General features: G+C 42.2%; 1 protein-coding gene across 3 annotated transcripts; it reads left to right on the plus strand.

The window, feature by feature from the left end:
* Positions 1-41173: 41173 nt before the first annotated feature.
* Positions 41174-95366, plus strand: LAMP2 (lysosomal associated membrane protein 2). 3 transcript variants are annotated; one of them, XM_049767590.1, is made up of 9 exons: positions 41174-41367; positions 58852-58970; positions 59675-59894; positions 67736-67897; positions 68964-69154; positions 71233-71355; positions 73016-73079; positions 73507-73671; positions 92361-95366. In XM_049767590.1, exons 1-9 carry the CDS (start codon positions 41304-41306, stop codon positions 92501-92503), a joined length of 1251 nt encoding a protein of 416 aa, XP_049623547.1. In that variant the 5' UTR covers positions 41174-41303; the 3' UTR covers positions 92504-95366. The 3 variants fall into 3 exon arrangements, with proteins under 3 accessions (XP_049623547.1, XP_049623549.1, XP_049623548.1); XM_049767592.1 differs by lacking the exon at positions 92361-95366 and adding an exon at positions 87943-88601; XM_049767591.1 differs by lacking the exon at positions 92361-95366 and adding an exon at positions 76888-77087 and having other exon boundaries at positions 73507-73665.
* The last annotated feature ends 36195 nt before the right edge of the window (positions 95367-131561 follow it).

Raw genomic sequence — 131561 nt, forward strand, 5'->3', positions numbered from 1 at the left:
CAGCCTCCCATCTTAGCAGTTTTAGTTTTCTAGCATCATTGGTGAGCTCCATACTTAAGCATTGTCATTTGCCTTCCTTTTCATCTGTCTTTCTTTTTTAAATTTTGGGCTGCATCTGGTATTGTTCAAGGCTTACTCCTGGATCTATGCTCAGGGATCACCTTTGGTGGTGATCCATAGGGATCAAGGGACCATATATGGTGCTGGGGGTTGAACCTGGGTTGCCTACATGCAAGGCACACACTCTACCCTCTGTACTATGGCTGTAGCTCTTCATCATCTATCTGAACTTAAATCTCTCCTCCAGCAGCTCCTAAGGCACCTGGAAGTTCAGACAGATGGGGGATACAAGTTAACAAAGTGCTCTAACTGCTATTTTTGGACGCTTATCCGTGCTCAGTTAGCATCTCTTGAAAATAATCAGTGACTTGGAACAAATCACTCTGATTTACAACTTTGATTTATTGGGTTCTGTGGTCACATCCTGGAGTGACTCCTGATTACAAACTTAGGGATCATTCCTGCTGGTGCTGAGGGGACCATGCTGTGTCAGAGATTGAACCAAAGCTTGTAGAACATCCCAAAATAGACACCAAAAACAAGACAGACTTTTGTTACTTGAAAGTGCTTGTTAGAAGTTTCCTTCTTACAAAACTGAGTCTTGGTGTTTTGGAAGTCCAAACAATCTTCCTCTTTTCTTGACTGAACTGCATAGAACTTGTCTTCTTTTTCTCCTAGGACTCACCCTCTAGGTATTCTAGATCTGAACTCCAGGGACTGGAGAGACAGTAAGTACAGCAGAGAAAGCTTTTGCCTCTCATGTAGCTGACCAGGGTTTGATCCACAGCAGTGCACAAGGTCCTGGAAGCATCACTAAGAGTGATCCTGAGCACAATATCAGGAGTAAGCTCAAAGTCCTGTTGAGTGTCATTCTAAAGCAAATCAAGACCAATAACAAAGGGACCAGAATGATAGAGCAATGGATAGGGCATTTGCCTTGCTTGCAGACAACCTGGATTCGAGCCCTAGCATTCCATTATAGGCCCCAGAGATCACCAGGAGTAATTCCTGAGTACAGAACCAGCAGTAAGCTGTGACCAGTGGCAGGTATGGCCCCCAAAAAGAACAACAAGAGCAACAACAATAAACCACCCAAAAGAAAAACAACAACAACAACAACAACAACAAAATGGCCTAAACTCCAGACTGAGGAGAGCTGTTAGGAGAATTTTCGAGCCCTCCTTTGATCCCATCTCTTTTCTAGAGACTTTATGGTTTACTGTTTCGAAGAGGTGGAATCCAAGCTAGATAAGTGATTTTGTGGCAGAATTACTGAGTCAGCATCTCCTTTGAACCAAGATTTCAACCTAACTTTTCCATTGCTATATTTTAGGATGCTGGCTGGGTCAGTCAGGTGCAAAGCAAGAGTCATACCTCTGTACTGTGGCTCCGGTTCCTCGCTGCTTTTTTTTTTTTTTTTTTTTGGTTTTTGGGCCACACCCTGTGACGCTCAGGGGTTACTCCTGGCTATGCGCTCAGAAGTTGCTCCTGGCTTCTTGGGGAACCATATGGGACACCGGGGGATCGAACCGCGGTCCGTCCTAGGCTAGCGCAGGCAAGGCAGGCACCTTACCTCCAGCGCCACCGCCCGGCCCCTCCTCGCTGCTTTTGGTTCAGAAAATATTACACTTTTGGGACCAGAGTGATAAGACAGTGGATAAGGTGCTTGCATATTAAAAGCTGAACTAAGTAAGATCTCTGACATCCAGTATGGTCCCCCGCGTCTACCAGGGTGCAGAGCCAGAAGTAACCCCTGAATGCTGTGGCCCAAAAAACACTAACAAGTCACACTCTTAACAAAGGGCAGCACAACCGGTCCTTAAGTCCGAAGCTTGCCACAGTAGGGGGAGGTGTTTAGGACAGGGAAGGAACCTTCTCAGACAAGGAAACACCCAGCAATGACAAGGGAAGTGGTCAAGTTCGATGAGAACTGGGTGCTGAAAGGAAGTATATGCATGATACATTTTCAGTAACAGTATTGTCAACCACAGTGCTTTAAGAAAAAAATGAAAAGGAGAAAATGCCTATCACTGAGGACATAGATGGGGAAGGGGCCACTGGTGAAGGCATTGGTGTTGGAGTATTGTCCACCTAAAACTCAATCATGAATAACTTTATAACTTGGTGATTCGATAACATTTTAAGTCATTCAGCCAAAAAAAAAGAGAAAATATTTCACACTGTTGATTCTGTATTGAATTGGTCAGTGACAAAGTTTCTTTCAAAGGCTTTATTTTACAAATAACTTCGATTTTACTTTTATGATTTTAGTTTTATGAACCACATCTATTGATGGCTGGGACTTAATTTTTGGTTCTATTGAAGGATCACTCCTGGCAGTAGTTTGGGCACCCTATTTGGTGCCAGGTATTTGAACCTGGGTCTGACTGGTACAAACAAGCAGCTTAATCCCTGTTCTGTTCTCTCTGACCCAATAACATCTCTTTTTCAGATGAGTGTTCACCTAGTATGGTCTTTTCCATCCTGCACTAGTGAAAAAGATTGTGTTTTTTTTAAAGACAGCAAGAACTAGACTTCAGGCTTATCTCTGTTTCCTTTCATCTCACTGCTTTGTGTTCACTGTTTCAGTTTGTTCCACATTATTAGGAAACTTGATATATGTGAGAGGGAATCATCAGTAATCTAGCCCTCCTAGCTGTGGCTCATTTAAGAAATGTATGCTAATTCATTTCCAGGAAGTGGTTGTACATTTAAAGAATATTCTTTTCCTTCTTAAACTTACTGCTCTTATTGTCATTTAGACTGAATCTTGGGGTTTTATTTTTTGGGTGGGGGCATACCCAGAAGCACTCAGGGGTTACTTCTGGCTCTGCACTCAGAAATTTCTCCTAGCAGCCTCCGGGGACCATATGAGGTGCTAGGAATCAAACCCGGGTCTGACCCGGGTCAGCTGCATGCAAGTTAAACACCTTACTACTGTGCTATCACTCCAGCCCAGTTTAAAAAAAAAAAAACAACAGAAAACTATGATGACTTTGCCTATTACATTTATAGTAGTCACATATTAATTGCTTTCTTTTCCCCAGCAGTGCTCAGGGCTCACTCCTGGCTCTCCATTCAGGGAGCATTCCTGGTGGTACTGATAAGGTGATATGGTGTGCCAGCAATTGGTTTGCCAGGTTAGCTCATGCAGGGCAAGCATTGTACCTTTTGTACCCTCCTCCCAGCTTGTTTCTTTCTTTAACATGCATTTTAAGCAAGTATAAATGGAACCACAGATTTTTATTCTTATTTTTATTTTTTCTGCTTTTTGGGCCACACCTGCCACAGCTCAGGAGTTACTTCTGGCTCTGAGCTCAGGGATCACTCCTGTGTGGGTTGGGGGACCATATACAACAGGGGACTGAACCTGTAACTACAGCATACAAAGCAAGTGTTCTGACACTCTGATATATCTCTGACCCCCGGGATAACAGAATTTTCTAGAAAAGTTTCTTTAGAATGGACTTTCTCAAAATGTCATCCATATACCACATACATATGAATCACCTGGATAAGAACCTCATCTACTGTACTATATTTACGGTCCCTGTTTTACATTCAATACAGGGAATAACAAAAGTCTCAACCATGTCTATATATTAGAATCCCCTGAAAAACTCTTAAAACAGTTGCCTGTGAACTGCAGTGATCAACAGGAGTTTATGTCCTTCACTTATATGCGACTGACACATATTTGATACCTGGTATCACATACAGCCCTGAGCACAGAGCCAAGAGTAATGACTAAAGAGTGCAAGGTGTGAACGACTCTACTCATATTCACACAAGAAATAGTGGTTGATCTGTTCTTCAGTCTGATTTTGAATTTAAATAACATTAAACAACTTGTCAACGTGAAGAAAACGTCTGAGCTCATAAAATGTGATCTGTTTCCTTGAGATTTTGGACTGCTTTTCCTGTGGGGAGATTTGGTAGAGTAGAAATAGAAGGAAACAGACCATGAGAGGGGAAAGAGAAGGAGAAGCACAGAGGGAGAAGGAGAAAAAGAGGTGGAAGAGAAGGCAAAGAAGGGAAAAGATGACAAAGAGAAGGAGAATAAGGAGTAAAAGAGTGGTGAGTGCAGTTACAGAAATAACAAGTACCATAACAATATTAATGAATGAGAGATTTAGGAGGAGGGGAAGAGAGAGATGGGGATATTGGTGGTGGGAAGGTTGCACTCGTGAAAGAGGGTGCTCTTTTTATAACTGGAACCCAACTACAATCATGTTAATAATCAGGGTGCTAAAAAATAATAATCAGGGTGGTTACATAAGATATTATAAAAAAAGAATAGAAGGATGAACAGAGAAGAACAAAACAGAAGTAGAGGAAAGATAAGAAGAGGAGGAGGTGAGAGAAGAAGCAGCAGCTGAAGAAACGGACCAAAGGAAGAAGTAGCAGAAGCAGGAAAAAAGAAAGAGGAAAAGAAGAGGAAATAGAGGAAGACGATGAAGAACAACAAAGGAAACATCAGAAGAAGGGCCAGAAGAAGAGAAGACAAAGAAAGAGAAGAAGAAGAAGAAGAAAAAAAGAAGAAGAAGAAGAAGAAGAAGAAGAAGAAGAAGAAGAAGAAGAAGAAGAAGAAGAAGAAGAAGAAGAAGAAGAAAGAAGGAGGAGGAGGAGAAGAAAGAAGAAGAAGAAGAAGAAGAAGAAGAAGAAGAAGAAGAAGAAGAAGAAGAAGAAGAAGAAGAAGAAGAAGAAAGAAAAAGAAGAAGAAGATGATGATAATAAAGAGAAGGAAGAGAAGGGAGAGGAGAAGGAGGAGATCAACAAGAATAGGAAGAACAAAAACAAGAAGGGGCCGGAATGATAGCACAGAGGGTAGGTTGTTTGCCTTGCATGTGGCCAACCTGGAAAGAACCCAAGTTTGATCCCTGGCATCCCATATTTTCCCCCAAGCTGCCAGCAGTGATTTCTGAGCACAGAGCTAGGAGTAACCCCTAAGCATTGCAGGGTTAGGCCCAAAACTGAAAAAAAGAGCAAGAAGGAGGAGGAGGAGGAGGAGGAGGAGGAAGGAGAAGAAGAAAAAATAGAAGTAAAAGTAAAAGAAGAAAGAGAAAAAGGAAAGAGGAAGCAGAAGGAAAAGTATGTAAGGTATTTTTAGCACAGAAAATTGCATCAGTAAATATGTTTATTGCTTCTCATATAATGAAAGAATAAAGCCTGTGGGGCTATTATATTCCTACAGCAGTTTAAGCAGCATGAAGTGAGTTAGATTATACTTGTGTAATGTTTGCAGATGACATGATACTCTACTTAGAAAACCCTAAAGGCTCTACCAAAAAGCTTCTAGAAACAATAGACTCATATAGCAAGGTGGCAGGCTACAAAATTAACACACAAAAATCAATGGCCTTTCTATACACCAATAGTAATAAGGAAGGAATGGACATTAAGAAAACAACCCCATTCACAATAGTGCCACACAAACTCAAATATCTTGGAATCAACTTGACTAAAAATGTGAAGGACCTATACAAAGAAAACTATAAAACTCTGCTCCAAGAAATAAGAGAGGACACGCAGAAATGGAAACACATACCCTGCTCATGGATTGGCAGGATTAACATAATCAAAATGACAATACTCCCCAAGGCATTATACAGATTCCATGTGATCCCTCTAAAGATACCCATGACATTCTTCAAAGAAGTGGATCAGGCACTTTTGTAATTTGTTTGGAACAATAAACACCCTAGAATAGCTAAAGCAATCATTGGGAAAAAGAATATGGGAGGAATTACTTTCCCCAACTTTAAACTTTACTACAAAGCAATAGTTATCAAAACAGCATGGTATTGGAATAAAGACAGGCCCTCAGATCAGTGGAATAGGCTTGAATACTCAGAAAATGTTCCCCAGACACAAAATCACCTAATGTTTGATAACGGAGCAAGAAATCCTAAATGGAGCAAAGAAAGCCTCTTCAACAAGTGGTGTTGGCACAACTGGCTAGCCACTTGCAAAAAATTGAACTTAGACTCCCAGCTAACATCATGTATGAAGGTAAAATCCAAATGGATTAAAGACCTCAATATCAGACCCAAAACTATAAGATATATAGAACAACACATAGGCAAAACACTCCAGGACATTGAGACTACAGGCATATTCAAGGAGGAAACTGCACTCTCCAAACAAGTGAAAGCAGAGATTGACAGATGGGAATATATTAAGCTGAGAAGCTTCTGCACCTCAAAGGAAATAGCACCCAGGATACAAGATCTACCCACTGAGTGGGAGAAACTATTCACCCAATACCCATCAGATAAGGGGCTAATCTCCAAAATATACAAGGCACTCACAGAAATTTACAAGAAAAAATCATCTAATCCCATCAAAAATTGAGGAGAAGAAATGGACACTTTGACAAAGAAGAAATACAAATGGCCAAAAGACACATGAAAAAATGCTCCACATCACTAATCATCAGGGAGATGCAAATCAAAACAACAATGAGGTACCACCTCACACCACAGAGAATGGCACACATCACAAAGAATGAGAATAAACAGTGTTGGCGGGGATGTGGAGAGAAAGGAATTCTTATCCACTGCTGGTGGGAATGCCGTCTAGTTCAACCTTTATGGAAAGGGATATGGAGATTCCTCCAAAAACTGGAAATCAAGCTCCCATACGATCCAGCTATACCACTCCTAGGAATATACCCTAGGAACACAAAAATACAATACAAAAACCCCTTCTATATTCATTGCAGCACTATTTACCATAGCAAGACTCTGGAAACAACCAAGATGCCCTTCAACAGACGAATGGCTAAAGAAACTGTGGTACATATACACAATGGAATATTATGCAGCTGTCAGGAGAGATGAAGTCATGAAATTTTCCTATACATGGTTGTACATGGAATCTATTATGCTGAGTGAAATAAGTCAGAGAGAGAGAGAGAAAAATGCAGAATGGTCTCACTCATATATGGATTTTAAGAAAAATGAAAGACATTCTTGCAATAATAATTTTCAGACACAAAAGAGAAAAGAGCTGGAAGTTACAGCTCACCTCAGGAAGCTCACCACAAAGAGTGATGAGTTTAGTTAAAGAAATAACTACATTTTGAACTGTCCTAATAATGAGAATGTATGAGGGAAATGGAAAGCCTGTCTAGAGTAGAGGCGGGGGTCGGGTGGGGAGGAGGGAGATTTGGGACATTGGTGATGGGAATGTTGCACTGGTGATGGGTGGTGTTCTTTACATGACTGAAACCCAAACACAGTCATGTATGTAATCAAGGTATTTAAATAAAATATATATATAAAAAGATTATACTTGTGTATGGAATATTCCTAAGGAACCTATTAGTCGATTCTATTGTAATTATTAATCTAATTTATTAATCCAATGTGCAGAGTCCACATGAATCCAGTATACATGAACCTAAGTAAAGTTACACCAAACCTCTTCTGAGGAAGGACTGGACTATAGAGCACTGGTTCAATTTTAGTCAAAAGGCTCAGCAGAGGCTGGAAAGCTGGAACAGTGGGTTAGGCATTTTCCCTGCATCCGCCCAGTGGGTTCAATCTTCAGAACTGCATGTTCTTCTGACCTTGTCATCATTTACTCTTGACCACGGAGCCATGAACAATCCTTGAACACATTTGGGTCCACAACGCGCCCCCCCATGACACACACAAATAGAACCCCAGAAGCTCAGCAGAGAAGGATGCTGATGAAGCTTGCAGTTGGGGTTTGAGATGCATCGTGCAAACAAAAGATTTCAGGATTGAATTGATACTGAAAAGCTCCTGGATGAAAGATGTTAGTTCAAAGGACTTCAAATGCATGCAATCTCCCAGAAGCAGTGCCTTTCATGTAATGCAATTACAAGAAGCTGGGAGGTGAGGAGTTCCATTATGTATGTAGAAACACAACAATGCCACCAGTATATTTGTTTCTCTTTGCTTTGACCTCCTCAATTCAGTAATGACATCTCTCTTGATTTCAAGAAGACTGCTGGTTGCTGCATCAAACATCCTGGGACTGGAGCGATAGCACAGGTAGGGCACTTGCCTTGCACATGGCCAACCCAGGTTTAATCCCCAGCATCCCATTTGGTCCCCAGGCACCTGTGGGATTAATTCCTGAGTGCAGCACCAGGAATAAATCCAGAAGACTGCTGAGTCTGGCCTCAAACACACAAACAAACAAAACAACAACAAAACTCATCACATCCTAACTTTAGTATTTCAAGCAAGAGGTTAATGAAGCCCTTTTCCATGTTCATATTGCTTTTGATTTTTTTTGCTTTGGGTGATAGCTGGCAGTGCTGAAGGCTACTCCCGGGGAGCTGGTGACCACGTGAGCCAAGGAGGGCACCAAGAATCTTATGTATAGCAAACTACTCCAGGTCTTTGCATTCTCCACGTCCCCTCATTTTTATTTTTATTTTTATTTTATTTTATTCTATTCTATTCTATTTTTATTTATTTATTTATTTGCTTTTGGGATATGCTTGACAATGTTCAGGGGTTATATTTGGCACTGCACTCAGTAAATTACTCCTAGCAGTGCTTGGGGGACCAAATGAGATACTGTAGATTGAACGTGGGTTGGCCCTGAGCAAGGCAAATGCCCCTCATGTCTGTTTTTATTTCTTTTTAATTTATGATTTTTAGGTAGATAGAAACTCTTACTTAATTTTTTAATAATTTATTTAAGCACCATGGTTACAGGCATGTTCATAATTGGGTTCATGTCTGTTTTAGAGAAGAAAAACTTTACAAGAAGAACCCTGAGTCTTTTTTATATTATCAATAGCCAGAACTAGGTCACTCCGAGATCATCAGTAACAAGGGCTTGTAAGCCTTTGTAAGTCATAATCATGACTCATCTGTTGGTGCTGAGTTCATTGTCACCTGTGCTGTAATCAAGGCTCCATAACCAAGGAAGCCAGGGGAATGACTCCGTGGGAGGTAGTAAATCATATCTATTGCATATCTAATACCAACGAACACTTAAGCACCCATAAAGAGAAAAGACAAGTATAAAGTCAAGGATTCAAAACTGAGGATGTGGCTCAGTGATAGAGTATCTGTGAGTCCCTGAGTTTGATTCCTGTCACGGAAAAAAAACTTCTAGTGTGAAGAATGTATAATATGAAAGAAAAGAGGCTTAGTAAAAGAAAATTAGAACATGAAGGTCTTAAAATATAAGTAAAGGTGGGGCCAGAGCGGTAGCTCAAGCGGTGGAGTGTTTGCCTTGCACGCACTAACCTAGGACGAACAGTAGTTCTATCCCCCGGGGTCCCATATGTTCCCCCAAGCCAGGAGCAATTTCTGAGCTCATAGCCAGGAGGAACCCTGCGTGTCATGGGATGTGGCCCAAAAACAAAAACAAAAACAGATAAGTAAAGGGCAGAGAAAGGCACTTTCCTTGCAGGTGACTAAATGAAATTTAATCCCCCAAACCCCACATGATCCCCCAAACCCTTCCCAGGAGTGATCCGTGAACACAAAGCCAAGATTAAAGCCAGGAGTAAGGCCTGAGCATAGCCAGGTATGGCCCCCAAACCAAAATAAATAAATACATAAATAAATAAGTAAAAGATAAGCAGGGAAATAGAGTATTTTAAGCAAAAACTAAAAAGAGAGACTATACTTCAAATATATTCTCTCCGGTTCTAGTGTCAATTTTTCTAAGTTTCAGTGATTAAGAGAATGCTGGGGACTAAAGAAATTGGGAAGAATAAGCCAGAGAGAGCTCACAACTGAGTATATGCTTTATTTTGTTTTGTTTTGGGGGGGACACCTGGCTGTGCTTAGGGATTATTGGCTCAGGAATGATAGCTAGTAGGGCTCAAGGACTGAAAGAGAGTGCCAATGATTGAATTCAAATCAGTTTCATTGTTTACAGGCAAGACAAGTGCCTTATCCCTTGTAGTATTGCTCCAGCCCATTGCAAAGGAGCATTCTGATAGGCACTGTTTCCTGAGCACCACGAGGAAAGGCCTATGAGTACAGATCCAGGAATAGCCCCTGAGCATAGCCAGGAGTGGCCCAAACTCAGAACCCTTCCAAAAAGTAGACTATATTTAAAGGTGAAGCAAGTGTTAGCTAGGACGTGGAGAAAATGAAGCTTTACTGTATTGTCGAGTGGAATATAAATTGCTGCAGCCTTGATAGAAAAGGGTATGCAGATACCTTAAATCATAAAAATGAAAATTCCATGGCTAGACTGATGGATTAGTGAGTAGGGTGCTTGCCTTTCATGCAGCAAACCTGGGTTTGATTCACAGCATCCCTATGGACCACTGAGCCCATCAGGAGTGATTGTTGAGGGCAGAGCCAGAAGTAAGCCCTGAGTACTGCTGGGTGGGGGTAACCACCCCCCCAAAAAACAGATATGCAAATCCCATGGGTCTGAGATACCAATTGCAGGTATTCATCTAAAGTGTATGACAACACTAGGTTGAAGAGGTATTTGCACCCCTAAGAGAAACAGGTAGGGCATTTGCCTTGCATGCAGCCAACCTGGATTCGATCTCTGACATCTCATATGGTCCCCAGAGCCTACCAGGAATAATTTCTGAGCACAAAGCCAAGAATAACAACTGACTGCTGCTGGGTTCGCCCCGCCCTCAAAACAAAAGTAAACAAACAACAAAAAAAAAAAAGCAAAAAGGAAAATAAATCTATACCCTTTGGGACCAAATGGATGGATCTTGCAATGATTCTGCTAAGCCAGGAAGGGAAAATGAAAGAAACTGACCAGATGGTTTCATTCATATGTGAAATATCAGTAACCAAAGCCAATTTGAGCAGCAAAGAACCACAAAAGCAACTCAGACTCAGTGAGAAGAACTGTGGTGAGTAGCAGAGGGAAATACAGGGCTGGAAGAGGCAGTAGAGGATCATTTTGTGGAGAGAAGGCCCTGGAGATCTAAAGACTTGAAAAATTAATTTTATCTTTATTTAAGAAACTTTCTTTTTATGTCGAGTTACTCTCATTTATTATATATTTTTCTGTATTTGTTGGGGGCCACACCAGACGATGCTCAGACCTTACTCCTGGCTCTACATTCAAGGATCACTCTTGTTAGGCTCAGGGAAATGTAAGGGATGCTGATGATTGAAACTGGGTTGGACATAAGCAAGGCAAATATTGTATTCACTCTACTAGCTCTCTAGTAGATTTCTTGTGTATATAATTCCAACACCTAGGGGGATGTTGAGCCTTACACACATATGGAGGTGTGACGCCACATCAATGAAAAATTAAATAGAAATAAAATAAGAGTACAGGAGAAATCCCCTGCATCCTATATGGTCCATCCAAACATTACCAGGAGTAATTACTGAGTGCACAGATAGAAATAACACTCGAACACTGCTAGGTGTTATCAAAAAATTTTTTTTTGTTTTTGGGTCACACCCAGTGGCGCTCAAGCGGTAGTCCTAGATCACTCCTGGCACACTTGGGGGACCATATGGGATGCCAGGAATCGAATCTGGGCCAACCATGTGCAACACAAATGCCCTACCTGCTGTGTTATCGCTCTGGCTCCACAAAATGTTTTTTAAATTAATTTAATTTTCTTTTGTTTTGTATTTGTGCCACACCCATTGGTGCTCAGGACTTACTCCTGGCTCTGTTTAGGGAGCATTCTTGACTGGCTTAGAGGACCATATGGGATGCTGGAGATCAAACCTGGAAAAGCTGAATGCCTACCAGCTGTACTATGCCCTAGCCCCTTAATTTAATTTTTAAATATTTTAAAAATGGGCCTGATTGGGGCCTGAGAGATAATACAGCAAGTCAGGTGCTATCTTTGCATGTGGACAGCGCCAGTTTGATAATCTGCCTGAGCCTGCTAGAAGTAATCCTTGAGCACACAGCAGGAGTAAGTCCTGAGAACCACCTGGTGTGGATCAAAAAGCAAATATAAAAAAGTCAAAAATAATAAATTCCTTTATAAAAAGTTCAAAGAAACCCTGTATCTCTTAGGCCAAGGGAATTCCCTTTCTAATCTCCCCAATATTTACTTACCTATGCACAAAAAACACATATTAATTATTTTTGTAATTGTTTTTTGTTTTTTGGGGTGCTGTGCTTTGTTTTGTTTTTATCTTGGGACCATGATTATTGTTTGGTTGTTGTCTTTATTGCTGGGGTGCTTGTTGCTGTGGTGTTTTTTAGGATTTTTCTTGTTTGATCCTTTTTTTTTCTTTTTGTATCTTTGTTATGTTTTTCCTTCCTTTTTACCTTCCTTCTCTCAAATTGATATTTATAGACTCTAGAAGGACTCCGCCCGGATTTTTTGGCTTATTTGTTTTTTTATCCCCTTTTCTTTTTTTTTTCTTTCCTTCTAACAGAACCAAATAATTTGAACCTCTTGTTTTGCCTCACAAATTGAGAGAGAAATAATGGAGGGTACCAAGACCAAACAGTCATATGAACATCGAGTAGAAATAAAAAATGATCAGACTTAAAAACCAAATCCAAAGCCAATGACAACAGAATCGATACCCAATCTACAACAAGCTAGACACAAAGGGGACCACTTATAATAGCAGCCGGGAGTGGCAAAGGAGGGGGATATGCGATGCATTTTGGGATCAGTGATGAAGGGAGGAAAACATTGGTGGTGGGATACCCCTGATTCAATGTCGCTATGTACCTAAAATATTACTGTGAAATATTTGTAATCCACTTTGTTCAAAATAAAATTATTTTTAAAAAAGTTCAAACTAGGGCCAGAGCGACAACACAGCTGTAGGACAATTTTTTTGCATGTGGCTGACCCAGGACAGACCTGGGTTCTATCCCCGGCATCCCATGTGGTCCCCCAAGCCTGCCAGGAGTGATTTGTGAGTGCAGAGTTAGGAGTAACCTCTGAGCACAGCCGGGTGTGCCCCCCCAAAAATTCCAAATAAAATAAAATAAATAAAAAGTTCAAACTAGAACTACCATATGATCCAACAGTCCCACTCCTAGGTTTCTATCTGAAGAACAACAAAACCCATTAATCATAAAAGATATTTTCACCTTACTGCTGCCATGTTCCCAGAATAAAATGGCCTAGATCCTCCACCAAGCTTCAAAAGAAGATAATGGCCCCAATACTTCCCAGGTAGGCCAATCCTGGCTGATACCCTTGTGGCCTTCTCAGAAAGGAAGGGACCACATTCCCTTCTCTGCATGAACTACTGCATCCAAACAACACTCCTTATACCTACTGACAGAAATGGCCCAGCCAGTTCTGTGCCTTAAGTTTACCTAGTTTTCAAACAACCAAATTTGTTAAGATCTATAAATCCTGGACACTTTATAGAAGTGTCATCCAAGTAGTATCACAGGAAATCTGATGACAAAGCTACATAGAAATCCATCAAGCTCAGTAAGCCTAAACAGTAGCACAGAAGGCTCAAGGAGCACCGACCACAGCCTTGTAACTCTTTAGGCACTGACTTTAGTAACACCATGGAGAGATAGAACTATCATTTCAAATTGACCCAGTTGATCTAAGTTTTGATCATTTGATTTGCCATTGTAACAAACATCATGAAGTAAATTTATTTATACCTTCATAGAGGCAGGCTAGGGTGCTGGATGGGATATTAAGTAGAACTGGTGAAGAGATGGTCACACTGGTAGTAGGATTGGTATCTGAACATTTAATGTCCGAGATGACTGTATTATAAACAACTTGGTAAATTACTGTGTTATAATTAAAATGAGAACAATGATATGTGCACAAGTTATATACTTTGCAGCCTACTGACAATAACCAGACATGGAAAGAACTCAAATGTCCAGGTACATATAATTTGAATACAAAGGTGCAAGATATATACATATTGAAATACAACTTAGTTTTAAGAAAAGACAAAGTTGGGGCCAGAGGGAGAGCACAATGGATAGGGTGTTTGCCTTGCACAGGACCAACCCAGGTTTGATCCCCAGGATCCCACATGGTTGCCTGAGTCTGCCAAGAGTGAATTCTGAGCACAAAGCCAGGAGTAACCCCTGAATGCCACTAGGTGTGGACCCAACTCCCCCCACAAAAGGAAAAGACAAAGTCAGGGCTTGAGAAGCAGACCCAGGTTCCCTTGCTGGCATTCTGTTTGGTTCCTAGAACCCTGCCAGAAGTGATACCTGAGTTAAGAACCAGGTTAAGTTCTGAGAAGAAACCTATGGACCAAAAAGAGGAGGGGGAAAAAGGAGGAAGACGAGGAGAAGAAAATGGAGGTGGAAAAGATGATGATGAAGAAGAAAAGGAGGAGGAGGAGATAAAGAAGAAGAGGATGAAGAAGGAGGAGGAGAAAAAGAAGAGGACGAAGAAGAAGAAGAAGAAGAAGAGGAAGAAGAAGGAGGAGGAGGAGGGGGAGGGGTTAGAGCGGTGATGCAAGCCATAAGGCATCTGCCTTGCCTGCACTAGCCTAGGACAGACCACGGTTTGATCCCCCAGAGTCCCATATGGTCCCCCAAGTCAGGAGCGATTTCTGAGCGCATAGCCAGGAGTAACCCCTTAGCGTCACCAGGTGTGGCCAAAAAAAAAAACCAAACAAACAAAAGAAAAGGAGGAGGAGGAAAAGGAGAAGATAATGGTGATGAAGAAGGAAAAAGGAGGCAGAAAAGGAGGAGATGATGATGAAGATGAAGAAGAAAAGGAAGAAGAAAAAGAGGATGAGAAGATGATGATGGTGATGATAAAGAAGAAAAGGAGGAGGAAGATAAGTTGATAATGAAGAAGATGATCAAGAAGAAGAAAAGGAGGAGGAGGAGAAGATGAAGAAGAAAAGAAGGAAGAGGAGGAGGAAGAGAAAAAGAAGAGGAGGAGAAAATAATGATAATGATGAAAAGGCAGGAGGAGGAGAAGAAGAATAAGAAGAAAGGGGTGAGTAGATGATGAAGAAGAAAAGGAGAAGAAAAGATGATGATGATGAGGAGGAGGAGGAAAGGAGGAGGAAGAGAAGGAGCTATTGATGATGATAAAGAAGAAAAGGAGTAAGAAGAGAGGAAGAAAAGAAGGAGGATGAGAAGAGGATGAAGATGAAAATTATGAGGATGAAGAAGAAAAGAAGGGTAAGGAGAAAGATTATGATGATAAAGAAGAAAAGGAGGAGATGAGTAGAAGAAGATAATGAAGAAGATGATGAAGAAGAAGAAGAAAAGGAGAAGATGAAGATGATGATATGAAAAAGACAATGAAAATGAAGAAACGGAAAAGATAAGGAGGAGGAAGATGATGATGATGAAAAAGAAAAAAATGAGAATGAGAAGATGACGATGATGATAATGAAGAAGAAAATAAGTGGGAGAAGAAAAGAAAGAGGAGGACTAGGAGAGGATAATGATGAAAAAGAAAAGGAGGTGGAAATGAAGATGATAAAGAGATGGTGATGATGTAGAAGATGATGAAGAAAGAAAAAAAGAAAAAGAGAATAAAAAGGGGGAGAAGATGATGAAAAAGAAAAGAAAGAGAAGGGGATGAGAAGATGATGATAAAGAAGTAAATAAGAAAAAAGAAGGAAATAAGTAGGAGAAGAAAAGGATGAGGAGAAGATGATGAGGAGGAGGAGGAAGAAGATGATTATGATGGAGAAGAAAAGAAAGAGGAGAAGAAAATAAGGGGGAGAAGATGAAAAAGAAGAAAGGAGATGATGATAATGATGAAGAAAGGAAGGAGAAGGACAAGAATAAGAGGAAAAGAAGGTGAAGGAGGAGATGAAGAAGAAAAAAGAGGAGGAAGATGATGATGATGATGAAGATGAAGAAGAAGAAAAGGAGAAGTAGAAGATGATGATGACAAAGAAGAAAAGGAGATGATAATGAAGATGATGAAGATAAAGAAGAAAAGGACGAGGAGAGAATTGTGATGATGAAGAGGGAGAAGAAAGAGAAGAAGAAAAGAAAAAGGAGTAAGAGAAGAAAAAGATGACTAAGAAGATGATGCTGATGAAGAAGAAAAGGAGAAGGAGAAAAAGATGAAGATGATGATGAAAAGAAACAGGATGAGAAGATGATGGTGATAAAGAAGTAGAAAATAAGCAGTAGAAGAAGAAAAAAATGAGGATGAGGAATAGGAGATGAGGATAAGGATGAAAAGAATATGATGATGATAATAAAGAAAAAAATGAAGTGGAAGATGAGGAGAAGATAACGATGAAGAAAAGGAGGAGACAATGACAAAGAAGAAGAAAAGTAGGAGAAGATGATGATAAAGAAAAGAAAGAGAAGGAGGATGAGAAGATGATGGTGATAAAGAATATGAAAATAAGTAGAAGAATGAGGATGAGGAGTAGAAGTTAAGGATAATGATGAAGAAGATGATAATAAAAAAGAAAAGAAGGGGCCGGAGAGATAGCATGGAGGTAAGGCGTTTGCCTCTCATGCAGGAGGTCATCGGTTCGAATCCCGGCGTCCCATATGGTCCTCCCGTGCCTGCCAGGAGCAATTTCTGAGCCTGGAGCCAGGAATAACCCCTGAGCACTGCCGGGTGTGACCCAAAAACCACAAAAAAAAAAAGAAAGAAAAGAAAGTGGAGGATGAGGAGATGACAATAATGAAGAAGAAAAGAAGGAGAAGAAAAGTAGAAGATAATTATGATGAAGATGATAAAGAAGAAAAGAAATAGGAGGATGAGAAGATGATAATAAAGAATAAGAAAATAATTAGAAGAAAAGAAAGAGGATGAAGGAAGAGAATGATGAAGATTATAATGAAGAAGAAAAGAAAGAGTAGAATGAGAAGACATTAATGATGAAGAAAAGGAAGAGAAGAAGAAAAGAGGAGGAGAAAAGGGAGAAGATAATAAAGATTATGAAGAAATAGAATAAAAGGAGAAAGAAGAAGAATTTAAAAAGGAGGCAAAGATGAGGAAGAAGAAAAGGAGGAGGAGGTGATGATGATGATAATGATGAAGAGAAAAGAAGGACTAGGAGAAGAATAAGAAGAAAAGAAGGAGATGAAGAAGATAAAAAGAAATAGGAGGAGAAAGGGAGAAAAGAAGTAGATGATGATGAAGATGAAAAGGAGGAGGACAAAAAGAAAAAAATGGAGAAGGAGGAGAAGAAAATGGTGATGATGGTGATGAAGAAGAAAAGGAGAAGACGAGGAGGAGAAGGAGAAGAATAAGAAGCAAAGAAGGATAAGAAAAATATGATGAAGAAAAGCAGTAGGAGAAGATGATGAAGAAGAAGAATATGAGAAAGATGAAGAAGAACAAGAAAAGAAGAAAGAAGAGAAGATTATGATGAAGTAGAAGAAAAGAAGGTGGAGGAGGAGAAGATAAAAAGGAGAAGATGATAAAGATTATGAAGAAAAAGAAGAAAGGAGGGGTGCAAAAAAGAAGAAAGGAAGGATAGGAGAAGAAAATGATGATGATGAAGAAAGGGAGGAGGAAAAGAAGAAGAAGAAAGATGAAGGGGGAGTAGGAAAAGATGATGATGATAATGATGATGATGAAGAATAAAAATAAGGAGAAGAAAAGGAGAAGATGAAGAAGAAAGAATGAGAAGAGAAAGAAGATGATGATGAAGATGAAGAAAAAGAAAAGGAAGATGAGACAAAGAGGAAGATGATGATAAAGTGGAAAAGGAGAAGGCAGAAAAGAAAAGAAAGAGTAGGAGAAGATAATGATAATGAAGATGATGAAAATGAGGAAAAAGGACGAGGAGAAGATGAAGATTATGATGATTATGAAGAAGAAAAGAGAAAGGAATAGAAGATGGTTATAAAGAAGAAAAGAAGGAGGAGGAGAGGAGAAGAGGAGGAAGAATATGATGATGACAAAGAATAAGAAAAGGAGGAGGATAAAATATAATAATGACAAAGAAGAAAAGGAGGTGAAGATGAAAAGGAGGAGATGATGATGATGATAATGAAGAAAAAGATGAGGAAGATGAAGAAGAAAAAAGGACGAGCCGAAGATTTTGATGAAGAAAAGGAGGAGGAGAAAAAGAAAAATGAGTAGGAGAAGAAAAAGAAGATGGTGAAGAAGAAAAGGAGAAGATGACGATGATGAAGGTGCATAAAAAAAAAGAAAAGGAGAGAAGAGAATGATGATGATGATGAAAAAGAGAAAGAAGCAAAGGAGGAGGATAAAAAAGAAGGAAAGGAGAAGATGGTAATGATGATGAAGATGATGATGAAAAGAAGAGGAGGGGGCCGGAGAGATAGCATGGAGGTAAGGCATTTACCTTTCATGCAGGAGGTCATTGGTTCGAATTCCAGTGCTCCATATGGTCCCCTGTGCCTGCCAGGAGCAATTTCTGAGCTTGGAGCCAGGAGTAACCCCTGAGCACTGCCTGGTATGACCCAAAAACGACAAAAAAAAAAAAGAAAAAGAAAAAGAAAAAGAAGAGGAGGAGATGATAAAGATGAAGAAGAAAAAAGAAAGGAAGAGGAGAAGAAAAAGAGAAGAAAAGATGATGATGAAGAAAAGAAGGAAGGGAAGAATGGGAAGAAAAGGAGGAGATGAAGAAGAAAGGGACTAGGAGAAAAAGAAAAGGAGTAGGAGGAAATGATGATAATGAAGAAGAAAAGAAGGATGAGGAGAATATGACGATGATGAAGAAGAAAGATAAGAAGATTATGATGAAGTAGAAGAAAAGGAGGAGGAGATGATGATGATGATGAAGAAGAAAAGGAGGAGATGAAGAAGATGATGAAGAATATGAAGAAGAAGAAAAAACAGAAGGAGAAGACGATGATGGTGAAGATGATGATGAAGAAAAGAAAGAAGGAGGATGAGAAGATGATGTAATGATTCTCAGAGACAAAATAGAGGAGGACTGGAAGGTCCAGCTCACAACATGAAACTCAGCACAGGGATTGTTTATTGCAGTCACAGAAACAATTACACGAGAACCATCATAACAGAATGTGACTGAATGAGGGAAGTAGAAAGCCTGTCTAGAGGACAGGCCGGTGTGGGTTGGGGAGGAAAGACACCTGGGACATTGGTGATGGGAATGTTGCACTGGTGAGGGTTTATCTATACATTTAAAAATTATAAAAAGCATTACATGTAAAATAATTCAAAATCAATGTTATGCAATAAAATAGAAAATGAAAAAGCTAAAGAGAAGATAGATGATGATAAATAAGAAGGAGATAGAATAAGAAGAAAAGAAAGGATGAAAAGAGGATAATGATGAAGTTGATGATAATAAAGAAGACAAAGAAAAGAAAGCAGAATGAGGAGAATAAATTGATGAAGAATAAGAAAAGGAGGAGGAGAAGAAAAGTAGGAGAAGAAAAAAGATGATGACGATTATGAATAAAAAGGAGAAAAGAAGGAGATGATGATGAAGAAGAAAGGAGGAGAAGATGATGAAGAAAAACGAGGAAAAGATGGAAAAGAATAAGAAAAAAGGAGAAGCTGATGAACAAGAAAAGGAGAAGAGGAAGATGATGATAATGATGATAAAGAAAAAGAAGAAAAGGAGGAGGAGATGATGAAGAAGATGATGATGAAGAAAAGGAGGAGAAGAAAAGAATTTGATGAAGATGATGATGAAGAAAAGGAGGAGAAGAAAAGAATTTGATGAAGAGAAGATGAAGAAGAAGGATGTGGAGAAAAGGAAGAAGATGAATAAAAGAAGAAGATGATGATGACAAAGAAAAAAGGAGGAAAAGATGATGAAGATGGTGAAGATAAAGAAGAAAAGGAGGAGGAGAAGATTATGAAGAAGACAAAAGGAGGAGGGGAGGAGAAAAATAAAAAGAAGTAGGAGAAGAAAAAGATGAAGAAGTAGATGATGATGAAGAAAAGAAGTAGGAGGAGAATACATCTATGTAGAAGATGATGAAGTTGAAGAAGAAAGAAACAGACATGATGACAAGATGATGATATTGATGATAAAGAAGAAGAAAATAACTACAATAAGAAGAAAAGAGTAAGGATGAGGAGTAAAAGAAGAGTACGATGATGAAGATGATGGTGATAAGACGAAAAGAAAGTGGAGGATGAGGAGAAAAGTTAATGATGAAGAAAAGAAGAAAATCAGAATGATAAGAAGAAAAAAGGAAAAAATGAAGAGGATGAAGAAAAAGAAGAAAAGAAGATGATAAAGAAGAAAAGTAGAGGAAGAGGAAAAGGAGAAGATGATGATGAAGAAGATGATGATGAAGAAGAAACGGAGAAGGAAACGGAAAAGAACATGAAGAAAAAAGGAGAAGAGGGTGAGAAAAGAAGAAAAGAAAGGAGAAAATGAAGAGGAAGAATAAAAGAAGGAGGATAAGAAAGAAGATAAGAACAAGGATGGGGAGAAGATGAAGAAAAAGAAAGGAAGAGGAAAAGATGAGAAAGAAGATGAGGAAGAAGAAACAAAGGAGAAGATGATGATGATACAGAAGAAGAAAAGAAGGAGGAAGAGGAGAAGATGAAAAAGAAGAAAAGTAAGAGGAGATGAATATAAAGAAGATGATGATGATGAATTTGAAAAGAAAGAGGAAAAGCATAAGATGATGATAGAAAAGAAAATAAGGAGGATGAGGAGAAGTGAATAATGAAGATGATTATGATGATGATGAAGAAAAGAAGAAGGAGAGAAACAAGATGATAAGATGAAGAAGAAAAGAAGATGATAAAGAAGAAACACAAGAAAAGTAAGAGGAGTAGGAGGAGATAATTATGATGATGAAGAAGAAAAAAGGTGGAGCAGGAAAAGAAGAATAAAAGGAGTAGAAGGGTCACCAACAAGTGCCATCTCTAATATGATATCCTGACAACGAGGAAAATGGGAACAACTTGACCTAAGTGCAGGTTATCCTACCTTACCAGCTAACGACAAGACAAAATCAGAAGACTTGTCACCCTTTGGTAGGTCCAAAAGCCAAGATGGCGAGTTACAGATGACTGGCTGCTAGAACCATGACCAGACTGTATACAGCCTGGGACCAATAAAAAAGCCCTAGTCTAGGGTTTGAACTACGACCTGCACAATAAACATGATCCCCAGATCCAAAGGTCTGGCAGAGACCATTGTAACAGAATGGGGCTTCTGGAAGCACAAAGAAAGATGCTAGCCTAGGTGCCATCCTAGGTTCAGTGCAAAGACCAAGATCACCAACCACAGAAGATGGATTAAAATGACACTGAGTGAACAGAACTTCTAGAACCAGAAAGCCTGACTACATCAAAAGCCCCACCCCTAGATCTGTGCAGATACTGAGAGCTCTAGACACAGAGGCCTGATTGTATCACCCAGGACAGAGCAGAAGTCTTCCAAACACCACAAAAGCACCACCGGAAGAGTAAATGATCCTGAACAGAGTCTATAGTTAACCCCATGACAATATACTCCAAGGACGGAGAAATCCCATATCTCTTAGGCCAAGTGAATTCCTTTTCGAATGACCCCAATATTTACTGTGCCAGGGCAGGAGGGAAAAAAAAAACAAAAAGCACAAAACATTGTTTATTTTTATATATTATTTTATCTTCATTTATTATTATTATTATTTTTATTTACCTATCTATTTTTGATCAATTTCTCTGTCTGGGTGTGATTATTGAAGTTGTTGTCCCCAGTTATACTTATTTTTTCTCTTCCTTTCTGCTCTTTCTTTATGTGCTATGCCATGTTTCTTATATCAAGACCATGTCGTTGTTTATTTGTTTGTTTGTTTTTGTGGTGCTTATTGTTATTGTTGGAGCCCTCACTGGATATTTGACACTTTTTTGTACTGGTGGAGTGTTTCACCTTCTTTTTCTCCTCCGTCTCTCAAACCGAGGATGAGAGCCTCTAGAAGAATTCCGCTTATTTTCGGCGTATTAGACTTTTACCCCAGGTTATTACTTTTCTCTTCTTCAAACAAAACCACGTAACTTGAACTAGCTAGTCCTGCCCCCCAGTTAGAGGGGGAAATAAGGGAGGCACCAGGACCAAACAGGTGCAATACTACTAAGTAGTAGGCTAGATACAGAGGGGACCACATATTCTAACAACCCTGGGGGTGAGGGAAGAGGATATGGGAGGTAGGACAAAAACGGATGTGTAGGGAGGACAATTAGGTAATGGGAATCCCCTGATTTTATGTAAATATGTACCTAAAATATTAGTGTCAACAATATGTAAGCCATTATGATCAAAATAAAAATTATATTTAAAAAAGGAGTAGAAGAAGATGATGATAATGAAGGAAAAAGTAAGAGAAGACAAGAAGAAGATGATGAAAAGATGATGATGAAGAAAAGAAAGGATAAGATGATGATAAAGAAGAAAATAATTAGAAGATGAAGAAAATAAAGAGGATGAGGAGATGATTATTAAGAAGATGATAATAAAGAAGAAGAAAGAGGAGGAGGAGATAATGATGAAGAAGAAAAGGAGAAGAATATGATCATGGGATGAAGATATGAAGAAAAGAAGGAGGAGAGAGATTATGATGATGATAATGAAAAAGAAGAAGAAAAGAAGGAGGAGAAGTAAAATGGTGGAGAAGAATAAGATGATGATGAAGATGATGGAGAAAATGATGATGAAAAGAAAAGAAAGTGGAGGAGAAGATAATAAAGAAGAAGAAAAGAAGGAGGAGCAGGTGGAGAAGTAGAGGAGGAGGAAGAAGAGGAGGAGAAGAAGAAGAAGAAGAAGAAGAAGAAGAAGAAGAAGAAGAAGAAGAAGAAGAAGAAGAAGAAGAAAAGGAGAAGCAGATGGTCATGATGAAAGAAAAAAGGAGCAGAAGATGATGATAAGAAAAAGAAAATAAATAGGAGGAAGATAAGAAGAAGAAAAGAAGATGATGAAGATAATGATGAAGAAGAAAAGAAGGAGCAGGAGGAGGAGAAGAGGAAGAAGGAGGAGATGATGATGAAGATGATGATGAAGAAGAAGAAGCAAATGAGGTGAAGGAGATGATGAAGTACAAGAAGAAAAAAGGAGGAGCAGCTGAAGAAGAGGAAAGAAGAAAAGAAAGAAAAAAGAAAGAAAGAAAGAAAGAAGGAAAGAAAGGAAGGAAGGAACGAAGAAAGGAAAGAAGGAAGAAAAAGGAAGAAAGGAAGAAAGAAAAGAAAGAAAGAAAGAAAGAGAGAAAGAGAAACAAAAAGAAAGAAAGAAGAAAGAGAGAAAGAGAAAGAAAGAAAGAAAGAAAGAAAGAGAAAGAAAGAAAGAAAGAAAGAAAGAAAGAAAGAAAGAAAGAAAGAAAGAAAGAAAGAAAGAAAGAAAGAAAGAAAGAAAGAAAGGAAGGAAGGAAGGAAGGAAGGAAGGAAGGAAGGAAGGAAGGAAGGAAGGAAGGAAGAGAAAGGAAGAGAAAGAAAGAAAGAAAGAAAGAAAGAAAGAAAGAAAGAAAGAAAGAAAGAAAGAAAGAAAGAAAGAAAGAAAGAAAGAAAGAAAGAAAGAAGAAAGAAAGAAAGAAAGAAAGAAAGAAAGAAAGAAAGAAAGAAAGAAAGAAAGAAAGAAAGAAAGAAAGAAAGAAGGAAAGAAAGAAAGAAAGAAAGAAAGAAAGAAAGAAAGAAAGAAAGAAAGAAAGAAAGAAAGAAAGAAAGAAAGAAAGAAAGAAAGAAGAAGGAAGGAAGGAAGGAAGGAAGGAAGGAAGAAAGAAAGAAAGAAAGAAAGAAAGAAAGAAAGAGAAAGAAAGAAAGAAAGAAAGAAAGAAAGAAAGAAAGAAAGAAAGAAAGAAAGAAAGAAAGAAAGAAAGAAAGAAAGAAAGAAAGAAAGAAAAAGAAAGAAGACAAAAATGTTGTCTTTCCAACTGCAACTGAAAGGGTCTTCTGGAACCATAGTAAAAAACTCTATCCCAGGCTTCATCCTAGGATCAGCGAGATGACCAAACCACCAACTACAGAAGACTGATTAAAACGACACTAAAGGAACAGAACTTCTAGAACCGCAAAGACAGACTTCATAAAAAGCTCCATTCCTTGACCTGTGCAGATTCCAAGATCTCTAGATACAGAGGTCTGATTTTATCATCCATGATGAAGCAGAAGTCTTCCATACACCACAAAAGCACCTAGGGGAGAGTAAATGAACATGCAAGTCTGTAGTTATTCCCATGACAGTATACTTCAAGGGTGGAGAAACCCTGTATAGAGATAGGCCAAGGGAATTCCTTTCTAATGTCCCCAATATTTACTGTGCCTATGCAGGAAAAAAAAAGCACAAAATAAACTATTTCTATTTATTTATTTATTTATTTATTTTTGGTTTTGATATTGTTGTTGTTTCCATTTTTGTGTGCTCTGTTTTGTTTTATTTCAGGACCGTGGTTATTATGTGGTGCTTATCTTTATTGCTGTAGTGCTCATTGGAATTTTCGTTTGATATTTCTCTTTGTATTGTTGTGGTGTTTCTCTTCCTTTTTCCCTTTCTTTTCTCAAACTGATGTTGAGAGCCTCAAGGACTCTGCCCATTTTTGGCTTATTTAATTTTTACCCCATTTTATTGCTAGACACAGAGGGGAACACTTATACTAGCAGCCCCGGGGGGTAAAGGAGGGGGATATGGGATGCAAGCTGGGAACGAGCGTGGAGGGTGGACAACTTTGGTGATGGGAATTTCCCTGATTCAATATTAATATGTACCTAAAATATTACTGTGAAAGATATGTAATCCACTTTGGTCAAAATAAAAATTATAATAAAAATGTTGTCTTTCACAACTGCAGGGTGGTACTGGAATGGGTCAGACACTAAGTGAAGAAAATCAAGAGAAAGACAAATATTGGTTGGTTTTGCTGTTAAAAACAGAGTCAAAACATGACGACAGACAAAATGAACAAAAACAAAACCTTGAATTCTTTCTTTTGTCACACCAAACTATGATATTTGAAACATATTTAGTTTTGCTGAGTATGGAGGTCACACTTTTGGTGGGGCCAACAATGGAGTGGGATCCTTATGTGGTGCCTGGTTCAATTGAAAGGGGATCAGATGTAGGCCTCTTAATTTTTTTAAATTATTTTTGTTCTGGGGTCATACCCTGCAGTGTTCAAGACTTACTTCTGGTTCTGTGTTCAGGAATTGCTCCTGATGGGTTTGGGGAACCATATTGGGTGCCAAAGCTTGAACTTAGGGCCAGTGTATGCAAGGCAAACTGTACTATTGCTCTGACCCCAGGTTCCTTACTTTGTACTATTTGGGGTTGTTTTAATTCCCCTCACTTTTCTTCCTTCCTTCTGTTACTGTCATAATGGCTGCTGTTTATGTACATTCCTGGCTGTACGTGTGTCTCATGGTCCCAACTACAGGTTTACACTCCTTTACTTCCGGTGCTTATGGTTGTAAGCATAGTGGTAATGCTCATCGAGGAGGTGCTCACGCACATCCTTGCCATGGATTGGACTTCCTGACTGTGGGGCTTACATATTTTCTTTTGTTTGTGCCCTTTTTTGGCCACACCCATTTGCATGTTCGGGGAGTACTCCTGCAGTGACCACATGGTTTGAAGGATTGAATTTCTTGCATGCAAAGCAGGCAGTCCCAGTCTTTTGAGTTGCAGGGACACACCCTTATTGTTTTAAATTAATTTCGGGTGCTTTTTGGGGAGCAGTCCTTACAGTGCTCAGAATAATTTCTGGCTCTATACTCAGGGATCATTCTTGGCAGTCTTGGGGGACCATATCTGGTGCTGGGAATCAAGCCATATGTAAGTGCTCTACCTGCTGTACTTACCTCCCCAACCCTTTTAGGTACACACCTTTAGTTGTATTCACATACAGTTGCAGTACATCTGTTTTTTTGTTGTTGTTGATTCGGGGGCCATATCCAGCAGTGTACAGGGCTCTTCACTCAGAGGTGCTCAGGGGACTATATGGGATGTAGGAATTGAACCTGGGTCAGCTAAATGCAAGGTAAATGCCCTCCTCACTTTATCATTGCTCTAGCTCCAGTGGCAGTGCAGTTGGGAATATCTTGTTGCCCAGAAGAGCTGTCAGGTTCAAACAACAGCAGAACTGTAGGGTTCCACACATGTGATGGTATCTGAGGATCTAACTCAAGATCATAAGCTTGCAAGACAGGTGTCAAAAGCCAATGAAAATCTCTGAGCATAAAACCCTTGAATTCTGACTGCAGAGCTGAGATTACCAAAAGGGACAGTGGAAGGAACTTAAATGGTGGGAAGCCATCACATGGACTTGTGATAGAGAATATTGATACTTTGGGTATCAAAGTATCATGATGTGCTGTGATAAAATATTTGATGAGGTATAAAAATGTACTATGAAAACATATGTATTCTAGGGAATGAATAGAGAGCATGATTGTTATGGCATTTGACTTGAATCTGGTTTGATCCTTAGCAGCACGTATATTGCCTTGAGCACTGCCAAGAGTGAGTCCTGAGCACAGAGCCAGAAGTAAGCCTTGGGGACAGTCAGGTATGATCCTAAAACAGGGTAAACAAACAAAAATTAAAATAGGCTGGAGAGACAGTATAGCAGGTAGGGCACTTGCCTCACACACAGCAGACCTGAGTTTTAGTCTCAGTGCCACATAAGGGCCCTCGAGTACCATTATTATGGATCCCTGAGTGCAGAGTCAGGGGTAGAATCTGACCACTGGGTGTGACCCCCTGAAAAAATTAAAATAGTTGAGCCTGAGAAATAACTCAACAGACCAAGCAGCACATGCTTTGCAAACAGGAAGGAGGCCCAAGTTTGATCTCCACGTTTGATCTCCACTCAAGTTCCTTGAGCACTTGAGTGACTCCTGAGCATAGACAGAGCCTGAACTCACTGCGGAATAAAAATGTCACTGGCTCCAAGCCAAGAAATTAAAACAAAACTAATAGGGAGAGAGAGATGGTACAAAGGTCAGGTTACTTGCCTTGACAAGTTGAAAATGATTTTATCCCCATAGGTTGTTTTGAGTGCAGCAATTCCACAGTTCAGTCCTGAGCTCTGCCTATGATCCCTTTAGCCCTCTCAGGAGTGACCTCTGAGCACAGAGCCAGGATTAAGCCCTAAGAACTGCCGAGCATAGTGCAAAAATGCAAAACAAAATAAAACCAAACAAAATGTCGAGACTCCTCCATTCAGTTATGCAATTGCAAATGGGGTCATGACCCACTGTTGAGGAGATGGCTGGGGAAAAGGGGATAGAAATAATGAGAGCTGACCAGACGAGAGTGAGAGTCTAGTGAGTAGGATTTTGGGCTTTCACATGGCCAAACTTGGCATAGTGCTGGGCAGTTCATAATGTCCACTATGCACCTGCATGCAGAGACAGGAATAACCCCTGACCCACTGCTGAGTGTGGCCCCCTAAGAAAAAAAAAGGGATATGACCAAGTGACATATATTTTTTTTATTTGCTGTCAATGAAAACCCTGATGAAACTGATGGATTGTTTTCCTTAGAATCCTGTTATAATGCCGGTCAGCACTTAGGTGAACAATCAGCCGATAAAGGAAATAAATAACATCCAGAGAGTGAAGTTGCTAGGAAACTTGCACATCTCATTTCATAAAAGTGCTAATGTCTCCATCAAATAAATTCCGTAAGCAGTATGGAACAAGGCTCTCAGTGGATGCCTGGCCTTCCTTGAGGACATGAAACTTTAATGAGGAGGGCTTTTAGACCACAGTATTACAGCCAATGTAGTGTAGGGCACCAAACAAGAACGCCAGATGTAAGAGACTTACTTGGATAAATACTTTGAGGGGGTGTTTGAGCTACACATGGCAGTGTTCAGGGGTTACTCCTGGCTCTGCACTTGGAGATCACTTCTGGCAAGTGTTCAGGGGACTGTATAGGATGCCAGGATCCAACCTGGGTCAGCTGCATGCCAGACAAGCTCCTTGGCATGCTCTGGCCTCGGGGTTCTTGACTTTGAAAATGTTCATTGTTTCTGAAAAATAGCCTACAAATGTAGCTGCTATCTTCTGCCAAATGATGGGCTACAGTCTTTGCAGTCCTACTTTTTGTCTTACTAGCATCCTCAAATATGTCAGAAGGTTCAAAGAGATAGCACAGAGAGTAGGATGCTTGCCTTGCAAGTAGATGACCCAGGCGCAATTTCTGGTGCCACATAATGTTCCCTGTACCTTACCAGGACTGATCCCTGAGCACAGAAGTCCAAGTCCAGCCCAACAGAAACTCCCCATAAAATAAACTAAAAACAAAACAAACTTTGCCACTGATACACTATTCAATTGTTGCTGGAAGAGCGAGCAAATAAAAATATTTGCTTTCTAAAGCTGGAGTGATAGGACAGCAGTTATGGCACTTGCTTCACACACAGTTGATTGGGATTCATTTCTTCTTCTTTTGTTTCATGGCCACATGCAGCAGTGTTCAAGGATCACTTCTGGCAGGGCTCAGGGAACGAACCGTGGGGTGCCAGGAATTGCACTCAGGCAGTGATGTGTAAGCCAGGCATTCTACCTGCTATACTAACCTCCAGTCTCTGGGGTTCATTGCTTGACATTATATTAAGAAGCCACTCCCTTATGAACCCCCAGCAGTCAGCCCCATACACAGAGCCAGAAGTAAACAGAAGTAAGTTCTGAGCATCGCTGGGTGTGGCCCCAAAACGAAAAAGTTTTAAAAAAGTATCAGAATGGCAGAGGCAAAAAAAAAAAACCAACCCTCCAAATCTAAAGACTAGAGAGTGAGCTCAAAGGCTAGAGCACAAGCTCTGCATACAGGAACTTCAGATTCCAACCTTTGTACCACATGGGTCCCTGGGCCCCCGAGCAATCACTTGCTACTCAGCACTAAGTCAGGAGTGACCATGGGTCATGGCCTGGTATGGCCCTCCAAGCCTCCAAAAAGAAAAAAATAAACCTAGATAAAATCTGAATGGAAAATCTCACCAAGCCACTAATTCTCAAGGAAGAGAACTCTGAAAATTCTCAGAAAAAATATGTCATTTCAAGTAGCCAGATCATATTTTCCTGGAAATAGTCACCTTTGTATTGTACAGAATCAAAAGGAAATGTGGAGGGCCCAAGCAATAGTACAGAAGTCAACACATGTTTGATCCTGGGCATCACATATGGTTTTCTGAGCCCTGCCAGGAGTGATCCCTGAGCAGAGCCAAGACTAACCCTAAGCACCACTATGTGTGACCAAAACAAAACAAAACAACAAAACAAAATTAAAAAATGTGGAGATTCTATTGGAGATATAAATAAGGCAGGTTAGCACATGCAGGCAAGTATGTGCAAGCATATGTGAAGCAGGCAGGCAGACAGACAGACAGACAGGCAGGCAGGCGGACAGACAGACAGACAGACAGACAGACAGACAGAGACAGAGTTCAGGAAAAAGGGAGAGAAGTGAGACCTGGCTAGTGGGGAAAAAAGCATATCTATGTGTATATAAATCCCTGGCCACTCTTCCTGATGGAACACAGTGAGAAAAAGGTGATAATTCTGCTATGGTGACTATTCCATCAGCTCAGCCCATAAGTCATGGAGTCTCTAAAAACCAAAAGTTATTCATATTCTCTCATTCATTAATTCATAGAGTGTTTACTGAGCAGTTACTGTGAGCTAAATTGGTGAAAACCATGGACCATATTATTGGCCAATAGAAGATTGTGGGCTTCAATTGGGTCTGAGCCAATCAACAGATGCTTATGAGGTTATAAATGCACTGATGAGAGAAGTCTGGTGTATTGGGGAGAACCCCCCAATTCAGTCTTTCATAGTTATAAAGACATTTTCTCTGTCGAAAAATATATCACTTGAAAGAAAGGGGGATCTGCTGAACTCTGCTGAACTCTGATGCCAGCACCTATCTCTGACTGTCTCCTGTGTTGTGCTGCATTCTCAGCCTGATTTCATCCTGTGTGTGACTTCATCTGCAGACAGCTAGCCTTCCCTGGAGGTGAGTTGATACATCCGTCCAGAAAGGGAGGAGCCAGAGGAGCAAGGCCGCTCCACTCCGCTTCGCTATTCGGCCGTGCACATCATTTAGCCAATAAATACAACCACAACAAGTAGAAAAACCCACAATACAAGTGTGACAATAGGGAAACAACGCAGGCCAGCACCAGACATAGAGAATGAAGATGGTAACTCTGATGACCGGAACATGGCCAACCAACTAGTCATTCTCTCAGATAAGGAGTTTAGAGTCGAAATATGGAAGATGTTCACAGAACTCAAGGAAAGTATAGAAGAGAACACTAATAAGAATCAAGAGAATATGAAGATAGAAATGAGAAAACTCCAAACTGAAATTTCAGGTCAAATAACAGGTCTGAAAAACTCAATAGATGAATTGAAGAAAAAAATGGATGAGCATTCCCACAGGTTAACAGCAGCTGAGGATAGAATTAGTACACTGGAAGATGAGATGAATAACAACTCCATACAGCAGAAGAGATGGGAAAAAAGCCTTAAAGCAAATTATTAAACAATGGAAAAGTTACTCAAAGAATGGGAACAGATGAAAATAGAAGTCTATGATAAGCTCAACAGAAACAACTTAAGAATCATTGGAGTCCCAGAGACCCAGTAAGAAAATCTTCAGGAAGAATCAACGGTCAAGAACATCATTAAAGAGAAACTACCAGGGGCCGGGCGGTGGCGCTGAAGGTAAGGTGCCTGCCTTGCCTGCGCTAGCCTAGGACGGACCGCGGTTCGATCCCCCGGCATCCCATATGGTCCCCCAAGAAGCCAGGAGCAACTTCTGAGCGCATAGCCAGGAGTAACCCCTGAGCATCACAGGGTGTGGCCCAAAAACCAAAAAAAAAAAAGAGAGAGAGAAACTACCAGAGCTAAAGAATACATGCGACCAAATCCTACAAGCGCGAAGTGTACCAACTAAAAGAGACCCCAGAAAAAAACACCCCAAGACACACCCTAGTCACAATGACGAATCTCACAGATAGAGGCAGAATTCTGAAAGCAGCAAGATCAAAAAGAGAAATTATATTCAAGGAAACATCCTTGAGATTTACTGCAGACCTGTCACCAGAAACACTCAAGGCCAGAGGCAGTGGTGGGACATAGTGATAAAACTCAATGAAATGAATGCTTCACCTAGAATACTGTACCCAGCAAAACTCACTTTCAGGTTTGAGGAAAAATACATGGTTTCACAGACAAACAACAGCTCAGAAACTTTACAAACTCAAAACCAGTCTTAAAAAAAAAAACTTAAAGACCTACTTTAAGACAAGACTGACCAACAGACACACCAAACTTCGATATGAAGATGGCACTAAATCCCAGGACAATTCTTTCTCTCAATGTCAATGGACTAAAATTTAGTCCATTTAGTCACTAAATGCACCAGTTAAGAGACACAGAGTAGCCAAATGGATCAAAAAACTCAATCCAACCTTCTGCTGCTACAAGAAATGCACCTGAATAGTCAGAACAAACATAGACTCAAAATAAAAGGCTGGGGGAAAATCATCCAAGCAAACAACACCCATACAAAAGCTGGAGTGCCCATACTAATATCAGATGATGCAAATTTTATATTCAGGAAAGTTGTAAGGGACAAAGATGGACATTTTGTATTAATCAAGGGATATGTACAGCAGGAAAAAATCACTCTCCTAAACATATATGCACCGAATGAGGGGCCAGCAAAATATTTAATACAATTGTTGACAAATCTGAAAAATAATATCAATAACAACACAATAATTGTGGGAGCCCTCAACATGGCACTGTCAACACTTGATAGGTTAACCAGACTTAAACCCAACAAGAATATACTAGACCTGAAAAGAAAAATGGAAGAAAGAGGCCTAGTATATATATATATATATATATATATATATATATATAGGACACTCCACCCCCAGAAACCTGGATACACATTCTTCTCTAATGTACATGGGACATTCTTCAGGATAGACTACATGCTAGCACATAAAACATATCTCCATAATATCAAGAGGATAGAAATTTTGCAGGCTTCCTTCACTGACCACAAGGCCCTGAAAATTATAAGTGAACTAAAAAGGGACACAGAAGAAAAACTTTAATACCTGGAATTTAAACAGCCTCATACTGAATAACCAGTGGGTCCAAGATAAAATCAAAGAGGAAATCAAAACCTTCCTGGAAACAAATGACAATAAAGACACAAACTATTAGAACCTATGGGACACAGCAAAAGCGGTACTGAGAGGTAAACAAGAATAATATACAAAAACCCCTTCCTCACACCTATATTTATTGCAGCACTATTCACAATAGCCAGGCTCTGGAAACAACCAAGATGCCCTTCAACAGACGAATGGCTAAAGAAACTGTGGTACATATACACAATGGAATATTATGCAGCCGTCAGGAGAGATGAAATCATGAAATTTTCCTATACATGGATGTACATGGAATCTATCATGCTCAGTGAAATAAGTCAGAGGGAGAGAGAGATGCAGAATAGTCTCATTCATCTATGGGTTTTAAGAAAAATAAAAGTCATTTTTGTAACAATCCTCAGAGACAATGAGAGGAGGGCTGGAACACCAGCTCACTCCATGAAGCTCACCACAAAGAGTGGTGAGCACAGTTATAGAAATAACTACACTGAGAACTACCATAATCAAGTGAATGAATGAGGGAACTGGAAAGCCTGTCTGGAGTACAGGTGGGGGTGAGGTGGGATGGAGGGAGATTTGGGACATTGGTGGCGGGAATGTTGCACTGGTGAAGAGGGGTGTTCTTTATATGACTGAAACCTTATCACAATCATTTATGTAATCAAGATATTCAAATAAAGAGAAAAATAAAAAAAGAATGAAAATGGAGAGATCACTACTGATATGGCAGAGATTCAAAGGGTAATCGGAAACTACTTTGAGAAACTCTATGCCACTAAAAATGACAACCTGCAAGAAATGGATATATTCTTTTTTTTTTTTTTTGGTTTTTGGGCCACACCTGGAGTTGCTCAGGGGTTATTCCTGGCTGTCTGCTCAGAAATAGCTCCTGGCAGGCACGGGGGACCATATGGGACACCGGGATTCGAACCAACCACCTTTGGTCCTGGATCGGCTGCTTACAAGGCAAATGCCGCTGTGCTATCTCTCCGGGCCCTGGATATATTCTTGGACTCATAATCTTCCACGGTTGAATGAAGAGGATGTAGCATATCTAAATACCCCCATCACTATTGAGGAAATTAAGACAGTAATAAAATGTCTGCCCAAAAACAAAAGCCCAGGCCCAGATGGATTCACTAATGAATTCTTTCAAACCTTTCAAGAGGAACTACTACCAATACTGGCAAGACTCTTTCATGAAATCAAAAAAAAAAAAACAGGAACACTTCCAAATAGCTTTTATGAAGCCAACATCACCTTGATAACTAAACCAGACAGAGACCAATATCGCTGATGAACACAGATGCAAAGATCCTCAAGAAAATCCTGGCAAATAGGATTCAATGTCTCATTAAGAAGATCATCCACTACAATCAAGTAGGTTTAATCCAGGAATGCAAGGATGGTTTAACATCTGTAAATCTATCAACATAATACACAACATCAACAACAAGAAAAATAAAAATCACATGACCATATCAATAGATGCAGAGAAAGCATTAGATAAGGTCCAACACCCTTTCTTGATCAAAACTCTCAGCAAGATGGAAATGAAAGGAACCTTTCTCAATATAGTTAAGGCCATCTACCACAAGCCAGTGGCAAATATTATCCTCAATGGACAAAAACTAAAAGCCTTCCCTCTAAATTCTGGCACAAGAGAAGGCTGCCCTCTCTCACCACTCCTATTCAACATAGCACTGGAATTACTTGCTATAGCGATCAGGCAAGAAAAAGATATCAAGGGCATCCAGATAGGAAAGAAAAAAGTCAAGCTCTCCCTGTTTGCAGATAACATGATACTCTACTTAGAAAGCCCTAAATACTCTACCAAAAAGCTTCTAGAAACAATAGACTCATATTGTAAGGCTACAAAATTGACACACAAAAATCAATGACCTTTCTATACACCAATAGTAATAAGAAAGAAATGGACATTAAGAAAACAACCCCGGGGCCAGGCGGTGGCGCTGGAGGTAAGGTGCCTGCCTTGCCTGCGCTAGCCTAGGACGGACCGCGGTTCGATCCCCCGGCATCCCATATGGTCCCCCAAGAAGCCAGGAGCAACTTCTGAGCGCATAGCCAGGAGTAACCCCTGAGCGTCACAGGGTGTGGCCCAAAAACCAAAAAAAAAAAAAAAAAAAAGAAAACAACCCCATTCACAATAGTGCCACACAAACTCAAATATCTTGGTCAACTTGACTAAAAATGTGAAGAACCTATACAAAGAAAACTATAAAACTCTGCTCCAAGAAATAAGAGAGGGTATGTGGAAATGGAAACACATACCCTGCTCGTGGATTGGCATGATTAACATAATTAAAATGGCAATACTCCCCAAAGCATTGTACAGATTTAATGCGATCCCTCTAAAGATATCCATGACATTCTTCAAAGAAGTGGATCAGGCACTTTTGAAATTCATTTGGAACAATAAACACCCTAGAATAGCTAAAGCAATCATTGGGAAAAATAATATGGGAGGAATTACTTTCCCCAACTTTAAACTTTACTACAAAGCAATAGTTATCAAAACAGCATGGTATTGGAATAAGGACAGGCCCTCAGATCAGTGGAATAGGCTTGAATACTCAGAGAATGTTCCCCAGATATAAAATCACCTAATTTTGATAAAGGAGCAAGAAATCCTAAATGGAGCAAAGAAAGCCTCTTCAACAAGTGGTGTTGGCACAACTGGCTAGCCACTTGCAAAAAATTGAACTTAGACCCCCAGTTAACATCATGTACTAAGGTAAAATCCAAATGGATTAAAGACTTTGATATCAGACCTGAAACCATAAGATATATAGAACAACACATAGGCAAAACACTCCAGGACATTGAGACTACAGGCATCTTCAAGGAGGAAACTGCACTCTCCAAGCAAGTGAAAGCTGAGATTAACAGATGGGAATATATTAAGTTGAGAAAGCTTCTGCACCTCAAAGGAAATAGCACCCAGGATACAAAAGCCCCCCACTGAGTGGGAGAAACTATTCACCCAATACCCATCAGATAAGGGGTTAATCTCCAAAATATACAAGGCACTGACAGAATTTTACAAGAAAAAAAATCTAATCCCATCAAAAAATGGGGAGAAGAAATGGACAGACACTTTGACAAAGAAGAAATACAAATGGCCAAAAGACACATGAAAAAATGCTCCACATCACTAATCATCAGGGAGATGCAAATCAAAACAACTATGAGGTACCACCTCACACTACAGAGATTGGCACACATCACAAAGAATGAGAACAAGCTGTGTTGGCTGGGATGTGGAGAGAAAGGAACTCTTATCCACTGCTGGTGGGAATGTCATCTAGTTCAACCTTTCTGGAAAGTGATATGGAGATTCCTCCAAAAACTGGAAATCGAGCTCTCATACGACCCAGCTATACCACTCCTAGGATATACCCTAGGAACACAAAAATACAATACAAAAATCCCTTTCTTACACCTATATTCATTGCAGCACTATTTACCATAGCAAGACTCTAGAAACAACCAAGATACCCTTTAGTAGATGAATGGCTAAAGAAACTGTGGTACATATACACAATGGAATATTATGTAGCTGTCAGGAGAGATGAAGTCATGAAATTTTCCTATACATGGTTGTACATGGACTCTATTATGTTTAGTGAAATAAGTCAGAGAAAGAGAGAAAGACACAGAATGGTCTTACTCATCTATGGGTTTTAAAAAAAATGAAAGACATTCTTGCAATAATAATTTTCAGACACAAAAGAGAGAAGGGCTGGAATTTCCAGCTCACCTCATGAAGCTCACCAGAAACAGGTATGAGTTTAGTTAGAGAAATAACTACATTGTGAACTGTCCTAATAATGAGAATGTTTGAGGGAAATAGAAAGCCTGTCTAGAGTACAGGCAGATTTTGGGTGGGGAGGATGGAGATTTGGGACATTGTTGATGGGAATGTTGCACTGGTGATGGGTGGTGTTCTTTACATGACTGAAACCCAAACACAATCATGTATGTAATCAAGGTGTGTAAATAAAAAATATGTATATATAAAAAGAAAAGTATTTCACTTGAAAAAGGACCTTTTGTTGAAGGAGAAAAAAGAGAAGATGTTTTCTAGATATAGGACCACAGATATTTGCATTTTATTTGTGCTGCATAGTATTTTTCAAGTATTTTTCGCTTGGACACCTATTTATATAAAATTAACTTAAAATAGGAAAGATACAGGCCAGAGTGATAGTAAGGAGAGAGGGCATTTTCCTTGCACATAGCAGACTCAGGTTCAGTCCCCCAGTAACCCATATGCCCCCCCACCCCCCGAATCAGCGAAGAGTAATTTCTGAGTGCAGAACCAGGAGCAAACAACCTCTGAGCTGTAACTCCAAACCCCACAAAACAAATAAGTGAAAAAAATAGGAAAAATAGAAAATAAATAGTGCCTTTCTCAATTAAGTTTTGAACAAGTAAGAAGGGCCTTACATCTCTGGCCATTGCTAGGGAATGAAGTAACATCTGTGGAGATACTGGGAAGCAGCTCTCAGCACTGAGCTGGGAGTAGCCCCTGAGCACCCAAACAATAACTATCTAAATAAGCAAAATGAATGGAAAACACTTCTGGTTCATGGATCTCTCCTGGCAGTAACTGGGTCACATTCTGTAGTGCTGGAATTCTAACCGGAGTTGGTTGCATGTAAGATAAGCACTTAACCTCCTGTGGTATCTCTTCAGCTCCAATTCTGATTTTAAGCACACATTGTGCTCTGAATAAATCTAGGCATTTTAAGAGATGGAGGAGCTTAGAATATTTGTATTTTTCACTCTATGGAGATGGTTCAAAAGGCTGAAGTGAATGTTTTGCATGCAGGAGACCTGGGTTCCATCCTTGGCAGAATATGTTCTCCTGAACACCTCTGGGAGTGATCCCTGAGCACCCCTAGGTGTGTGCCCAAAATCAAAGAAAAAATCAATTAAATACATACAAATATAAGACAGTTTGTTTCTTTCCTGGGGATATTTAAAATATAGGACTATTAAAAATATTCTTAAGTGCAGAGACAAAACTAACTCCAAAGTAGAACTGGATGTGGCCCAAAACAAACAAACAGAACAGAAGCATCAGAACCTGAGGGCAGGTTGCTAGAAACATAGATTTGCATGCTCCACCTGAGAGACCTGCTGCAACTTGAAAGTGGGCCACAGAAATTTGTATATTCTTTGGGGGGTGCTACACTTGACTGTGCTTAGGACTTACTCTGGGCTCTGTGCTCTGGGATCACTCCTAGAAGGCTTTGGGGGACCATATAGTGTGCAGAGAATTGAATCCAGGGCACGTACATGCAAGAGGCGTGCTCTGCCAATTGTACTCTCTTCAACCCTGCAAAATTTTTAGTAGGTGGGGCCATAGGTGGCAGTGTTTAGGGCTTATAGCTGGCTCTGTGCTCAGCAATTATGGCTGGCAGTGTTTGGGGACCTAATGCCTTGTCAGGAGTGAAGCAAATATAAGCTGTGTGCAAAGTGAGCGCTGTCCCTGCTGTGCTAATTTTAATACCCAATAATTTGTGTTTTATTATTTCTTTGTAGTGTTTGTCAGGCAGACTTAAAATTGATGGCCTGTTCCTTTTAGCAATTTTGATCAGATCTTTTATTCTGAGTGGTGGTAGGGTGGGGACAGGAAGGAAGCTGTTGAAAAATCAAAGAGCAAGGGTAAAGAAGTACCTGGAAATGATATCTCTACTCATCCATTGTTTTCATACAAGAGTTGGCCTTCTCAAAGGTCAGCGTGATAGAAAAGTACACTCAGCCAATCTGAGCTAGTTTTGTTCCTGCCATCCGATATGGTTCCCCCAAACTTCCAGGAGTATTTCCTAAATAGAATGCCAGGAGTAACCCCTCACACCTCCAATGTGGCCCCAGTTCTTGGTAATCTCTCTATAGGCTTGAGTCATGATCATATGTGCCATATGACAGCTTGGAAGCATTATCCATAAAAAGGATAGAGCAGAAGGACAACATTTATTTAGTCTATCCCCACCCCACTCACTCGTTTTAAGAAAAAAATTACTAAGGGCCAGATGATAGCTCAGTAGGTAGGCATTTGCCTTACACTCAGCTATTTTAGGTTCTATCTCAGCATCCCATAGGGTCCCCAGAGACTTGGCAGGAGTAATTCCTGAGTGCAGCGCTGGGTTTCATCCCTGAGCATCACCGGATGTGGCCCCCAAACAAACAAAAATGTCAGTACCCTGCTGGAAATCCCAGAGATTATCCTAGGATTGTGGTATAGCTAAAAGGGTCAAGTAATGCCTTGCATGCTGGAGCTTCAGGTTTGAGTCACATGAGCCCCAGTACTTTGACATTAACCTCTGAGCACAGGCCCAGGAGTAACATCCTTCCCCTAGGCATCAGTGCTATTTGAATCCCCTTCCCATCCCTTTCCCCAAAAAACCCCAAACCATCTCTGACCTAGTCCTGATGCTTTGGGAAGTTTTTTTGAGAAAAATACAATGCTCAGGTCCCATTCTATACCAGTGGGGTCATAAAACTAAGTCACACTGGGGCCAGAGTGATAGCACAGTGATAGAGTGTTTACCTTGCATGCGACTGCCCAAGATGGACCTGTGTTTGATTCCCTGCATCCCATCTGGTCCCCGGAGCCAGGAGTGGTTTCTGAGTTCATAGCCAGGAGCAACCCCTGAGTGTCACCAGGTGTGGCCCTAAAACAAAACAAACAAACAAAAACCAGAAAATCAAGTCACACTGAAGTGGGAACAATAGTACTGCAGGTAGGGAACTTGCCTTGCGCATAGCTTATGTGGGTTCCATCTCTAATAGCTTAGAGGATCTCTCAGGCCTTGGCAGGAGTGATCTGAGTACACAGCCAGGAAGAAGTCGTGAACACTGTCAGGTGTGTCCCCACCCACAAAAAAGAAAGTCAAGTGACACAGATAGGTTGTACTTAATTTGGGGGATTCATATCACCCCTTCACCAAAGTGCATCCAGTGACCTCAGAGTATATAGACTCCTAGACTATATGATTTTGGACCATCGTTCATTGTTTCTCAGTGTGTAATCCATTGGCTAGAGGAATCAGAATTATTTGGATTTCTATTATGTTTTTCTTCCCACAGGATGTTTCCAACAGAAAACCCTCTGGACCATGTCTTGCAACCACTGCTTTCAAACAGGTCTCTTTCTTACTGATATTTTGAGATCTCTGTTGGTAAAGTGTCAGTGAAAGTAAAAACACGATCAGAGTCACAATAGAGCAGATAGGGCGCTTGCCTTGCCTGTGGCAGACTTGGGTTTGCTCCCTGACAGCTTAGATGGTCTCTTGGGCACCGCAAGGTGTGATTCCTGAGAGCAGAGCCAGGAGGAATTATTCCCTGAGCACCACTCTGTGTGTCCCCAACACCAAAAGAAAGAAAGAAAAAAAAGAAGAAAAAAAAAGAAATAAGAATGAAACAAATGCCAGCTGGAGAACTGATTCCATGGGCTGAAGCCACCATGGTTTGCATGTAGGCGGTCCAGATCACATCACTGGTACTGCATGGTCCCTGAGCACCATGAAAGTCAACCCCAGCAAAGCACCAAGAGGAGGATCTGAGCATGGGGATGGTGGTCCTGAAACAAAGTGAACCCAGACAGAAGGGAAAAGCAGAAACAGACAAATCCAAGTGTCCCCATCCAGGGACAAAAATGACCTCATTAGTATAACCTGAGTGCGTGGCTTATGATAGGTGGGATGATAGGCTGCTGGCAAGTGGATGAAAGGACCACAGAGCGTGGTGTACTCTGCCATTTTCATAGCATCATGATTTGGAATCAGACTGTTCCCATTATCTGATGCTGGACCTGTCATTGGAATACCAGTGGGGTCCGAGGACAGTTTAGTTTCTTGCTGAGCTAGAACAAATAGCACAACCCCTAGAGAATCATCTAATAGGGTCCTGGGCAGCTCAGACTTCAAGTCTTCTGATTGTGAAACTGCAGCAGTGGACCCTGGCCTCAGTTCCTGCAGAGTACCTGGGGGTCCAGGGAGTAAAAGCAGCCGTGGGTTTGAGAATTGCAGGTGAATGAATGGGCACACTGAAATCTGTAAGTTTGGTGAAGTGTTTCGCTGGTGATTGTTTTTTGGCCAGGCGGTATTTAGGAGTCGGGGTTTTATTAAATCGTACTTTATAGTTTTGGTATGTGGCGATTGGGAAAGGATCAAAACGTTTCAGAAAATATCTGAAAAAAAAATTCATTGGTCTTACTGCATGCTTTCATTGGTTGTTACCAAATAGAACTTTTTACAATGAATTTATGAACGAGTGAAAGTATGTGGATGCAAAGGAAAAACTGGAAGGATTGATGTTCATGGGATCTCTCTGTGGGAAGAATAGAGATGATCATATTTGGGTGGGGGGACATAGGTGGTAGTGCTCAGGGCTTAGTCTTGGTTCTGTGCTCGAGTGATCTTGGAGAGCTTGGGGACCATATTGGTGCTGATGATTAAACTTGGGTCTGCCACCTACAAGGTAGGCGAGTTACTATGTCTCTAGCCCCTATCTACATACATACATACATATATATATATATATATATATATATATATATATATATATATATATATATCCTGCTCTTTTATTATCTCTTTTTTGTTTGGTCTTTAGACAACATAAGTTCCTTTTTCTGAGTTCAATTTACACTGCTGAAAAGAAAGGGTGTTGTAACTAGTAAACTTGAAGCCCACATCCTGCTGTCGCGGTCAGCGAGACATGCTAACTCCCCCTCCCCATGTCTGTTTAAGCACCGTGAATAGCATAGGAGGCAACCTATGCTGGGAAACGAATTCTGGCTCTTCTACTTTTTTTTTTTCTTTTTGGGCCGTGCATAAAGCCGAGCTGCCTAGCAACCGTTTCCACTCCAACCGTCCAATTCTCTCGGAAAGGGACAAGTTTCGACGAACATCCCTTTTCTTTCCCCACCGCCGCCCCCACGCCCTCCCCCAAACTTCTCTCCGCCAGGGGGCCCTTAAAACTGACCGCCCGCGCGGTTCTCAGTGGCGAGGAAGACGGTGAACCAAAGAGCCAGGATGTGGTCAGCCCCGCCCACGGGGTGAGGTCACAGTTCTCGCCGCCTTCTAAAGCGCCGATTGGCTGGAATCAAGAACGAGCCCCGCCCCTAGTCTTATGACCCGCTCTGAAAAGGCGATTCCGGACTTTTCCTGCCCGTGGTCGCGGCTGGTTCGTCGTGTCGCCGCCCCACTGACCCTTTGCCGACTCGTGGCTCTTCTTGCAGCTGTCGCCGCCGCCGCCGCCGCCTCCGGCCGCTTTGAGAGATCATGGAGGGCTTCCGCCTCGCCGGGGCTCCAGGCTGGGTGCTCCTCCTGCTCGGCCTGAGTCTGGGTGAGTGAGTCGTCGAGCGGGGTCCCCGGGGCGGCCAGTCCCAAGTGGGGTTCCGAGTGGCGATCGCGAGCCGGGGGGCCGCGGGCCAAGCCCGGATCTCGGCCAAGGCCCGAGCCGAGAGCTGGCGTGGCCAAAGGGCCCGTGAGGTTCGAGTGGGGGGGCCGAGCGGGGAGCTGGCTCGGCCGCTTGGCAAGGGGGGGGCCGATGTGGGGGCCCGTCTCAGTGTGGGAGGCCGTTCCGGGGCGGCGGGGAGGCTCCCCGAGTCTTGCCCCAGAGCGGAGCGGAGTTGCTTGGAAGATGGTGGCGAAGTGGGGCGAGAGGACAGGGGCGGGGAGGCGGCAGAGTTGGGGTGACGGGGAGCCCCGAGTTGACGGGGTGGCCACAGCTGGACTCCCCAGGCGTGGTGCCTATGGGGTTCAAAGGCTTCAAGGGGGGGAGCGATTGGACCCGAGCAGAGGAAGGGTGTCGCTGTCCTGCGAGGTTTCCAGGGCGAAGGGACCCCAAGGGGGGAGCCTGGCAAATTGCCGGGCGACGAGCGAGCTTGGCTCCGATCTCTGGCCATTTCCAAAAGGCCCGAGTGAGCACTTGAGCAGGAGTAACCATCTGGTCGGGCCGTAGGTGTGGACATAATTCGGTTTCCGCCATAACCAGTTGCCGCTCGAGATCCTACAGCAAAAATCCAACTCAAGACAACAAAAACAAACAAAAAACAGTTGGGATTGTTTCCAATGTGAATTTGGGGCTAGGGGAGCCGAGTTCCATAAGCCTCCGAAGCTCCTACTATTCTATCATACAAGTGGACTATTTGGGGGGGCAGTAATTCACACTAGAGGGATTCAGTTATTACCCTGTTCCCCCCCCCAAAATAACTGCCTGGTCAGAGAGATGGCTCAAAGGGCTGGAACACAAGCGGAGCCCCAGATTCCACCCACCACCTGCATGATTCCCCCTGCTCCATAGGCTACAACCCCCTCACCCCACCAAAAAAAAAACAAACAAAAATAGATAAAAGGATGTTGCTGAATTGTGCTGAACAACCCCAAATTTTCTTCCCCGCATAAGCAATGGGTCCCAGATGACTTTATTATTAGAATATTAACAATTTTTGGCGATGCTTGAGAGCCTCAATCCAGGATCTCCCCATGCAAGGTCTTAAGCCCCCAGCAGCCTTCCTAATAACTTGAACGTCAGGAAGGTGAACTTTGCCCAAAAGGCCTCTTGCTGACCTGATTCATCCTGTGTTTGTTTCTCCCCACTGACTCTTGCTGTTTGGTTTATAATAAAAGGATTAAAGAAGACTGAACCAGGCTCAGGAGGAGAGAAACTGGATCTGATCGTGGACTCCAGTAGGCAGAGAGGAACACAGTTGACCAATTCCATTTCAGTCAAAATCAACACAGCTGAAGGGTGGAATCTCAACTCCGGGACTCTGGGCACTCTTGGGAAGCATTTTTGGGTTCTCCAAACTTTTTCCATTTGCTGCCTAGTGGAGAGAGATCAGTGGGGAAGCTTTTCTTTTTTATTATTATTATCTGACCCCTCCTAGGCCAGCTTCTGCCACAAGAAGGAATTCACCTCAAAATAGCAAACTGATGCTCACAAGGGTGAAGAAATCTTGCTTCTAGATAGCACTGGGGAAGGTTCTTGATGATTTAATCTTGTGATTCTCCAGGATCTATATTTTTGACTAGGGGCTGGAATCTGTCATCCAATATGTTTGTTTTCAGACCACTCCCCAGCAGTGCTCAGGGTTGCTACTTCCTCTGCTCAGGGATTTTTCCTGGAGGTACTTATGGGACCATCTAGGGATGCTAGGATCAAAACCCGTGCTGGGCAAGTGTCTTCCCCTCTGTACTTTCTCTCGCCAGCCCCCAAATCCAAATGGTTTCTGAATAATACATGACAAGTTTGCCAGAGGCTACATAATTTAGGGCCACCTCTCATCCCTTGACTCAGGGACCAAGGTTTAATCATTTCAAAGCTTTGTTTTCTAGCACAGCAACTTATGGAGAGCTCTAATTGACATCAAGCAAAATGCGACAGTTGTGACCCCAAAATATTTGCGAGCCCCTGCTTCTATTCCCGCCATCCACCCTGTGCCAGGCACTCTGCCCAGGCCTCTCCCGATTCGATTCAGGCTTTACTTAAGCCCAGTTGGAAGTGGGAACTCTGCCCAGAAGCACTTGGTGAGGGCCCAGCAACTCAGAGATGCTTGTTGACAAGCAAAAGGGCCTTATCAGGGAGCCTCTAGGAGCCATCCAACCAAGGCATCTGATAATCATTTGATAACCAACCAAGGCATCTGATAATGCCCTTTGGATGCCCATAACACTACCCAACCCTTGAAAATCTATTTAAAGGTGGCTTACTTGTTGGTTTGCAATTTATATATCCTTTCTTTGTACTTTGTTTGTTTTTTTTGATTGGGGGGCATACTAGGTAATGCTCAGGAATTAATTACACCTGGCTTTGCACTCAGGAATTATTTCTGGCACTGCTGAGGGGACCATATAGGATGCAGGGGATCAAATTCACATTGGTCATATGCAAGGTCATACATAAATGCCCCATTCACTCTACTATCGCTCTGTCCTCATGAGCATTTTTTAAATAGCTTTTGGGGTATTTTTTTTTTTTTACCAAAACTCATTCCAGAAAATAAGTAGGTGAAAGAAACACACAAAAGAAACCTGCTGCTTTGCCAGGTTATTGATTAGCATTAACTAGATTTCATCGTCTTGGGCAAGTTCCACAATTGATTCCCTCTACTTCTGAGTTCAGAAGAGAATTTAGAGAAGGATGAGTTTGCAAGGGGCCTCAGGTCAGAGTTATCTAAGGTACCAGGAGGAAATCAAAACTCAGCTCCAGAGCTGCCTCAGGGAGCAGGGAGCTTTAACAGCCTCTGGGCTCTTAGAATTTAGCAGGTTTTTCATTGCTTGAGTGGGTTTTACACAGATTTACTTATATCATGATGGCTACCAAGACTAGGATTAAAAAATAGTTTTTAAAATAACTGCTAAGAATTTTATGATTATTTTTGAACCTTACCTGGTGGTGCTCAGGCCTTTCTCCTAGCTCTGCTCACTCCTGGTGGAACTCTGGGGTTGGCTGTGTGTGTGCAAGGCAAGCTCTCTACCTACCTGCTGGACTTTTTCTCTCTGGTTCCCCCTGCTGGGAATTCTTTTTCCTGTTTTGGTTTTTGAACCACTCTGAAATTACTTTTTTTTTTGTCCATTAATCTTGATTTATTTTTTATTTCTTTATTTAAGCACCATGGTTTTCCTAAAAAAAAAACTGAAAACTGAGCTCCCAGATGATTCACCAATACCACTTCCTACTAAAGATATACCCTAGGAACACAAAAATGTAATACAAAAATGTCTCTTGCACTCCTCTGTTCACTGCAGCGCTATTTACAGTAGCCCGAATATGGAAACTACCAGGTGCCCAACAGCAGATGAGTGGCTAAAGAAACTGGTACATCTTGAGGGCTCAGGGTACCTTATGGGATGCTGGGGATTTTGGCCGTGTGCGGGTCTCTGGCCTTGCTGTGCCCAAGTCATGCTTGGAGTAGCCTTGAAGGAAGATGGGTCCTGAATGTATTGTCTGTCTCATTAGCATGCTTACTCTGCTATTTTCACTATCTAACTTTATAACTCTGACCTAGCACCACTGTTTTTTGAAAAAATTTCTATTTCCATATATATGTGTGTATATATATGTGTGTGTGTATATGTATATGTACTTTTTGGGGCTTTTTGGGGTCACACCCTGTGGCACTCAGGGGTTACTCCTGCCTCTGCACTCATAAATTACCCCCTGGCAGGCTCAGGGAACCATATGGGATGCCAGGATTCAAACCACCGTCTGTTCTGGATAGGCTGCATGTAAGGCAAACGCCTTACTGCTGTGCTATCTCTCTGGCCCCCAATATATTTTTAAAGTAGGTGCCTTAGTGGGTGGGAAAGATAGTACACTGTGTAGGATGTGGCCTTGATGCCATGTGGTGACTTGGGTTTTGTCCCCAGGAGCCCATATGGTCCCCAACACCCTGCCAGGAGTGATCCTTTAGCACCAAGCCCTCAAACAAAAAAAATAGTTCCTTTAGAGTAAATATACAAAAGAATTCTAGGAGTCTTATGGATAGTCCATTTAAACGGATATTAAATTATGCCAATATTTCAATAAATTAATAATGACACGAGGCCTTTCTGAAACAAAGCAGCTATCAAGAGAGGCATTATTGACAGCAAGAGTTGAAAATAGGTTCTTTACATCATTGTTTTCGTTGTTTTCTCACTCATGAATTTCACAATTCTGTGATCATTGTTGACTAGTAGAACTCATTTGGCATTTGACAGGACTTGTGCCTTACTTGATGGTGATTGGGGTACATTGTGGTACCAGGGCAATCTCTAGCCCTCAAGCCATCTCCTTGGCTCCCAGCCTTGGCATTTTCAATTGCAGGAGGTGGGGATATTTTCAGGATTTTTTTTAAGGTCAAAGTTAGTGTAAACCCACTTCTAAGTTCAGAAGAGGATTTGGTGGCATATTATGGGAACTGCAGATCTCAACTTTATTCATCAGTTAAAGCAGATTTTATTCAGAGGTACCAAGGAAGGAGAGGTTGAGAATGAGAGAGAGAGTAACACACTTGAAAACATGGCCCAGAGTATGAAAAGCCACATCTCAGGAGGGGAGAAAGCTGGCAACATATGCTCTGGGCACCATGTACTTAGACAACACATATGTGCTTGGGTCTCTGTTTTTTTTTCAAAGGTACCAGGAAGAAATAGCAAAATTCTTTGCTCTAAAACTTCCGTCCCGTCCCATTACAGCTATTTCTTCAGCAGGGAACCGAAGTAGTAAGTGTGGCCATATGAGAACCCCCCCCATTCCCTCCCATAATCCAATATTACAAATGTAAGTCACCCCCAACCTCCCTGCAGGGGTTAGACAAAGCATGGGAGCCAGTGGATAAATGGGGAAGTTCCCTTTTCTCCTGGAACTGCCATTTTTGTGGGAGATATCAGCCTGTCTGGGCTCTGGTTTCAGTGTTTGTGAAGGCCTGTGAAGCAACTGAAGCAGGAAGTAAAGACTCAATAAAAGGGGTGAGACACTGAGAACTCAGACCAGCCAGTGACAGCCTGTGGTGTGGAGAAGAGTGAATACTGTCTTTTCCCTAATCTATCTCTTAGGTCTGCTTATTTTTATTGTGGGACTAGTCCAGTTTCCATGATAGAGAAGAAAGTATCTTTCTTTTCTTGTTTTGTTTTTTCTTCCGGGTGAGGGGCATATCAGGTACTGCTCTGGGCTTACTTCTAGCTTTGTGTTCAGGTATCACTAGCCAGTTGTGGGAGTTGAACCCAGTGGGCTTGTGGGATTCCAACCACCCGAGGTCACTCACATACTCCTTAAGCCCTGTATTTGCTCTCCAGCTTGTGAAAACATCTTTTTGTTTGCTTGTTTTTGTTTTGGGGACACACCCAGTAACACTCAGAGTTTACTCCTGACTCTGCTCAGAAATCACTTCTGGCAGGATCGGGGGACCCTATGGGATGCCAGGGATCGAACCCAGGTCCATCCTGGGTCAACCACTTGCAAGGCAAACACCCTACTACTGTGCTATCACTCCGGCCCCTTGCAAAAGCATCTTCACCTCTGTGATTTCCCACAGCCTACTTTGCACACGGCCTAGGTTAATGCTCAATAACGCTTTTTTTTATTTTTGTTTTTTGGGGGGGTCACACCTTGTAATACTCAGAGGTTACTCTGTTTTTCCCTGTGCCCACGGATCATTCCTGGCAGGTTCAGGGGACTGTGTGGGATGCCAGAAATTGAAACTGGGTCGATCATGTGCAAGGTAAACACCTGCTGTACTATCTCTCTGGCCCTTTCAGTAAATTTTTTTATGGTGCCAGCCACTAAATCCTGGTGGCCTGACTGCCAGGCTCATGTGCCAGAGGACATGATAGCAAGCTGTACCAGCTTGATCCTTTCTCTGCTGTGAACTGCAAAGTTGAGTTTCACATGGAGTTTTGCATATATGTTTTTTAGGTTGCAATATAGGTCATTGTTAATTTAATACAATCTAATTTCACAGAACATTAGCATCTTACTAGTTACATGGTAGTGAAAGTTGATGTGGAAAATGAGGAACTTCTTGGTGAGGAGAAGGAAGTTTCCATGAACAGTCTGCCTTTTTTTTTTTTTTTTTTTTTTTGGATTTTGGGCCACACCCGGCATTGCTCAGGGGTTACTCCTGGCTGTCTGCTCAGAAATAGCTCCTGGCAGGCATGGGGGACCATATGGGACACCGGGATTTGAACCAACCACCCTTGGTCCTGGATCGGCTGCTTGAAAGATGCTGTGCCATCTCTCCGGGCCCCAGTCTGCCTATTTTTATTCATTGATATTTGGGGGAGGGGGGGCCCACTTGTGACAGCACTCAAGGTTTACTCCTGGGTTTGGCCAGGGATCATGCTTTTAGTGACCATGTATGGTGCCAAAGATTGAACCTGGGTCAGCTGTGAGCACCATTGTATATCTATCTTCCCAAACCCCAATCTTTTCTCTTTGGGAGCTGATAGAGGAAGTGTAGAGGTTTGTCTGTGGTATCACTTTAATCCATTTTATGAAATTGCTACCTTTTTGTTTTGGTTTTTGGACCAAGCCCAGAAGTGCTTAGGATTTACTCCTGGCTCTTTGCTCAGGAATCATTCCCGGCGACATATGTGTGGTGGCAGAGATTGAATTTAGGGCAGCTGCGTGCAAGGCAAGTGTCCTACTTATGCCCTCAACTACTTTTCTGTTGTTGCTTTTGTGTTTTGCCTTTTTTTTTTATTTTTTTTGCCCCCATCACTTTTTCCATAGCCTTTTGTTAAAATGGCTCCTGCTATATTAGAGACGCAAGAAAGAATAGGCTTACTGTCGTCCATTTTAGTCTTTGGTTTTCACCTGTGTTAGAATAATAGATTTCTCCCATGTTTCCTTGGAGCATGCCCTTCTTCCTCTATAACCTTGGATGGAATTCAGATAGCCATGTAGAACCTCGAAGCATTGGAGCAACTGTAAGTGATCCTTGGCCCAAAAATAAGTTCTTTCTTCCCTGCAGTTGCCGTAACTTTTTTTTTTTTTTTTTTGCTTTTGGGCCACACCCGGTGACACTCAGGAGTTACTCCTGGCTCTGCACTCAGAAATTGCTCCTGGCTTGGGGGACCATATGGGAAGCTAGGGGATAAAACCGAGGTCCATTCTAGCTTAGTGCATGCAAGGCAAATGCCCTACCGCTTGCGCCACTGCTTTGGCCCTGCTGTAACATTTTTAAGATTGTCATTTTTTTATTCAAGTGATCAGAGTGCCTCCAATCCCAAAGTATACTTTCTTTTTTTTTTTTTTTTTTTGGTTTTTGGGCCACACCCTGTGACGCTCAGGGCTATGCGCTCAGAAGTTGCTCCTGGCTTCTTGGGGGACCATATGGGACGCCGGGGGATCGAACCGCGGTCCGTCCTAGGCTAGCGCAGGCAAGGCAGACACCTTACCTCCAGCGCCACCGCGCGGCCCCCAAAGTATACTTTCTAGGCACTTCTGAGTCTCCCACTGTTGGTAGCAAGAAAATTCTGGAGGTTGCCCACGTGCTTCTCTGCAAATAGGCTCTTGCATTCACTAGAGAATGGAAATGTAATTTCCTTACCCATTTTCTGACCTTCAGAAGGTTTACATTTCAAGTCCCAATACTGTCTTTTTGAAGAGATTGATCTGAAGTTAAGAATGTCAACAGCTGAGAGCTCTGATCATACAGATTGTGGAATTGTAAATGAACTGTTAATGTTAATCTGATTTATTAACCTCTGGGAAAGCCTTTGCTAGAACCTATATGTGTTTTTTTTTTGTTTTTAGGTTTTTTTTTTTGTGGGGGTTGAGGTAGACGATTGGGCCACACCTGGCAGTGCTTCAAAGGTGATTTCTAGCTATGTGCAGCAGGGGTCAGTCGCTTTTCCAGGTGCCAGAAAAAGGCCATATGCTGTACTGTGGATGGAACTGAGGCCTGGGGTCTGCCACTTGCAAGGCCAAATGCCTTAATGCTCTCTATTGGCTCCAGCTTTTGTGCTTGTATGCATGTGTGTCTATGTATATGTGGGGAGTGGGAGGTTGGTACACAACTGACTATTATGTTCAGGACTTATTTCTGCCTCTATATTCAGGTATTCTTTCTGCTGGTGCTCAGGGGGTACTATATGGGTCTGGGGATCAAACCAGGGTCATCTCCATGCAAATTTGTGTGTACCTGTGTTTTTCTTGAACCACACTCGATGTTGTTCAGGTGTTAGTTCTGGTTCTGTACTCAGGAATCACTCTTTTGGTGCTCAGGAGCACCATATGGGATGCTGGCAATCAGGCTTGGTTTTGGCCCTATGCAAAAGCAAGTAGCCTATCGTGTTGGTTTTTTAACCCTTGGCTTAAATGTCATTCTGATTTGGTAAGTCCATAAATTAATAGTTAACAAAAAGTAGACATGTAGGACTGGAGCAATAGTATAGTGGATAGGGATATTTTGCATGTGGCCAACATGGGTTTGATTCCTGGCACCCTATATGGTTCCCCAAGATATGGTCCTGCCAAGAGTGATTCTTGAAAACAGAACCAGGAGTAACTCTTGAGCATTGCCAGGTGTGGCCCAGTTGCCCTCTTCCCCGTAAAAAAAAGAAGAGATCAAAGCAGACACAATATATATGGAAAAGTTAGATTCTCTGCCCTTATTTCTTAAAAAATCTTGTTTTGGTCAGACCCTGAGGTGCTCAGGGGTTATTACGTCTGCAGTCAAGAATGATCAAACTTGGTTTGGTCTTGTTCAAAGCCAGTGCCCTACCTGTGTACTATCACTTTGGCACCCGAAATGCTGTCCCTTTAGGTGTCTAGTTACTAGAAAGGAAGACTGTAAACTGGAATCCGAACTGCTGGCAAAGTTTTTTTTAGCATAGAAAGATTTACACACGTTCCAAAACAATTTCTAGAATTATACTCTTTAATTCTTAGCAAGATGAACTTGCTCAAAGATTCTCGTCTATAAGGTTGGACTGCATAACTTGATTTCTAGCTCTTGATTTCTTTTTTTTTTCTTTTTCCTTTTTTTCCTCTTTATTTTTTTTCTTTTTTTTTCTTTTTTTTTATTTAAACACCTTGATTACATACATGATTGTGTTTGGGTTTCAGTCATGTAAAGAACACCACCCATCACCAGTGCAACTTTCCCATCACCAATGTCCCAAGTCTCCCTCCTCCCCACCCGACCCCCGCCTGTACTCCAGACAGGCTCTCCATTTTCCTCATACATTCTCATTATTAGGACAGTTCAAAATGTAGTTATTTCTCTAACTAAACTCATCACTCTTTATGGTGAGCTTCCTGAGGTGAGCTGGAACTTCCAGCTCTTTTCTCTTTTGTGTCTGAAAATTATTATTACAAGGGTGTCTTTCATTTTTCTTAAAACCCATAGATGAGTGAGACCATTCTGCGTTTTTCTCTCTCTCTCTGACTTATTTCACTCAGCATAATAGAATCCGTGTACATCCATGTATAGGAAAATTTCATGACTTCATCTCTCCTGACAGCTGCATAATATTCCATTGTGTATATGTACCACAGTTTCTTTAGCCATTCATCTGCTCTTGATTTCTTAACTCCAGGGCTATAAACCTCATTATACTGACTCTTAGTTTTAAAAAAAAGCTTTTTTTTAAACTTTAAAGTTTTTAAAGTTTAAAAAAACTTGTTTTTGCAATAGCACAGATATAGGGCGTTTGCCTTGCATGCAGCCAACCCTGGAAGGACCCCAATTTGATTCCCGGCATCCCATATGGTCCCCTGAACCTGTTAGGAGTAACTTTTAAGCACAGAGCCAAAAGTAACCCCTTAGCGCTGCCAGGTGTGACACCCACCAAAAAATAAATAAATAAACAATGAAAAAAACTTGGTTTTTCGGGGTCTGGAGCAATAGTACAGTAGATAGGTGCCTGCTTTGCATGTGACCAAACTAGGTTTAAACCCAATATTCCATACGGTTCCCTGAGTGCCAAGCCAGGAGTAACCCCTGAGCACCACCAGGTGTGGCCCCCAAAACAAAAAAAGATTTTGTTTTACCACAAATATATCATCCTCCATCTTATTTATACTTACCTATTTTTTCAGCTATGTTTTGAGTCAGATGGATGTTGAAAAATATAGATAGACACTGTTTTCAGAATTTCGGGGTTGGGGAATGAATTTCGAATTCTTAACCTAAAAATGACCTTCAGTTTTTGTTTTGGGACCACACCCTTCAGTGCTAAGGGGCTTCTCCTAGCAATGTACTTGGGAACCTGGCGGTGCCTGGGATCCTGCTCAAACCTCCCAAAAGGCAGGACAAGTGCAGGAGCCCTTAGCAATAGATCTCCAGGCCCCTAAATGACCTTTTGGAGACAAGATCAAGAAGGCTGAGTTTGGGAAAGTTGTTTTTGTTTTGAGGAGGACACCCTCAGTGGCTCTGCTTGCAGGGTTTACCACTTGTGCTCCAGGTACCTTAGGGGGTGCTGGGGATTGAACTAGTTCAGCCACATGCAAGGCAAGTGCCCTACCTGCAGTACTCTCTCTCCAGCTCCCACCAAATAGAAGTTTTGAAACCTGTCCTTTTTATTTTCTTGTGAGCATAAAATCTCAGCTTGCTAATGACAAAATCTAGAACATATTTTGTTTCTCTAATTGAGTCTGTTTGTTTGTTTGGGGGCCACAGCCTGGCAAAACTCAAGAGCTTCTGGCTGTAGAAGGGTCTGGATACATTTATAGCACCAAAAAGTCTCTCTCTAGCCCTAGCTGTATGCTTTTTATATTACTAGAGCCTTTGAAGCAAACTGAGTGGGTTATTCTAAAATTTAAATCTAAATTAAATTTTAAAATTTAAATTTAAATTAAAGCTAGGGCTGCAGAGATACTACAGTGGGTATGGCACTTGCCTTCCACACAGCAAATTGGGATTCTATCTGTGGCATTCCAGGTGATCCTGAGCACCAACAGGGGTGTCACTGAGGGCAGAGCCAGGAGTAAGTCCCAAGTGTTGCTGGGTGTGGCCCCAAAACCAAGAAAAAAAGTGACATAGCAATAAGATGAAAATAACTCTCTAGAGACTTGATGCCTAAGCAGAAATACTTCAACCATATCTTATTGGGGAAAACCATTATTCCTCACTTGAAATCATCTCCATATTTATGAAGGTGAAAATAGACCTAGGAATGAGGGAGTACCCAAGGGAAATTGATCCATTAGTGGCTTTTGTTTTAGTTTTTGGGCCACATGATGTGATGCTCAGGGTTTACCTCTAGCTGTCCACTCAGGAATTACTCTTTAGTGATGCTCTGGGGGTCCATATGGATGCTGGGAATCACACCCCAGTTGGTAATGTGTAAGGCAAGCACCCTACCCACTATACTATCACTCCAGAGCTTAAATGATGGATGGGCTTTTCCAGTGAGATTAGCCGTTTTGTAGGTCTTGATTGCAGGCTCTTTTACCTTGATATAAATCCCATTGCTATTTGTTGAGACTCTAATAGATGTTTGGCACTACCAGGAAGGAGAGATTCACCCATGGCATCCAGGGTGGATGACATTCATAAAGAAGACACAGCTAGAGGAGTAGCACAGATAAGATCTGGGCCTGGAGAGATATTACTGCAGGTAGGGCACTTGCCTTGCATGTGGCTGAACTGGATTCAATCCCAAGCACTTTGTAAGGTGCCTGGAGCACAAGTGGTAAACCCCGCAAGCAATGCCACTGAGGGTGCCGCCTCAAAACAAAAACAACTTACCCAAACTCAGCCTTCTTGATTTTGTCTCCAAAAGGCCATTTTGGGGCCTGGAGATCTATTGCTAAGGGTTCCTGCACTTGTCCTGCCTTTTGAGAGGTTTGAGCAAGATCCCAGGCACCGCCAGGTACCTAAGCACACTGCTAGGAGAAGCCCCTTAGCACTGAAGGGTATGGTCTCCCACAAAAAACTGAAGGTCATTTGTAGTTTCTTTGAAAACTTTGTACTATTTGAATTCTATACTATCTCTTCTGCCTTCAAATGGGACCAGAATTTTTTCCCTCTTACCTGGGATCCGTTTAAGTAGAAAATAATTTTAGAGGGTTGGTGGGATAGTCCAGGAGTTAAGGCCTTGCATATAGCTGACCTTGGTTTGATTCTTGGCACTGCATATGTTCCCTGAGCACAAGCAATTAGAGATCTAGTAATAACTCCAAGCACTGCCAGGTGTGGCCCATGTCCCCAAAATCAAAATCAAAATCTTGAAAAAACTTTAATAACATGAGATATATATATATATACATATATATATATAAATTTGATCCTTCCATTCCATTTATAGATATATACACCACAAACACTCATTTGTGTCGGTGGCTATCCATTTCTACTGGAATCAAACTAGAAACAGTCCAAATACCCATTAATTACCCATTAACAGTTTGTAGAGGATGATGGCATATTGGGAATGGTGATAGCTCAGAGGGTCACAGCATATTCTTGGCATGCAGGAGATTGTCTGCAATGCACCCCTAGCCTTGTATGGTTCCCCCCACACCTGCCATGGATCTAGATGCACCTGGTGTATGTGGCTTGAAAATAGTACAGTATGTCACACAAAACTGTAACAAGTGAATTTTGAGCCTAGATTGGGGAAAAAAATTGAATAGAGAAGCCCAGGAGAGTGACCAGTCATGGGAGGAAAATCATAACTGGAAAAGGAGTAGGGAAGCAAGGTGGGGCTTTAGGAGTATATGGAATTTCCGATGTCATCTTTGTTTTGTTTTGGGGCCACACCCAGAAGTGCTCAGAGCTTACTCCTGGCTCTCTGCTCAAGATTTACTCCTAGCTCTGCTCTTAGGGATTACTCCTACTAGGATCTGGGGACCCTATGGGATGCTGTGGACTGAACCTGTTCTATCACTCTGACTCCTAGAAACTCAATGGTGACACAGAAAATAATCTACACCAGGTTAGGGAGATACAACAGGTTCAGGAACTTCTACCACAAGCTATCTGCAAGCAGGCAAAGGGTGCCAGAAGGCAGGTAAGCTAGTTTGTACAACTGAAACCAGAAGAAGTCTCTCAAAGTCTTTATTGGGAAGAGTGGGACCACAATCCAGAGGTACTCACTACCCAGGAGGAACAGACACATACAAAGAATTATCCTGAATAAAAGAAGAACTGGTTACCCCTACAACTCTGCACTTAGGGATCACTTGTGGGGTGGCTCCTGAGAACAAATGGGGTGCCAGGAATTGAACCCAGGTCAGCCACGTGTAAGGCAAATACCCTATCCACTGTACTATCACTGTACAGTTTTTAAGGAAATAGAGACCGGATGCTTAGTTTGCGATTTCTGGCTATTCCTGAGCTCGACTTTCAGTTAAAATAGAGAAAGTAGATTGTGAATCTTCCTGAACAATAGAGCAGCCTCGGGGTTCAGATGGAATTGAGGATGTATGTATTTGGGTCCCATGGAACTGGTTGAACCAGATTAAAGGGTGTGTCCTGGGAAAATTGTGAGAGGGCGTTTGAAAGACTAGGATGGAAAAGGCTAGGATGGACCTAGATTATGGATGCCTTTGAAAGTTAAAGGCTAGAGAATGTAAACTTAATATGCGAATTGGGGGCCAATAAAAGTTTGGATATCTGAAGGTATCCTGGGAAGAAGAGGTATTTAAGGACCATTAACCTCGCAGCATTTCCAGGGGCAGCTAGAAGGCGGCTGTAGTAATTTAGGATGGGTGTTGGGGGCATGGATTGGGACTACAAACAAAAGAGACAAGTGGATTTAAGAGCGAATTTGAAAGGCTGGAGCCATAGACTGGTAAGGTCTTGCCCCCAGCTTCAATCTCCAGCATCAGGGGGTCCCCTGAATTCCACCAGGAAGGGCTTCTGAATGTAAAGTTCAGGGGTAAGCCATGAGTTCACCACCACTACCAAAACAAAAAGACTGCAGCTGAGACAAGGGAAAGCTTTCGAGTGAGAGAGGCTGAGAAGAGAGACCAATTCGGAGGAAGGAAAGAAAGAATGAATTTGAGTTTAGGAATTGCTGAGTTTTGGACAAAGGTGCTTGAGGAAAAAGTCTGTGGGCTGTGAGGATGACAGTGGATGGGAAAGAGGCACTTGCGTAGAAAGGCAGCTTCTCCAGGACTCAGGAGCAGTTTGAAGGGACTGTAGAAAATGTGCTTGATACTTGGGCCAGTCTCAGTTGTCCTTTTGAGGTTGGCTTAGCTGGTGGGATTTGATGATTTAACAGAATGATAAATTAGAATTTTATTCTGACATTCATCTTTGTAATTAAGTGTCCCTAGCATCCCACTTTGATTTTTGGAGGCCACACTTGACGATGCTCAGGGGTTACTCCTGGCTTTGCACTCAGGAATTATTCCAGACCGAGCGCAGTGGGCATATGGGATGCCAGAAGTCAAACCCAAACTCAAGTTGGCTATATGCAAGGCAAGCGCTCTTCCCACTGTAGTATCTCTTCAGCCCCTCAAGGGTCTTGTTTTAACCTTTGGCAGTGGTGCCTGGGATTGACCCCTGATTTTCACATAGAAGGCACACTGCTCATCCACAGATCCACATCTCCTCCAACACCCCCTTCTTCCCTTTCACTGACCCTTTTCTAAAATGTATTTTCTTTTCTTTTGTAGCCATACATGGCAATTGGATTTCCCCTGGTTCTGTACTCAGGAAGTACTCCTGAGTACTTTTTGGGGGGTCCAAACATGATGCCAGGGATTGAACTGAGGTTGGCCACGTGCAAGGCAGGCACTCTACCCACTGTTTTATGAGTCCAGTCCCCACTGATCCTTTTTGTTTGTTTTGGAGCCACACCCAGCAGTGCTCAGAGGTTACTTCCTGGTTCTGCACTCAGTAATTGATTACTCCTGGTAGGTTGGGGGACCAAAAGGAATACTGGGGATCATGCTGGGGTTGCCAGCATACAAGGCAAATGCCCTACCCACTGGGATATCACTCTGGCCCCCCACTGGTTCTTTTTTAATACTCTCCTCTTGCTATTCCTCTGAGATATTTGAAATGTGAGTGACACTTGCCAGAGAAGGTTTTCTTGGTTCTGTCTATTGACTTTGAATGCTGTGCATACAAGGAGAATAAAACATCTAGGGACATGAACAGGCTGGAGGGGGGGGGAGAGCTGAAGGGAGGGAAGGGAGGGGAGGGGAATGGAGAGGGGAGAGGATTAAATGAGGGACTTCCTCTCAGTGTTTCAGTAAAAGTCCTAGCTCGCCTTTTCAGCAATGTCCCCATCCTGATCTCCAGAGCTGGATGATGATGGAGGTTTGTGTATAATTTGCAAGCTGTTGCCAAGGCATGCCTCCTGGGGATTCCTCTAGGGACTCATTTCTCTGTGGCATGTCCCTACGTGTCCATGATGCTGCATTAAACACCCTGTCCATCATATCTTAACCGGAAATAGCGCATGCTTTGGAGGAAGTGTGCAGGATAATTCTTAGATGGTTGCCCATTATTATTTGTGTTTCTTGCATTGCATACAGGAATAATATTTTTAGGGGGGTTGTCGATGGGAAGGGCATTTGGGTTATTCTTATCCTATCTACCTTTCCTGGTGGTACTGGGGCACCCACTATGGTATGATTGAATAATGAGTCTTTCTGAGGCTTTGGACTCTGCAGTATAAAAAGGTGATATTCCTATATTAAACCTCGGAAGATTTTTTTATTTGCTTGTTTTGGGGTCACACCAGGCAGTGCCCAGGGGTTATTCCTGGCTCTATGCTAGGAAGCATTCGTGGTGGACTTGGGGGATTATATGGGATGCCAGGGATTGAACCCGGGTCAACTGCATGCAAGGCCAGTGCCTTACCCACTGCTCCATTGCTCTGGCCCCAAACCTCAGTAAAATTTCAGTCAAGATGTGGCAGAAAAGGTCCAGGGCTTTAAAGAAATGTTTTTTTGTCTCTCTTTAAGGTTTCTGTGCTGAAAGAAATGTAAGTAGCAAGATTGGGAATACCTAGGAAAGTGACTGAGTTCTAGTCAAGGAGTTTATTTTTTATATCAATTGGAATTTTTTGGGAGGGCCAAACCCGGCGATGCTCAGGGGTTACTCCTGGCTATCTGCTCAGAAATAGCTCCTGGCAGGCACGGAGGACCATATGGGACGCCAGGATTCAAACCAACCACCTTAGGTCCTGGATTGGCTGCTTGCAAGGCAAACACCGCTGTGCTATCTCTCCAGCCCCCGAAATCTTTTCTTTAGTCTTTGGGCCCTATGCAGTAGGGAATCTGCTGCTGTTGGAATTACATGGTACAGAACCACCACCATGCATGTGCTCAGCCCATTGAACTCTCTTTGACCCTAAATAAATGGAGAAAGCATATTCTGGTACAAGGGGGCTACTCCCAGCTCTGTGCGATGGGTTGTGGTTCCACTGGTGCCCGGGACTATTGCAGTTCTCCAGGGGATTCGGGCCTACTTTCTATATGTATGTGAAACATGTGATCCAGATCTTTGAACTCTCTGGCCAGCTGGTTTGAGAGGAGGGATTTAAATTTCCAAGCTCCTCCTTATTTATTTACCTTAAACACATACACAGCTGAAGAGGCAGCATAGTGGGTAGTGCTCTTGCCTTGCACATGGGTTCGATTCCAGGCATCCCATGTGCTGAGCCTGCCAGTCGTGACACCTGAAAGCACACCCAGGAATAAACCCTGAGTATAATTAGGCGTGGTTCCCCAAATGAAAACAAAAACATACCCATATACATACTCTTAACTCCCGGGACCAGATTAATAATACAGGGATGAAAATATGCCTTGTGTATGGATAACCCGGCTTGGATCTGAAGCACTAGCACACATGCTAAAGGTCTACGTTCCATCTCAAGCACCACTGAAGGTGTCCCATAGCCAAAGAAACACATTAACCCTCTTCCCCGTACCACATGAGTCCTATCAAGCAGTTGCCCCAAACAGAACACAGGTGAATGTGGAAATGAGTATGAGAGACAAATGTCAACTACTTGTCTAAACAGCCTTGTGTCTTTTACAAAGCCTTCTTGAAAAGAAAAGAAAGCTGTCTTTTAGAAATGGCATGATAGCATTGTTAGTAGAACTCCCCTAAAAGTACAAATGGAAATAGCCATCAAGATACCAGACTTTATGAATACCACTTTAGCTCATTTTAGAACTGCTTGAATTTCATTAGTAGTTATGTCCGCTTTCTTATCTGGGGGAAGGGCCACACCCGGCAGGCTCTGGGTTTATCCCTTCCTCTGTGCTCAGGGACCATCAATCATGACCATACATAGCACCAAGGATTCAAATCTAGATAGCCTATGCAAGGCCAGAACCTTCCCTTCTGTACTATCCCTCCAGCCATCCTTTTAGATATGTTTTGTTGGTACGATTTCAATTTTTTTTTCTTTTTAATACATCTAGGATCTGTCTCATCTCTTAACTTCGAAATTCATCTGAATGATTCGGATAAAAATATGTGTCTTTATGCCAAGTGGCAGATGAATGTCACAGTAAGTTATGAGACGACAAGCAAAGATCGTGTAAGTATTTTTCTTTGAATTTTATGGTAGGGATTGAATTCTTTTTTATCAATGGTACTTTTACAAGTATTGTTTTACCTGTTAGCACAAATTCTGTAGGGTAAAAAAATACTCTTGAAATCTATTATGTTAAAATGAATATTTTCATTCATTAGTTCTTCCTTTTGCCTTTTCTTGTGGGGTTTTGCCTACCTCTGTCAGAGCTTATTCCTGGTTCTATACTCAGGGATCACTCCTCATGAGGTTTGGGGACTTTTTGGGGTACCAGGGATCAAATCCGGGTTGGCCAGTACCAGGCAAGTACATGCAAGTATGACACTTATCTCGCATGTGGCAGACCTGAGTTCAATCCCTGATTGAACTGCGTATATTGAGTCTCTTGAATACTGCCAGGAGTAAGCCCTGAGCAATGCCAGCTTTCCTCCCCCAATTTAAAATTGGCTGAAAAATAGAAGACATTTTTCCTTTTCCCTTTAGACTTCAATGAATTCACCCAGGGAAGGGTATGTAGCTGAAGAATCTGACTAGTTTCAGACTAGTTTTCATTTCCATAGTTTCTCTGATCATTTCCAGAGTTTCTCTGATCACAGGGCAGAGGCAATGAGGCTATGGTGTAGACCGACGTTTATGCACTTCCTGCATGGATGCTTGTGGGGCATTCCTACCTTTGTGTTCATGACCTCCAACTTTTATTTTTCTTTTAGAAAAATGTGACCATTTTTGACAGCAGCTATCCAAGCGAAAATGGAAGCATTTGTGGATATGGCCAGAATGGTTCCAAAATTAGGCTGGACTTTGGACCTGGTTTTCTGTGGGAGGTGTATTTTACAAAGGACATGAAGACTTCAACTTACTCTATTGATGGTATCTTATTGTCTTACAACACCAGCAATAACAACACATTTCCTGATGCTGAAGATAAAGGTAACGGGAAGATTTCATTTGAGTTGTGCTCCATTTGGGAGTCACCTGCATCCCAGCCGAGTGTCCTTTCCTCTCTTCAACTCTCTGAGGCCTTTTTGGGTCTCTTGCTCTCTTTATTTCCCTCATAATTTTTTTAAATTAAACAGTTGATTTCTGTAAGAAAATAAGAATTGGGGCCGGAGAGATAAATTAATAGCCCAGTGTATAAAGGTACTTGCCTTGTATGCAAGCACCCCAGCAGGACTGATCCCTGAGCAATTGCCAGGCATGACCCGAAACTAAAAAAGAAAAAGAAGAAAAGAATCGGATTGGTGGGCCGAAGTGATAGCACAGCATTAGGGCAATTGCCTTGCATGGTGTGGCTGACCTGAGACAGACCCGGGTTTGATTCCCAGCATCCCATATGGTCCGCCAAGCCTGCCAGGAGAGTTTTCTAAGCGCAGAGCCAGGAGTATCCCCTGAGTTGCTGGGTGTGGCCCAAAAAAACCAAAAAAATGGATTTATGTCATGTTCTCCTTTATGACGGAAAGTAATAATTTAAAAAGCATTCCTCCATTTACTCTGTACCAGTTGTATAGCAGCTGCAATTCCATCAGTCCTTAATGCAATTCTAGAAAGTAGATATTATCTTAATTTTATAGGTAAAGGGAGAGCAGATTGGATGAATCTCATTTGCTTTCATGAAGGCCATAGGAAATAGAAAGTGGACCAGGCTGGTCTTTGAACCAAAGTTGCTATTCTCCAGAGTTCATGCACTTAATTAGACCAATAGTGAAGCTTAATCTTTAAATCATTTTTCATTTAAATGATATTTTTTTGTTTTTGGACCACAACTGGCAGTACTCCAGGATCTGTTCTCTGGAATCACTCCTGGCAGTCTTGGGAAACCATATGGATGATGGGGATCAAACCTGGGTTAGCCCTTTGAAAGGCATAAATGCTCAACCCACTGTACTATTGCTTTGGCCCCTTATTTTTGTTTATTTGTGGACCATATTCCGGCAGTGCTCAGGAGTTACTCCTGGCTCTTGTGCTCAGAAATTGCTCCTGGCAGGCTCAGGGTATCATATGGGATGCCAGGGATCAAACCCAGGTCGGCCACATGCAGGGTAAATGCCCTACCCGCTGTGCTATCATTCTCTCTCCTGTCCCTTAAATGATTTTTTTCTTTTCTTTATGTTTATGACTGCCTTAAATGATTTTTAATGTTTTATGGTGACCAAAGTGAATTACAAATGCAAATCTTTCACATTAATATTCAAGGCACATAGTGACAATGAATTAGGGATATTCCTCACCAGGGTTTTTCTCCCTCCACTCCTGTTCCCAGCATGCATCCCATATCTCCCTCTTTACCCCCCATAATGCAAGCGTTACTGGTCCCCATTTTTACAGCTTGTTGTAGATTGGGAATCGATTCTGTTGTCGTTGACTTTGGGTTTTTAAATGATACTTTTTAGTGGAAAAGTAAATACTTAATAAAAAAGACTGAAGTTGATGTTTACTATTTGGAGAAATAGCAGATCAAAAGAAACATGGGATAAGATTGCTCTTAGGCCTTTCTATTATTATTTACTTATTTTGGGGGCTTGGTGGTCACACCCCGAAGTGCTCAGGGGTCACTCTTGGCAGCATTTCTCTGGAGACTATATGCTGTGCGGAGAGCTTATAAGGGCCAACCATGTATCAGGCAAGGAATTTATAACCCTAACCTCTGCTCTTGTTCTGGGACTCTTCAGTTACTTTTGCAGCATCCCAGAAATAAAATGTCTATTAAGATCATTTGAATGTATGGACAAGATGCGATTTCTGTTGTTTAATAGATTATATGTTCTCTTCTCCCTCTATTGAGGTTAGATTAATATGATGTTTTTAGTAGCTTAGCTTTTCTCACAGTATTTTAGGAGAGATCTAGGGAATAATTGGCTCCATTACTGGGCCACATCTGAAGGGATTCAGAGTCCACTCCTGCTTCTGCTCAGGAATCATAACCTAATCGAAGATGGTGTTCAGGGACCCATATGTAGTGTTGAGGAGTGATTCTAGATTGGTTGCATGGACTTCATAATTATTATTGTATTTTAGATCCGTCTCCTCAAAAGCTACTTTTTGCTCCACCTGGCAGTTCTCAAGGCTTAGTCCTGAGTCTGTGCTCAGGCGTCATTGCTGATGGTGCTTATGGAATGGATTCAGGGTGCCAGGAATCCAATCTGGGCCTGCTCTGTGCAAGGCAAGCACCTTACCCTTTGTATTTGTCTCTCCGGTCGACCTCCAAAGCTGCATTAAAGATCCAGAAGTGAAAGAGTTCTTGGGAAACCTAGGCGTTATTGCAGACTTGAGTTGGACATTCAATGTGGTTTTTCTTTTCAATGAACCTCCTAGTTTGAGGTTAATTTAAAGTAGGTTTGGATATTTTATATGTATGTGTAACATATTTATATATTTAACGTTGGGTCTTGTGTTGGGTCTTTCAGAGCTTGTAAAAGGTGTGGTCTCACTTTCAAGGAGCTTGACAGCTAGTTAGAAAAGGAGGAACTCAGCAGTAGAGCACTTACTTTACCTCAAGTTTTAGACTCACCCTGTGGATCTCAAGCCAAAGCTAAATTGCTGTCCCAAGTTATATGGAGCAGAGGAAACCACTGAAATCAGGAATTGCTTTCTTAGAGATTTGTTTTGGGTGTGTGTGTGTATATATGTGGAAGGTTCTGGGCCTCTCTGTAGATATCTGTGGTTTGGAACAGCAGACTGAAAAGCGTTCTCCTCAGGGGACCTAAGGAGGAGCAGGAAGAAAGGAATGGTCTTTGGTTATTGTTTGGGTGCGTGGGAGAACTTGGCTTTGGGCACTGGAGTTAAAATTTGGTCTGTAGCCCAGCGTGCTCAAGTCCAGGAGTTTGAGCAGTTGTCTCCAGCAGGGGGAAGCAGAGCCCACAACACTGGTTTGTTTGCAAGGCTACCTGTTCAGCTCTGCATAGCTCAAGGAAACCGCTTGTTGTCTGGGTGCAGATCTTTGTTATAGGGGTCTTTTCATGCCAAGGAAAGACATTTAGTATTTAGTGCCTGCATGGAGAGGCACTGAGGAACCGTTTAGGTTTTTGAGGCAGAGAATGATGTAACAGTACAGTTTGTTTTGTTTTGTTTTGTTTTGTTTTGACGGACCACAAACTGTCTGGTCCCAGGGCTTGCTCTAGGCTGTCTGTCTCAGGGGTCATATCTAGCTGTCCTGGGGGAACCCTATATGATGCCAGGGATTAAACCCAGGCCAGCTGCATGCCAAAAAAGCTGTCCTGTACCCTGCTGTCATATCTCTGAGTTCAGAAATCCTCTTTGTAGTGTTTAGTTTTGTTTTATTTTGTTTTGGGCCACACCGAGCAAAAGATCAGGGGTTACTCCATGCTATACACTCAGGAATTACTCCTAGCAGTGCTCAGAGAACTATATGGGATGCCAGGGATCAAATGTGATTGGCCATGTGCAAGGCAAGCACAAGTGATTTTTAAAGACTGTGTTGATGAATTTGTGATAAAGTGAGGAGGCTACAGGCAGTGATGTCAACTTAAGAGGCATCAAGGGAGAGTGTAATAAGTTCCTGAATCAAGGGTTTAGCATTCAAAGGAGGTGAGATTTAATTTTTTCATTTTCTGGCCACTTGAGACCTTAGACACTTGAGGGTTACTCCCAGTGGTGCAGGTGGACTATGTGGTATTGGGGGCTCTTATATATTCCTCCCATATAATACTACGGGGTTAATTTAATTCAGCATATCTAAATAGAAAACAGTTGCACTCTTTTTTAGTTTGCTTTGGGGCCCCATTTGATGATGGTCAGGGGTTACTCCTTCCTGGCTCTGCACTCAGGTATTACTCTTGGCAGTGCTTGGGGTACCTTATGGGACACTGGGGTCAGCCATGTTGTAAGGAAACACCCTTGCCTCTGGTACTATCTTTCCTGCCCCAACAGTTGCACTCTTAATAGTAGTATAGGTTCTTAAACCCCACCTCCTTTTTTTTGTTTCGGGGGTCATATTCAGATGTGCTCAGGTCTTATTCCAGCTCTGCTCAGATTTCACTCCTGGTGGGCCTCGGGTCAGCCATGACAAGGTAGTAAGCATGTTGTTCCCCACTGTCCTAGCTCTTGGAATTTATTCGCATTTTTCTCCTGCCCTTCCCTTCCTTTGTCTTAGTGCTGTTGCCATCATTGTCACAGCGACCAAGGGCTGTGTACTGAGAAGTCCCACACTTGGTTGCTGTCAGTGGGAGTGGGGTGTGTTTGAGCTGAGGGGTAAATGACACTCTGAGGTGGGGCAATGCTGGGCGGGGCTCATCAGGCAAGGCTCTACAGCTGAGTTGTAGTTCCCAGCCCCACTGTGCAATTTAAAATAGTTCCTTTATTTTTTTCTTTTTCTATGTATATTTATTTTTCGTTTTTAAGATTTTTTTATATTTCTTTATTGTAAGAATTTTTCAAGAGACAAAATTGATTAACATAATCAATTTTATCAATAACATAATCAAACTAACATAACATAATATAGTGACATAACATAACATATAATATAATTGATATAATAATAATACATGTAAGTCAAAGAAAGTTTCTGATTAAAAACACAATTCATTTTTTTCCATAATGGCTTACATATCTCTCACAGTAGTATTTTAGGTACATATTAACATTGAATCAGGGGAATACCCATCACCAACTATGTCCTCCCCCCATTCCAATTCCCTTTCTACAGCCCATATACCTCACCATTACCCCTCGGGCTGCTAGAGTAGATGGACCCCTCTTTGTCTGGCTTACTATTAGTGATCACATATCTGTTTGGTCCTGTAACCCTCCTTTGTTTCCCCCTCTATTTAAGAGGCTGAGCTAGATAAATCGAGGTATGTGGTTTTGTTTGAAGGAAGGAAAAGCAATAGATTGGAGTACAAAATACGAGGGAGAAAAAGAAGTCAAAAATCAAATACGCTGAAAATGGGCAGAGTCCCTCTAGAGGCTTCCAACCTCAGTTTGAGAGAGGATGTGAAAAAAGGTAATTGAAACACCACAACAATACAGAAAGAAATATCAAATTAAATAACCAGTGAGCACTACAGCAATAAAGACAGGCACCACACAATAGTCTCAGTTCTGAAATCAAATCATGCTCAAGTACAAAAAGAAAGAGAAAGACAAGACAAAATAAAATAAAATAATATTGGAAACATCAACCTTAATCTCCACACCAAAATAAAGACATCAAAAAAATCGATCAATCGATAAACATGTGGAAAAATGATTGTTTTGTGCTTTTTTTCTCTCCTTTTCTTTATCCCCCTGCATAGGCACAGTAACTATTGGGGATATTGTAGAGGAATAAAATAGCTCCTTTAAATAAATAGACCATGGATTGTTTTTGAAATTATTGATGGATTTTTTTTTCCGGACTTCTAAATTTGAAGGTGCAATTTAAAACAATTCTTTATTTTATTATTTATTGCCACACCCGGTGATGCTCAGGGGTTACTCCTAGCTCTGAGTTCAGAAATCGCTCCTGGCTTAGGGGACCATATGGGATGCTGGGGATCGAAGCGAAGTCCGTCTTGAGTCAGCTGCGTGCAAGGCAAATGCTCTACCGCTGTGCTATTGCACCGGCCCCAAAACAATTCATTCTTTTTTTTTTGGGGGGGGGGTTTCGGCCACACCCGTTTGATGCTCAGGGGTTACTCCTGGCTAAGCGCTCAGAAATTGCCCCTGGCTTGGGGGGACCATATGGGACGCTGGGGGATCGAACCGTGGTCCTGATCCTTGGCTAGCGCTTGCAAGGCAGACACCTTACCTCTAGCGCCACCTCGCCAGCCCCAAAACAATTCTTTCTTAATGAAAACACAGTAAAGTTGGCCAAGGAGATAAGATCATTTATGGTTTGAGCCCTGGCACTGCTGCATATGAACTGAGCAAACCTCAGTGGGTGAGCATGGCCTGGAGTCAAACTAGCCTTCAAAGAACACTGTGGGGTATGGCCTCTGTGAAAGTAAAATGAGAGAAAGGGAAAAATAGAAAAATTGCGGAGACTAATAAACAGCCTCACAGAGGGGAGGAAAATCATTTTATCTCTAGCTTTTTCCTTCCTTCCTTCCTTCCTTCCTTCCTTCCTTCCTTCCTTCCTTCCTTCCTTCCTTCCTTCCTTCCTTCCTTCCTTCCTTCCTTCCTTCCTTCCTTCCTTCCTTCCTTCCTTCCTTCCTTCCTTCCTTCCTTTTCTTCCTTTATTCCTTCCTCTCACTCCCTCCCTACCCCACATCCTTGCTCCCTACCCAAGCAGTTCGATGCTCAGTGCTTACTCCTAGATCATTCCTGACCAGCTCGGGGACCATGTAGGATGCTGGGGTCAGCTGCATGCAAGGAAAATGCCCTATCTTCTATACTATCACTCCAGCCACTAAAGTGGTTTTTTGTTTGTTTTTTGGTCCCTCAAGGACCATGCAGTGCTGGGGATCAAATCCTGGACCTCCTGCATGTAAGCCTGTGCTTCACATCATCAAACTGTCTCTCCAGTCCCCCAGAACTTGTTATTTTTCTTGCTATTACTGGTATATAGCAAACTCATATCTATTCTTTAGGCTTATCAGTGGAAAACAGCTGGGGGAATGGACTAGACACTAGAGAGACATTACAGTGGGCAGGGTACTTGCCTTGCATGCCACAAGGCAAAGTTTAATCCCCATACTACACATAGTCCCCTGAGCACAACCAGGTGTGATCACTGAGCACAGAACTAGGAGGAAGCCCTATGCACGACCAGTAGTGGCCTCCAAACCAAAATGTCAAATAAAAAAAAGAAACAGTTGAGTAGAAATGTTAAAGTTCTCATTTGGCCATTAGTGGGAGTTGCCATGGCTATAACAGATAACCATCAGTTTTGTACCTTTTGGAGGTACAAAAGGCTGTCCTCATTAAACGGATCCTGGTTGGGGCAGGAGCGAGATTACAGCCATGCACACAGCCAACCTGGCTTCCGTCCCCTGCCTCCCATATTGTCTCTGGAGCCAGCCAGGAATAATTCCTGAGTGCAGAGTCAAGAGTAACCCCTGAATATTGCTGGGTGTGGCCACAAAACAGAAAGGACCTGGGCTCTCTTTCTTCCTTGCTGCTTCTCCAAAAGAAAGACTCCAAAAAGACATTTCACAGTAGACATAATGAAAGGTCCATATAGAATTTGTTACTTTCACATTCTTGTTAGGATTTTTTCTTTGCCCAGTGCTGGGCTTGAAACAATCCAGGGTCTCTCCTATGCAAGGCAGTACTCTAGCCCCAGAAGCTTTTGGTTTCTGAGAAATTCTTGAACGGGAGTTAAAAAAAATTTTTTTTGCAAGCTCTCAGGGTTCCCTCCTGGCGGTGCCCTGAGTGGGAGCCCAAATGCACTGCTGGAAATGGAACCTAGGTTTGGCTACTTGAAAGGCAAGCATACCTTTCTACCATTTCTGTAATTGTGGAATGGAATCATTTTTAAATGCTGGGTCCAGAGAAATAGTACAGTGGGCAGGGTGCTTGCCTTGCAGGTGGCGGACTTGAGTTCAATTCCCTATACCACAGAGGGTCCCATGAGCAGTGCCAGAAGTGATCCTGGAGTACACTCTCCAGTGATCCTGGAGTACTCTCCAGCCTCCAGTCTTTCCTTCCTAACTTCGGACATTTCATTTCTTTTGACAGGCCTGTGTCAGTTGTCCCAGTGCACCATGTTGTGTTGTCTCTTCAGGGAAGGGCATGGTAGGAGGAGATGCAGGCCAAGAGACAGAAGTCTCCACAAATGTAATCATTTTCCTCTTGCCACCTCAGTAACAGTGGTCAATCTGATTTTCTAGGAGTGCTGACTGTTCATCACAACCTCACAGCATCTGAGATTCCACTGAATTACATCTTTAGATGCAATAGTTTATCAGTTCTGGAAGATAAAGATGTTGTCCAAAAGTATTGGGATGTGCACGTCCAAGCTTTTATCACAAATGGTACAGTGAGCACAAAAGGTGAGGACTTCTATTTCCTATTTCTTTTTCTTATACTGGGTCCCACATTAGCATCTACTCTGGAAGCTGGCAGTTGTCATTGTGTCCTATGAGTCTTATAGAGAAATACTTTTAAAAAAAATTTAAACACCATGGTTACAAGGTTGTTTGTTCATAACACAGTTGGGTTTTTTTCCTCCACAGATAAAGTTGTTCACGATTTAGTTACAGTCACACAATGAACAACAACCTTCACCAGGGCACATTTCCTGCCACCAGTGTCCACATTTTCCCTCTCACCTTCCCCAGTGCCTCTCCCGTTCCTGTCTCTGGGGCATACATTTTTCTTTCTCTCTCTTTTTCACTCTTCCTTTTTTCCTGTTAGACACTTCCCATTTTCAATACAGTGCACATTTTCCACCACCAATGCTCCCAGTTTCCCTTCCAGCCACCTTCCCCCATCTGCCTCTGGGGCAGGCATTTTACTTCTCTCTCTCATTATAGAGGAATACTTAACTGAAGTTGAACTATAAACATTTTATGTAGAATGGCAATTTTTGTTTTGGGGGAGTCCATTCCCGGTGATACTCAGGGCTTACTCCTGACTCTGTGCTCAGGAATCATTCCTGGCAGGCTCAAGTTCCCATATGGAAGTTGAGGCTTAAACCCGGGTCAGCCCTGTGCAGGGCAAATGCCCGACCCACTGTGCTATTGCTCCAGCCTCCTATAGTAATTTTCTGCCAGTGTGCCCTAACCCAGAGATTGTCTGAACTGAAGCAGCAATTTGAAATCCATGGCCCCATTTAATTGCAAATAGGCCATCAACTCAGTCCCTTCTAATAGAACCCTTTTGGCCTTCCATTATGAGAAATAATTTGCTCTCCTTTGCCCTTGCAAATTAAAAATCAGTCTGCTTTCTTTTTGGAAGGGGGAGGGAGGCCTGCTAGGCAGTGCTTAGGGGACAATGCAGTGCTGGACCTAGAACCCAGGCCTCAGACTTGCCAAGAAAATGCTCAGTCCTTTGAGCCATTTCCCTGACCCAAGAATACATCTCCTGTCACTGATGTGTCCTTTATGTTCATTCTAGAGCACCTGTGTGTTGATGATGAAACTGCCACCACAGTGGTGCCCATCGTTTCTACCACCCCACCAGCTCCCACCACCCCCACCCCCACCCCCAAGAAAAATCCAGCGGTGGGAAACTATAAGGTGGCAAATGACAATGGCACCTGCCTTATGGCTACCATGGGGTTGCAGCTGAACGTCACTCTTGAGAAGGTATTGACGGAGCCATTCCTTTCTCTATATTCTTCCAATATTTTGGGCCAGCTTCCTGCTGAAGAGTAAGAGCAGCACAAGAATCTTCCCATTTTATTTTGTATTGTGTTTGTGTGTTTGTGGCGGTGGTCTTGATGCCTAGGTTGTGCTCATCAGAGCTGGGGACTGAACTGGAGCCAACTGCACTCCTTCAGGGGTGCTGGAATCTTTGACTCTTTCCTTATTTATTTAAATTTTATTTATATATTTATTGTTTGGGGAGCCACACTTGGCTATTCTCAGGGGTTACTCCTGGCTCTGTACTCAAATCACCCCTGGAGGTGCTTCAGGTGTAACCGTGTGCAAAGCAAGCTCCCTACCTGCTGTGCTATTATTTTGCTACGACCCCCCAATTTTTATTTATTTGTTTGGGACCATATCAAGCAATGCTCAGGAGTATTCCTGGCTTTTCACTTAGGAATTACATCTGGAAAGCTTGGAGGACCATGTGGGATGCTTGGGTTTGAGCCCAGGTCGGCTGTGTGCAAGGGAAGAGTCCTACTCTCTGTCCTAAGTCCATCCTTCTTTCCTTCTTTAATGGAGCTGGATGATTTGCAGACTTCGGGTTCATTTGTTTACAGAACGTCAATGCCCAAGTGGTATTGGCTTGGCCAGCAAGAAACAGCAGTTCCCAGGTGTCTGGGGTGGGTGGTGTGGATGGCTTTAGACTCAGATAACCCATGAGGCTATTAACTCCTAAGGCTCAAATACTGTGAAGCCATTGGCCTGGCACCAGAGTGTAATTTCAGGCTGTTTTTTAAAAAGGACTCTGGGGTTTCGATGGAGTTGGCCGTTAGTAGACCAGAGTTCAGACAGCTGGGCCTTATTTTCGTCAGTTCAAAATAGAATGCCTTCACATTTTTATCTGCAGCTCTGGCTATTCCTGCCCCAGCAACAGTGCAGCTGTTCCTTGTTTGTAAGCAGAAGTACGCAGGAGCATTCTAGGCTCAATGTGCCACTGAGACTCCAGAGGGCGCTCCAGCCACCAAAATTAGCTGCCAGTGTCTTGTGACATCAACAGTCGAGGCAGATGTCTCCATTAAAAAAACAGCAACAACATCTGTGCACCAAGCGAATGTTTGCCTTGCACATGAAAAACCCTGGGTAGATCCCCGGCATCCCATATGGTCTCCCAAGCCCGCCAAGAGTGCTTCCTGAGCTCTGAGCCAGGAATAACCCCTGGGTGTGGCTAAAACAAAAACAATAATAAATAAATAAATAAATAAATAAATAAATAAATAAATAATAAAAACAATAATAAAAGTGTGGGCAGGAGAAAGTGTATGTACAGTGGGCAAGGTACTGGCCTTGCTTTTAGCCAGTCCATGCTCAATTGCCTCCAGGGGTCTCAAACTCGAGGCCTGCTGGCTGCAAACGGCCCTCCGTACAACATTTTGTGGCCCTGCCCTAGAGGAATCTTTTTTGTTTTTTAGTTGTTTGGGTCACACCCCCCCCCAATGTTCAAGGCTTACTACTGACTTTGCACTCAAGGATCACCCTGACTTTGCTTCCTGCGGCACCCAGATAAATTGAGTTTGAGACCCCTGCTACACCATCATCTAGGGTCCCTTGAGCCCTGCTGGAGCGATCTCTGAGCACAAAGCTAGGAATAAGCACACCCCCCACCCCACAACTGAGGAAGCTTTTCTCTCTTGGTTTTCCTTACTTTGTTTTTTGTTTTTTGTTTTGGGACCATACCCGACAGCATTCAGGGGTTACTCCTGGCTCTGTGCTCAGAAACCATTTCTGGCAGTCTCAGGGGACCACATGGGATGCCGGGGATCGAACCCGGGTCAGGTGCATGCAAGGCAAATACTTTACCTGCTGTGCTATCATTCTGGCCCTCCCTTAATTTTTTTAAGATGTCTGAATCATAGCTGGAAACCTGTATCAATTGCTTTTGGAAATGAGAGCCCATCATCTTTAGTATTCAGACAAAAGGATGTTTCACTCCTCCATTGCCATGAATTGTCGTAGAGCCTAAAGGTTTTGTTGCAGACTTTGATGGCTAATATGGATCTCCACATATTCCCCTGAAGGATTCTCTGCTTATTAATGTGGACCCCAATGTAACTGACTCCTCCGGCAGCTGTGAGCCTCAAACTGCTCTACTGAAACTCAACAGCAGCAGCATCAAGTTTCTTGAATTTGTCTTCGCTGTGGTGAGTAATAGATTTTTCTAAAATTAGGTACTTTGTTTTAGAAACATCTGAAAGTCTAAATAGGGCTCCATGCACATACATTTTATTTTCCAACACTGCTTAATTATAAGTGTAGTATTTTGATGCTACATGTATGTGTGTGCGTTTTGGGAGGTTTGTGTGTTTAAGTCTGTATATATTGAATTTTCCAAGTTTACTTATGCTAAGTAAAGTACCTTAAATCTCTGTAGATAAACAGTTCTGCTTTTCGAAAAAATTGTTCCAGGGTCACACGTTGTGGTGCTCATCAGTCTACTGCCAGTCGACACCAAGTCTACATCTTGGTATTGGCTGGGGAAGGGATCTCCCATGTGGTATTGGGAATTGATCTCTGGCCTGCTGTGTGTGAAACATACACTCTAACCCTTAGGAGCCATTTCCCTTGCCCCTTATGTGAAGTTTTAAGAATAACACTCAGGGGGGCTGAAATTCTTTCCCTCCTTTCATTTTTCATAGCATTCATTAATTTGGGTACTGAGGGAAATTATCTTAATCTCTTGCCAACTACAGTGAGGTAAGGCCAGGAACCAAATTGGATTCATTTTAAAAATTCTTTTGGGGGGAGGGTCGGGTTTAAACCACACCCACCTGTGCTCAGGGATTACTCTTGCTAGGTTTGGGGCCCCTGTTGGGTGCCAGGCATCAAACCTGGGTTGACTTCATGTGGACAGTGCAAATGCTTTTCCCATTGCATCATTGCTTCAGCCCCAAGTTCAGTTCATTATGCAGCTCCATGGAGCTTTGAGAGACATGCCCTGTGCATGCTAAGCACTGAAGAATCCAAATCAGTATTTCTCAACTTGTTCCCACTGTGACCCCTTTCCAAATTTCTTTCTTGGAACCCCCACCCCATCCTACCTAGTTAGGTAAGTGTTCTACCCTTCCTGACTTTTTGATCTTCTAATCTCATGCTGGGGGTTCTCCACTTATGTGATTTCTCACCTGTGACTGCCTTGGAATATTCTGGGGCTCTCTGGCACCAGGCTGGGAAATGCTAATTTAAAGGATCCAATTAGGGTTACAGGAAGACTAGAGTGAAGGGAAGTCTGGAGGCTGAAAAGCAGGGTGGTAGTCTGGTTTCTGAGACTCAGATCATGATCCATGAATGGTGATGGGAGGAATAAGAGGGAGGGCAGGAGTACCAAGAAATTGTACAGGGGTTAAGGCATTTCTCTTACATGAGGACTACCCTAGTTCAATCCCTTGTACCTCATGTTTCCCAAACAGGAAGGAAATGAGTTTTCTGAGGTTTTAGAGTCCAATGGTGGGGAAATATTTCTATTTATTTCTATTGTAGAGATTAGGCTCTGATCATTTGTTTTTGTTTTTATATTTTGTTTTTGGGCCACACCCACTGACACTCAGAAATTACTCCTGGCTCTGTGCTTAGAAATTATTCCTGGCAGGTGCAGGGGAACATATAAGACGCCAGGGATTGAACCAAGGTCGGCCATATGCATAGCAAATGCCCTACCAGTTGTGCTATATCCCTGGCCCCTGATCAGTCCTTGATTTTATCTCCTGGGTGACAGGATTAGATTGCTCTCCTTCTGTTAATATTAACTGTACCTGTAAACACTTGGAATATGTTGATTAACTGGAGGATCTCTCTCCAAAACAGAAAAACAAAAACAGATTCTATCTGAAGGAAGTGAATATCAGCATGTCTCTGCCTAATGGCTCTGGTAAGCAAAGCACTGTGAGGAGGGGCCTGGGGGAAGATTCTGGATTGCCCACAAAGAAAAGAAACCATAATTATTAAAAAAAAACACTTTCTTTAGTGTCAGAGAGAATTCTGTGTGCAAGTTGCCCCTGATCACAACTTTGAAGAACCAGTAATAGAATTTAAGTTTGTTTTTTGAACAAAAGTGTTTTTCAAAAGTATTCTGTGTTTTTAAGTATAGAGGATAATGATTGTTAGAGCTGTGGTGGATTAGTTGATTATAGAACAACCGTAGAAAGGAAGGGAAGCCCCAATCAGAGGAGACTTGCATCCTGGGGTTAAATTCTGTGCCCAGGGTTCCCATCATTCCCTGTGAGAACCCCTAAGCACTGTCCTGCCTTTGCTCTTTCCCTAAGAAACCACTAACATCTTTTCTTGTCTTGATGCAGTTTTTAGCATGGCGAATACCAATCTCAGTTACTGGGATGCTCCCTTGGGAAGTTCCTATATGTGCAACCAAGAGCAGGTTGTTCCTGTGTCTGGATCTTTTCAAATAAATACCTTTGATCTGAGGGTTCAGCCTTTCAATGTGATGGAAGGAAAGTATTCTACAGGTAAGTATTCAGCAAGTTGTTCTAAAGAATTTATTTCTCTTCGTGACCAATCGATAAATGCCATTCCTTTTGAGTCATGGACATAGAAGTGTTGAAATAGGGAACTAGGATTTTTTTCTCCTGACCTATAGCCTTCTGAGTACCTCTGGATTTGGCTCAGCATTTTGCTCCTGGGGAAATTTTGTTTGTGACTCAGAGAGCCATTATTTGCAAGCCAGTTTGCAAAGATTGGAACTTGTTTTTGAGTGAGCTAGATCATAGGTCAAGATGTTTCTAGAGAGGGCAGTACCTGGGAACGGTAGATTAGATCATCTTGTATCTGGTTTTTCTTTTCCATTTGGAGGTAGGTTCTCCCCTGCAGTATTCAGGGACCATTCCTGGTGGTGTTTAGGGGTCTATGTGGTGCCAGGGACCAAATGGGTTGGGCAGTGTATAAGGCAAGTGCCTTAACCCTTGTCTTTCTGGCCTGGCATCTGTTTTCTTCGAGTTGTTTTTATCCTGGAAACATCTTCATCCCTGAATGTAAAGATTTTGGCCTTAACTTTGTTAAAACCAAACAATGGCAGCACCAAATCCTTATTTGACCGGTAAGCATGATTGGGAGTATTTTGAAAGACAGTGAGATGTGGTTTTTGGAAATGCTGCACAGGTTTTGTAATGGTATTTTTTAGTTGTTAAATGGAAGTTTCAGAAAAGGGCTCTAACATAGCTTGTGCCTGTAAATAGAGAGGATGCATTTGACATTACACGATTAAAATGTGCATGAAGGAAAAAGAAGGGAATAAAATCCCTGACTTGAATTGTCCTTTTAAACCCACGATCTAAAACTAGGGGGTTTATGGAGCACAGCTTTGCTCAGCAGAGACGTAATCTTGTCATCTCCACCTTTTTTTGGTTTTTGTGTGTTTTGGCACCACACCTGGCTGTGCTGGAGGGAGGGACCTTAGGTGGTGCCAGGGTTTCAGCCGGGTCACTGCATGCAAGGCAAGTGCCTTAACTCCTATGTTGTTTTCTCCAGCCCAGTCTTCTATGTCATTTTTAAAAACTATTGTATGGTTTAGAAAGGATTGTGGAGGCTGTGTTTAAAGGTGAATAAGCTGGTAGCCATTCAACTGCTGTTTTCACTAGGACAATATATTTTATATTTAAACGAACAACAGTAGAGTAGAATACCTAGTGTGACCTGTTCATCCAAAGAAATTAGGTTCCTCATCCTCCATGATAATTCGTGTATGCTTTGAAGCCTTACTTGGGAGTGCCCAGACAACCGTGTGATGCTGGTGATCAAACCAAGATGCCAGCATGCAAAACATACATTCAGCCTGTGCCCGTGAAGCCTGCCATTCTTGCGACCAGGGAGAGTAATCACATTTTAAAAATATTTTCCAGAAATTCATTTTCCCTTTTGTCAGCTTTGCTTTGTTACTTCAATTATTTAGATCCTTTAAACTAGTTTTATTTTTGGAGTCTTTATGCACCACCCCTACATTATTCTCATTTTCTCTAGCTTTGTGCTTGGAATTTAAAATTATTCGCAGTGCTAATATCAGTGCAGACCTATTTATCTAGTCAGCTGTGTTCTGGCTGTCATTGGAAACTGGCTTTTTTATGTCCAGAGATTAAAAATGTTACTCCAAGGAGTCCACGGTATTTAATACTGATGCTCATGAATGCACACTTTCTTTGTAGAACTAACTTCTTGATGGTGGCTACCTATAATTACAACATACTAGTAATTCTGGAGTATATAGGAGGAGAAAATAGACTTACAGTAAGGTCAAAGAATGCTGATTGGATTTTACTGGAACAGACTGCTCTAGAAATAGATTAAAACAAGCTCCAGTAGGCTGCTGGGTCTGACCAGATCAATCCTTCTTAGTGTAGTAAACAGACTCAAATTCACAAGGCCTCAGTTTTATTTGCAGTTTCCTAAGACTGGGTCTAGTCTCTGGAAACATTGTGTGAAGACCCATCCAGCTTTGGACTTGGAGGGCCCCATATTCGCCCCAATGATCCAAACCTGCTGGCTTTTCCTATTAGCGAAATGGTTGATAGGCAGTGTAAGCAAATGTGTATGTCTGAGCACCCCCAGAACTTTTTCTGCATGGGGACTGAGATTTGACTTTCAAATAATTCTCGTGTACCACTAACTTAAAATCTTTTTTCAAAATATTCCAATCAGGGGCCAGAGTGGTGGTGCAATGGGTAAGGTGTCTGCCTTGCCCTCACTAGCCTAGGACGGACCGCTGTTCGATCCCCTGGTGTCTCATATAGTCCCCCAAACCAGGAGCCATTTCTGAGTGCATAGCAAGGAGTGACCCCTGAGCGTCATCTAGTGTGGCCCAAAAACCCCCCCAAAAAAAAAAGAAAAGAAAAAAAAAGAAATTTCAATCATTTAAATAGTCAGAAAATACCAATGCCACTTTCATCTCTTCGCTCAAATTTGAGCTCTTGTTCTCCACCTTCTTCCACTGAAAGATTCCAGAGCTAATCTTGGCTGTCGGTGGTTACCCCAAAGGCATCCACTCTGCCACTGAGAGGCTGAGATAGGTATGGCATAGATGAGAGCTTTCCACTTCTGATTAAGTTTTGTAGTCCTAGTCAGGGAAGGATTTGGAATGTACTGCATTTTGCTGCATAATTGTTTACAGGTTTATAACAATCTGAGGGTCCAAAAGGTGAATTATGACTGTTAAACGAAATTAGAAAAAAATCTTGTCTGTATTGATTGTGCAGTGAAATATGGTAAAGAGATAACACTCTGTGTGTTTCCTCATCTTTACTGTCTGGAAGTAAACCATTCCTTGTTGCTAGAGATTTGGGTCTGTGCTATTAACATTCCATGACCTGAAACAATTTTTTGATCATTTCCAGAAAAAAAACTCATTCCCCCCAAAACAAAACAACCCAATCCATCCCAGATTTATTATAGCTAATAAAGCAGGCATATATGTGTATATGTTCATTTGCAGATGACTATTCAACACACATACATGAGTATGAATGAAAGAACAGTTTTATTTTGGATTTTTAATTATAGAACCATCCGTATTTTTCTGTAGCCTTATTCTTAAAATGCCTCTATTAAAATACATCAATTACTTACAGTTGATTTTATAGAAAGCAATTCTGACTTTTGAATCAACATCTTTTTTTTAACTTTTCAACATTCTCCTTTGATTATACTCATTATTTGTTACACACTTTTTTTTTCACCTACAGCCCAAGAGTGTTCGCTGGATGATGACACCATTCTTATACCAATTATAGTTGGTGCTGGTCTTTCAGGCTTGATTATCGTTATAGTGATTGCTTACCTAATTGGCAGAAGAAAGAATTATGCTGGATATCAAACTCTGTAACACTAATCCACATGTGATCTCTGTTCAAAACAATAAAGCAAGTACAAGTTCTAATATGCAATGCTGTTCCACTTAAGGTATATTTAGGTCTATTCATCTTAAGGTATATGTAGTAGCTATGATCTTAGAACTGGTGGTTACGGGGGCTTTGGAACTTAGAGAAAAATACCCCAGAACTGTAAACTACAAATTCACCAACTGATTTTGGTTTCCCTAACCAAAGAAATTTCAGACTTCCTCTAACAAGAGGCATGTGCAAAATCACTTTAATTAGAGGATTTAGTTAATTCTCTCTGATTAGTATTTCAGTATTTTTACTTTAAATATTCAAATCAGAACTAAACAAGTTAGGAAAACCAATTTTTAAACAGAGATCTTTTTCCTGCATGTCATTGAATTGAGACCACACATGCATTCTACAGTGGCTCTGTACTTGCTCCTTTTGCATTTTGGGGTGATTTTGTTTGAAGTTGTACCTGGCTGTTTTGGCGCTGCTCCATATTTATTTGACCTGTGAGAGATAATAGATCTGGAAAGGGTCTGGTATTAGGATGTTCTTAGTCATGAATGCTTTCCTAATGCTTTTTCGAAGACACGTGTCTTTGAATATGGATATTATGACAAAAGATAATGAAAGCTACTGAAATGTTAGAGTAGGCACTCATTTTATTGTTTAATCTTTTGGTTTTCAAAAACCAAACTGGATCGTACAGTGGATAGCACACTTGCCTTGCACATGGTTTACCCAGGTTTGATCCCTGCCACCTCATGGTCCCCCAATACCATCAGCAGTGATTCCTTGCGCAGGAGCCATGCTAATCTACTCTATAGCATTTAATTTTAGTATATGTGCTGCCAAAGCAAGTACATTAGGACTGTTTCCTGAGCTCAGAACTAGTAATAAGCTCTGAGCACTGTTGGGTGTGCCCCCCCCCCCAAAAGCAAAAGTAGTGCGAGACACAAGCTTTTTCTACTGGGCATTTTAATCCATTTAAATACCTACTTTCGAGATTATTGCAATGCCATGCCAACTTAGGCATTCAGTCCTTTATACCTACAAATTGGGCTCTCTCTACATGCAGTGCACAAATCACTGTAGATTTTCTTTAGTCTTCCAGGGTCTTTGAGGGTAGAAGTAAGTTTTCTTTTTTTCAAGGTGGTGGAAGTTTTCTTTTCTTTAAAGAAGGAATACTAGTATGTTCTAGAACCTAGAGGAAGTGCACTTAGACTTAGAAAGTAACTCATACCTAACCCAAAAGTTTTGATCTGCCCATTAAATCCTGTTCCTGTTTTTCAAGTTACATTGATTGTTTCAACATTCACTAACTTGGCTTTCACATTTAAATGGCTCTGTGCTAATCAAAACTTACACTGTCATTGTTCATTATGGGAGAATCATTATTAATTCATGGACTTTGGATTGAGTCTTATTCCCTGGGGAGATGCAGCAATTGTCCATTTGCTGTACACCACCAAATGTTTATAGGAGCAAGCAAACCACTTTGGCTTGATAAGTTAACACAGTGAAAATTGGATATTGCTCCTGGGAGGGCTCTTTGTGTTGGAATGGCTGACCAAATATTAAAGATTAATTCATATGCAGCCATCGATGGAAGGTTTCTGTCTTTGTGTGTGTACCCCCAGCCTCTCCCCTTATTCATCGGAGGATGTGGAGGTATCTGAGTTCCAAAGTCTTGATATTGAAGGAATTTGGTTGTCAAGCTACATGCACACATACACCACACACAACATACACACATAACCATTAGATGTGTACATCTATAAGTAAGAATTTGAGTGTTATTTTTGCCCACTTCAATTGACTTTATGTTTTAAGTAGTATGAAATTTAACTGTCTGAAAACTCGATTGTTGATTAGTCCTTCTTGTCTAATTAACTAGCCCCTCTTTTTTTGGCGGGGGAGTCATGCTCATCAATGTTTAGAGTTTAGTCCTGTCTCTGCACTCAGGAATTACTCCTGGCTGTGCTCAGGGGACCATATGGAGTGCCAGGAATCAAACCCGGTGGGCCACATGAAAGGCAAGCACCCTACCTGCTGTACCATCTCAGCCCCATAACTATCCTGTGTCTTAAAGCCATGTAGTGACAGCCTCAGACACCTTTTAAAGATGAAACAGAAAACCTCCTTTCCAAATGTTTTTTCCTAACTAGTGAAATAGCCTCAGATTTTGGTAACCTTTAAAGAAACCTTTTAAGAAAGTAGACCCTGGATATTTCTCATGAGTCAAAATAAAGCAGCTTTTAAAACAAAAAAAATTGGAAGCACAAATGGGTAGCACTGGCTTAATGCTGTTAATATTTCTAAAAATTTCTACATTTAGATTATATACCTGATTCATATTAAAATACCTCTATTATTAAGCACGGTTTTATAGAAAATCTGACTTCATTGGATATTTTTGTATTTTACATGGGCCAGTTTATATACTGTTATTTACACATTATTTCCTATAGCCACATGTTCTTTGTACCTTTTATAATTTAATTTGTTTTACTGAATGTGCACCCTGATGGTCTAACACTCTCATTTGGTTCTGGATGTTTTTCGTGTTTTAGCATTTGTATAAAAAATACTGGTCCATGTAGATACTTCTAGTGTTTTTTTCTCAAATGTTTAAACCACTAGTCGATGTATCTCTCTCGAATATTTGCCTGTCCAGTTTGCTCAAAATACTGCTTCTAAAATAAACAATAAAGATTCTTTTATTTCTTAAGAAACTTTGCTCACATTTCCCTCCCCCCATTGGTCAAGTCAAGATTTTGTTTACTATAAAATGGCTATTTCTTCCCCAAGGAAAACCTTATAGAAATGCTCAGAAGTAGGGCTCAATTACTTTCAGATTATTCTGTGGATTTCTCCTTCAGAACACAGTAAGCCCATAAATAGATATTTGCTCGATGTAGTCTTACCTCGCCCCAAAAATTTTGAGTTTGCCATATTCTAGGTAACTTCCCAGTCACTTTATTATTAGTTTATTTTTTGTTTCTTGGGCTACACCTAGCAGTGCTCAGGCTATTTCTGGGTCTGCTTGAGTGAAACCCTAGTGGTGTATGGGATCTATGTGGTGCTAGGGATTTGAACCCAGGTCTACCTAATCCAAGACGAGCATCGTAATTTTCTGCACTATTTCTTAGCTCCCCCATTCACAGTCGCTTCAGAATATCACCAAAACACATTAACCCATCTTAATTATGCTTCAAATAAAATATCAAGGGCCTGGAGCGATAGCACAGTGGGTAGAGCATTTGCTTTGCACATGGCCATCCCTTACAGTTCTTCAGGCCTCACAGGAGTAATTTCTGAGCACAGAGCTAGTAGTAACCCCGAGTACTGCCAGGTGTGGGCCACCCACTCAAAATAATGTGTCGAACACATAGTTAATTCTGATTTTGGTATGCATGTTATTTTGTTTTTTGTTTTGTTTTGGTTTTGGTTTTTGGGCCACACCCGGCATTGCTCAGGGGTTACTCCTGGCTATCTGCTCAGAAATAACTCCTGGCAGGCACGGGGCACCATATGGGACACCGGGATTCGAACCAACCACCTGGATCGGCTGCTTGCAAGGCAAACGCCACTGTGCTATCTCTCCGGGCCTTGGTATGCATGTTTTGGGGTGACATTTGGTAGTCTGGTTATTCTAGCACCGGATATTCCCACCAGTTCCATGAGTAAACCCCTGTCTCCTACATGCTAAGCATGTGCTCAGCCTATTGAGCCATCTCTGGCCAAGCACAGTGTTTCAACTGAAGTTTTTTGGATTTTTCTATTTTTCCTGTTCTTTGCATTTGGGTGCCACTCATGGTGGGGCTCAGAGGCTACTCCCAAGTCAGCTCCAGGGTAACTCCTGGCAGTGTCCAGAGAACCATGGTACTGGGGATCTAACAAGGGCTGACCAAGTATAAGGCAAGAACCTGAACCCTTGGGCCAGAGAGATAGCATGGAGGTAGGGTTTTGCCTTGCATGCAGAAGGACAGTTGTTCTAATCCCAGCATCCCATATAGTCCCTTGAGCCTGCCAAGAGCGATTTCTGAGGGTAGAGCCAGAAGTAGCCCCTGAGCACTGTCGGGTGTGACCCAAAAACAAACACAAAAAACAAATAAAACCTGAACCCCCGTCTGTCCAATCCCTAAAGCAGGGGTCTCAAACTCAATTTACCTGGGGGCTATAGGAGGCAAAGTTGGGGTGATCCTTGAGTGCAAAGTCAGTAGTAAGCCTTGAACAACTAAAACAAAACAAAACAAAAAAAGATTCCTCTAGGGCAGGGCCACAAAATGTTGTATGGTGGGCCGTTTGCGGCCCACAGGCCGAGAGTTTGAGACCCCTGCATTTTTGCATTTTTTCCTGATTACTTTTATTCTTCCTGTTTTTCCCCAGTTTTATTAGAGGCATTGTGATTTGCAATATTGTTCATGGTTAATAGGGTTTTATGCATAGAACATTCCAGTAACTTGCTCTTCGTTAAACTATCCACTTCCCTCTACCATTATCCCAGTGTCAAAGGAATTATTACAAGACTAAAATTTTAAGTTTGAGGGTTAGCGAAATTTTTTCTGTATTTCTTTAGGAAAGTCTTGAGCTCATCTTGCTTTTGAAACTAATGTAGACATGTTTGAAGTTAGTTAATATACCAGTTTGAGTATACTTAAGTAACTTAAGTATCTTTAGATTCATGCAATGTACTTCACTTTATAGACCTAGAAATAATAAATATCACAAAGGAATGTGATTTTGGAGGAAGATGAAGCATCTAATCAGCATTGACTTTAACACTTTAAACCCTCTTCTAAGCCCCCAACCCCATCTTATTTTTTTTTATTTGGGGGCCACACCCTGCATTGCTCAGGGCTTATTCCAGGCTCTGTTCAAGGATCATTTCTGGTGGTGCTCAGGGAGCACCATTTGGTGTAAGAGATCAATTTCTTGTTAACTGCATGCAAGGTAAGAGTCTTACCCTGCTGTACTATCTCTCTGGCACCCAAATGTGTTTCTCTTTTTTTGGGGGGAGGGGCAAGCTGTGCTCAAGACTTATTTCTGCCTCCTTGCTCAGGAATCACTCCTGTTGGTGCTCAGGTGCCCATATGGATGCTAGGAATTGAACCTGGGTCAGCTACATGTAATACAAGAACCCGGCCATTTGTATTAGTGCTCTGGCCCCCAAAATGTGATTTTTTTGTGTTATTTTTGAACCACATCTGGAAAACTTCGGGGTTACACCTGACTCTGCACTCAAAAATCTCTCCTTGAATGCTGGGGAATGAACCCGGATCAGATATGTGCAAGGCATCCTACCTGCTATACTATTTCCTCAGCCCTGAAATTTTTTTCTTCAGGGCATGATCTTATAAAAAAAGACTGTTTTACTAAAAATTGATCTGCTACCTAAAGAATTTTACAGCTTCAATTCATAGAATCAATAGTTATTATAAGTTAATATTTCACATACTAATTGAGAGCATTTTAAGTAAATGACAGCATCTAGAAAGATCTTGGTATTAGCAGAATTGCCTTTCTGATCTACTCAGGGAATATTTGTCTTACATGAAAGCCTTATTGGCAGTATTTATGAAAGTCATTTCAGTACTAGGTCAAGTACCCAATTTGGGAAAGAGAACTATGAATCTGTTGCCAGAATAAGAAATTAGTGATTCTTTTTCTTTGAAAAAACACATTCAGTTCAAGGCTTAATACTTTATGGTACCTATCACCTACTAGTTTCTATGCTGGATAGTAATTTGGGAGTTTCAAAGGGGAAGAACTAACGGGGCCCACCATATAGTCATAAGTCATACCTGGCACCATCTATTATCTGGATTTTTAAAAGAACAAGAAGCAAGTCTAAAGGATCATTGAGCTCGCAGCCAAAGTCCATGTCATAAAGTCCATAAACTCTCAGGATTGCATCTTGTTCCCAGTGAATGCCCCAGAGGCCAGCAAAAAACCCTGGCACATTTCTTAATTGCAAGTACAATCGAATTGCAGTCTATTCATTCTTTTTTGACACAATTCTAATAAGCTTAATTATCTGATTTATGCATCTCTGGAAGATTGTGAGGGAGAACTAGGGCAAAAAGAGGCAAGGGAGCGGAAAAGAAAAGGTGGCTCAGCAGTTACAGCTTCCTTCCCACTCCGCAAGGGGATCTCCTTGCTCCTCTTTATACTGAGTCAATACTTTTCCTGGTCAATGCTTCGGGATTCCTATTATTGCTCTGATCTACTAAACCTTATTCCATTTACCATCCTCGGCCATATTCCCCTTGTCCGTGCCAATGGTTCATCCATGTTGATGGCTCATCCCCTCATCCCTTAAGCATATCCGTTTCTGACCTAATGTTTCCCTTCTAACTGTACATATGTTATTGTACATTTTGCATCCCAATTTTTTTCCAGTGAAGAGTGGGTTTGATCCATAAATGTCTGCTCAGGGCTTAGTCTCAGGGGTTACTATTGGAGGTGCTAGGGCTCAAAACTAGATCAGTTTGATGCAAGGCAGGTACCTTGCCTATAGTACCGTTGCTCCAACTCTCCCATCCCAGGTTCTTTATTTCCCACCCAATCATTTGCCATTCCCTCAGCAATTTGACACATGGTCCCAAACCCTCCTCATTTAGGGATCCAATGGACGCTTCTTTTTTTTTTTTTTTTTTTTTTTTTGGTTTTTTGGGCCACACCCGGTGATGCTCAGGGGTTACTCCTGGCTATGCGCTCAGAAGTCGCTCCTGGCTTGGGGGACCATATGGGACGCCGGGGGATCGAACCGCGGTCCATCCTAGGCTAGCGCAGGCAAGGCAGGCACCTTATCTCTTGCGCCACCGCCCGGCCCCCCAATGGACATTTCTTAGATTTCTTAAATTTTTTATGCTAGTCCCTCACAATAATATCATTTTCTTCCTCAGCTTCTGTGGTACCATTTTAAGTGGTGCCAGTGATCAAACCCAGGGATTCACACATACAAGTTTAGTGCTCTACGACTGAACCACATTCCTGGTCTGTGGAACTAAGTTAGGTTTTGTGGTGGTGGGTTTTTGAAGGATAGGTTTGTTCCCAGTTAATGCCCCTGTTGATCAGGGGATGTTCCTGACTCTGCTTGGGAGGTGACCCCTGGTGGTGCTCAAGGGACTGTATTCAGTACTGGAGATCAAGCAGGTTGGCTGCATGCAAAACCTTAACTCTTGTGACATTTAACCAAGTTTTGTTTTGTTTTGGAGCCCCTCCTGATAACTTGGGTGGACACGATTTTAGTTCATTATATTTCTTGGTGCCAGTGTGGTACCTTATTTTTATCTACAATTTTTCCTGCACCTTCCCCCCTCCTATTGTTGTTCCCAAAGATTTTGCCTCTGACCCTCTTTACTGCACTTTCCTTACTACAAACCCTTGTCCCTGGAAGGGCGGAGGGTTTGTATGACTCTGGCTGAGTACTTGCTTGTATGTGTGAGGTACTGGTTTAAAACCCGTGGACCAAAAACAATTTCTTGTGCATGGTATCTGGTTGGAATGAGCATCTTAAATCGAGCAGATCCCAGGCTATATGTTCCTTTTTTCCACCTCCCTCTATCCACCCATAATTCCCCTTAAAAATAAGTAAACCTGAAAAGCACTTATTCATTATTCATGTTGATGAATGGCGCTGGTAGGCATTTACATCATTACTCCTATGGAATTGGAAAGGACACTCGTACCTTCTATTGCATCCCAAATGTATGGGTCAGTTCTGTATCCTTATAGGAACATCAGTCCTTTCTACATCAGCATTTTGTTAACCCACTTTCAGACCATATCATTGGTCGTCTGAACTCCAGCGACCGAGTCATTTCCTAATAGTTCTTCCAGTCTTGGCATCTGACATGACTTATGAAACATACCCTGTTTGGTGGTGCTCAGAGGCTTCTCCAGACTGAATCTTGCTTCTAATGGTCCTCAGGGGACATTGCGGTCCATGGGTTCACCCAGATTTCTGATATGCTAAACATATGCTTTAGCCCATGGAGCTCTCTCCTTGGCCCTTGCACTTAGGGCCAAACAAGCTAGAGTGTACAATGCCTTTGTGAACTAGTCCTCAAACCATTTCCCACCTATTTTCCAGCTTAGAGTGTCTTTTGATCCTTTGCTTTAGTTCTGCCAACCTGCTGGCATTTTTTCTGAGATGGACTATCAATTTTTTTCTTAGTCTCCTAATTTCTTGTGTGAGCACTCCCAAACGGTGTTCAGACCCAGGGGTGGCTTCCTGGTGAGAAGAACTGAGGATGTGCTCAGAGTGGCTTCCAGGGTTGTGCTAGCAGTGCTTGGGAGATCATATCAGAGATTGAGCCTTGGCTGGATGTAGGAAAGGCAAGTGCCTTGCCTTGCGTGCTGTACTATCACTTTGGCTCCACCACCAGTTTAATTTTAGATGTCTCTCTGAGGGACCAGAAGAGTACAGTGGGTAGGGCGATTGTCTTGTAATATAGCATTCATGTATTTCTTCAGCACTGCCAGGAGTGATCATTGAGAGCAGAGCCAGGAGGAAGCCCTGAACCCTGTTGGGTATGACCCCAGAACAAACAAATAAAACTAAAAAAGTCTTTGCAATAGCTGGTGTGTTCTTCCCCCATCCTGGCAGGGTTAATTCCTACCTCTAAAATGCTCTGCTCTAGATTCACCTCTTTCTGAGTTCGCCTGTGTAACAGGATTGTGTTCACCTGAAACACACTTCCCCATTTTCTCTGTGTGTGTCTCTCTCATTGAATCACCATGAAATAGTTAAGTTATTGATGCTTGAGTTTCAGTCATGCAATGTTCCAACACCCATGATCACTACCCTTTACCACCACTGATGATCCCAGTTTGCCTCCCATTGTCAGCACTGCTTGTGCCCCCACGCCCCCCACTCAGTCTGCCTTCATGGCAGACACTTCTCTACCTTTTTATTTTCTTTTAGGCACCGTGGTTTTCAATACAGTTCCTGAAAAGGTATAAGGTATCATGATAGCACCTTTTGTAAGGAAAGCCGCCAGTATTTTTCTGTTTGGTTTGATGGCTACATCTGGTACAAATGCCTTACCCACTGTGCTATCCCTTGAACTTAACTGCCAGTTTTCTTGGCCGACTGTCACTGGATTAATTGTTTTAAGGCAAATTCTTAGGCAATTACGGCCAACTTCTGGTTTTGCCCATATGAAGTGACCCCAGTCTTGTTCTGTGTTGACTTACCTTTTCTGTTTCTTTGATTTTGGTTTTTGGGCCACCCTTGACAAAAGTAAGGGACAGCTTACTCCTGTCCCTGCATTCAGGCATCACTTTTGGTGGGGCTTGGAGGATGCTGTGAGGTGTCTGATACTGAACCTGGATTGACCTTGTTCAAGGCAAGCACTATCATTCCAGTCTCTCTGTTGACTTGTCAAGTCGGCTTTAGTGGTTGGTTCCTGTATTCAGGTCATTAATACTTCACAATTGGCACTGTCTTCTGCAACAACACGGTTGAACCTTTAAAGGTCATACACAGCTTATTCATCACAGAAAGGCTGATTTGCCCATTCTCTTAGGTCGTGAAAAAATAATTCTATTCATGTAGGTAGACACATATATAGATGATAGGTAGGTAGGTAGGTAGGTAGGTAGGTAGGTAGGTAGGTAGGTAGGTAGATAGATAGATAGATAGATAGATAGATAGATAGATAGATAGATAGATAGATAGACAGACAGAAAGATAAAGAAAGAAGATAGTGCTGTGGTTTACAGAATTGCTCATGATACAACATTGTAACATCACATTCCACCAGAGTGTCCCCCTACCACCTACCCCCTGTCGCTTATCCACCCCCATTTTAAGGTCAGTATTATAGTAGACTAAGTTCTGTTGTCTTTGGCCATTTATTGTACCCTTACTGTGCTTCTTTTAATCCCACATATGAAAGATCTTTCTGTATCTGTTTCTCCTTCTGACTGACTTCACTCAGCATGATACTCTCCAAATGCATCCTCCGAGCAACAAATTACATGTTTTCATCTTTTCTTATAGCTAGGTAGTATTCCATTGTTTATATATACTACCAGTCACCTTATCTTGACACTCGGGTTGTTTTCATATTCCATTATCTTCTTTCAAAGAAATCTCGGAAGTATGTGATCATTTTTCTGTCTCTTTCATCCCAAACATGTCTTTGGAGGGGTATTTAAAATACATGATTTGATTACTTAGAAAAATTGATTTTGTGGAATGTCTCATTTGCTTATCATGAATGACAAGGACATACTATCTTGGTCTAAAAATGTGTTGGGGGGGCAGAGAGTTAACACAAAGTTAGGACATTTGCCTTGTATGCAGCCTTCCCAGGATGGACAGTGGTTCGAATCCTGGCATCCCATATGGTCTCTCATGCCTGCTAGTGGTTATTTCTGAGTGCAGAGCCAGGAGTAACCCCTGAGTTGTGCCAGGTGTGACCAAAAATATTGTGTTGGGAACTGTAGTCATTTTAATTTATAATGTACAGGCCAGAGAGATAGTACAACAGATAGGGAGGGTACTTGCCGTGCATGCAGCCAAACCCAGTTTGATCCAGCATCCTATCTGGATCCCTATGTCCCTGAGCATAGAGCCAGGGAGTAAACCTTGTGCACTGCCAGGTATGAACCCCCCAAAATAAAACAAAAAATGTACAGGAACCAGAAAGATAGCACAGTGGGTAAGAGGTTTGCCTTGCACACTGCCAACCTTGGTTCAATCCCTATCACCCAGGATCCCTCAAGCCCCACCAGGAGTGACCTCTGAATAGAGGGGTCACATAGAGTTAGGGGTAACCCAGTTGGGTGTGACTTACTCAAATACCATCAGGTGTGACCTAAAAACTAAATCTTAAAATGTATGGATGTGAAATTGTGTCACTGTTTTTGTCCTCTCTCCACATCTAGCTCAAGACTGCAATGCAGATGACAACTTCCTTGTGGTAATAGTGGTGGCAGCAGCCTTGGCCGGAGTGCTTAGCCTAGTGTTGCTCACTTATTTGATTGGTCTCAGGCGCCATCACACTGGATATGAGCATTTTTAGAATCTGATCAGCAAACCCATTGCTTAGATACAAATACTTATAGACACATAAGATTTTCTTGCCTGTTTTGAAACACTTGGCTCTTTAAGATTGATTTGTAGCAACTTTAGTTCTTAATCAATTCTAGTTTGGGGAGATACATATTTATGAAGTCAAATGTTGTACCCCTGAGCTATACTCCCAAGCCTGAGATATATAGTTATGAATAAAAATGCTTAGCTTCCATATGCTTAAATTTTTTTAATGTTACATTCCTGATCCTGAAGACAAACATTACAAAGAATATCAGGGGGCCAGGGAACACCAAGCACTGCTGGATATACTCTCTCCCCACCAAAACAAAAACAAAAACAAAAAACAAAGAAAACCCCATCAGTTTGCAATGACGCATATGTTTTAAGTCAGTGTTTCAGAAACCTTGGCCAAATTTTGATCCTAACACATAAAATACTACAATGGCCATTATAAGGATGAATTGTGTGATTATCTGTTGATGAAATTAATAAATACTGTTTCTCTGCACTGTTTCATTTTACTGTTTAAGTGCTGCCCTCATTAAAACTGCACAGTCCTTTTGCATACAGTTCCTTACATACATATGGGTATGGCATAAGTTTGCACCATATCTACTTAAACTTCGTTTTCAGTTTAGTGAGTTTCCTCCGACACATTAATATATTTTTGATTATATGACTTTTGCTGGTTGCTTTGAGTGCAAGTTAAGGATGAAGTCAGCATCTCAGGCTTGTGATTTTTCCCCCTAGTCTAAAGAAACAAAACAAACAAAAAATAGACCCAAGAGGCCACAGGGCTATTTAAACTGAACTTCAAAATTGGAGTGTTTACAAATTCGTTTCTTTTCAGCAACATAGTCTGTTTACATTTTGTGTAGGTTTTTGTCTTAACTACTGGTGGATTTTTTCCCCTCTTGTGTTTGTTTCCCCTTTGGAGGCCTGCTTAGCACTGAAAGATAGAAATATTCTATGAACTAATTAGGACAGATTGTGTTGTATTTGTCTACCTCATCCTGTTGATCTCTAGAGCATTAAAATCTATTTAGTGTTGTCATCGGCCTGGTACTTAGGAAATGTAAGCTAACAACAAGCTCAGAAGGGATGTAGCACAGCCTAGCAACTGGGCTCTGGCTTCTTCCAGGCAGCCCCTGTGGGGCAGAGCCGAGCCGGGGGTGTAAAAGAAGCTGTTGGCATAGAAATGAGCAAGATAATCAGGCCCTATTGAAGCATGTGCACTCCACATTATAAGTGCAGCCCAGACACTGAATGTGTAGAGAGATATAAAGGAAGCTTAATCAATAGACATGAAGATGTGCACTGAAGTGATTATTTTATTAACTCATTCTATGTCTGGCTTGTTCAGAATTTCTGTAACTCACTGATTACAGCATCTTGGTTCAAATTCTGCATCTCACAAGGCTTTCCAGCAAAATAGAATAAATCCATCCCATTTTACTAAGGCTCATGCCTTGCTGAAATTCATATTATAGATACAGAACCTTAGCGACTGCTCTTGTTCTTTTGTGAGTGACGAAAGGACAAGAGAAGGAAAAATTGTGATGTGAGTAAAATACAAGGTCTGACATCAGTCACAGACACCACATTTTCTTCATTGTATTGGAGTTATGCTGAAAATGACCCTAAATATTACTCTGGCCTCATGCCTTGACAGAAAGGAATGAAATTTCACTGAAGTTATATATCAAGTGGGTAAGAAGAAACATTACTAGCATTTCAATAAAAATTACCCTGATGTGAAATAGTCAATCTAGTTGCTAGATCTAGTCACTTTTTGTTTTCATTTCAGTAAATATCCCTTCACACATAATTGAATATTAGTGTTTACAGAAATGAAACACTTGCATTTGGATCTTTATTTGCTAATTTTGTTTTTCATTTTTATATTTTATATTTTTGGCCTTTGAGTCATACTTGGTGATGCTCGGGGGTTACTCCTAGCTCTGTGCTCAGTGACCACTCCTAATGGCTCTCAGGTGACCATATGGATGTCAACAATTAAACCTGTACCAGCCACAAGCAAGGCAAACACCCTACCAACTGCACATCACTTCAGCCCTCGTTATTAAATATTATTTAGTGTTTTGTCTTTTGGGCTACTCCTGCCTTTCAGTGTGTACTACTGACTTAGTAGTCTGGGATCACACCGTATTCTTGGGATCTTATATGGTGCCAGGGATTAAACCAGGATCAGCCACATGCAAGGCAAATGCCTTATTTGCTATGTTTCCTGTACTATTTCAGGTCACATTTGCTACATTTTTTTTATTTAAAGAAAATGCATCACATAGTTGACCATAGAACATTTGTTTTCAGATAAGTGAGAACAAGGTTATTAAAAGAGAATAGAATGAAAAAAAGAAAATTGAAGAGAAAAAGTCTTCTTAAAAAGGAAAGAAAAAATACAGATAGCAAGCATATTTATGAAAATTATTGTATCTTCAATGAAGTCATTAATACAACAGTAGAAAGTAGAATATTTAGTAAGCTCTTGTTAGCTATCCATTCTGTTAAGTTGGTGTGTTCCTATGGAGATGACAGCACCAAACAAATGAAGTTGTCCAAAAATTTAAAGCACTATTACTGATACTACAACTTTTAGGAGTATGTTCTCAGCTGCCAGGTCTCTTGGAAGAAGGAAGATATGGGGAGAGGGTGCCCATACTCGCTCCATAAATCCCTGGTAATATCAGCCCAAATACCAGTGTTCCTGAAATTTGGACAGATTGGTGTCCCTGAGGGTGGTGAGACAGGGCCATTGGAAAAACAGTGATTTTGGGTGGTGGATGCATCAGGAGTGGCTTTGGCAGGGTAGGGGCTTGGCCTGCCCTCTCCTCCTAAGAATATTTGCTTTTTACTGTGTGGCTGGTGCACCCATGATTTTTCATGGCTTAGCTTTACATCTTATTCAAGAAAAGAGTGACTATCGAGCTGGTCTGATGAGAACATACCTTTGTTATTTAAAAAACAAAACAAAACATTTTGGCTGGTATCACATAAATGTCAGAAGAGAAATACTTGCTATTCACCTATTGTGGATTGGACACCTTACTGTATTTGAGTTGTACTTTAGTATTAGTTATCTTTTTTTTTTGTGGGGAGGAGATCTCCAGCAGTGCTCAGAACCTGCGTCTCTCCACCAACCCAGTAGGCAGTTCAATCCAAGGATCTGAAGACATGGTGCTTCTTGGGTTCTTTGGTGCTGGCTCGCCCTTGGCAAGCCTAGTGGTGCTGAACATCTCCAGGACAGCACCTGATGATGGTCGGGGACCATGTAGTGCTAGGAATTGGACTTGGATCAGGTGCATGCAAGGCTTACACCATAACGTAACAACTCCCGACTCCTCGGTTGTTAAATAGATGAGAAAAGTGTGGCTGTTTGAAATCCCTTAAACTGGGTGCTTTGGCTAGTAAATAGCAGTCAGTCCTTGCAGTCAGCATTTCAACAGTCATTGTTCCCATCTGCATCACAGGAGCATTGCCACCTTGGTGGAATCGGCCTTTCTTCTGGGTCACTGCTTAGCTAAAAATAATTATATTTCCACCCTCATGTCTGGATGGAAAATATTGGATGGCTTTTTCTTGATTCTAAGGCTAATACTTACATTTTATGAAAATTGTTCTTGGTATTTCAATGATTGCTGTGGCCAGAGAGAAAGGGAGTGCGAGAGATGTGCAGACAGTGGTTTGAGGTGGAGCTGGTACTGCTTTCCCAAGGGGCCATTAGATAATAAAGCAGAAATTCCCCCATATTAGGCAAGCATCATTTCTGTACGTTAGACCATTTCCTGCTCTTCTCCCTTAAAGTTGGCTTTTTGCACCAAGAATCTGGGTGCAAAATGTGAGAGGAATTGATAATGAAGATTGATTGCTTAGCAGTCTCTGGGTGGTTCCAGAGAAAATAAGAAATCTAGGGGGACTGGAGCTCGAGTGATAGTACAGTGAGTAGGGTGTTCGCCTTGCACACAGCTGGTCCAGGTTTGATCCCCAGCACCCCATGTGGTCTCCAGGCAACATCTGGAATAATTCCTCACAGCAGAGCCAGGGGAAATCTCTGAGCACCGCTTGGTCTGGTCAAAACAAAACTAAACTAAACGAAAACCAAAAAGAGAAGAAAGGTAGAGGGAAGTGCTATATGAAACTAACCTGTGTCCATTTTCAAAATGCCTATTTGTTGCCTGTTTGCTCTGTGCAACTGCACTCCTTACTAATTTCCTTTCCTTGCTTTCTGTCTTTTCTTTTCTAACAGCCGAAGAATGTTCTGCTGACTCTGACCTCAACTTTCTTATTCCTGTTGCTGTGGGTGTAGTCTTGGGCTTCCTTATAATTGTCGTGTTTATCTCTTATATGATTGGAAGAAGGAAAAGTCGTACTGGCTATCAGTCTGTGTAATCTATTTAAGTGGTTTTCTTTTCTTTTCTTTTCTTTTTGCCATCAGAAATTATGTTTCCATTGGCAAAAGACAGGCAATGCTGTGCAATCAAGACTTGCAGACTAACCTCAGTACATAGCTAGAGGACGTGGGCATGATTAGCACTTCTTTTTTGGTTTGTTTTTGGGTCACACCCAGTGATGCTTACAGGTCACTGCGGTCTCTGCACTCAGGAATCAGTCCTGATGGTGCTCACAGGACCATATGGAAAACCAGGGAGCAAACCCTGGCCAGGTACATGCAAGGCAAGCACCTTACCTGCTGTACTATCTTTCCAGTCTTCAGTTAGCATTTCTTTATGAAAACAAAATCGATTAGGACCAATTCATTATTTGTTCCCCCTCTTTTTTCTTCCTTTGTTAAAGGGTAATTATGAAGAAAAATGTGACTTAGATATTTTTAAGTAAATAGTGGTGTTAAGCCACTGGGTACAGTGATGAAAGCATTCTCCATTCTTATGATTTTTATTAATGCCCTTACTTTGTATTTTGCTACTGAGGATTCAGTTTATTTTTTTCAAATCCTAGGAATTTCACTCATTTCAGGAAATAAGCTCAAGAACCCATTAAATTCATTTTTATTGGTAGCAGACATAAAGTTTGGTGCCTAGAAGACTTTTTCCCACCTCCTAATCAGAATGAATTATATCTATTTCTCTGTTTAAAAGGAGAAAGAAAAGAAATGGCAGCATTATTCTGTGTTTAATATCAAAAGTATGGCTGTGACTACTATTTTTGTTTTGTTTTGTGTTTGGAACTCCTCCAGAGATGCTCAGGGTTTACTCCTGGCTCTGCACTCAGGAAGTTCTCCTGGGAGTTTTGGGGGACCATAGGGGTGCTTGGGATTGAACCCAGGTTAGCCAAGTGTGAGGCAAGTGTCCTACACATTATACTATCTCTCCAGCCCCCACTATGTTTTGGACAAGAAGTCTTTGCCCCTTTCCCTTCTGGAATTTTAAATACATTGATTTTTCTCACAGATGACATTTATGTTGAAGAATGAAGTTAAGATTTTTGGCTTTCTTTAAGGTGTTGTTCTAGAAGGGATTATGATTTGGGGGCTAGAATTTCAAATGTTCTTTCCAATAGAGACTTAATTTGTTTCAAAAGTCCATACCTCCTCTGCTAAAAAATAACAAAAGCAAAAAAACACCAAAAAAAACAAGACTTTATACTTTATGTGCCTACAGCACTTTTCTTTTTCTATATAATCAAATTCTTACTGAGATATATGTATATATGTATAATGTATGTATATATATACATATATATATCCATTTTGGGATCAAACTCAAGGCCTCACACATACAATGCAAGTATTCTACCCTGACCTTCATCTCTGGTTCTTAACTATATACATATGTATGTACATATTTTTGGTAGGGGGCAGCTGGGGTCACACCTGGTGGTGCTCAGGAGCTACTCCTGGCTCTGTGCTTGGATGCCACTCCCCAGTCCTCAGGGGACCATGTGGTGCTGGGGATTTCAGCCCTTTGAGCCATCTCTCCACCCCCCTCATGGATATGTATAAGCTATTAATTTCTTTTGCATTGCAGCATTCAGTGCTAAGTCTAGAAACTAAAGTGCCATGTATCAGAAGGCTGCCTAGGCAGAGCTAGACAGGGCTAACCTCTAAGCAAGTCGGTCCCGATGCTGACATTTCCCTGTCAAAATCGCTCATGCACTGGCTTTTGGTAAAGGTATTAGAGACAGCTCAAGTCAGGCATCTGCTTGATTAGCAAAGCTATTGAATTGCTCTCTTATTTGCAAATAGTGTTGCATTTTTCTGAGGCTCCAAGGATTGATTTGCACACCTACAATAAATAGATATTTACTTTAGCATACTGTTATATGTAACTAAAGAGAAAAGTTTCCCAAGATCTGCCTTCACTTAAAAATGTTCCTTGGATCCCAAACAACAAACAATTGAACCTAAAATCTTAAATACAATTTGTTATTCAGTCCAAGGATGAAGTTCCCATCTACCTCTTAGCCCAAAACAGATGCATGCATTGTTTGCTGACGTTGATGGATGCCAGAATACTTTGTCAATAAGGAGAATTAGAAAATTTATTCCATCACAACAAAGACAATTCATCATCATCTTTACTCTCTTATCGATATGTGTGTCTCAAAAGTCTATATTTCAAACTGAAGTCAGCAACTTGTTCAATTTTATCTCACTCAAACCCAATTCTGACTTGCAGATTCTGGTTGCTAAGTACAAAGAGAATGCTTTCTTTTACAATGTTCCCTTTTGAAAAAAAATTGCTGCTTTCCAATTTGGTCCAAAATGAGGCCTCCAGGAACAATACTAGCTTCAAGAAATATTTTTGTGATGATTTTCTAGAAGCCAGATGATTGAAATCAGCATGTGACCTTGCTGAGTTTCTTTGGAAATCCAGATCAATTCAGTATGAGGAGTTCATTTATAAGATGTCGCTGCCTTTTGGGTTGGAGACTAATATGGCTTAACTCTTCACTAGGTATCATGGTTTTATCTTAGGTAATTAGCAAACATGTTTGATTGTTGGAAGAATTAAGATGAAAATATAAAATAGTAACAGGATTAAAACAAAAGCTGTTTGAATTGCAATTAAAAAACAGGAAATCCAAAATTCTATAAACTGAATGTTCAGTGAACTTTCTCCTTTACTGGTTCATTTTATGTGAGTACAACCACACCTCACTATGAGCACATAAAGAATTGTATGTCACCTAACTATCTATGGAAGAAGTATTGCTTAATGCTACCTGAAACTTTGGATCTATTACTTTAATCAATTAATCAATACTTGAAAAATAAAGCCTTCTGTGAAACTCTTGTGTGATCTGCCATGTGTTATTTTTCTAGATCAGTCGAAAACAATAAAGATCATTTCATCCATATTACTATGAATGACTTCCTTTTAGCAGGACAGAGGGCTTCCAAGGTGTGCTCAGGAAGTCTCGGGCCCTCACTGGAAGTTCTCAACTAACCCAGCCTATATAGTTCAATCCAAGAGCCTGGGGATGTGGTACTATTCATTGGACCCTGAAATGTTGAGGATACCTTGAACTCATTGACAATACTGGGAATTTCTAGAGCTGCACCTGCTCTGGGGACCTTGTGATCCTGAGAATCAAATCCTGTTGGGCTTATGCTAGGCATGTGTTCAATCAACTGTACTATCTCCCAGCCCCTATTGATAACTTCTTTTTTATATGTACAGCCTTAAGATCTTAGATTATTTTGTATAATCTAGATTCCTTCAATTCTAGCTTCTTGAATGTCAATATAAAGCATACATTCCCATACGTCTGTAAATTAGTGAAGTGTTAACACTTCAAATACAGACACTAGGGCCCTGAAATGTAGCTCTGTGATAGAGCAGATGTTTCTTATGTATGAGTTCTTGGGTTTAATCCCCAGCATCCCCAAACAAACAAGGAGGCCTATGGGATCCTGAAATTCTGGGAAAACACAAAAAAAATATGATGTCTAACAAATATAAGAGCTTAATAAATGTACTTTCAGCACAATCTTGTTTGCCTTAATGATCTGTCCTCATTGCTGAGTTTAGTCCAGTCTTCATAAGATACACCTCAGGGAAATATGACAAGGATAGAAGAGAGACTCTCCATTTTCTGACCATTAAATTCCAGGGTATGCAATCAACTTCCCAAATGTTATGACTGGTTTAGATAGAAACATACTCCTTCTATAGAAAAGGGAACATTTTTGGTGGGCAAAGATTTCAACATTGAATTTTTACATAATCCCTGCACTCACTCTTCTGAGTGTCTCAAAAAACTAACTTGGGGAAGTGGAAATGTTGTCTGGTCTAGCTTGTTTGGAAAACAATATGGGGACTCCCCAAAAGAAGAACATAATTCCTGTACAACTCAGCAATTCCACTGCTTAGCAAATACATCCCCAAACATAAAAACATTGATTCGAACAGATATACACATGCATGTTCATTGTGATACTTAGTACAGTAGTCAGGATATGAAACTACACAAATGTTCAACAAAAAATTACTGAATCAAAAAGCTATGGTGTTGCCCCATTAGTTGGGTCCCATTTACTCCTTTGTTGATTGTTTGTATATCCACAAAGAGCTCCCAGAATGAGAAATTGATTTCCATCCCCTTGTCCCCTTTTGGGGGGAGATCTTGGTAATATTTATCCGCAGCAAATAATCCACACAGACAGGAGGGTAAAGGGGTAAAAGGTTGGGCGAAGAGAGTGTTTTGTCAGCCTGCCGCTAGCTCCAAAACACACCTAGAGCCAGCCAGCCAACTCTGGCAAAAGATCCCCAACACCTCGCTCCCAAACTATTTATTCGGCTCTCAACAGCGCCCCCACCTGGAAGGTCAAGGTGGGACAACAGGCAAAGAATAATCTTATGGAAATATTTTCATATACAACACTATGGTTGTACACACACAGCTATAAAAGAAGATGAAAACATGGTGGAGCGTCTTGGACACATTGGTGGTAATGTGCATAGCTGTACATCAATACCATAAACTTGGGCATTACTTATTGTAACCAGGTGACCCAAACAAATAAAATATGAAATAAAAAATAGAACCACTATTTAAAATATATATAAATAAAAAGCCAACTTGGAAGCTTATCTTTTTTCTTTTTTAAGTTCAATACATAAATTCAAAATGGTAGAACTGCTTTTAAAAATTGTAAGAAATTTTTAATTTGTCTTTACATTTTCTGGATCAGATTCTACATTTCTGGAACACCAGAGGAAGCAGCTTTGGGCCACACCTAGCTGTACTCAAAGATTGTTTCTGGATTTGTACTCAAGAGTGACCCTGAAGATCAAACCGGGATTAGCCGCATACTAGGCAAGCACTGTAACTCGGATTTGTGCTGCCTGCTTTTTAAAAAATATAGTGTGTGATGTGGCAGATCAAATTCAGGGCTTTGCACAAGCAAGAGCACGCTCTTTTGTTTTTAATTGAGGGATGGTGTTTTCTGGTAATTTATGTAAGTATGGGTCACACCATATACACCACCAAAATACTAAGGCCTTTGTTTGTACTATCTGTGTTTTGGGGGGGGAGCCATACCCAATGATCCTTGGGGTGATTCCCAGTAGTGCTGGGGAAGGGGGGCAGGGATTGAATCCCAAACTCTCATGTGAAAAGCATGCGGTCCAGTAACTTGGGCCATATTCCCAGTTCCTACCTGTATTTTGATGGCAGTATAAATGAGTGCATTTGTTTCAAGAGGAATGAACAATGTACTGAAAAAATATGGCATGCAGTGCGTCTTCAGTAAGAAAAGGATACAATTTTATGTCATATTTACAAAGCTATGCACTACACACAGATTCTTTTATTTAATTTTTTTAACTAAGGGGCCAGAGGTAAGGTAGTGGGTAGGGCACTAGCCTTGCATGCAGCCAACCTTGGGTCAATCCCCACCACCACACTTTGAGGAGTAAATTCTGATCATTAATGGGTGTAGCCCGCAGCCCCTAAAATGTTTTCACTAAGACAGTAACATTTTTTACTGAAAAATCCAGAGAGAGAGCTTTGTTTAATTTGGGGAGGGCCACACCCAGTGACGCTCAGGGGTTACTCCGGGCTCTGCACTCAGAAATCGCCCCTGGTTTGGTGGACCATATGGGACACCTGGGGATCAAACCGAGTTCCACCCTAGGTCAGCCACGTACAAGGCAGACACCCTACCACTGTGCCACCACTCCGGGCCCTAATTATTTTTTCTTAAGGGTATACAAGATTAGGTTTAATGACAGACACTGGTAGTTCTATATTTTCTATGAGAAATGCGATTTTTTGCAACGAACCCAGAATGTATCAGGCTTAGCAAAAAAGCCAAAAGGAAGACAGATGATGTATGATTTCACTCATGTGGTATATAGAAAAAAAACAAACAAGCCAGTAAACTAGCATCACCTCATGGTTTCAAGAAGGAAAAAGTGGGGGAAGAGTGTGCAGATTGGGCTAAAAAGGAATCAAGTTTATATGCAGGTTATCTCATTTCATCCTTTGGCCAAAACTGCTCTGTGCAGTATCATTCTGTCAGCAGGTGAGGCAACTGAGATTTGAGATGGTTCCTTTTGGGGGTGAGTGGAGGTGTTGGGCCACTCCCAAGGATATCAGGACCTCCTCGTCGCTCTGTACTCAGAACTGGCCCTTTGCTGGTACTCAGGGAACTAACTGTGGTGCAGAAGATTCGAGCAGCAGCTGAAGGCAAGGTAAGCTGCATGCAAGGCCAGACCCGTTATACCATCTCTCTGGCCTTTGGGTTGTTTAGGGAGTGTTAGCCAACATGGGAGATGTCTCCACCTTCAAAGACCACGATCTGATCTGAGGCTAGATTAATAGGTCAAGCCACTTGCTTTGCATCCTGTTGACCCTTGTTCGTATTCCTGACACGACATGGTCCTCGGACCACCGCCAGAAGTCACTTCTGAGCACCACTGGTGTACCCCCAACTCTTCACTCCCCACCCCCTGCAATAAATAAAAATAAAGCCAATGATCTGAAACCACAGCACAGCCTTGGATTCTAAGGAACAATAGATTTTAGAGCAGCATCTGCCTTACACTAAATGGTTACAGAAATCGACTTCTGTGTGCTTCTAGGTGGTAGGTAGTGAGGCTCTAAGTAAATGTTCTTTAGAGCTCTTAAAATAACCTGAATTTGGCCCAGCCCACCGGTGGGGCGGATGTTGTGGCAACCTGCCTTTTGAAAGATCAAACCAAGGCCAGTGTAAGTTGGCCCTCATCAGTAATCTTACCCTGAATGTCACTTTCCCCCCCAAGTGGCCTTGTCTAGTTATTCTGATCATGTATCATTATAATTCTGCCCTCAGACTGTTCTGCACCATGAATCATTTTGACTGTGCATTAGTGTGGTTAAGAAACTAAATGGAACTGTCTCCTCACTTTCTCCAAATGATCGTCCCTCCACTTTAAGTGCAGGGTCACGGGGACACTCAGCCATCCTCGCTATCTTGTTCTGAACACCCATAAGCAGTTCCTAGGATTCATGAAACGCTCAGCCACAGTACATTTTCCAGGAATCATTACAGCACTTGCCTCTCTTCTCCATTCCACTTCAGCCAGCCTCACTCCTCCAGTTCTCCTCAAAGCCCCTCAGTGAATGCCCTTATTTCTATTCCAACCCCTTTAGCTCTCATCTACCTTGAATCTTGTCCAACTTTTTTGGTAAGGAGAGTTTGGACCATAGCTGGCATTACCTGGAAACAACTCCCAACTCAGTGCTCAGCAGTCATTTCCAGTGGTGCTCTAGGGTCCATGTTGGCATTCAAGCCTCTTCTTTGCAAAGTCTACATCCCCACCCACTGAGCTATCCTTCCATCCTTCCAGTCCAGGTAGGTTTGAAACACTCCTGTCCTCTTTTCCTTCTTTAACTCTTTTAGTAATTGAAGATCATCTATCAATCATCATCTGATATATCTTTCTGTTCATCTGTTTTATGAACCACTGGAAAATAAATTTCATGAGTTCAAGTTTTTTGGGGGAAGGAGCTTGGGTCACACCCAGCAGTACTCAGGGACTATTATTAGTTCTGTGCTCAGGAGTGACCCCTGGCAGTGACAGGATCAAACTGGGTTTGATCTAAGTGACAACATGTAAGGAAAATACCTTACACCATCCCTATGACCGCAGTAATTTTTACTGAGTGGAACTCTGCCCCGTGGCCTAGCACAGTTCCGGCCACATATTCACCCTGAATAAAGATTTGCTGAATGGACAATGGGTCATCTTGTGTGATGATTACACAGGTATTAAGCATTTAAGGCTTTTTTTTAAATTTTGGGTCACACCCAGTGGCGCACAGGGGTTATTCCTGGCTCTGCATTCAAAAATCGCTCCTGACAAGCTCTGGACCATATGGGATGCCAGGATTCGAAGCACCGTCCTTCCACATGCAAGGTAAATGCCCTAACTCCATGCTATCTCTCTGGCCCCACTTATGGTTTATTTTATTACAGTTTTTTCTTTTGTATTTGGGCCATAGCCAGCAATGTTCACGTGTTACTCCTGCTTTTGTATTCTCAGGAATAAATCCTGGTGGTACTCTGGAGTCCATATGGGATTCTGGGATTCCCTGGGAACCCTCTAGAAAATTGCTTAGAGCTACACCTTGAGGAACCATGTGGTACCAGGGATGGAACATGAAAAGTATGTGACTTTATGTGACTTGACCTTTGTAATTTCTTACCACCTCCCTACTGTAGGATTTTTAAAGGTAATTAAGATCATGCCAACAAAGATATAGCAATAATTAACTAAGCTTTAAAAATGATGTAAGTCAGGCTTGCTCTTCGAGCCCATGTTTTCTCTTGAGCATTTATCTCTTGTCTGTAGTTTCTTTGCCTATTTTCAATCTGGAAAAGCCCATAGACTCTTTTCAGCACCTTTTTCTTCTCTCACATATTTCTAAGAAAATTTCATTCAGGGGCCCAAATGATAGCACAGCAGGGAGGGCATTTGCCTTGCATGCTGCTGACCCAGGTTTCATCCCAGCATATGGTCCCCCGAGCCTGCTAGAAGTAATTTCTTAACCCTTAAGCACCGCCAGTGTGGACACCCCCCCCAAGAAAACAATTTTTCATTCAATGAAAACTACCTTACTTATAAAATTTATGTAATTCGGGAACTTCAAAAAATGGTAGGTGTGGATCTGAAAAGAACCTTGCAGGGCCGGAGAGATAGCATGGAGGTAAGATGTTTGCCTTTCATGCAGAAAGTCAGTGGTTCGAATCCCAGCATCCCATATTGTCCCCTGTGCCTACCAAGGGCGATTTCTGAGCATAGAGCCAGGAGTAACCCCTGAGCGCTGCCAACTGTGACCCAAAAACCAAAAAATAAATAAAAATAAAAAGTAAAGACCTAATAATTAAAAAAATAAAAAGAAAGAACCTTGCGTGTGGCCAACTCTGGTTTAGCACCACATGGTCCCCTGAGCACCACCAGAAATCACTCCTAAGCATAGAACAAGGCATAGTCCCTGAGCCTGCTATGTGTGGCCCAACACCCCAAAAATTATATGTGCCCAAACATGGAAGGGCAAAGTGGAGAAAAACTAGGACTGAAAAGTAAAACCTGAAGGAACAGAACTCTACAGAAACTCGGTTAATAAAAGAAATGAATTATGAAGCAATAAGGTAAGTCTCACTGAATTCAATTGAAGGAAGTTTTTCTGGAACTCAAAGAAATCAAGTCAAATTTTAAACTCTCAATAGAGAGAAGCAGATGCGGACTAGTAGGAAGGTTTAGAAAAATAAAAATAGGGGCCAGAATGATAGCACAGCAGTAGGGCATTTGCCTTGTACGCAGCTGACTCAGGACCTATGGTGGTTCAAATCCCGGCATCCCATATGGTCCCCTGAACCTGCCAGGAGTGATTTCTGAGCGCAGAGCCAGGAGTAACCCAAGCACCACTGGGTGTGACCTCAAAAAATATGAATAATGAGTGATAGCTTACATGGTATTTGTGAAAATGTGTTATAAACCTTGAACCAAATGTTAAGTGAGAACAGATCAACAGTTTAACAGATAACACATGTATGGATGTGGGTACATATGTATTTCATATTTGATAAGCATGTTATTTTCAAATCAATGGAGAATAAGTAGGACATTAAAAATGATGCTGAAATACTATTCTAGGCATTTATCTGAAGGTCAAGAAAACATGAAGAGGGGTTAAGGTACTGGATTTGCATGGATCAGAAATAGTACAGTGGTTAAGGTGTTTCATATGTTCAGAGGCAGGTAGTATAGGGATTAAGGTGATTTATCAGATTTCAGTTTTACCCCCAGTACTAAATATAGCCCCCTAAGCACAAAGCCAGGAATAGTCCTTGAGGACCACTGGATGTGATCCCAAGCCCCAGTCCCCCAAAACTGATATATAGGACCAGACAGATGGTTCAAAAGGCCTGAGTTAATGATTTACATGCAGGGCCCCAGGTTGAATCCTTGGCACCAAATAGTCCGTTAAGCACACCTGGAATGACCGGTAGAGCTCCAAAATAAACAAACACAAAAAAATCACTTTGGATCAGGGGCGGAGCGGTAGTGCAAGCGGTAGGGCGTTTGCCTTGCACACCCTAACCTAGGACAGACCACAGTTCAATCCCCCGGCGTCCCATATGGTCACCCAAGCCAGGAGCAATTTCTGAGTGCATAGCCAAAAGTAACCCCTAAGTGTCACTGGGTGTGGCCCAAAAACCGAAAAGAAAAAACATCACTTTGGATTAATGAATACTCCAAGGCCCCTGTCATCACAGTTCTGAGTGAAGAAAATAAACCAGCAGTAGGATCATTTCTTTTTTTTGTTTTGTTTTGTTTTGTTTTTTGCTTGCTTTTAGTTAACACCCAGCCATGCTTCTGGTTATTACTGTCTCTACACTCAGGAATTACTCTTGGTCGTGCTGGGGGTGGGGCAAGGAGAAATGAACCTGAGTTGGCTGAGTGCAAGGCAAATGCACTACTCAGTGGACTATTGCTCCGGAGCCAGCAGGATCACATCTGTTCACCGGCCTATGCCAGTCCCTCTCTAAGGCCAGGTAGCCAGGGCTGTTGAAATAAAATACAGCAGGCAGGGTGCTTCATACAGGACTGACCCGAGTTTAATATCTGGCACTGCAAAGGGTACTGGAGTGAGCCCCGGAGTGCAGAGCCTGAAAAAGCCTTGAAGCAGCTGAGTGTGGCCCTCAAACCTGGCGAGTTAGTCAAATCTTCTTTGAGGGTATCCATAGAAGGCAATAGCACCTTGTAGTGCAGAAATGCAAGAGAAACATTTCTATCAGAGGCAGGACTTTAGGGAAGTGGCTTCTTGGTTCAGAGTCTGGATCCAGGGCATTAGAGAGAAGTCTCCCCACCTCAACTCTTTTGCCCCTTATACCCAGGAGTAGCAGAGAAACCTGAGACTTGGTGGACCAACACAGTGAGGATGATAGGGGTAAGCACAAAGGACTAAAGATGCCACCTCCAGGGAATTCCTAGGTAATTTAGAAAGACCTGGGGTTCCCTCACAATTAATCTGAGAAGCTGAGCACCACCAGCAATAATGCCTGAATGCCAAGCCAGGAGTAAACCCTGAGAATTGCCAGATGTGGTGCAAAAAAAGGAAGGAAGGAAGGAAGGAAGGAAGGGAGGGAGGGAGGGAGGGAGGGAGGGAGGGAGGGAGGAAGGAAGGAAGGGGAGCTTACAGTTGGTAAGGAGTTTGCCTAGCATGTGGCCAACCTGGGATCTATTCCCGCATGTCATATGTTTCCCCAAGTCCACCAGGAGTGATCCTTGAGTATAGTCAGGGAGTAACCCCCTGAGCACAGCTGGATGTGGGCCCCAAACAAACTCCCTCCTCCCCACGAAAAGAGTAAATTTAAACTTCTTCTTTCATCTCAGTGGGAAAGAAGGAAGTGACTAGGCTTATTTAATTTTTAGTTTTGTGGGTCACAGGGGCAACCCAGTGATGCTCTGGGATTGCTCCTGGGCCATGCTTGGGAAACCATGCAGTTCTATATTTGGAACCTGGCTATCCTGCCTATGAAGTCTGTGTTCCAGCCCTTTGGGACATCTCTTTGCCCAAATGGCATACTGAAAGGTTGGGGAGAGTTCATGGGGGTAAGGAACTTGCTTTGCCTGTATCCAACCTGGGTTCAATCCCCAACTCCCTCCATAGAGTTTTCTGAATCTATGATTCCTGAGCACAGGTGGATGTGGCCCCCAAATCACAAAAACAAAGGAGAAATATTGAATCTACTATATCTGAGCAAAGCAGCCCTCAAGAGATGACATGACACAGCAGGTAAAGTCAATACTCTTTATAATGGTTAAGAACATAAAGAAAAACAGTGGAGTGAAGATCTTCTGGGTAAACTCAAGGATAATTTCTTTTCAGACTAGAGGCTTATGTAACTTCCCACCCTCTGGGCTCCACCTACAGAGAAAAACACTCAGTGGAAAAGAAGAGGCCCAAGGACACTGTCTAGGGACTGAGAGTTGCAAAGTTGGCAGATGTTTTAGCCAGCCAGAAAGAGTCACACCTCGAGGGAGGAAAAGGACAAAAATCTGATTTGCCTTTCTGTGGCACCATTTTCCTGATCTTTTGTCACTAACTGACTCTGTTAGAATATAATGTAATGGCCTGTTCAGCTCAAGTCCTTCCATAATCCCTTTGTTGTGGCCTCCAGAACTGGGAGAATGGTTCTTGGCATTTCTCCAAATGGGTTTACCCCTCACCAAGCTGCAGCAGGACTAAAAACAACCTCATGGGAGGACACAATCTCAGCTAAGGGTCTCTGCTGTGAAATGAGCAAACTCACTCCACTGCATTCAAATGTCTGTCTCCTACTTTCTAAGAGAATTGCAGTTCACAACACAAACTAGGCAATAAATAAAAACCAACATGGGGAAAACAAAAGGCAAGAAACTTGATGTCTTTTGAAACTGAACTCTGCCCTCCTCACCCTCCTTTGAACTCGATGTCTGCCTCTTCTCCCACCCCAACTCCACAGAAGGACAGAGCTAATACAATAATACACTAATACAACCTAAGACGACTTTCTAAGAGGAGCAGTTGAACATTCATCTTCTTCTCCCAGTTTCCCTTCAGCTCCTTGGAGTGAAGGTCAGTTGCTGAGAGCCAGAAGATGATTTCAATTGTGTGCACCTTCACAGGACAGGCAGGGCTTGTGGCTGTGTCGTCATCTTCATCTGAAATATCTGCAGCTTGGAAACACAAAGCACAAGCCCTCGCATATCAGTGATAGCCAAACAAATCAGACACAAACTTGAGCTCCCGGCACAAAGGCAGGAGTTTCATGGAAAAGCTGTTCCTAGAATAAAATGTACCTTATGTTCGAAAAAGTCAGGCTATTTGCAAAGCCCAGCTATTGTGGAACATGAGAGGTGAAAGAGAATGCAGGTGAGGGAGGTGGGAATGAGGTTTCGGTGCATCAGCAGTGGTGGTGAGGGAGTGGGGCTTGGTTGTTCAGTGCATGAGCTGCAACTATCCAAAAACAATCACCTGGGACTATGCAAACACGGGAAAACTTTTCCTTTGAACCAGGAATGTATTCACTCTAAATCTAAAAGCATATAAATAATTGTGGTAAAGCATGATATCTCTAGAGAAATGGTTGATTGTCTATATAAAAAAACTTCACCTTGGGCCCGGAGAGATAGCACAGCGGCGTTTGCCTTGCAAGCAGCCGATCCAGGACCAAAGGTGGTTGGTTCGAAATCCGGTGTCCCATAGGGTCCCCCGTGCCTGCCAGGAGCTATTTCTGAGCAGACAGCCAGAAGTAACCCCTGAGCACCGCCGGTGTGGCCCAAAAACCAAAAAAAAAAAAAAAAAAAAAAAACTTCACCTGAAAAAAAGAGCATTGGGTCATGAGATAGTACAGCATGTTTTTGTGCTCGCCTTGCATACAGCTGGTGCAGGTTCAATTCCCCAGAACTACACAGTAATTCAACTAGGAAAGAACGAGGATCCCCACTACTAGTGAACCCTGAGGACAGACACAGGAAAAAGCTCTAGGTAAAGCTGGGTGTGGCTAGCCCCACAAAAAAAATCCCCACAAAAATGTAATAGAAACAAATATACTCGATACTCACCTTACTTTTTGGTTTCCTTGCTTGCTTTTTTGGTCAAGCTGTGCTTAGTCGGAAGTTTCTTACAAGGGAGTTCCTGGGAAAGTGCAGTATTGTAGGTCATTTTCTGGCTTTGAGCTGGCAGATCAGGCAGTCTGGTATTGATAGAGCTTTTCAGGTCTATATTCTCATCTTTAAAAAAATACATCATCAGGGGAGATAGTACAGAGGTTAGCACTTGGCTTGTATGAGGCTAAGCTGTTTGATCCCCTAATGGTTCCCTGTGCACTTCTGTGTTTAGCTTCCACCCCTCATCCTACCTCCCACAAAAAGGACAGCAGTACAAAGTGGGAGAGATAGCTGAAGACATGTTTTACATCCTTGAGGAGAGTGGATGTGATCCTTGGCACCCCAAGGTCCCAGAGCAGAATGAGGTATGGCCCTAAGAGCAAACCACAAGAAAACAATATACAAGGCTATAACAAAAATGCAGTGGGTAAGGTGCTTGTCTTGCATGTGACTGGCCCAAGTTTGATCCGTGGTACCCTGTATGGTTTCCCAAGCCCACCAGGAGTGATCCCTAAGTACAGAGCCAGAAATAAACCCTGAGTACTACCAGTGTACTCCCCCACCTTCCCAAAATGCTTTAAAGCAGTACACATTATGTACACATATGCAAGTAGACTATGAAGGGGGGGAGAGAAGGGGAGTGGATTGGTAGTACAAATATGCTATACTAGTATTTTTGATGATTACAGCTTCTTGGAGGGATAATCACATCTTTTTTGTTTGATAACCTTTGAAATTTTCTATGCTATGTATAAAAGTAGTTGATTCCATAAAAAATAAATTAAAATAAAGTACTGTGCTATCACTCAAGTCCCCCATAAAATTTTTTAAGAACTTCAAAGGAAATATTTAGTCCTAGAATCTGGTTTTAGATGGTTCTGAAAGACCATGCAGTTCTAGGATCAAAGTCTGCCTGCAAACAAAACATGCCCTCCCACCTATGGAGCTATCTTACCTTCCATAAAATTGGGTATTTTGATCTGAAGGTCTTGTTGCACTGAGTTTCCTTGGCACCAGTCCTTCTCCTCAAGTTTATCGTCCTTCACTCCTGCACACTCCTCTTCTGTTTGGATGCTTTGGTTACCCAGCCAGGCTATGTTTTCCTGGGAACTGGTGCTTTGGTTGCACGGCTGAGCTATGTTTTCCTGGGTACCAAATTTAGGGGAAATGCCATGTAAAGAGAAGTCCCGAGATGACGTACGGGGTGGGAACATTAGAGCAGCTGCCTTCTGCGAAACCAATTCCGGCTGGAATGCTGGTGACTGTAAGTAATGTGGCTCATACCGTGGATCAGCCTGATTCTGGGATGGCATGGAGAAGTGCAGTTGAAAACTAGTTGAAGGATCGTTGGCCCAGATATTATGCTGCATGGGCATAGAAATTGGTTTCACATCGGTGGCTATCTGGGATGTCATATTCTGCTCAGCCAGCTGATCAGTGGCTCTCACGTGATTCTGTATCTTTGAAAGCAGGGGCCCCATCGTAGGAGGGGGCTGCTGGATGGGCATCGAGGGGGGCATTTTTGGGGCCACTGTGTAAGCCCGGGCCAACATTTCTGTATGGCGCAGTCTCTCCCGCACTCTCTCTGTTTGGATCAGGGCTTGCTGAAGATGGTCTCTATACCTGTGGACCTGTAGAGATGATACATAATAGTCCCCTCGCATCCTCTGGAGGTTGCTGGATGTAGAAGAGGCCATCTTCTGGATTTCATTGAGTTGCTTCCAGAGCGTTTGGATACGTTCATTGTGCTGATGTTCTTGGCGGGCACCAAAACGCACGCTCAAGGCCAAGGCGCTCCAAACGTAGGCCCGCTTCTTGGGCCAGGGTATGTTCGGGTCACTGAGCAGCATTTGCAGTTTGTCTTCGACGCTGTTCCAGGTGAGGGAACTGTTACTGACGTAGAAATCGGGGCTCCCGCCATTCATAAGCACCTCTCGGTTGATGAAGTAGGCTACCTCCCTGTGGTAGAAACCGGCTTTAGGGTCGGTGAGCTCGAGGGTCATGGCGGCTGACGCTGTGGCTTCTCCGGGTCTCTTCAGGCCTCCTCAGACCCCTCAGACCGGCTCACACTGGCTCACACTGGCTCAGACCGGTTCAGTCAGTTCTTAGTCAGTCTTTAACCCGCCCCCTCAATAAAGCCCACCAATGACTGCACACCTAGCAGAAGCGGAAGTCCTTAGTGGCGCAGCTTTTGCCTCCAAAAATGGGCAGGGGGCGGAGCAATCTGTGCACGCAGCCTGAACGCTCTGAGGTGGCTCGCACGTGGACCAGACAGTATGGCTGGCGTACAGTATGGCGTACAGTATGGTGCACTCATCCAGACAGTATGTGGACGTCTGAGAGACTTTTGGTTGGTTGTTTTTTTGTTTGGGGGCGCCACACCGGGTGACGCTCAGGGGTTACGCCTGGCTTTGAGGTACCCTATGGGACGCCAGGGGGGTCAAAACATGGTTTGCCCTTGTCAGCAGCTCGCAAGGTAAACGCCGGCTGGGCCATAAACGCCCGCTGCGCCATTGCTCCGGCCTGCTGAGAGACTTCTATTTTCATTTATAGCCGCCTATATTATTAATGCACCCTCTCTATTTTTGTTGTTTTTGATTCTGGAGGGTTTTTTGGGGAGGCGATTCAGGGTTTTTCGTCTTTTTTGGTTGTTGGTTATTTGTATGTGTGTGTGGTGTGTTTGGGTGCAAACATGGTGACGCTCAGCATTTACTCCTGGCTCTGTGCTCAGAAATATCCCTGAGCAGGCTCGGGGGACCCTACGGGATGCCAGGAATTGAATCCGGGTCTGTCTAGGATTGGCCGCGTGCAAGGCAAACACCCTGTTGCTGTGCTAATGCTCCTGCCCCTGAATTGTTTTATTCTATTTTTTTCTTTTGGTTTTGGGGTCACTCTCAGCTCTCAGGGGTTCCTCCTGGCTCTGCCTTCAGAAGTCGAGGCTCAGGGGACACTATGGGATACAGGGAACTGAACCCAAGTTTGTCTTGGGTTGACCACGTAAAAAGCAAATGCCCTGTCGCCGTGCTAATGCTCCTGCCTCTGAATTGTTCTCTTTTCTTTTGGCGCCCTCCTCTGCGCTCAGAAATCGCCCCTAGCAGGCTGGGGGGACCCTATGTGATGTCAAGAATTGAACCCGGGTCTGTCTCGGGTTGGCCACATGCAAGGCAAACACCCTATCGCTGTGCTATTGCTCAGGGCCTTGAATTGTTTTCTTTAGTTTTGGGGTCACACCCTAAAGCGCTCAGGGGTTCCTCCTGGCTCTACGCTTAGAAATAGCCCCTGCAGGCTCGGGGGACACTATGGGACGCCGGAATTGAATCCGGGTCTGTCTTGGGTAGGCCGAGTTCAAGACAAACGCCCTGTCGCTGTGCTGTCGCTCCAGCCCCTATATTGTTTTTTTTTCTTTTCTTTTCTTTTCTTTTCTTTTCTTTTCTTTTCTTTCTGTATTTATTTTGCTTTTGGGGTCATTTCCAGTGCTCAGGGGTTCCTCCCACCTCTGCCCTCAGAAATCACTCCTCAGGGAACCCTATAGGATGCCGGGAATTAGACCCGGGTCTGTCTCGGGTCCTCTATCCTCCAGCCCGTTTTTGTTTTTTGACTCACCTTTGCTATGCTCAGCGATTAATCTTGATTTTGCGACAGGGGTCACTTCTGGCAGACTAAGAGTAGTGCTGGAGATTGGACGTGGGTCAGCAGTATGCAAAGTGAACATCTTACCTACTAGACTATCTCTACAGCCTCTATTTTTTGTTTTACTTCTTTTGTTATATTATTATTATTATTATTAGTTTTTTCATTTTGGCAGAGGGAGGAACACTCAAATATGCACACTGCTTAATCCTGGCTCAGCACTCTCGGATAAGTCCTACTTGGCTACCATGGGAGACCATAAGGGATCCTGCAGATTGAATCTGAGTCAACACTGCAAGGTAAATAAATGCTCTACCTGCTGACCTATCCTTTTATGCCTCTTAAATTTTGTATTTGTTCCTGTTTTGCTGCTTCACTTCAAATTAAGATATATGCAGTGTGCATAGGAATTTGTTTGTAGTTTTTGTTTTTACTATAGTTCGGCCCTCCAATGATCTGAGGAACAGTGAACTGGCCCCTTGTTTTAAAAGTTTGAGGACCGCTTTCTGAGAGCTCAGTGAAGGCTGAGTTCACACTTTGCATGAGCATCTCCTGGTTTTCTCCTTGACCATAGGCAGGAGAAAAACACCCTGTTTCACTAACATCACAAAGAAAATAAATTCAAAATCAGTGGTCAGAGAGGTCTGTCCCTGAGCACAGCTAGGAGTGATACCCCACAAGTTTAACAAAGAAAATAAGTGAAGAAATAAATACATCAATAAAAATATTATGTCTTGTTACCCCAGGCTTCATCCTAGGATCAGCGTAATGACCAAGAACTCCAGCTACAGAAGACTAATTAAAACGACAGTGAAGGAACAGAACTTCTGGAACCGTAAAGAAAGACTTCTTCAGAACCTGAAGGACTTGGGCATGGCTTACATTGTAAAGGTCATTCACTATCTGCATTTCGAAATCAAAGATGTCCTCAACCAGATGCCTTGTGTGACAAAGTCACAGAATTCTTCTCATTTTGGTCTCAGTGATCAAACTACATGGAAACAAGAAACGTTTGCATTTGCTGTGGGTTAGTTCTCAGAAGTGGGTGGAAGCTATTGTACGGCTTTCACACGGATTGCTGAAAAATTGATGCCCAGTACCCCCAAAGGCACCCCAGTGTTCTCTAGAGTGTCACTACAGACCATGCCATCCAACTCTGTGCAGCTGGCTTGTGTGCAACTCATTAGAAGTCTCCTCAAAGAAGGCTACCAGCTTGGCCAGCAGACTGTGTAAGTGATTCTGGGACAAGCTCAACTTGTTCCTGAGAAGCAACCTCTCTCTCTGGGTTGGCAGCTGACCCATGAGCTACAGTTTTATGTTTAAAGCAGATTATTACAAGCATCAAGTTGAAGGTGCTCTTGTCGACCTGGCTCCTCCAAGCAAAAGCTCTCTTGCCTCATCCTGAAAATTAAAGTGAAGGAAATGAGAAGCCTAGGCAAGATCTGCTCTGTCTGAAAAGTTCTAGACAAGCTCTGTCTAAAGAGCTAGTGAAAGCTGATGGGTGCCAGGTGCCTGAGGGGGTGTCGGGGAGAGCACCAAAAGCTGTCAGAGAGAAAGAGCAAAGAGATTTCAAACTGGAGGGGCGGTGAGGTGGCGCTAGAGTAAGCAAGCGCTAGCCAAGGAAGGACCGCAGTTCGATCCCCCGAGTCCTATATGGTCCACCCAAGCCAGGGTCAATTTCTGAGGAGTAACCCCTGAGCATCAAATCGGTGTGGCCCCCCCCCAAAAAAAAACAAAACAAAACAAACAAAGAGATCTCAAACTGGAAGACCATGCCTCCACTGAACTTGTTTCAAGCAGAGTCATTAAAACTAGGAATTCCCCTGATTCAATGTCAATATATACCTAAAATATTAACTCTGAAAGATATGTAATCCACTTTGGGGAGGCCCCATACCAGAACCTTCTCCCTAGCCTGGGGAGTGCTGGGAGGCTTGACAGGCCCCCAGCCGTCCTTGTCTTTTCCCCCTGACTCCAGGCCTTCCCTGGGTGCCAGCTCAGATGACCAGAAGTGGGTTCAGGTGGACTCTTAGTGGTCCTCAGGTTCCTCCCTCCCTCCGTACTCCATGGGGGAGGTGCAGGGAGAGGAAGGCGGGCAGACATCTGGCTTCTGGTTTCCTCTTTGATTCTGGAGACCAGCTCTTGCCAGGTGTGGGGTTTGGGGAGGCCCCATACCAGCGCTTTTCTCCCTAGCCTGGGGAGTGCTGGGAGGCTTGACAGTTCCCCCAGCCGTCCTTGTCTTTTCCCCCTGACTCCAGGCCTTCCCTGGGTGCCAGCTCAGATGGCCAGAAGTGGGTTCAGGTGGACTCTTAGTGGTCCTCAGGTTCCCCCCTCCCTCCGTACTCCAGTGGGGAGGTGCATGGAGAGGAGGGCAGGCAGACATCTGGCTTCTGGTTTCCTCTTTGATTCTGGAGACCAGCTCTTGCCAGGTGTGGGGTTTGGGGAGGCCCCATACCAGCTCTTTTCTCCCTAGCCTGGGGAGTGCTGGGAGGCTTGACAGTTCCCCCAGCCATCCTTGTCTTTTTCCCCTGACTCCAGGCCTTCCCTGGGTGCCAGCCGAGATGGCCAGAAGTGGGTTCAGGTGGACTCTTAGTGGTCCTCAGGTTCCCCCCTCCCTCCGTACTCCAGTGGGGAGGTACATGGGGAGGTGGGCGGGCAGACATCTGGCTTCCGGTTTCCTCTTTGATTCTGGAGACCAGCTCTTGCCAGGTATAGGGTTTGGGGAAGCCCCATACCAGAGCTTTTCTCCCTAGCCTGGGGAGTGCTGGGAGGCTTGACAGGCCCCCAGCCGTCCTTGTCTTTTTCCCCTGACTCCAGGCCTTCCCTGGGTGCCAGCTCAGATGGCCAGAAGTGGATTCAGGTGGACTCTTAGTGGTCCTCAGGTTCCCCCCTCCCTCAGTACTCCAGGGGAGAGGTGCATGGGGAGGAGGGCGGGCAGACATCTGGCTTCCAATTTCGTCCTTGATTCTGGAGACCAGCTCTTGCCAGGTATAGGGTTTTTCTCCCCTGGACTTCAGTCTTTCCCTGGGCACTGGTCTAGGTGGACTCTATAGGGGTCAACAGGCTTTCCCCCTATCTCTCCCTACACTAATGGGAATACACTCTGGGAGGAGGGCAAGCTGTTCTAGCACTGGTTTATATTGGGACAGTCATATTGATATTATTGTGTGCATATATTCTATATATCCATAATATCCATCTTGTATTGGGACCTTGATACTGCCCTACAAAGCTCATTTCTAATATTTTACTGCCTCAGTCCCAACCCTTACTTCCCCCCATCCTCCCATGTAGATGCAGCTAATGACATGAAGCTCACCACATAGAATGATAAGTGCAGTTAGAGAAATAACTACACTGAAAACTATCATAACAATGTGAATGAATGAGGGAAAAAGAAAGCCTGTCTCGAGTACAGGTGTGGGTGGGGTGGGGAGTAGGTAGATCTGGGAAATTGGTGGTGGGAATCCTGCACTGGTGAAGGGGGGTGTTCTTTACATGACTGTAATCATACAAGTACAATTATATTTGTAATCACGGTGTTTAAATAAAGATAATTTAAAAAATAAATAAAAATTATTATTAAAAATATATATTATGTCTTTATATATTAAATATATTATTTTTCTTACTATAGTAAATATATTAATTATATATAGAATATATTATATATTAAATATATTATTATACTAAATATATTATTAAACATATATTATTAAAATTATTATATTTTAGATATATAATATATAACTATATTTTATATAAAATTATGTTATATAATTAATTATATCATTTATATGGCTCTAATTTCATTTTGAAATTCTAGTTTACTTTAAATTTTATATAAAATCTATATACTAATTAATTAATATAAATAATTTATAAAGGGGCCAGAGCAGTGGCACTAGAGGTAAGGAGTCTGCCTTGCAAGCTCTAGCCTAGGATGGACCGCAGTTCAATCCCCCGGTGTCCCATATGGTCCCCCAAGCCAGAAGCAATTTCTGAGCGCATAGCCAGAAGTAACCTCTGAGTGTCAATAGCTGTGCCCCAAAAAACAAAATAAAAATAAAAATATAAAATAGTCATAGTCAATTATTTATAAAATTAGTTATGATTTATATTTATTTTATATATTATTAAAGATACTTTATAAAATATACGAATAAAAATGATACATAGCCAGAGTGGTAAGGTGTTTCCCTTGCATACTATGACGCTACTTTGATTCCCCTGCCACTGAGGGTACCCCAGAGAAGAGTCAGGAAATGTTTCTGAGCGCTGCTGTCTGTGCCCCTTACCACCCTCTTCAAAACAAATAAAAGAATAATAAAACAAATCGAGTGGGAAGTTTCAAGCTTGTTTGGCAGTAGAATGCTGTGTGGCAAGTGTGAAGGCCCTCAAGCATCACTGTGCATGCCCAGGTGGAAATTGCCCTACTCCTTTTAGAGATTATCAGCATTATAGCCAAGTATGCTGTTGTCAGTCTACCCACAGCCAAGGTCTACTAGCACTGTCGCTAGAGCGTGGCCCAGAAAAATAATGAACACACAAGTGGGCTAGTGTGTGCAAGCTCCATCACATAGCATGTGCAATTCCCCATTGTCCAAACATGCCAAGGTGGGGGACAGGGAAAAGGATTAAAAATACAAGATTGGTCTGGAGCACAGCAAGGTAGGACTTTTACTTTGCACATGGCTGACCCAGGTTCAATTGCCCACATCCTATATGATCCCCTGAGCCTGCCAAAAGTAATTTTTTTTTGGTTTTTGGTATTTGGGCCACACTTGATGACGCTCAGGGGTTCCTCTGGCTATGGGCTCAGAAATCGCTTCTGACTTGGGGAACCAAATGGGACACTGGGGGATCAAACTGTGGTCTGTCCTAGGTTAGCGAATGCAATGCAAACACCCTACTGTTTGTGCCACCACTCCAGCCCGTTTCTGTGTCTTAACATTTATCATGACTTTATCTTTGTGGCCTAATATTTGATTAGTGTTTTGAATTTTTGTTAAATATCTAAGTCAATATGTCCTTTATTTCCTACTTCTGAATGTCTGGAAGCCCAAACTTTATTTTGTTTTGTTTTGGTTTGGTTTTTGGTTTTTGGGCCACACCGACACTCAGGTGTTCCTCCTGGCTATGCCCTCAGGAATTGCTCCTGACTTGGGGAACCAAAAGGGACACTGCAGGATCAAACCGCGGTCCATCTTAGGTTAGCACATTCAAGGCCCTACTGTTTGCACCATTGTTCCAGCCCTGGTTTCTGTATCTTAACATTTATTATGATTTTATCTTTGTGGCCTGAATTTTTGTTCTGAATTTTTGTTGTTTAAACAGTATAGCCCAATGTTTCTTTAAAATCCAAAGTCAATCTGTCCTTTATTTCCTGACATCTAAATGTCTGAAGAGCCAGAGCTTCGTTTTGGTTTGGTTTGGTTTTTGGTTTTTGGTTTTTGGGCCACACACCGTGACGCTCAGGAATTACTCCTGGTTATGCGCTCAGAAATGGCTCCTAGCTTGGGGGACCATATGGGATGCTGGGGAATCAAACTGGGGTCTATCCTAGGTTAGCGCATGAAAGGCAAATACCATACTGCTTGCACCACCTCTCCGGCCCCAGTTTCTGTGTCTTAATATTTATCATGATTTTATCTTTGTGGCCTAATATTTGATCGGTGTTGTCAATTTTTGTTGTTCTAACAGTATAGCCCTTTGTTTCTTTAAATATCAAAGTCAATATGTCCTAATATTTATCATGATTTTATCTTTGTGGCCTAATATTTGATCGGTGTTGTCAATTTTTGTTGTTCTAACAGTATAGCCCTTTGTTTCTTTAAATATCAAAGTCAATATGTCCTCTATTTCCTTACTTGTGAATGTCTGATTGCCCAGAGCTTTGTTTTGTTTTGTAATGTTTTGGTTATTGCTTTTGGGGCCACACCCAGTGACCAGGAACTCAGGGGTTCCTCCTGGCCATGCGCTCAGAAATTGCTCCTGACTTGGAGGACCATGTGGGATGCCGGGGATCCAACCGTGGTCCATCGTAGTGCGTGCAAGGCAACTGCCCTACAGCTTGCACCATCACTTTGCACCCAGTAGTAATTTCGATTGCAATCAATTTTGGCCAAGAACCAAAAACAAGAAAACAAAAAATAAACAACAACCAATAAAAAATCAAGGTCATAAAATAACATCTTTCATATATATGATATAAAGAAACAGTAACGAAAATATGCAGGGTTCAAGAAGGAAAATTCCCATGCTATGAGAATAGGTGTCAGGGGGCAGGATGAAGAAAAAGGCCATGATAATAGTGGAGACAAGTGGACATGCTAGTGGAAGGTATGGGATTGCAATGTTTTATGCATGAAACCCTATCATAGGCAGTATTGTAAACCACCATGCCTAAAACATTTTAAATAAATCATTTAAAAAATAGAGCCATAGATCGGGGGAATAGATAGCATGAACCAAGAAGAAGAAGAAGAAAAGAAATGCCTGTGCTCAGGGATCAAATTGGGGGGCGGGGTTCATCCTTTTTTTTTTTCTTTTGGTGTTTGGGTCACACCTGGCAGCGCTTAGGGGTTACTCCTGGCTCTATGCTCAGACTTCGCTCCTGCCAGGCACGGGGGACCATATGGGATGCCGGGATTCAAACCACCGTCTGTCATGGATTGGCTGCGTGGAAGGCAAATGCCCTACAGCTGTGCTATCTCTCTGGCCCAGCTCTCATCCTTGTTATCAGCTAGACTTTTGAAGGAATCCAAGTCAGCCTATGTAATGAGCATTACTGTCCCCATAACAGAGATTTCTGTTTCAGGAGAGGGTTTAGTTTGTAGAAATAACTACTAAAACTGTAAAATAAAGCTCTGTCTGATCAAAGAACTGTAATGAAAAATACAAAAATAAACACATTTAAAAACTGGAATAGAGCTGGAGAGATAGTTCCATGGATAGGGCTCTTGCCTTGCATGCAACCAACCCGGGTTCAGTCCCTGGCACACCTCATAGAGTCTTGGAGCCTTAAGATGTGATCCCTGAGTGTAGAACCAGGAGTAAGCTCTGTATATAGAGAGGTGTGACCCCTAAGTCCAAAACAAATAAATTAAAAAGAAGAAATTGATAATAAAATTGAGAAAAAGGAGGTCATGGGCCTGGGACATAGGTCAACTGGCTTGAGCAAAGCATGAGGAAGTCCAGATTTGATTCGCATGTGCCATGATCTCCCAAGCACCTCCATGAGCACTCCCAACACTAAAATGAGAGCTACAAAGAGTACTGTTAGGGTGTGACCCAAAAACCAAACCCAAAATAATATAAACCCAGGTTGGAGAGATACAGGAGTTGCATGCAAGAAGTGGACCCCTGTTGGAATCCCTGCATCACATAATAGTGTCCCCATCCCCAATCCACCAGGGCTTGTTAAGGAACTCACAACCTAGAAAAGCATCTAGGTAGAGCCCAATCCCTGACCTCAAAAAAAGTTCTTTGGGGGGTTTGGCTTTTACTTATTTGGGGACCATACCTGTCAGTTTTCAAGGATTACTACTCTATCTCTGGTAATATATGGGATGTTGGGGGCTAGAACCCAGGTCTGCTGCTTGGAAAGCAAGCACCTAACCACTGTACTATGGCTTTTTTTTGGCTTGGCATTCATATATGATGGTGCTGGGGGTTATTCTCAGTTGGTGGAGGTGCCATGCTGTGTAAGGGGGAAGGCAACTCAGTGCTCCAGCTTACAGGAATATTTCTCTAGTCCCTCCCACTTGGGGCTTGGGGCACGGGCCTATGGACTTAGTGCTTGCTGCTTGCAGCTCACTCCCGGTGGGACTGTGGGGATATACTCAGCCAATACTGAAGATGGAAATGTAGTGGCTGCCATATAGTTGGCCTTTCCTAAATTTGGGCTTTAGACCTCTCCTCTTTTCATTCTGCTCTTCCTGTATGAGTTTATTCACACTCATCATTTTATTTATCTATTTATTTGTTCTTAGGGGAACTGCCCTCAGAAGTGCTAGGATCTGACTACTCCTAGCATAATATTTGAAGAGTCACTCTCACAAATCAGTTCTCAGTACACCAGATGGTGCTGGGGATAAAACTGGGACTCTCAGGGCTGGAGCGGTGGTGCTAGAGGTTCTGCCTTGCAAGCGCTAGCCTAGGACAGACGGCAGTTCGAACCCGTATGGTCCCTCCAAGCCAGGAGCGATTTCTAAGTGCATAGCCAGGAGTAACCCTGAGTGTCAAAGGGTGTGCCAAATAATAAAAACTGGGACTCTCATAGGCAAAGCATGTACCAGCCCTTCATATCATCTTCCCAGCCCACAGTCTGTAATTTTTCAATTTTATTTATTCCTTTATTCATTTATTTTTGTTTAGGGGCCACATTGGGAGCTATTCAGGGATTACTGTGCTCAGGAATCATTCCTGGTGAATCAGGGGGTGCATATGTGGAGCTGGGGTTTGATCCTGAGCCACCTGCCTGCAAAACAAGTGGCTTATTAACTGTAATATCTCTCGAGTCCCACTCCTATATTTTCATTTTATTTATTTTTTCAGGAGCCTCACTTGGAGGTGTTCAGGAACTACTCCTGGCTCTGCACTCCTGGTGGTGCTCAGAGGACCATATGAGATGCAGAAGACCAAACCAGGATGGCTGTGTGCAAAGCAAGTGTCCTGCCTGCTGTACTACTGCTCTAGGCCCCCACTTCTGTCATTTTATATACTCCATCTCTGTATTTCCAATATATACTTTTCTGTTTGTTTGCTAGTTTGTTTGTTTTTGGGCCACACCCGATGACGCTCAGGGGTTACTCCTGGCTATGCACTCAGAAATTGCTCCTGGCTTCAGGAACCATACGGGACGTCAGGGGATCAAACCATGGTCCATCCTAGGTCAGCGCATGCAAAGCAAACACCCTACCACTTGCACCACCACTCCGGCCCCAACATATATTTTTCTCTTACTCATCAGGTTCACACACTTTTCATGCCTTGAATATACAATTGTTCAAATGATTAAAAAGCAATGAGAACAATTTGGAAGGTTCTAAACCTTTATGCCATTTATGCCATAGTTATACCATTGATGGAATAATAAATGAATAAAATAAACAAGGTAGTTATAAATTATAATATGGACTGGCAAGTGAATATAAAGTAGATGTGAGGGATAGGGAATATCCGAGTTTGAGACTGTCAATGTACAAAAGGAAATAGATTAAGGTTCTAAGAGACAGATAAAGGGGGTGGTCCACATGCCTTGCACATACAGGACTCCATTTTTCATCTCTAGCACCACATGATGTCCTAGAATCACTACATGTAGATTCGATGACTTGGGCCCAGAGGTTCAAGCACTGACCATATCACTGTGGTGAGCATCTCAGGGAATAGCACCCAGCTCATCCACACCACTAAGGAGGCCCCTATCCACAATTTAAAATGTAATTCTTTTACATTTTTGTATTGGCTTGTTTATTGATTGGTTTTCTGTTGTGGTTCAGGCAATACTGCACAGCAGTTTCCCAGTGACTGCTTTAGTCTTGTAATGCTACATGACCCCTCGCCCATGGTGTCATTAACCATTGACTCAAGGCCCCTTCCTCCCTTTAGCAAAACCTCAAATGACAGTTCTGTCCACTGTATCTCAGGAATTGCTTCCATAAAGGAGTTCTTAAATCTTTCACTTTGTTTCCTATTTGGGGGAGTTGGGGGGGTACACCCGGTGACACTCAGGAGTTACTCCTGGCTCTGCACTCAGAAATCGCTCCTGACTTGGAGGACCATATGGGATGCTGGGGGATTGAACTGCTGTTCATCCTAGGCTATTGCAGGCAAGGCAGATGCCTTACTGCTTATGCCACCACTCCAGCCACTCAATTTGTTTCTTTATATTCCATATATAAGTACGGTTAGTCAGTGTTTGTCTTTCTCCTTATGAGTCATTTAGCTTGATGCCCTCCACTTCCATCTACTTTGCAGCAAACTTCAGTTTGATACAAAGGAAATCATTGGGGTTGGGGCACACCTGGCTGTGCTCAGGGATTACTCCTGGTTCTGTGCTTAGAGATCAATCCTGATAGTGCTCAGAGAATCAAACTGGGGTCAGTCACTTGCAAGACAAGCACCTTAATCTTTCTCTAATATCTTGCCAGTCCAAAACATATTTTGAGGCCCACGCCCAAAAATGCTTAAGACTCATTCCTGGTTTATTCTTGCTCTGTGCTGAGGGATCATTCGTGGCAGTACTCAGGAGATGCTGGGGATCAAACTAGAATTGGCTACATGCAAGGTAAGTGTACCATCTGTCCGGCCTGAAACGTATTTCTATTTCTATTTTTTTTTGCTTGGGGCCACACTTGGCAATGCTAAAGGCTTACTGCTGGCTCTGCACTTAGGAATTACTCCAGGTCAATTGTGTGCAAGGCAATTGCCCTACCTGCTGTACTATTGCTCCAGCCCCCAGGAATAACTTTTATAGATGACTTTAGAGAAAGTGCCATGGAGATGATTCAAGGGGTTGAGTACGTACTTTGCTTGCAAGAGGACCCTGGCACTACATGATTATCCAGCAAATCCTTGAAGTGGTCCTATGATCCAAGAAGTCAGTAGACCTCCAGAATAACCAGATGTCCTCCCAAAAATTTAAAAAAATTAAGAGTGGCCTCTCTAAGAAGGTAACATTTGAGTGGGTTGGAAAAGTAATACAAGAGGTGAGGTACTTATTTTTCATTCTGCAGACTCAAGTTCAAGCCCCAGTATTAATGAATACTGCAAGGTCACTCCTGAGCACAGAGCCAAGAATATCTCCTGAGTACTGCTAAGTGTGTATCAAAAACAAAACAAGCAAAAATGCCAAGTGGGTACCCAGTGTACTCATAGCAAAAGTTGTGGTGTAGAAAGGCTTCAGCTTTAAGTAACAGAAAGCTCCAAATATGGCCAGAGCACAGGGAGTTAAAGAGGAAAAGGAAGGAGAGGATGTTGGAATCATAGACAAGAATATTAGGAAAACAATATTTTAGGGACTGGGAGATAATACAGCAATCAGGAATCCCTGGCACCACAGAACCTGAGCAATATTGCATACATGGACCCTTGCATATGCTGAGAATAACTGATGGTGCTTCCACTCCTCCCCAGCACTTCTTGGGACCCCTTTAAGCTTATTTGGATGGGGATAAGAAGATTGCATTGGGCGCCAGGGTGATAGCACAGTGGTAGGGTGTTTGCCTTGCATATGCTCAGCCTGGGATGGACCTGGGTTTGATTCTCAGTATCCCATATGGTCCCCCAATACTACCAGGAGGAATTTCTGAGAGCAGAGCCAGCAGTAACCCCTGAGAGCTGCCGGGTATGGCCCCAAAACAAACAAATAAAAATTATCAAAGCTACAATATGGGCCTGATCAGTGCCTTGCATGCAGTTAACCTAGGACTGACCCCCCAGTGTCCCATATGGTCCCCCAAGCCAGGAGCGATTTCTGAGCGCATAGCCAAGAGTAACCCCTGAGCATCACTGGGTGTGCACCCCCAAAATTTAAAAAAGTAAAGTTAATCTCCGTGAAAGATTCTTTTAATGGGTTTTGTAAAGATTGAGTTAAAGGAGTCCAAGATGCTCCCCCATTGCCAAATTTGAACAAGTGGGTTGATGGTTCTCCCATTTCTGAGATGAAGACTCAGAATAAAACAAGAGTACTGTTGACATGGTATGACCTGTGATGTTTTTAGTGGCCAGAGGATATATATTTGGGGTTCTTGGTTTTTGTTGTATTTTAGATTTGAACTACATCTGACTATGCCCAAGGCTCAACTCCTGTCTCTTCATGCAGAGATTGCTCTTGATAATGTTTGGGGGAACATGCGGGATCAAGCCAGGGATCAAACCTGGATTGGTTGTGTGCAAGGTAATTACTCTGCCATCTGTACTATATTTCTGGCACCCAGGGTGTAGATATCAAATAGTTTTTCTATGACATAAAAGACTAGAGTGCAGGGGATAAGTTGGGTAGAAAATATGTTTGGAAATCAATAGTGAATTGATGGTAGTGAACATTCACAGACTTGAATGAGAATCCTTATGTAAAGAGACACAGCGGACCGAATCTTGGGGCACCCGATGTTATAGAAACTTAGTGAGAATATACTTAGTTATTAACAGCACAAAATGCATCCCATAAGAATTCCTTTCTAACTTTATAGTCAGATCACCATGGTGCACACATTTCAACTGTAGAAAAATACAAAACTTTCCCCAGAACATTTTGTAGTCATTATAGTACAATGTCTGAGAAAACTATATGATCAAAAAATGCTATTGACCCATCTCATTTATAAAATATCTGCAAAAAGATTGTACCAATATTTCTATGTTACATTTGGTTAGTAGCCAAAACAATTTCTTGTTGTGAGATTCTTGCATTATACACAAAGGAATAAAATAACCTTACCAGTATATTGTAAGTTAAAAATGTATATCTCAAGCCCTAGGGAAAGATGGACAGTTCCCCAATTTCTTTTAGAAATCCAATAACATTTTAATAGCCAATCATACAATTAAACAAACCTATCCTCAAAAATTCTACATAAAATCTCTACAAAAGGGCTGTACCAATATTCCTGTAGCAGATATTGATGGTTATTAACTGATAGCAATCCTGCTCACTTCTTGGCTAATGCAATCTCTGCATTGTGTAGGTAGTTATTTGTTCAGCCCTAGGCATGGGATCTAGAGCAATAGCACAGTGAGTAGCATGTTTACCCTACACACAATTGACCTGGGTTCGATCCTTGACATCCCATATTGTCCCCTGAGACTTCCAGGAGTAATTTCTGAGTACATAGTCCTGAGTGATACTCAGTGTGTCCCCCCCCCCAAAAAAAAAAACAAAAACAAAACTCCTAAGCATAGCTCATAACAGATATCAGACAATCTTTTTTCCCTTAAAGAGAGGTCATATGACAGGTAACTGGCCAATGAAACATACCAGAAAATTGACTTGAGTTTCTTAGGAATCCTTCAGGATTCCTTGAGAATTCTTTGGAAGGGGTTTTCTGAGGATTAGTTATTATAAGATCAATGATGTGATTACTGATGAGAGGCTCAAGGAAGTGAAATATTTCACCAAGGACACTCGACTTGGCATGTGGAATGAGGTGGTATTCTGTGGAGCTACAGAAATGACCTTGAGGCCACAGAGCAATATCAGAGATATTCTTACAACCATGTGGAAACTGGTATATCCCCCACCAAGTGTGGTTCAGATGTCAAGACACCATACTCACAATAAAAGGACATGAAAATATTTCTTCTTTATGTGGAAGTAAAAAGTACTTATATAGGGGCTAGAGCGGTGGCGCAAACAGTAAGGTGTCTGCCTTGCCTGCACTAGCCTAGGAAGGACCGTGGTTCGATCTCCCATCGTCCCATATGGTTCCCCAAGCTATTTCTAAGTGCATAGCCAGGAGTAACCCCTGAGTGTCACCGAGTGTGGCTCAAAAAAAAACAAAAAAATTTGTACTATGTAAACAACTTTCTTACTTATGTAAAAGTAAGTTTCTGCATTTTGAAGATAACAGCCAGGCCTTCCAAACTAGCACAATAAAATAGTTCCAGGGAGAAAAGAAAGGAGATTGACTTGGATGGAATTAAATTAAACGAATTTATTTATTTAAATGCTTTATTATAGCCTAGATAATAAGGTTACAATAGCGGTTAATTTATAGTACTGATGTATAAAGTTACTGTGTTTCACAGCCATTCAAATGTCCACATCTCAATTCTGGCCCTCATTCCCTCCCTCCCCATTTCTTCACAGCTTCTTATAGGTATATTAATTGAAAGTCAAGGATTTGTCTTTGTTTCATATTATTCCTTGTTCTGTCTTTCTGTCTACCACAGATGGGTGAGATAATCTAGTATTTGTTCCCCTTCCGCTTATTGTACTAAGCATAATGCCCTCCACTTCTCTCTGTGTTGCAGCACATGGCATGATTTTACCTTTCCTGTAGCTGAGAGTATTCCACTGTGTATGGGGACTTGTTTATGTATCTGTCATTGGGCAGTTGAACTGTTTCCATATCCTAGCTGTTGTGCTTAGTGCTGCAGTGAACCTAGGTGTGTATATATGTTTTTCAAATTAATGATTTGGGGAGGTAGACTGACTTGAATTTTAATTGTGCCAAAGGTTAGAGCCAGGTACCAGCAGGGCTTGTGTGATTGGAAATGCCTGCCACTACCAAAAGAACTAGCCCTCACATTTTTGCATTAACTTACCAAGATGTGGGCTCCAAGAGAAGATTGTGGTTGGAGGCTAAAAAGCTGTCATCAGTCAAATATCAAAAACTGGAATCAGGCTCTTCATTATAATTCACCCTTGATGGCAAATGCACCAGTTCATTGAGTTGAATTTGGGTTTGTTTAAATAAACCATTCTGATATTCTATAAAGCCTAACATTTGTAGTCTATAAAGAAGGTGGAAGCTCCATTCTTGGGCAAGGGGATAGATAGTATAGAAGGTCGGGGCCAGAGAGATAGCACAGCGGCGTTTGCCTTGCAAGCAGCCAATCCAGGACCTAAGGTGGTTGGTTCGAATCCCGGTGTCCCATATGGTCCCCCGTGCCTTCCAGGAGCAATTTCTGAGCAGATAGCCAGGAGTAACCCCTGAGCACCGCCGGGGTGGCCCAAAAACCAAGAACACAGCTAGGATACAAGAGCTGCTGCCTGAGCACATCTGGCTATAGTCCAAAAAGCAAAAAACAAAAACAAAACAAACAAACAAAAACCCAAGGTCTTACACAAGAGCTTAATATTGTGTATTCTGAGAGATAAAGCAACTGCCTTGGTCATTATCAATGATATATGCAATTGTGAACAGGATAAAGTAAGGCCTTGTATTCTGCTTTCAGCATATGTATGTGTGTGACCTTCAATTATATTTGAGGCAAGAATTTTTTATCATTAAGAGGGAAATCATAGATAAAGAATGAACATTGTTCACTGGACCAAAGAGAGTCAGACTATTGACAATAGAGTCGAGTCTGTTAAATGGTACAGATGGGACTGATTGGGGGGACAAGAAAAGCAGTAATAAGATTTATGTCTGAAGTTTGGAGTTAGCCACAAGATAAGTGCCTCAACCCCTGTACTATCTTTCCTCCAACCCAGACTCTATCGTCTTTTGTTGGAAGATAACCTATTCAAAGTAAGCAAATTTGCAAATAATTGCAGTGATGGGATGTACTGAAATTTAAAAGCAAGGAACACGTTGTCTCTAAAACCCAAGAGATCTAAATGGACTTGTTCGCATGATGAAGGGTTGTGACGACCAATAACTATTTCCTCATTGTTTCAGGTGTGTGTGGACAGGCCTTCAGTTAGCTAAATGATTTTCAGAAATTTGCAGAGGCAAAGAGGTTTTGCACAATGTATGTGGCAGTCATTTTTGCTCCTTTTTTTCCAGTTTTTTGTAACCATACTCAGTGATGCTCAGGAGCTCTCCCTGGCTCTGTGCTCAGGGATCATGCTTGGTGGTGCTTGGGAGATCCTACGTAATGCTGGGACTCAACAAGGGTTGACCACATGCATAGTAAGTACCTTAATGTTTGTACTATCTCTCTGGCCCTCATCCTGTTTTTTAAACTACCCTGGCAGAGATTAGAGTCCTGACTTGGTGGGTCAGATGAATATACTTAGCAGAGAAGGACCTGAATATAATGCCACTCCTATGTCCTGTAGAAAGTTCAATGCTATAAAGACGTGTATTCACAGATTGTGTGCAGAAGCTAGGCAGTTAAGACATCATGCAAACACGGGCCTTGTCTCAGAGCAAGGGAGGCAAACTATGAGTCACAGTCTATTACAATTGGTACGGAACTGTACGTACTGGCTAAAACTAGTATGAAAAACATTTACTCATTTCTGACTGGATGGATCAGTCCAGTTAGTAACGCTGGGTATGTGAACTGTGTGAATGGCAGGCACCAGAGTACTGAAACTGCAGTGATGGAGAAGGCGGTGGAGCTAGAGGAGAGGACTGAATTGGGTGAAGAAGGCTGGCACCTGGGCTTGGGATTCCCCCAAAACATCTTTTGGTGGCTGTGGAGACTGTAACAAACCCCGCCCCCCGCCCCCAGCCTCCCAAGGAGGCTGTCAGAGACTGGCACACCAAACTGGGCTGGTTGCCAAGAGCCTGAATAGTTGCATGCTTGATTGCTAGGACTTACATCTTGATACCATCATTAAATTTTAAAAAATTGTGTGTGTGTGTGTGTGTGTGTTTTCTGGGAGATGGCTACACCTGACAGTGATCATAGCTTACATCTGCCTCTGAGTTCAGGGATCACTCCTGGCAGTGCTCTGTGGAACATATGGGATGCCAGGAATTGAACCTGGCTCGGGGCTTATCTCTCCAGTCCCATATATTATTTTTGTGTATGATTTAGCTTGGCACCATACTTGGTAGTATTCAGAAGACCATATGGATCTCCCATATGCAAAGCATATGTCTTTTGTGGAAGGCTCCCCAGCTCACAGTCCTGTAATTTGAAATACTTCCTCTCTCATGGTACTGGATTTCCAATGTCAGTCACACATTTTTCTTGCTGTGAACAAAAAATTGTTCTCCTGACAGAGTGATAAAAAAACGTTGAAGGGTTCCCAGCCCTTATACCATGTATAACCAATAAGTGAAAAAGTAAGCAAAGTAATTGTAAACTGTCATATGTGCTACCAAAAGAATATGAAGTTGACGTAAGAGAAAAGGATTATCAAAGGACTTCAGACTTGTGTTTTAAAGAAGATTAGGTATAGCCTGTGCTTAGTCTATTGATCTGGTCTGTTATCATTTTTAAAAATGTGTCTGTAAGGGCAAAATATTTAATTATTACCCATCGAGACAGTGCATATTTGTACATATATGTTTTGGAGCCACACTGACTGTGCTCAGGGATTATGCCTAGCTGGGCTCAGCACCATATGCTGTGTCAAGTATAATGCCAAGTTTGGTGTCATGCAAGGAAAACATTTTACCAGACCTATATAAGATACTCAAGACAAAAGTGAAGGCTATTGTTCTTATCATTAAAAGAACATATTTATTTGTTCTCTATTTTATGTGACAGTAACTCCCCAAAGATTATTTGGATTGTTGTTGAAATTGAGGAAGATATTCAAGTAGGACTGTACATTGAATTGAAATTTAGGAAGATTCTTAGATATGTCTGTATTGATTAAGATCAGAAAGATTTTTCCAATATTTGCATTTCAACAGCTATTAAAATCAGTTCAGAAGTAGAAGGCACAAAGCTGTCTGTTGCAGAGGTAGATTTGCCCAGAAAATTTGCCCAGCAAAGTTTTGTCTTTTTGTTTTGCAAAATTATATGTTTTATTTTGGGCTACACCCAGTTCTCTCTGTGCTAAGAAATTATCCCTGTCAGTAATCTTGGGACTCCAACAGGGACCAGCTGCATTGCAAGGGAGGCCTCTTACTGTGCACTATCTCTCCTACTCCTGTTTGTATTTTTTTTAGTCAATTTTGAATTCCACTGAAATTAAACTGGATCTCTATTCTTCTTTGGCCACACCGAGCAGCCTTCAATAGTTACTCCTGGCTCTGCACTCAGAAATGACTCTTAGCAGGCTCTGGAGACCATCTGGGATGCCAGGGATCAAATCTGGGTCTACCGAGTGCAAGGCAAAAGCTCTACCTGCTGTGCTATTGCTCCAGCACCTAAAGATTTTTTATTGAGTTTTAGTCATGCAATGTTCCAACACCCATCTTTTCACCTGTGTACATGGTACATCTACATCATGGAATGCTATGTAGCCAGGAAAAATTAAGTCCTGAAATTTCATTATACTTGGACAGAGATATGGATCACAAATTTGTTATTTTTGTCTCTCTTCCATTTTGGGTGGTCACCCAAAACAATGCTCAGGGGTTACTCCTGCCTTTTTACTCAGGAATTATTCATTGCAGTGCTTAGGAGACTATATTGGATGCCAAGGATCAAATGCAGGTTGGCATATGCAAGGCAAGCACACTACCAACTGTACTATTATTCTGGCCCTTCTTTATCTTCTATATCTAGAGCCATTCCTTCCCTTCCTTCTACCATTTCTTCCATTTACCCTTCTTTCCTTTTTTCTCCAATTACTAAATATTTGGGGTAAAAAAATTTTTTTGTTTTTTGGCTTTTGGGTCAAACCTGGCAGCACTCAGGGGTTACTGTTGGCTCTCTGCTCAGAAATCACTCTTGGCAGGCTCGGGGGACCATATGGGATGTCAGGATTCAAACCACCAACCTTCTGCATGCAAGGCAAATGCCCTACCTCTATCCTATCTCTCCGGCCCCTGGGGTGAAAATTTTACCTTATTAGTATTTATAAAATTCTTCCCATGGACAGCCTTCGAAAAGTATCACCAGGATTAAGACCTGCCCCCATTGGCAATAATGGCTGTATTTTGAGGGACGTAATTGAGACTGCAACTGGCAGTACTCAGGGTCTCTTTGCGTCTCTGCTTGGAGGATCTGTGCTGCCAGGGATTAATCCTGGGTCGGTTGCATGTAGTCTGCATTTATTCCATTGATTTCAGTCTCAAGCCTAGTAATGATAGTTTTACACAGCCTAAGAATTTTAGTTTTAGGGAGCTTGAAGTACTCCTTCATTGTGCCACAGGGGGGATTTTGGTGGTTTTTCCTCTAACCTTGAGGCTCAAGGTCTTTGTGGCCTATAGCAGCAATAACAGCGACAAGAACATAAGTAACATTATTTGTATGGTACTAGTGCCTTTAGGACTATAATTTTAAGAAATAGTGTCTTTTCAAAGAGATGCTGAACTTTCTTCACACGAATAAATATAAAGAATAGACCTGTCTATTACAGAGAATATGGCCTTTGCCATGAGTGTTGGGTAGAACAGTAGTACATGATCACATGATGAGAAATTAGGCTAGAGTGGTGGGTGGGAAATTGGGGATACTGGTGGTGGGATTGGTGTTTGAACATTTGAGTCTGCAAAAACTGTATTATGAACAACTTGATAAATCACAATGTTATATTTATAATACATTTTAAAATGAAGTTTTACCCTGAATCTAGGGCATTAACTTATGCTGAAATCAGGAACTAAGGATTCAATTCTGTTTTGTTTTGGGGGGCATACCCAGTGTTACCTAGGGGCTATTTCTTGCAACAGTGGTTAGGGATTGCACTTGGCAGTGTTCAGGGGATCATGAATGCAGGTTTACAGGGGTCATACGTAGGCCTCCCACATGCAAAGCAGGCACTCTAGTCCTTTGATCCCATCTTCTTGGTTCAAGAGAATTCATTTTATTTTTAATTATAATTTTATTTATTTATTGTTTGGGGGCCACATCGGGTGGCACTCAGGAGTTTCTCCTAGCTCTGTGATCAGAAATCACTCCTGGCAGACTCAAGGGACCATATGGGATGCTGGGTATCGAACCTGGATCCTTCCCAGGTTGGCCACGTGGAAGGCAAACGCCCTATCACTATGCTATCACTCCAGCCCAAGAGAATTCATTTTAAGGGTCACTTTGAGAAGAGCCCTGATCCCATATACCCGCTCTAAAATACCAACTCATTATTGAAGCTGCATACTTAGGTAAAATGAATTTTTTTATTTGTTTTGGGGCCACATCCAGCAGCGCTCAGGGGTTACTCCTGGCTCTGCACTCAGAAATGCTCCTGGCAGACTCAAGGATCATATGGGATGCCAACGATCGAACCCGGGTCTGCCACATGCAAAGCTAATGCCCTATCTGCTGTGCTATCTCTCCTGCCCAACATAACATAAGTTAAGTTTTTTTTGTTTGTTTTTTGGGGTCACACCAGGCAGCGCTCAGGGGTTCCTCCTGGCTCTACACTCAGAAATCGCCCCTGGCAGGCACGGGGAACCATATGGGATGCTGGGATTCAAACCACTGTCCTTCTGCATGAAAGGCAAACACCTTATCTCCATGCTATCTCTCCGGCCCCATAATTTAAGCTTTAATAAAAAAAATTTTTTAGGGCCAAAGAGATAGCACAGCGGTAGGACATTTGCCTTGCATGCAGAAGAACGGTGGTTCGAATCCCAGCATCCCATATGGTCCCCTGAGCCTGCCGGAAGCGATTTCTCAGTGTTGAGCCAGGAGAAGCCCCTGAGCGCTGCCGGGTGGGACCCAAAAACCAAAAATAAAATTTTTTTGGATCATGCCTGTCAGTGCTCAGGGCTTACTCCTAGCTCTGTGCTCAGGGACCAGTGCTAGCATACTCTGGGTACTTTATGAAATTCCAGGAATCAAACTACTGTCAGCCACATGCAAAGCAAACACCTTACTCCAAACTATCTCTTTGTCCCCAAAGCCGGATTGCCTTTTTCTGTGTTTGCGGACCACACTTAGTGGTTCTCAGGTATTCCTGCTGTCAGTGGACTATATGTGGTGGACTGTTCTCAGTGGACTGTCCATGGTGTCAGAGGTCAAACATGGGCCTTCTACATTCCAAGTATGCACTATAGCCCTTTGAACTATCTCTCACCCTTCTCACTCCACTCCCACAGGATTTTTATAGCAATACTGACATATCTAGAGCCTATAAAAAGTTATTACTTACATTCTGAGGCTTTCAGAGACAACAGAAAGTCAGGCTTTTACAAAGATCTGAAAATGGCTTGAGAGAATAAGGAAGGGAGACTGGCTAGGGATTTTTATGGTACTTAGAAGATGGGCTTGGGTGAAGGTGAATGGGGCCTTGATTGCTTGATTGTAACCTGTGGCCAGTGTCTTTCTTAGCCATTTGTCAAGATGAAAGTCACGAGGGCTGAAGAAAGAGGGTGAGGTTTAGAAGCTATCAGTAGTCAAACATTGGAATCAGACTCTATTATCGTTCTGATGACAGTATGGGGTAGGGAGAGAGCTGTGCCCTTGATGAGGTTATTCAACCTCTACAAAGACCTTGGAACCACCTGCTCCAGTCTTCAAGTGTCGCTGAATAATTCAGTGTTTCTATAATCGAAGCTATTTTTAGCTAGACTTTTGGTTACTTGCAGCCAAAACAATCCTTAACTGCTACGATGTGGAAGACATAATCAGTTATTACCTGTTGGTATCTATTCAGAGAAAACAAAGATAGCTCTGTGTAAATAAATACGTCATTGTAATCCATAATAACATGAATTTCAAAGAATATCATTTAACATATTTTAGAAATTTTTATAAAGCATAGGAACTACACCTAATGAAAAATACAAAGTAAGAAAGACATAGAGGGGCCAGAGAGATAGCACCATACTTAAGGCATTTGTTTTGCATGTGGCTGACCCTGATACTATGTAGAGTCCTCTGGCCACAATCAGTGGTCACTCCTGAGAACGGAGCCTGGAATAGTTTCTGAGCACCATCAGTGCAGTCCAAATCTCTGCCCATAAAAGAAAAAGGGTAAAAGCACTTATCTAAAGATTCCTTATTAAAAACTAATAAGTAACATTCCAAAGAATGAAATAGGTGCTGGAGTGATAGTCTAGCAGATAGGTTGCTTGATTTGTATGCAGTTGAACCAGATTCAATCCTTGACAATCCTGTCAAGGAACCCCCGCCCCAATCCTGCCAAAAATGATTCTTGAGTGCAGAACCAGGATAAAACCCTGAACACCACCCAATGTGGTTGAATAAACAAACAAAAATGAAGAATAAAATACTAAAAG

The sequence above is a fragment of the Suncus etruscus genome, chromosome X, assembly GCF_024139225.1.
Source record: "Suncus etruscus isolate mSunEtr1 chromosome X, mSunEtr1.pri.cur, whole genome shotgun sequence".
In the NCBI taxonomy this organism is placed as follows: domain Eukaryota; kingdom Metazoa; phylum Chordata; class Mammalia; order Eulipotyphla; family Soricidae; genus Suncus; species Suncus etruscus.

Coding starts and splice junctions, on each gene's coding strand:
- LAMP2 (XM_049767590.1), top strand. CDS start 41,304: ATGGAGGGCTTCCGCCTCGCCGGGGCTCCAGGCTGGGTGCTCCTCCTG. Junction 58,971..59,674: donor AGACGACAAGCAAAGATCGT/GTAAGTATTTTT, acceptor TTTTTCTTTTAG/AAAAATGTGACCATTTTTGA. Junction 73,080..73,506: donor GTCTCTGCCTAATGGCTCTG/GTAAGCAAAGCA, acceptor GTCTTGATGCAG/TTTTTAGCATGGCGAATACC.